The 144170-nt window shown below is 43.2% G+C and overlaps 2 protein-coding genes across 5 annotated transcripts; one reads left to right on the forward strand and one right to left on the reverse strand.

Moving 5' to 3' along the window:
• Positions 1-45657: 45657 nt before the first annotated feature.
• Positions 45658-61293, reverse strand: KLHL31 (kelch like family member 31). Its single transcript, XM_008163745.4, has 3 exons — positions 61096-61293; positions 57242-58445; positions 45658-54190 (listed from the first exon to the last, which is right to left on the reverse strand). The coding sequence occupies exons 2-3, from the start codon at positions 58411-58413 to the stop codon at positions 53458-53460; spliced, it is 1905 nt and encodes a 634-aa protein (XP_008161967.2). The 5' UTR covers positions 58414-58445; positions 61096-61293; the 3' UTR covers positions 45658-53457.
• Positions 61294-67283: 5990 nt separating this feature from the next.
• LOC101934531 (elongin-A-like) lies at positions 67284-121534 on the forward strand. 4 transcript variants are annotated; one of them, XR_006174120.2, is made up of 13 exons: positions 67362-67527; positions 79562-79618; positions 85601-85713; positions 91087-91810; positions 97176-97275; positions 99124-99288; positions 99909-100006; positions 101936-102116; positions 102689-102812; positions 108530-108663; positions 110230-110309; positions 110707-111970; positions 112699-113197. XR_006174120.2 is itself a non-coding variant. In XM_065587794.1 (12 exons), the coding sequence occupies exons 1-12, from the start codon at positions 67450-67452 to the stop codon at positions 120914-120916; spliced, it is 1878 nt and encodes a 625-aa protein (XP_065443866.1). In that variant the 5' UTR covers positions 67363-67449; the 3' UTR covers positions 120917-121534. The 4 variants fall into 4 exon arrangements, 3 of the variants coding, with proteins under 3 accessions (XP_042704742.2, XP_065443866.1, XP_005300268.2); XM_065587794.1 differs by lacking the exons at positions 110707-111970; positions 112699-113197 and adding an exon at positions 120893-121534 and having other exon boundaries at positions 67363-67527; XM_042848808.2 differs by lacking the exons at positions 110230-110309; positions 110707-111970; positions 112699-113197 and adding an exon at positions 120893-121534 and having other exon boundaries at positions 67284-67527.
• The last annotated feature ends 22636 nt before the right edge of the window (positions 121535-144170 follow it).

Consider the following 144170-nt stretch of genomic DNA (forward strand, 5'->3'; position numbering starts at 1 on the left):
ATGGGAAGTTGGGTGGCATGAGGGGCAGAGTGAGCAGGGGCCACGCTGTACGTGGGGGATGGTCCAGTCTAATTTGTCCCTCGTGGGGCACCCTCCTAGGGATGGCCCTGGTGGCGGAAGAAAAGGTGTTTGCGTGCCAAACCAGCCAGAACCAGGTAGTAGTCACTGTAGCAGCATTCAGGTGCCTCAGTAATTCAACACTAAGTCATTTTCTCTGGAGTGCTGTTTTGCTTCAGTGAGAGGTGAGTGAATTGAGGAGATTTAAACTTAAATCCCTGGAAATATTCATTTTTAGGAGGGGGTTCATGAGATTTCACATTTTAGTGAAAGGGCTTCACAGGTTGGTTGTTAAAGTTTGGGAACCACTGATGTAGAGGGCTTCATTACTGTTTATACTATGTACCTGCTTACAATGGCAAACTACTACCATGTCCCAGTGAAGTACGTTACCTCAGCATAGCTAGTCAAGACAAGGCCATCCCTAGTCATTTTGGTGCCCTACTCAGCCCCCTGGCCTCCATGGGGGGGCAGGAGCAGGCTTGGGGGCCAGAGGGGAAACCACCCCCCAGCATGAGCTGGCAGAGCACAGCGGGTTGGGGTCGGGTCGCTCCACTTCCTGCTGCCTGGTGATTCCAGGGCAGGCCCAACCCTGCATTCACAGGGCGTGGGAAAGTGGAGTGACCCAGCCCGCTCCACTCTGCTCCCCTGGCTCCCAGCCTTGGGAACCACCCCACAGCACTCACTGGTAGCACGGCTGGGAGCCAGCAGCACAGAGCGGGCTGGGGCCGGGTCAGTTCACTTCCTGCTGCCTAGTGAGTGCAAGGCACCCGACCCCTGCTGCAGAGGCAGGGCTGGGGCGGGGCAGGGCAGAGCAGGGGTGGGTGGGGGCAGAGTAGGGGAAGGGCTGGGGTGGAGCAGGGGTGGGAAGAGGCAGAGCTGGGGTGGGGGCCATGGGGAAGAGGTGGAGCAGGGGCTGGAGCAGCATGCAGCTGCGGGGGCACCAGGAAATTTGGTGGCCCAAATTTCCTGGTGCCCTACGCAGCTGCGTACTTTGCATATGGGTAGGGATGGCCCTGAGTCAAGATCAACCCCAGCTGGAGGTTATAATGGTAACCTTAGCTAGCTTCATCAAGCTAAAAACTACTTGGCCTGGATCTTCAAAGGGACTTAAGGTATTGCAATGCCTAACTTTTAGGCACATAGAAAAATCACAGGAATGCCACTGAAATCCACAAAGCCTGAATTAGGTATGTAGCTCCTTATACAATGAATGGGGAGAGAGGCACCTAAAAATACAATCCATAGCAGCCAGCAGAGTAGGCTAGGTCAGGGGTTCTCAACCTTTTTCTTTCTGAGCCCCCCCGCTATAAAAACTCCACAGCCAACCTGTGCCACAATAACTGGTTTTCTGCATATAAAAGCCAGAGCCAGCATTAGGGGGTAGCAAGCAGGACAATTGCCCAGGGCCCCATGCCACAGGGCTCCCATTAAACTACATTGCTCAGGCTTTGGCTTCAGCCCTGGGTGGCAGGGCTCAGGGCCCTGGGCTTTGACCCCATGGGGTGGGCCAGGGGCCTTTGGCTTTCTGCCCTGCTTGGTGCTTCCCTCCCCCCCAAAGAAAACCTGCTCACTGTCCCCCAGGAGGCCCCGGGACTTCTAGTTAAGAACCACTGGGCTACGAACTGCCTAAATTGGCCAATGAAGATGCTGAAGAGAGAGTGTGTGCTAAGCCCCACCCCTCTCACAGAGGTGCTCAAAGGTGGGCTGCACACAGACACCTGTAATTGCTTGTGATCAACAACTGGGAACTCCTTTCCTGGAGTCAGGCAGTTTAGGCACCTAAGTCCTTTCTTGTAAGAATGAGTTAGGTATCTGCCTCTCTCCACTCCAAACAGCTAGAGGAGGAGGTGGTGCTTGCTTCCCTCCACACAAAATGGCCACCAGAGAAGATGGTGCCCACCTTAATCTTTTAGGCCAGTGGTTCAAGCATTCACCTGGGATGTGAAGAACAGCTTCAACTGGAAAGACCGAGGAAGTCCTACACCAGACTATCCCATAGTTCTGTAGTTAGAGCCTGCTTCTCAGAGGTGAGGAAAGTCCCCTGTTCAAATCCTTTTTCCCCTGCTTTCTGAGGTGAGGGGAATTGACTCTTGGGTTTCTCACATCCCAGGTTAATGTGATAACTACAGGACTAAAATTTATAAAGGAGACCCTACACCACCCAGATTTTGAATGGAATGCAAACTAGTAGGTGGTCTCTGAGCACATAAGTTAGGTAGATGAACTCTTATCTTCTTCCAGTTCATGGATCACCAGGGGGCTTAGGCACAAGGTACGTGTCCCTTGATTGGGGCAGCAGTGCTCATGCTCAGAGGCAGAAACTTAGGTACCTAGGGAACTCTTACTGAAAAATTTAGGCCCTAAGTGTGTTTAGGTGCCTACCTGGGTTAAGTGGTAGCCAAGCAGGAGTTTTGTGGATCACAGTGGAGCCTAAAACTGGGGGCTAGGCACGTGAATACCTGTCTGGATCTGGGCTCCTGTGCCTTGACTCCACTACGATTTTACAGTGAGACAGCTAACTATCTCATAAAAACACATTCTTTTTAGTAGTGAAGATATAGTCTCTGTAATCCACACTTCCCTTTTTTCCTAAAATGAGCAGCATCAGAGGACGGAGTAGAGAGCAAGCGCACCAATACTTAATATTTTAAAACTCAGATATTTTCCTGAATAGTTGTGAACCCCAACAACAACAAATGTGTGCTACTATATGAGAGACAAGTGAAACAGACTATATCTACCTATTTTATCAGGGTTTCAGAGCAAGACCCATCATGTACCTCAGCGCAGTTTTGCTAACTCACAGTTTTATCAAGAGTCTCATGATATTTGGTGTTTTTCTTAATGCTCCAAATCCTGGGAACATGTGAATATATCACAATCTCAGTTTTTATTTTTTTTTAAAGTTTCTAGTCCTTATTGTTGCAGAGTAAAATTTGAAAAAGTGTACATAGTGTATCTGAAAGGCTCAGAAAGCACAAGGCAAATACACAGTAAAATCCCCCGTGGTGTTTGGTGGGTGTCAGAGATTTTTCCTTTTATTTTAGATTAAATGTGCTGGAAATAAAGGAAATTATTTAAGGTAAAATATTCTTGTGAGTTTTAAAATAATATACAATTTCTATCTGATGCACTATTTAACACTTCTGCATGGAATGGTGTTAGACGTGGGATGGCTTATTTACTTCGATGCCTAGACGGAAGAGGCAACCCAAATACTGTCAAAACACCTCCATTTATAGCCCACAGACACCCAACCACAGTGGTTGCTTTTAACTACTATTATGCTAAGCATAAAGGTAGTTTATGTCTTTATCACTTTTGCCAGTTATGAGGGGAAACTTCTTGGTTTTCCATTATAATGTATCAGTTCTCAAGTTTATCATACTACAAGTAGTGTAAAGCATACATACAAGTGCAGATGAGTGGTAATTGTATTCAGATACTACAAAGATGACTATGGTATAAATGCTGAGAGAGACAGATTTTGAAAATGAAATCTTGAATCCCAGGAGAAAAAAACATTAATGATCAGTCAGAAGGATACAAAATGCCGAATAGCTTTGCATTAAAAAAAAAATCTTGTCTGCTCAGGAATGCTGTTCACAGTGATGTATGTTGTTGGAAATACATAGTATGCTTATAATCAATCAAACATAGCAACACAGTAAAAGGAGCAGAGATCATATAAAATATGCCAAATTTCAATTTTCTTATGTCTGCATGAGTGTGCAAAATAAGGTCGCTGGACTTTTTTTTTTTATACTAAAGAAAAAGGTGTTTTTTTTCCCTCCACTCTCATACTCAGGCCTAACTGAAGTGTTTTTCTTCAGACTTCCAATAAGAACAACAAAGAAATCACCTTCAGGTTGAGATCAAGCAGATAAAATTTAAGCCTAAAAGATAATTTTTTGAGAAAGTTATGAGCAACTGAAAATAGGGCATGATAACAGAAATCATTATGCAACCTTAATTATGGTGGTTACTGCTGGTTTTGCTATAATATCTTTTATCTTGACAGTGTTTTTTTTATCTGACAACTTAATCCACATCAGTAAAAAAATAAATTATAAACTTGTGCCAAACAGGATGTTAAATAACATGTTTAAATGTGTTATTTAATTTGGATTATCTAGAGCAGGGGTAGGCAACCTATGGCACGTGTGCCAAAGGCAGCACACGAGCTGATTTTCAGTGGCACACACACTGCCTGGGTCCTGGCCACTGGTCCGGGGGGCTCTGCATTTTAATTTAATTTTAAATGAAGCTTCTTAAACATTTTAAAAACCTTATTTACTTTACATACAACAATAGTTTAGTTATCTATTATAGACTTATAGAACGAGACCTTCTAAAAACGTTAAAAAGTATTACTGGCACGCGAAACCTTAAATTAGAGTGAATAAATGAAGACTCGGCACACCACGTCTGAAAGGTTGCCGACCCCTGATCCAGAGCCTAACCTTTCTGCCAGATGGAGCCAGCAGCAACCAGGGCTGGGTTCAATATCTAGGGTTTCCTTTCCATCGATACAACACAGAACTGGCTCAAGCCCCCACCCAGTACTCGGGAAAATTACACACCACCTCTGGGTGCCTCTGAGAGGCAATACATCCCCACTTGCAAGCACAGAGTCCGAGTGTAGAAAAGAAACTTTTAATAAAAGGAGAGAAGTAACTTAGAGTTAATTTGAGAAAACACTGCAAACAGGGTTCATAATCATAAACCATGAGTAAAAGACTCACCCCCAAGTAGGTTGGGCAGTGCCCTTTCCCCCTCAGATTCTTAAGTCCAGCAACCCAAAAGTCCCTTTCACATGCCTGACCTTTCTCTGCATGCGACTCACAGTTGCTGTCCTTGGTCAGTGCAGACCCAGAGTTCAGACGTGCATCTGCAGAGTTCACCTCCCACCCTGGGTGGGGGGTAAAGAGGCATCTTACTTGTTCCGCTGGCCGCTCACTGCGCCCAGGGCCGGCACTTCCATTTAGGCGACCTAGGTGGTCGCCTTGGGCGCCAGGATTTGGGGAGGCGGCATTTTGCCGCCCTTGGCGGCAATTCGGCGGTGCGGGGTCCTTCCGCGCTCCGGGTCTTCGGCGGCAATTCTGCGGCGGATCCTTCACTCTCGCCGGGGCCCACCGCCGAAGTGCCCTGAAGACCAGGAGCGCAGAAGGACCCCCGCCTAGGGTGCCAAAAACCCTGGTGCTGCTCCTGACTGTGCCCCTCCACCAGCCACCCTGCTGGCTGCTCATCATGCCTCTCTGCCACCACCCTGCTGGCATCTCCTCACACCTCTTCATTGCCACCCTGCTAGTGACTCATTTGCCAGCTGACTGCCAGTCACCTTCTGCATCTCTGCTGTGACCACTGCACATTAGTCTCTCAGTGATTTTTCAGCTCTTTTGCAGGCTGAACAGAAACACTGCCCTATCTCAAGTAATTTCAGTTCCCAGTGATTTTAGCTCTTAGTAGGTAAGGCAGAAACACAGTTCTACAAGAAGTTGTTTCAACTCTCCTTGAGCAAGTAAAATAACAAAAGAGGCTGCTAATAAAGCCTGTTTAGTACTATTTTTTAAACAGTGAGGAAGAACATATTAAGCCAATCTAGAAAAGACCCCTGGAAAATGGGTTGTGCAGCTTCCTGACCAGCCTTTCTGTACCCCTTTTCCTTATTTTCACAGGGCTCTGACATTCGAGGCCCTGCTTAATGAGGCTCTTTCAACTGAAGGTGCACCCCCCTCATTTGGGACAGGTTAAGCACAGTCTGGCTTTCCTGTATTCCTGTAATAATTACAACATTGGTAACCATATTTCACTACCCCTGCATTCAGTACAAAGGCCATTTGTACCCTACACCAGCCAAAGTTGATCCTTTGACACAGTTATAAATGATTACTATGTAAACAGAGCAGGAGCAAACTATTTACATAAACACACCCATAGTCTCTTCCCCTCCCAACTAGCTGTCAGGGAAGCATTCATTCAAACCCTGCTTACAAATGTAAGAAACACTATTATACAATTTTGTCAATATAGTTCAGTTAAAGTGTTAAGAGAGCAACACTCTGATGCAGAAACTACAGAACCCGAACCACCAAAAAAAGAAAATCAACCTTCTGCTGGTGGCATCTGACTCAGATGATGAAAATGAACATGCGTCGGTCCACACTGCTTTGGATTGTTATTGAACAGAACCTGTAATCATCATGGACACATGTCCTCTGGAATGGTAGTTGAAGCATGAAGGGACATATGAATCCTTAGCGCATCTGGCATGTAAATATCTTGCAATGCCGTCTACAATAGTGCTATGAGAACACCTGTTTTCACTTTCAGGTGATGTTGTGAACAAGCAGTGGGCAGCATTATCTCCTGCAAATGTAAACAAACTTGTTTGTCTGAGCGATTGACTGGACAAGAAATAGGACTGAGTGGACTTGTAGGCTCTAAAGTTTTACATTGTTTTCTTTTTTGAATGCAGTTTTTTTTGTACATAATTCTACATTTATAAGTTTAATCATCATGATGAAGGATTGCACTATAGTACTTGTATTAGGTGAATTGAAAAATACTATTTCTTTTGTTTTTTACAGTGCAAATATTTGTAATAAAAATAAATATAAAGTGAGCACTGTACACTTTGTATTCTGTGGTATAATTGAAATCAATATATTTGAAAATGTAGAAAACACCCAGCGCCATTCTGCCCCCAGTCCAGCTCCGCCCCCAACTGCAGCTCCACTCCACCCCCTGCTCTGCCTCCATCCCAGCTCCACTCCCAGCCACGGCTCCACTTTGTCCCCAACCCAGCTCTGCCCTCATTCCCTCTCCATCCCCAGGCCAGCTCCGCTTCTAGCTCCAGCGCTTCTTCCATCCCCAGTTCAGCTCCCAGCACCACCTTCAATCCAATCTCCTCTGCTGAACCAACTGTGTAGTAATGAGGGGGAGGGAGGTGTGGAGAGATTCCATTACTACGGGAGGGGGGGCCACAACAGGAAAAGTTTGGGCACCCTTGCCCTAGAAACACTAAAAGTAATAGAAGAGAACTGTGTAAACGCAACACATACCTGAGACTTCTGTGCTTCTGTCTAACCCCAAAATTACTTATATACCACCATCTTTATTTTTTTCTGCTTCATAGTGGAGAACCAACTAGTGTTATTAATTATGTATTGTATTTATTTGTTCCTCTATTTGTTTAGAATTAGCTGTGATAGATATTGCAACCCTATGCAGTATCTTTGGGGACCATTATATTACATGGGGGAGGGTTACCACAGCTCCTACAGGCACTAAAAAACAGTAGGAGGTAATTAAGGTGAGTCCCTCAGCTTAAACAACTCCAGAGAAGTTCTGTCCCCTGGTTTGCACATATTGGTTTAGGCTGGATTTTCAGAGACTAGGGAACCAAGGAAGAGATTTTAGTGTAAAAACTGAACTGACTCATGGCCTTCTTTCTGATCCAGCAAATGGACAGGACCTGTCCAAGGAGGTCTGCAGCCCCTGCAGAAGGGTTAAAAAGATTTTGCCCTATTAAGGTCCCATAAAACTGAGGGGTGACCTTTGGTAAGCATTTAGCACATGTATAGGAATTTTTTTCCTATATTTTCTCTGTAATTGTTTTACCTTATGAATAAATGTGCTTGCTTAGAAAGAGCTGTGTGATAACTTGTAACTGCTGGCAAGACACTGTTCTTAGCCCCCAGAGAGAAAGCAGCCCAGGCGCTGGCCATTAGGCAGACTGGCTGGCTTGCTGGGGATATCACTGTGTAAAGCAGGGCCTGTGCAGCATTAAAAAAACACATTCAGAAGAGAGTGGTACAAGGCATTCTTGTCCAGAGACAGTGGTATCTGTAGACCTGAGACCAGACTAGGCACTGCTGGAGTGAACAATGGAGGTGGGGATACAGGTGCAGTTACCCTGCATTTACTTATTCTTCTATTGTTTAGACTTAGCTACAACATGTTCTTTGTTATGTAGAAGAAAAACTAATTTTGGTACTCCACATGGGTTACTTAGGTGATTTTTAATACTAAATACTAGGATTAATTCAGATCTCCAGGAAACACCTCCCACTCCTTATTTAAATTTATGTTGCTAAATTGTGCCCACTTTATCTATACTTTGAGTTTCTTCATGAGTGACCAATTTTAGCACAGTATTAAATAGTTCTACAAAACATTTTAAAATATAGCATAGCATAAAATAGTCAATTTTTAAAATGAAATCAAATTAAAGGCCTAATAATCTGATACTTAAAAAGGAATTATTTATTGAAAAGTTGAGCAAATTAAAAGCTGAAACTTTCCAAAGAGAATGATGTTGATTCTAATGAAGAAGCATCACTTTTGAATGAAAAGGAACAAGGTCTGTTTTCATAAAGTTTTAATTTTCCCATTGCAGGCAAAACCCTTTTTCTAGTGCGATACAATTGTTTGTACAAGAGTGAAAACAGAGCAAAACACACAGCAAAGTCTATTCCGGGAAATAAAAATATTTTAGGAAACATGTACCGAAGTCAGTTACACGATCATAAGAGATTTCACTGAGCCCTGCCTTAAAAGCTATTAGAAAATTCAGAGAGAACAACCTGCTTTGATCTTTGTGTATTGTGACAGACCCAGACCAGTGGGGTACAGGAGTCTGGTAGAGGGCAAATATACTGGTCACTGGATGGGTAGTTTTCTGTTCCCTGAGTGACCAGAGCAGGGGCTGCACGAGAGTAATCAGGAACCTGCTAGAACCAGTTAAGGCAGGCAGGCTAATTAGGACACCTGGAGCCAGTTAAGAAGAAGCTGCTAGAATCAATTAAGGCAGGCTAATCAGGGCACCTGGGTTTTAAAAGGAGCTCACTTCAGTTTGTGGTGTGAGTGCGAGGAGTTGGGAGTAAGAGGTGCAAGGAGTGAGTGAGTGCCGCTGCTGCAGGACTGAGGAGTACAAGCGTTATCAGACACTGGGAAGATGGTCCTGTGGTGAGAATAAGGAAGGTGTTTGGAGGAGACCATGGGGAAGTAGCCCAGGGAGTTGTAGCTGTCATGCAGCTGTTACTGGAGGCACTATAGACAGCTGCAGTCCACAGGGCCCTGGGCTGGAATCCAGAGTAGAGGGCGGGCCTGGGTTCCCCCCAAACCTCCCAATTGATCTGGACTGTGGGCCCTTCCGGATGGGAAGGTCTTTGGGCTGTTCCCCAACCCACATGGTGAATCTCTGAGGCAAGAAAATCTGCCAATAAGCGCAGGACCTACCAAGATAGAGGAGGAACTTTCTCACAGTATGTACAAAGCAATTAAAAATCAGTATTTGGCATGCATATTATTTCTAAATTAAATTACTGTACACTTGTGGAATATGCACACCTTTCAAGGTGAAAGGTTTGTGTTCCTGTTAGAATTCTGGGTGAGACTACTTATAAATGTTTTCTTTTAGGAAGTACCATACCTCTATACAGAACAGACCCACAATATTGATGCAAAAATAATATATAACTTTTTTATTAAACTTGCCTGTGCCTTTACTAAAGCTTAGGATATTTTCATCATTACTTTCATAACATGGTGCCTGGATAAGAGTACATCATATGCATTCATTTTTGTTTATTTAATTATATGAAATGTCCAAGCTTAGGAAACTCCTAAAGGAGCTGTGGTCTGCTAATATGACACCATGTGTGACAAAGTGGGAAAGTTCTTAATGTTTTCTCTGAATAATGTGTGCCTCAGTTTCCCCCATGCCTTTCTTACTTATCTAGGTGGTGGGATAAGGGTGTGTGATTGTTGCAGAGCCTCATCGGGCCAGTGTGATGCTGTCTGCAGAGAGAATGGCTGACACCCTGTCTCCTGGCAACTGATTCCCTGGGCCCCTCCCCTGCAAAGGTGCTAACTGAAGGCGTTGGAGAACAAAGAGATCAGGTGGCCTCCTGGCCCTGGAAAGAGACAAAGGTCAGAGGAGGGACTGGAGGGGGTTTCAGTTTGGAGCTGGCCGGGGAAAGAGAGGGAGGCCCAGACCCTGGGCCTGGTCTCCCTGCCCCCAAGATGGACCTGACTTAGGGGTCATGTATCTACAAGCTCTGTTTTGGACTGTGTTCCTGTCATCTAATAAACCTTCTGTTTTAATGGCTGGCTGAGAGTCACGTCTGCCTGCGGAGTTGGGGTGCAGGGCCCACTGACTTCCCCAGGAGCCCTGCCTGTGTGGACTTGCTGTGGGAAGCACACGATGTGAGAAGGGGATGCTGAATGCTCTGAGGTCAGACCCAGAAAGGTCGAAGCTGTGTAAGCTTCTTGCCCTGGAGACAGTATGGTCACAGAGAGGAGGCATGCTCCCCCAGAATCCTGACTGGCTTCGTATGGAGTAGTTCCGTGGCACCATCTTACGACCCTTGGAATGCAGCTTTGAAATTCTGCAGTGTGGGTTCCTCCTGTTCCACAATTTGAATGTGTTAATGATGCTCATTCGTTGTGTTAGATGAGTCTTTGGATATAGATTGCAATTGTTACAGCTCCATTCCAAAAAGATAATCCTCATGTATAAGAGGTAAACAAGAAAACAAACTTTGTAAAGAACAGGTTTTACAAAGGACCTGGTCATATAAAAGACTGAGGATGTTCCTTATTCAAGGTATTCCAAAGAGTATGATGTGTACTTAGTAATAAGGTGTACCCTCCCTCTCCTTGCAGAGAAAAACCTCTAGGAAAAAACATGGATACTTGGAAATGTGTTAAACCTTTTGTTTATTCCTTAAATGTTGAAACTTAATGGGATCTAATTGGATTTAAGATTCTCAGCATTCATTAATTGGCCTGTTTTAAGATAACTCCATATTGGCTTCTTCTAAGTAACTAATTTTAATATTTGATTTTATAGATTTAGAAAGATTACTTTTTTTCCCCATCTATAAATAGGGCAGGGGGTTATTAATAACAACTAGACAGGTTTTTTTACTTGTCCTTAAACAAATTGTTTTGCTCATACTGAAACAGTTTAAGGCTCAGAATATCTTCTTAGACTGGATTCACAATAATTTTAGGAAACAATATACTTTTCCCCGCTTCCACAACTTCAGAATATATGAAGGGGACAAATTTGTCAAATTTTCTGCTTGAATTTGCCTGTCATCAGGCTACAACTCAACACAACCTGTGTTCAACATAGCTGATCATGGCCAGTGATGAAGACTGTTGATGCCTCCCCTTGAGACGCATCCGTAAGGAGGCACCTCTGAAGTCTGTACTGAAAATACCACTTCTTGATGTTGAAAATCTTGCAAATTATTGACCAATTCCAAATCTTCTATTTTGGAGGAAGAACAACAAGAAGGTTTTGGTGAAGAACTTCATTTATTTTTAAATTAGCAGGGACAATTTGTATCTTAAGAATTCAGCTGATCTTAAAAAGCAACAGAAGGGATGACCTGGAATCACCTTTTCTGGTTATTGCAGTTATTGCAACTCTGAATCATCACACCCTTGTACGTAAGTTATTCAGTCAGTAAATTCTGTCAATGGTCAGATGTGTGCGAATCTCATTGAAATTCATAGGAGTTACATGTGCTTATCAGAGAGCAGGATTTGTCCTTTAGTCTCTTAGGGCCTGAACTGAAGCCGTTGACTTCAGAAGTTTTTGGGTTAGGTCCCTGGAGAGAGAGTCTGGTTCTGATCTCATGCCAGTTCTACACTGCTGTAACTCTAATAAATTCAGTAGAGTTATTTCTGATTCTCGCTAGTGTAAGATCGGCATCCGGCTCCCTTTTTTTCCAAAGGGTATGAAGAATTAGAAGAAAATACTCTCCATTTTTGTTGTTGTTATTGTTGATTTGTGGTGGTTTATTTGGTTTTCTGTTTTTTTTTTTTTTATTCTAGGTACCAATGAAAGTTAAGTCAGGCATTTCAGTTAATAAAATTCATATACATGTATGGGCAAGATGAGTGGTAAGAAGGCTTTTTGATATAATTGTCATGAATTAACATGTCCATTCAGCAAAGACCTTGTATTTCTAGTTTCTTATGGGACCCACCCATTGCCTTGTAACTGAGTACAATACAGAATTTCATGAATACCTTGCAAAATCTGCTGTGCACAGACATGTCATCAGCCCCACTCAGTGTGGACAGCAGATACACTGGTCTGCACCTGCTCTTTTTTAGATACAGCAGTCACTAATGTCTGTAACCAGCTTACTTTATAGTTTAAAAAACATAATCTTCATTGGCATTTCCTACAGGAAGGGATAAGATGTAATTTGCTAAACTACTACGTCTCAGAGTGGTTTTTTGTTTTTTTTGTTGTTGTTGTTTTTTTTTCAATTGCTCTGCACTGTCAATAATACCCATCTCAGTGCCCTATTCATCTCCTCCTATTTCTATTTATGGCTTTTTACATGTCCTTATCTATGCATGGATGCCCTTCCCATCCCAGTTTGCCAAGCAATACTCTCCCTTCATTCTGGTCTCTCCTGAATATTCTCTTCTTCTGTGATAAGATATGAGCCATTAATAAAATGAACAAATGAATCCTCCAAGTTATTCCCCCTGAGAGTTTCCCAGTTTATCTTGTCTTCCCTGTGTCTGTCTGTCTTATACCAAAAACTCTTGCGGTAGGGATTATCACTTTTTCTTATACAGGGCCAATGTGGTCTTTGGTATATCAATAGGGGAATAAGTGAATAGGATGACTAGGGAGGTGATTTTACTTCTGTATGCAATACTGGTGAGACTGATACTAGAATAATACAATTTTGGTGTCAACATTTTAAAAAACATGTTGAAAATTTGAATAGGCTGCATAAAAGAGCTACAAAAATGATATGAAAGCTGGAGAAAATGCCTTACATTGTGCTCTTAAAATGTTGCAATCAGTTTAGCTTATTAAAAAGAAAACTGAAGGGTGATTTGAATACAATGTATAAATACCTTCAAGGGGAGAAAATACCAGGTACCAAAGCGCTTTTCAGGGGAGAAAAGTATAATAAGAACCAGTGGCTGGAAGCCAAAGTCAGACAAATTCAAATTAGAAATAAGACAGATTTTTAACAGTAAGGATGATGAACCCATGGAACAAACTACCAAGAGAAGTTGTAGATCCTCCATTTCTTCATAGCGAGGCTGGATGCCTTTTTGGAAGGTATGCTTTAGTCAAACACAAGGTTTTTTTGCTCAATGCACTGGGTTAACTAGGTCAAATTTAATGGCCTATGGTGTGTAAATAGGAAGTCAGACTAGATGTTCTAAGGGTCTCTTCTGGCTATAACCTCTATGATTCTAAGTACAAAAAATGTAAACCACATTTCCCAGATGGGGAACTCTATCCTAGAAAAATACTGGGGGGGAGGAGGCAGAAGAGGGTCATTCTGAATAATCAGCTGATTATGAGCTCTCAGTGTAATGCTGTGGCCAAAAGTGCTAATGCAATTTAGATGTATAAGGAGGGGAATAGAGAATAGGGGGTGGAGAGGTTATATAACTGCAGTATTTGTCACTGCTGCGGCTGCAGCTGGAATACTGTGTGCAGTTCTGATGTTAGCACTTCAAGAAGGCTGTTGAAAAACTTCAGAGAAGAACTATCAGAATGATTAAAGAATTGGAAAATGTGTCTTCAAGTGGAAGATTCAAGGAGCTCAGTCTACTTAGCTTGTAAGGAGAATGTAAGGGGTGAATTGAACACCGTGTATAAGTACCAATGTTAGAACAGAAATTTGATAACGGAAGGTTCTTCAAGCTAGCAGACAAAGATACAATACGATCCACTGGCTGGAAGCTGAAGGTAGACATATTCAGACTTGAAATAGGGCCCAAATTTTTAACAACTGAGGGTAATTAACCATTGGAACACTCTACCAAGGTTTATGGTGGATTTTCAATCACTGGAAATTTTAAAATCAAGATTGGATGTTTTTCCTAAAATATAGTAGTAGTTCAGGCACACTTCTTGGACTTGAAGCAGGAATTAATTCAGGACATTCCTGTGACCTGTGTTATGCAGATGGTCAGACTAAATCAGGGGTCGGCAACCTCTGGCACGTGGCTCGCTAGGGTAAGCACCCTGGAGGGCTAGGCCAGTTTGTTTACCTGCCGCATCCGGAGGGTTGAACCGATTGCGACTCCCGTTGGCAGCGGGAAGCCGCAGCCAGCACATCCCTTAACCCGCGCCACTTCCCACAGCCCCGATTGGCCTGGAGCAGCAAACCGCAGCCAGTGGGAGCCACCAGCGACCGAACATGCGGACGCGCGGCAGGTAAACAACTGGCCCGGCCTGCCAGGATACTTACCCTGGCGAGCTGCGTGCCAGAGGTTGCCAACCCCTGGACTAAATGATCACAATTGTCCCTTTTATCCTTAAAATCTATGAAACAGCTTGTTACATAAGAATGGCCAGACAGGATCAGAATAATAGTCCATCTAGTCCAGGGTACTTTCTTATCGTGGTCAGTGCCAAATGTTTGAGAGGGAATAAATAGAAGAGGGCAATTGCAACTGATCCATCTCTGTTGTCCAGTCCCAGATTCTGGCAATGGGAGGTTTAGAGATAGATGGAGAATGGGGCTGCATCTCTGACCATCTGGGCTAATAGCCATTGATGGACCTGTGACTGGATCCCCCGGAGTGCCAACTGGAAGTGGGGTACCACTGAGCTCCCTGAACCACCAGTCTGGGTTCCCTTTCACACTGTACTGCCGTGAGAAGCTACAGAGCCCTCCAGCCTACACTTTCACCAGCATACATACAGATAGGGACACCAGGAGGACCGCCAGCTTTTCTACCGCCCTAGGCGGCAGAAGGTCCCGCCTCGAAACGCCGTCCCCCCACAGAGGCAGCAGAAGGTCCCGCTGCTGAAATACTGCCATGGTCGCCACCCCCCCAAATTGTAGTGCCCTAGGGGACTGCCTAGGTCGCCTAATGGGTTGCGCTGGCTGTGAGGGACACACCCAGCTGCAGTTACAAGCAGGCTCTCTGACAGCCCCAGCATGGGAAAGCTACTCCCAGCTCCTCAGGCACACACCCCCTCTGGAGTATAAACCCCAAATTATACCATCTTGTGCTGCACATAAAATTCGCCCCCTCCCTCAATGTGGAGAGGAATATGCGACAGCCTTTTGCCCCTGAGTTATGATTCCGACACACTGGTTTAGATAAAGCAAAAACAAGTTTAACAACTACAAAAGAGAGATTTTAAGTGATAGCAAACAGATTACCTAGCAAATAAACAAAAACGCATACTAAACTTAATATACTCAATAGATTTGATATCAATTAGCAGATTCTCACCTTAAGAGATGATACAAGCAGAGTCTTAATAGGCAAGCTTCACTTGCTTTACAGATTGCAATCCCTTTAGCCTGGGTCCAGCACTTCCCTGAGTTCAGTCTTGGTTTATCAGGTGTTTCCAGGAGTCTTCTTGGGTGGGGAGTGAAAAACACCAGATGATATCACTCCCTGCCTTATATAGCTTTTGCATATGGCGGGAATCCTTTGTTCCAAAGATTGGTTCCCAGACCGGTCTGTGGAAAAAGACTGACATCCCAAGATGGAGTCTAAAGACATGTGATCTCGTCATATGTCCTTGCAGAGTCGTAGCAACCATTACGTGGAGGCTGTCTGTAGCATTCTCAGGAAGGCTCCCCAGTTGGGACATAAGCTTCTCCTTAGGCCTATTGTTTTTTCCTACTGGCTCATTGCCCTGAATAGGCCCTTCCCCATCCAGCTATCTAAACTTAAATCATCTTGTCTAGTGGACGTTACGCAGGTGTAAATACATTTGAAATTCAGATACATAGTCGATATTAATAACTTCAGATACAAAAATGATACATGCATACAAATAGGATAATTGTATTCAACAAATCATAACCTTTTCAATGACATCTCACAAGACTTATCTTGCATAAAATACGTTATAATTATGTTATAATCATAATAATATCACTGTGAAGAATATGGGGTACAGTGTCACAGGACCTATCCTCTATGAACTTATCTAATTCCTTTTTGAACCCAGTTAGACTTTTGGCCTTAACAACATCCCCGGTAATGAATTCCCAGGATTGACAATATGTTGTGAGAAAAAGTACTTCCTTTTGTTTGTTTTTTAAACCTGTTGCCATTAATTTCATCAGGTGACTCCTAGATATTGGGTTATATGAGGGGGTAAGTAACACTTTACTATTCACTTTCTCTATACCATTCATTAATTTATAGACCTCTTTTATATCCCCACTTAGTAGTCTCTTTTCTAAACTGAACAGTCCCAGTCTTTTAAATCTCTTCTCTTCTGAAGCTGTTCCATACCCTTAATCATTTTTGTTACCTTTCTCTGTACCTTTCCAAATTCCAATATGTCTTTTTTGAGATGGGGCAACCAGAACTGCATGTGTTACTCAAAGTGTGGAAGTACCATGGATTTATATAGTGGCATTATATTTTCTATTTTATTATCTATTCTTTTCCTAGTGGTTCCTAACATTTTGTTAGCTTTTTTGATTGCTGATGCACATTAAGCAGATGTTTTCAGAGAACTATCCACAATGACTGCAAGATCTCTTTCTTGAATGATAACAACTAATTTAGACCCAATCATTTTGTACCTATAGTTGGGATTGCTTTTCTTATGTGCATTACTTTGCACTTATTAACATTGAATTTCATCTGACATTTTGTTGCCCAGTCACCCAAGTTTAGTGAGATCCCTTTGTAATTCTTTGCAGTTAGCTTTGGACTTAACTATCTTGAGTAAGTTTGTATTGTCTGCAAATTTTGCCACCTCACTGTTCACCCCCTTTTATCATTTATGAATATGTTGAACAGCACAGGTTCCAGTACAGATCCTTATGAGACCTTTATTACCTTTCTCTATTATGAAAACTGACCATTTATTTCTACTTTGTTTCTTAGCTTTTAAGCAGTTACTAATCTGTGAGAGGACCTTCCCTCTTATCCTGTGACTGCTTAATTTCCTAAGAGCCTTTGTTGAAGGACCTAGTCAAAGGCTTTCTGAAGTCTAAGTACTTTATATTGACTGGATCACACTTGACCAGAAGCTTAACACCTTCAGAGAAACCTAATAGATTGGCAAGGCATGATTTTCCTTTATAAAAGTCATAACTGACTCTTCCCCAACACACCGTGTTTAGCTATGTGGCAGATAATTCTGTTCTTTACTATAGTTTCAGCCAATTTGCCTGGTGCTAAAGTTAGGTTTACTGGTCTCGGATTGCCAGGATTACCTCTAAAGCCTTTTTAAAAAAATAGGCATTACAATAGCTACCCTCCAGTCATCTGGTACAGAGGCTGATACAAGTGATAGGTTATATACCACAATTAGTAGTCTGCAATTTCATATTTGAGTTTATTCAGAACTCTTTGGTGAATATCATCTGGTCTGGTGACTTATTACTGTTTAATTTATCAACTTGTTCCAAAACCTCCTCTACTGACACCTCGGTCTGGGACAGTTCCTGTGATTTATCACCTAAAACAGATGGCTCAAGTGTGTGGATCTCCCCCATATCATCTGCAGTGAAGACCAATGCAAAAAATTCATTTAGCTTCTCCACAGTGGACTTGTATTCCTTGACTGCTCCTTTAGCACTTCAATCATCCTGTGTCACCACGAACTGTTTGGCAGGCTTCCTGCTTCTGATGCACTTAAAAAAATTGCTGTTCGTTTTTGTGTCTTTTGCTAGTTGCTCTTCAAAGTCTTTTTTGGCCTGTCTAATTATACTTTTACACTTGACTTGCCAGAGTTTATGCTCCTTTCTATTTTACTCATAGGATTTGATTTCCAATTTTTCAAGGATGCCTTTCTGCCTCTAACCACCCCTCTGTTATTTGGCTATAGTGGCATTTTTGGAACTCTATTTCTGGGGAGGGGGTAATAAATTTAGTTTGAGCCTCTATTATTGTTTTTAAATAGTTTGCATGCAGTTTGCATGCATTTCAACCTTGCCATGGTTTCTTTTTATTTCCATTCAACTAGCTTCCTCATTTTTGTGTAGTTCCCATTCTTAAAGTTAAATGCTACTGTGAGGGGTTTCTTTGGCATTTTTCGTCCCTACAAGATTGTTAAAGTTAATTACAGTGTGGTCACTATTTCTGAGCAGTTCTGCTATTTTCATCTCTTGGACCAGATCCTGTACTCCACAAGGGACTAAATCCAGAATTACCTCTCCTCTTGTGGGTTCCAGGACAGCTGCTCCAAAAAGCAGTAATTTATGGTGTCTAGAAATTTTACCACTGCATCCCTTCCTGAGGCAACATATACCCAGTCAATTTGAGGATAGTTGAAATCCCCCATCGTTATTGTGGTTTCTGCCTTTGTAGCCTCACTTCATCCCTAGTCCTAGCCCTTTATATTGCTGGCATTGTAACACAATGACAGTGGTGGGGCATCAAGGCAGTCGAGATTCAATGATTTTGGATGTAAATGTCATCTTTGGATTCAACACTGTAAGCCTTGTGACTCAATCCCAACTCAGAATTCTGTCCTCTTCTGGTTTTTCTGCCTCAGATTTGTGCTTTTACTACTTGTTTCATAATGTAATGAACATAGGAGTCACTAATGTCAATGCCAGGTGAAAAGAGTAGAATCAAACATGATTCATAATGAGGGTACATTGGGGGGAAATAAATGTTTATGACCAAGCCTCATGCTCCCCTCTGGTTCTGTGAGCAGGAGAGGGCCTTCACTGGAGGGTTACAGGCTGGGAGTGCTGAGGTAACATAATCTCCACCCTGGTCCATCCCACAGAAGGTATTTTGCAGCGATGCTGTGCGGTTCCAGTTCCGCAAGTTGAGAGGGGTAGGTAGTCTGGCAGATTCTCTTCTCCAGGCCAATGGGGTAAGCCATCCCAAGTCACTGTTAGAGTTGGCAGTAAGCCCCCTCCGGGGAGGAGGGGTGTCTGTAGTCTGGGAAGGCCCTGGAAGTGTGGCTTCTGCAGGAACTGTGCTTTCCAGGAGGTTGTGTGGCAGGGCAGAAGCCCTTTGACTCTGAGAGATCCCTGAAGTCCATGCACACTCCAAATCCTGAGTGGAAGAACTACAAGGACACTGTGTTAAATTGGCTTAGTTTGGGCTGTATTGTTCTATCATTCATTTTAGTTATTTCAATATCTGGTGTTAGTAAGTATGTTATTTTAGGTTTGATTTTTTTATTTAGGCTGAGTTTGGGATAAATGCGTTTACTTTCAAAAGAGTCCTTTTAACATGCAAAGGAAGGGGTCTGAATATGACAGGAATTAAATTAAACTCTAACAGAAGTTGGATTGTTATGCTGACATTTTGCTTCACACTTGCAAAGTTTCTGGCACTTTATTATAGAGAGAATTCATATTGGCATAAGTTTAACAACTCTTCAGAGACACTAAGAAGCAGCCTGGTGCCTGAGATATTGTGGGGTTTTAGCTTTATTGACTTGTGGCCTGATTCTGCCATCCCTATTCATGCAAAACTCCAATTCATGTCAATGGGCCCTTTGTTGTTTACTGGACTCTTCAGGCCCAATCATGCATGGATTCACCCACCTCTTTCAATGTGATGGATGAGTTCAACTGCATTGACTTCATGATCTGGCCCTTTGTTTGTCCTTGTTTGTGTGTTAATAAAAACTTGTAGTGAAGAAAGTTCCTGCATGAGATGGCTTCTTTAGAATCCCAGACTGGACTCTTGAAAACCATCTAGCTGCTTCGTGACAATACTATTGCAGCCTTGTATAGAATGCATATCTTTCTGTGTAGTAAATGTTATGTTTGTTCTATCACACACACAAATACAGAGGTTAGTTGTACTGTGACATATATTGCAAAGTTATTTTGTGCAAGATTTCAGAAAGGAGTTTAAATGAAACAGTATGAAAAGAGTGCTGATGTTAAATGCAGAAGAAAGGGGCAACTGTGATAGATTTCCTGTGCTAATTAGTACTTTGGCTCTCAGCTCCAACTCTCAGTCTCAGTTTAGTAATTTTCCAGGTCAGGAGAGAACACATAAGTTTTGGATATTGCACTGAAGAAACTGTTTGTATTTCTTTTCTCCATTGCTACTAAGATGAGAAATACAGGGTGTGCTATCAAATTCCAGGTGCCTGATTTAGGGGATTAATTAGCAATTGGGGCAACTACTAATTTCCCTGCCTTTGAGAATAATATGAAAGCATGAGATAAGAAGAGAGATCACGTTTTGTAGACTTTGGTGATTGTTAGAGAGGTTAATTTGGAACTCAGTTTTGAACCTCTCCTTGCCCGCAAAGTTCTGATGTGTTTGGATATGGGTCAGCTCCAAAGCAAGATGCTGTTGTAACTAAAATGGTAGGGAATTTCCTGTACAGTCTGAAATAGAGATTTCCTGAGAGCTGGGATTTGTTCTGTTGTTTTGCCTCTGTGTGTTTGTTTAATTCATTATGTAACAGCCTTTTGTGTTTTGCAGTTCTGCCTCCTTTAGCCATTTAATGGTCTTACTGTGGTTTAGATTTTAAAATAGTTTGCAGTGGGGACTGTTAATGCTTATAAGCTCCCTTGTGTTTAGATTCGATCACATAACAACCAACCAAAGAAGAAAAAGGCTGAAATGACAGTGTGTACATGCTGGGAACACCCAGAGCTGTGAGCTACTGTGTTACCTCTCTGCCTCAGCAAGAGTGAGCTTTACTGGAGATTAGACTGTCAGCAGCTCCCTGTCTCCTAGGGTTGCCAACCCTCCAAGATTGTCCTGGAGTCTCCAGGAATTAAAGAGCAATCTTTAATTATTGATTGTCATGTGATGAAACCTCCAGGAATATGGCCAGCCAAAATTGGCAACCCTATGCCACACCAGTCTGTTTTCCTCACCAGAAAACTCCTAAAGCCTCTCCCAGCCCATACCTTGCCTAGCCGGTAACAATCAGTCAACTCCAGCTCCCAAGCTCCACAGAGATGTTTCTATCACGGTACATTCACAGAAGATATTAAGTTTGCTGCTCTTTTAAAGAGTTAGTACATTACAGCTAATGAATTTAACTGGGGTAAACACACCTCTTCCTTCAATCATGGCACTGCGGTGTTTATTAACAGCTGTTTATTAACAAAAGGAGATAGGTTAAGTGATACCAAGCAGCAGGAATAAAGATAAAAATGGTTACAAAAAGAGGTAGAGATATGCTTTCTAATGGCTAAGACCTACTTTAACAAGACACAGTCTTTGTTCAAGGTATTTTCCTCACCTTTCTCAGCAATAGCTGGCTAATTCTTAGCCAGGATCTCCATACAGTCCAAAGCGGTGGTTTCCCTTGTCTCTGCAGGTAAAGGTCTTTGACTGTGTCCTTATATCTCAAAAGTCTGCCTTTGATCCCAAGGGATTCCGTGTCTTGTCTTCCAGTGGGTCGACTCCACCTTGATTAGATGTCTCCTGGTGGGTTCCAGTGTGATGCTTCCTGTTGCAGGTTTACAATGTAAATGTTCTCTTCCTGTGGGGCAGCAGCCTCCGCTGGAAGTGAATAGCCCACTGAATCGGGCCACATCTGGTTTGAGGAGTTGGTGGAGAAAAACTGATTATCAACTGCCCTGAAACACCTTTTGCTCACAGACTTTAAAGTAGAATATCTCTGAGGCCAGCAGGAGAAGACTTTAAAACATTCTCAGATATTACAAGGATGAGCACCCAAGAAATGCCTGTAAGTAAAGGCACATACACAAAAAGAAGCCTGCTTAGGGACATAACGATTCTGCTAAATATAGTTCTGTGACAGCTGTTTATTGGAAAAAAAAAATAATATTCATAATAATAATAATGTCATCAGTGTGATGGACAAATGACAAATTGTCTGTCCAGCAACAGATGCTGCAACAGCAGCTTGTATATCAAGTGGTGGCCTTCTTGAGACCTCCCACAACAATTAGGTCTTCTTTGTGGGTCCCCTAACTACAGCTTCAGCTGGACTGATCTGACTCACAAAGATGGGGTTCAAAAATGACTCAGAAGCATTTCTTGAGATATTTGAATGGGGGGTGGGAGTGGGGGTCGCAGTGCAGTGGCCACCGGAACAGTGGACAGTCCTGCTATTCCCATTTTTGATAAGGGTGACCCTATTGTAGCCTGAATCCTACTGCAGCAGGGGATTACTCGCAAAGCAAGGCTGCCATTTTGTACCATTTGGAGACCCCCCCCCCCCCAAAATAAACCTTCCCTCAACACTTCTGGGAATGGAAGAATTCCCTGGGAGCCCAGCCCTGGAGTGTAGCACAGAAACAGCAGGACCCTGGCTGACAGTGGCTCAAACCAGAAGCCAAAACAGTAGTGTAAGTGGCCCAAAGGGGTCCCAGAATGGAGAGTGCCCAAGAGTCCCTGAGCAACCCGCAAGTCCTCAAGTGGAAACCTTTCAAGACAGTCACACAGTTAGCCCAAGTGGAAAGATCAGCCCAAGGGTTAGGAACAGGTCTCAAGGGGCAATGCTTTTGCTTTTTGTGCAGGCACCCAGGGTATGGTTATAGGGATTGTCACCTCATGGACTGCACTTATGCACAGGTGTGGACTGCAGAAGACAGGGCATGCTGACCAGGACCGGCCAAGTTGACTGTCCCTGTTAGGGTAAATGAAACAGTGGTGGTGGGGCTATAGACTCGGGGATGTGGCCAAACTCTGGTGAGGGACTATTTGTTGACATCTCCAGGGCTTCTTGGGAAAACCATTTATTTGCAGTGTGTGCACAGGGATGTGAAGCCATACCCCAACACACAGATACAGCTCACCATAGGAGAACACACCCAGTCCCTAGTGGTTGACCTGGCCACATCACTTGCCTACCCAGTCATAGTGGGCCAAGACTGGGAAACGTTTTGGGGACTTCCTGAAGAGAGTTTTGAGACCCCGGATGACTTGACCTCTGTTTCCCCAAGACCAGGGGATCATGGCCTAATAGGCCTTGTCAGGATAGGAGAGACAGACAGGCCAAGTGAAGGGACTTCCAGCCAACCAGACCCTTTCTTATACCCCTTCCCCTACCCAGAGCCAGTGGTTGACCTAACATCAGAAACTAGTGTCCTTACAAGGTTCTCCAACTTCATAGGGGAGCAACCGGGAGATGAAACACAGTCACCAACCATGACTGGGGAGGTAGTAGACCCCCAGCAAGCCAAGGCCTTTCCACAGTTTAAAATCCAGGATGAACGATTGTATCGTCTGGAGAGACACCATCTGACAGAGGAAGTCTGGTCCCAGCTCCTGCTGTCCCAGCCATACTGCTAGGAAATCATGCCCTTGGCCTGTGACATGTCCTTTGCCAGACATCTGGGCAAAGAACAACCCTTGGCTCAAACCATGGCTTGTTTCTGTTGGCCCATCATAGGTAAGACTTCTGAGCCTCCTGCTCAGAATGTCAACTGGTTGCACCCAGGGGAGTGCTAAAGTCCTCATTGGTTTCTCCCCTCATAGTCAGCATCCTGTTTGATAGAGTCAGAATGGACCTAGTCAGACCACTTGAAGAGAGTGCAGCTGTCTACCTGGCCATTCTAGTAATCGTGGTTTATGCCATACAAGGTACCCCAAGGTAGTGGCTTTGTATTCTGTGAATGCTAAAACCATTGCATCTGAATCAATGAAAGTCTTTGCCAGGTTAGGACTGCCCTGGGAGATTTTGACCAACCAAGGAACCAGCTTTATATCTCAGATTATGAGAGAATTGTGTAAAATACTAAAAATTAAGTCTCTCAGAATATTTGTCTACCACCCCCAGACAGATGAGTTAGTGGAGTGTTTTAACCAGATATTGAAGAACATGCTAAAGAAATTTTTCACCACAATGTTCACCAGTGGGACCAGTTGCTTTTCCCCTTTGCTGTTTTCACTACAAGAGATGCCCTAGTCATCTATCAGCTTCTCCCTTTTTGAACTCTAATTGTCAGAGAAAAACACAGTTCTTACTCTCTGGGTGCAGCAAATTCAGATACTTTATTCTCAAGCAATTGCATAGAGGAAGATGCAACCTTGGGGTGATATTGGACTTGGGGAGGGAGATATGGGAGAAACAGGGTCCTTGAACTGAAAGTATTGTCCAGTATGTGCTTCACCCCTTTGCAAGAAGACATAGGTACCGCCACAAGGGAGAACTTTTTGGAATGTCCAGTGCACCCAAGAGAGTACGCACAATAAAGGAGTCTACATCCGAATGTTCAAACCCAGGGACTGGGTGCTCCTTTTGCTTCCTAGCACAGAGTCCATACCGTTAACTGAATGGCAGGGACCCTATGAAGTTCTATGGCAGGTAGGTTATGAAATTAGACAACCTGATAAAGAGCAAATCAATATACCATGTCAAACTTTAAAAGCCAGGGAAGGTGTTAGAGGAATTGTCCATAGCCCCTTATCTACCACAGCTGAAACTGAGTCCACAAATACCCAACACTTTGACCACTGAGATAGTATGTCTTGGGGAGAATCATATGCCAGATAAGGAGATCCAAGTGCAACAATTGGTAGCTACATTCTCCACAATCTTTTCATCCCTGCCAGGGTGAATGCACTTGCCTTCCCTTCCCACCGTGTACAGATGGGACAATGGATCAGAGGAACACTTTGATCTCTTTCAAGGAAGATGAGGGAGATTGTAAAGCAAGAACTCCATAGCATGATAGAGCTTAGAGTAACTGAAGAGTCACATAAAGTCACTGGAGAAGCTTAATTGTTTTAGTGTCCAAACAGGATGGCACACCTGGTTCTGTATAGACTTCAGTTAAATCAACACTATCTCAAAATATCCTAGACCCCAAGCAGACCAATTACTGGATTGGTAGGAAGGGCAGTATATTACTACCTTTGACCTTACAAAGGGATAATGGCAAATCCCTCTCACTCCAGAATCTCAGGGGAAAAAACAGCCTTTGCATCCCTTCATGGGCTACATCAGTTCCATTTGGCCTCCTTAGGGCCCTGGCAACTTTTCAACAGCCAAGAGTCTGAGTCAGCTTGCTGCCTGGATGAGCTTCCAGGTGGATGGGACAACTGGGCCCAGGAAGACTGACTAAAAGGTCTGGCTTCATGAAGACATGCCCTGAGTAGAATGGCAGAATCCTGCCAAAGACTCCTTGGACAACCCTGGTTTTGACTTCATAGTATTCTTTTATTTTTGGACATTAATACCTCAGAAGGGAGGATCAAAATTGTGACTGGGCCAGAGGGCAGAGTCACAGGAAGAGGTGGACCACAGGAGGATGAGAGTAGCCAGATGGGGGGAGAGCTGCTACACCACGCCCAGCCATGAGGAGACACTCCAGGGGCGTGTCCACTTTTTTACAGTTGGCTTCTGGGTAATGTGCTTAGGATTCATATTCACTAGTTAGGCTCTGACTCTCATAAAATTTATATGTGCCCTTCAAGTAGAAGCCATGGCTAAGGAATGCTTTTTTTCCTTCAGTGTAATGAAACAGGCTAAGCTTAGCATGTAGGGTAGAGGTATGAAACCAAACCCTGCACTGCATTATTAAATCCCTAATGGCATCATTGTTCTAGTGATTAGGGTTTTTTAAAAAAGTCTCGTTCCTCCTTATTGCCACCAAATGATGATACGCTTCAGCATCTAACTCCTACTAATACTTCTGTTTTGCCCTGGGAACACAATGTTCAATGCACATGGTCATCTCACTTATTCACATTTGCATCCCGTTTAATCTTTGTCCAAATTCCCACTATTGCCAGTGTATTCCCACTGTATGCCAGGCATGAAGATAAGACCAAAGGAAATCTGACCCTGGCCCTTAACAACCTGTTATAAACTGCCAGCAGCTTCTGTCACATTGAACTGTACTTTGCACTGTTGTGTAAGAGAGAAACAATTTCCCCTGCCAAATCCCACTGCTTTCATGTGTAGAGGTCCTGACACTAGTGTTCACTGGCTTGGCAGTTATTAACTAGTTGTGCCATCACCTTAAAAAACCTGGGTTAGTGCAGATTTTCATAGACTCGTAGGGTCTAATTGTGCCCTTGCTCCAGTGGAGGCCCGTGGGGAGGTGCAAAGCTGCAGGGTTGCCCTGAGGCATTCTTTATGCCTGGGGACAGATGCATGAGGAATACTTCACAGGGGAAAGGCAAGGACAGGGAAGGAGATGAAAGGAGCATACAGAGCAGGAGTAATTACACAGTTACTGAGAGGTACAGCATAATGCAACATGCTCCCCACTGTGCCTGCCTCTGTAAGATCCTTTTTATGAAGGGGTCACCTGTACTTTAGCATAGGCCACCCCATTGACTGATATAATGACGTTATAATATTCACCATCCCATTCTTTATTCATCCTAGCATCTTGTTTGCTTTTTTATTAGCCAGAGCTGCACACTGAGCAGATGTCTTCACTGAGCTGTCTGCAATGATTCACAGGACCCTTTTCTCAGTTGATTTAGAACTCTGTAAGGTGCATGAGTAATTAATTTTTTCCTTCCCATGAGCATTACTTTTGCATTTGTCAACACTGAACATTTGCCATCATGTTCCCATTTACCTAGCTATGTTTGGTTACTCTGAAATTCCTCACAGCCCTCTCTGGCAACCAGAACAGAGGCCATTTTATTGGCACCCTAATTGAGGGGAGTGTCTCTGCCATTTGTAACAAAGGCTGGATGTGTATTTTACACTGGATGATTATGAAGCGGCTATGGCTATTGTTGCTGTTATCCATACATTTGCCACTTAATTAGTGTACTGTGCACTACATGGGGTTAATTCTTCTTGAGCTCATTTTAAAACTGAAGCAGGTACAAAATGCAGCTATCTACTTAGCAAGGAGTGTCATACGCAGAGAGCACATTACACTGATGCTCAACAGCAGTGGTCCCCAACCTTTTTCGTCTGGCGGGCGCCAGATGACGAGCCATGGAGGACCGTGGCAGCAGATGAGCGTCCGCTGAAATGCCGCCGACAAGCAGCATCATCCAGAGGTGTCACTGCCGAAATACCACCGAAAATCGGCGGCATTTTGGCGGCAACGCCTCTGGATGACGCTGCTTGTCGCCGGCATTTCGGCGGATGCTTGTCCGCGGGCGCACTTAGATGCCCCGGCGGGCGCCGCGTTGGGGACCCCTGCTCTACAGTTTGCACTAGCGACTGATAAGTTATCAGGTGTTCGTTTTAGCAAATAAAGACCTAAATGCTTTGGTTACCTTAGTGACAACCTCTTTCGCTTGCAGATGCCATCGGTGGAGGAACTCAAGATATCATGGCCTCGATCTAAAGGGGAAGATGTTGCCAACACAATGTCTTCTGTGAGGAATCCTTGGCTTTGGTCTTAATCTATTACAATCAGTTTTTGTTATCCTTCCAGACATGTTGCAATGCACATTTCTCCCAGGTATTTGGGTAATGGGAAACTAAGGGATGTAGAGTAGCCTATTGTGAGGTGATGTTTGTTATGCAGGGCCAGTATTTTTGTGGTAGGTATAGGGATTCCAATAAATGTTTCAAGAATTTAAATTTGATTTGTCTTGATTGTTTTAATTATTGCAAAGGGCCTGAAGCCAAGGGTAGATGCAGATAAAAATTCTAAGTTAAAAAAACTCTGCTTGATCTGCACACATTGTATTTCCTGCCCTGTGACCTGCTTTTTTCTGATGACTCAGATTTCTTTATGCCCCTTAATTTTGTAATTTACACATTATACTGTAGTGCAGGAGTGGGCAAACTTATTGGCCTGAGAGCCACATCTGGGTATGGAAACTGTATGGCGGGCCATGAATGCTCACAAAATTGGAGGTTGGGGTGTGGGAAGGGGTGAGGGCTCTGTCTGGGGGTGCAGGCCAGAAATGAGGAGTTCAGGGTATAGGAGGGGGCTCTGGGCTGGGACAGGGGGTTGGGATGGGAGGGTGAGGGCTCTGGCTGGGTGTGTGGGCTCTGGTGTGGGGCTGGGGATGAGGGGTTGGGGGTGCAGGAGGGTGCTCCGGGCTGGGACCAACGGGTTTGGAGGATGGGAGAGGGATCAGGGCTGGGGCAGGGAGTTGGGGTCCGAGAGGGGGGCAAGGGTGCAGGCTCCGGAAGCAGCAGCATGTCCCCCCTCCAGCTCCTACGCAGAGGCGCAGCTAGGCAGCTCTGTGCGTTGCCCCATCCACAGGTGATTCCCGGCCAATGGGAGCTGCAGGGACCACACAAATGGGGTGGGGGCAGCATGCGAAGCCCCCTGGCTGCCCCTACATGTAGGAGCCGGAGGGGGGACATGCCGCTGCTTCCGGGAGCCGTGCAGAGCAAACTCCCCAGATGCAGCCTCCTGGCCATAGTTTGCCCATCCCTGCTGTAGTGGGAAACACTTCCAATTGCTATCTGGAATTGTAAACATGGAGCCAAATCCTACACTCAGGTGTATGCACACAGTGCCTATTGAAGTCATTATTCTATTCAGAAAGCTACAAGCAGGGATTTTCTTTCCTGACCAGCGGATTACCATTAGGAATGTTGAAATGTCAGTAGTGATCCTGGGGGACCCAGCCTACCTCTTGATCTTCTGGCTCCTGAAGCAATACGCTGGTGACCTGCACAGCACCAAGGAATGATTCAGTTACTGGTTCAGCTGGTTCAGAATGACAGTTGAATATGCTTTTGGTCATCTGAAGGGTTGCTGGCATTGTTTATTCACAAGACTGGATCTCAATGAGAAAATTATCCCAATGGTTATTGCTGCCTACTGTGTCCTGCATAATGTATGTGAAGCAAAGACAGAAAAGTTTCTGCTGGGGTGGAGGATGGAGGTGGAGTGACTGTCTGCTGAATTTGAACAGCCAGGAACAAGGGCTATTAGAAGAGCCCAATGAGGAGCTATACGGCTCAGAGGGGCTTTGAAAGACCATTTTAACAGTGAGTCAGAGTAGTGTGTGGTGTGCTATACTCTCTTTTGTGGCCTGGTAGGAATCGTGTGGTGATTGTTGTATATGTGGGAATATAACATTGCCAGTATACCTATTGTGTTTGTGAATGAACCTATGAGTTGTGTGTCACTGTGTTGTAACAGGTAATTGGTTGCTTTTGGAACTGCTGAGCTCTCGGCAGTGTATGTTGTGAACTAATAAAGATGAATTATGTTCCACGTAATAGAATTTTATTCTGTAACAAAAAGCAGTGCAAAAAAGAACCCCTGGCAATCTTAAAACAAATACATTTAAAACTTAATAAATTAAAAGAACAGAACTTATGAAGGGAAAAGAACATTCATGTCCATTTCATTGACACACACACCAACCGTGGCTTTCACAAGTCAGTGTATGTGAAGCTGTGATTATCTTTAATGTCTCCGGGGGTGGTGTTAGGGGTATTTCAACAACCCCTGATGCCACTTGGAATGTTGAGTGGGGTAGAGGGAGGTTCTGATATTGAGTTCTCAATGGGCTGCAGAGGAAGGTGAGCCTGGGACTGTTGAACCTGTAGGTCCACCAGAGTCTGCAGCCTCTGTGTTTGCTGCCGGAGAAGCCCTGTTAAACCTCCCCCACTGCAACTTGAGACCATTACTGCTCATTCTGTCATCTGCTACCACTGAGAACAGTCTAGATCCATCCTCTTTCAAGGTAGTTCAAACTTTTGCTCCCCTAAAGTTTTAAGCACGAAATTCTCACTTCTGCTTGAGATTGCTTGTGCACGATGCCAGTCACAGCACCAGTCATGGTGAGTATGGCCTGCAGGGAGTTGGAGAAATGAGGAGGGAATGGCAATGAATACTGGCACTGTTTTCTACAGGCAGTGGTGATTTTAGCTGCTATCTCATTCCTGAGGGTAACAAATGCAGAGAGAGCACAGCCACTGCTGGCATCCTGAAGCCGCCTGGGCTCATATGGTGCTAGCCTGTGCACTGCAATGGTGCCTGCTGAAGTTATCACTAAGTGGCATGGGAAAGTGTCCTATCGCAGAGGAAGAAATAAGGCAGCCCTCCCTAAAAACCTTCAGCAGAGGATTGGAGTACCTCCATGAAAGTTTCATTGATGTTGCTTAGGAGGATTCAAGGGATTCCCCTGTGTACATAAACAAACTGCTCCTCATGCGCCCCCCTATCCCACCCCCGCCAGCACTGCCTAACTCTAGAGGGGAATGAAAACGGTAGCAACTCTACCTCTCTTGGTTCTCTCACACTCTCTTCTAGCATGAATAAATTAATGAAGAGTCAAAAGATGTGTCCTGCTACTTTGGGGGTGCCATCCCTGACACTGAACATTTATCTGCATACTTACCCAAGGTTCCTTCCCCTGGATTGGACTCACTCGTGCTCAAGTGGTGGGACAGGGTGGACTGCAGTGGAGTCAAAAACAGGTCCTGGCTCACAGTGCAGCTGGATTCCCCAGTCACCTGTCTCCCATACTCCTCATCATCCAGTACCTCCTCATTCTTACTGTTCATGGCAGGTGCCTGTGACGTTGCCTCCCTTTAGATATCCCTGGTGCTGGAGGGTGGGGCCGGGAATATCTCCACAGCATGGCATGCAACTCTTTGTAACAGTGGCAGGTCTGCAGCTCAGCACCCGGTTTATTGTTGGCCTCCCTGGCCTTCTGCAGCTCCTCGACTTTCATGCAGCACGTTGCTTGTCTCTGTCATACTCCTCCTACATCCCCTGAGCAATCTGCTCATAGATGGTGACATTTATATGGGAGGTTCTGAGTTGTGCCTGCACAATCTCTTCTCCCCACAGGCCCAGGAGATCCAATATCTCCTGTCTACTCCAGGCAGGAGAACGTCTGGAGCATGTAGTTGGCCTGGTCAGCTGACCAGTTGCACTCAACACTGAAGATGTGATGCATGGCTAGAAAGGGTTAAACATACTGCAAAATAAATAACCCACAGAAGACACGTGGGGAGATAATGTTTGTGTATTTACATATGTACAAGTAGGGTGGACAGTTTAATCCACAGTCCCTGTCTATGCTGTATTCTGATCATTCAGAGGTCAAAAGAACATCCTACCATGTAAATGAATAGTAAACATGGGATATCTCAGTATGCATCTCTCTTTGAAATGTACTGTGAATGATGGAGGAACAAGCAAATGGCCTTATGTTAATTTGTATAGCTAGGTTCCGGTGATGGACCTCCTTCAGTCATCCTAATTATCTTTTGTTCCCTGAGGAATTCCAACTTGTCAAAGGACACGAAACTGTATAAAAGATCCTTGGGTCCTGATTCTGTCATCTCAGATCTGCTTAGACTTCGTCAGGGGAAGTTTGAGTTGCAAGACTGAGGTCCCAGTTATGCTGGTATGCCCTGATTATGAGATCTGGACATTGGACTATGACCTATGAACTGAATTCTAAAGGAACTCTTTGCAACTCCAAAGCTCACCATCTCTGTTGTGAATCTGAACCTCAGTGAATTGAATTCATGTTTGTATGTATACTGATCTTTTAACCATACTCTCTCTCTTTTGTTTTTTAATAAATTTTAGTTTAGTTAATAAGAATTGGCTGTAGCAGGTATTTGGGTATGATCTGGAATATTCAATAACCTGGGAGGTCATGTGTCCGATCCTTTGGGATTGGCAGAACCTTTTCTTTTATATGATGAAATAAGGTTTTCAGAAATTTCCATCATATTTGCCGTGGGTACCTGGATGGAGGCCTGAGGCTGGATCACTTTAAGGGAACTGTGTTGTTTGGACTTCTGAGTGACCAGTAAGTTAATAAAGAAGCTGTTTTATGCTGTTTTGGTGAATCTAAGCATTGGAATATCCACCAGCTTTATGGGGATTGATTGCCCCATTCTTTGCAGTTCACCCTAATTGAGTGACTACAGCTGGCTCCCCACTAGAACCCCTGGTCACAGAAGAGCTGCTAGGTATGCTCGCCAAACTGGGCAATCAGGAAAAGGAATTTCAAAAATTCACAGGGCTTTAAGGGGGAGGCTTCTACTTTCTGGGATCCTGGAGGAGGGGGATTCACAATGGTGCCTGGAGCGGTCAGTGTGGGGCATTGTGGGACAGCTACTGGAGGACAGTTAGGGTCGACATAAGTAGTGCAGAATCTACACATGCACTGCATCGACCTAAGTCTAACTGTGGCTCTACACTGCTCAGGGAGGTGGTGTTACTGTGTTGGCATAATGGTAAACTACAGCTGTGGGAGACCAATTTAAGTGTAGACACATGCACAACTAAGTCGACGTAAGATACCTTGCATCAACCTAACTTTGTAGTGTAGACCAGGCCTTTAGGAGTAGGCTGCAGCAGTCTACTCTAGCTTCAGCTTCTGCGTGGGTGTAGTTCCATGTACAGTCTGTTACAGATGTCTAGGGTCAAGCTGCCAAGGGCAGAGATAATTATAGCAAAGTCCACATTTTTAAAAAGTGCACACACTCTTCCCACTACGTGCAGATGGCCACAGCTGTTACGTTAGCATCCAGGTGCAGCCAAGGCTCCAATAAGACCCCCTTGTTATGGAAAATGCGAGTAGCATGAACATTTCTCACAGCAAGAGAGGCTCTACTCTCTAATTGAGTGCAGACAGCTTGGATTAACCAGCACATACACCATCACACAAGCTATGAAGGAGGAATAGGAATTGTGCACAGCCATGGCATAAGACCAAAAATTTGTTGTCACAATTGATCTAACTCCATCTTACCTTCCTACCACTGAAGCCAGGGTGGACTTCTTTTAAATCCGAAACCTTTATGCCATAGTTTCTCAAGAAAAATATTTCTTTTTTCTCCTCTCTTACAGCCTCAAAAGCTTTGGAGAAGCTATCCTAATAATTTCTGGGATAATTAAACAGCAAATAAACATATGGTGCTGAAGCCTTCTTTCTCTGAAAAAGGTAAGCCAAAATCATGACTCAGCATGAGAAAGATAAGAAGCTAAAGGTTATCAGCAGGTAGTAAATTACTCCTTTGTTTGAAGGTCTTCTCAGGTTTATCCAGTTCCTGCTCTCATTGAAGTCAAAGGTTAAGACTTCCACTGAATGCAGTTGGAGCAATTTGGGGCCCTTAAAGTTGCAACTTTCTTCTTCTTTAATGAATATGCTAATATTTATAAACTGGGCCAACTCTTTCACGTGTGGACATTCTTTTTAAATGTATTTTTCTCTGTGCTCCTCATCTCATTCAGTGGGAATTATTTGTGCTAATGACAACATGAAGGGGAACCACCTGAGTTATGTTAGGTTTATTCATTACTTATGATGTTTTAAGCTTTTTTGGAAAGCTAACTTCCTTCTATTTAAAACAATGACAGAATAGCCTTTTAGTCACCACCTGTGTCTAACACAGCAATCTTATGATAAACAATTCAATGACTCACTTAACCCTTTATAATCCTGTCCTTAAAGTATATCAATTGCTTGGCCTACGCTAACTTTAAAATAGATCATGTTGCTACCATCACATGTTTGTTTCTATGTAGGTCATTTTCCCTGGTGATGGGCTCCACTGGAGCATTAATGAACAGAAAGACAAGAGCTCCAGCTGAGAAGGTGCTGTTGACAGGTACGTGGGAAGCCCCAGTTATGAACATGAATGTGCCAGATGCACCACAACATTCTCTTCTGCAGAGGGGAGGCTGGGCAAATGTGGGAGTAGAATTGATGGGGAGTTTGAGGGGCCGAATTAGTTGCTGGGCAGGGGGACAGGCAGATGTAGACATGAGAGCTCCTGTAGTGGGGGCCAAAATTATCTTAATTTGGGAACATTGGGTTAGGGGGGAGTGCGAAAATCAAAACAGACAAAAACCATGATATAATCTCTCTCTAAAAACACTTATGATTTTTGGCTCTGTGATGGGGTGTACTCCCTACACAAGGCAGAGTAGTTTAAATCAGGTCATTTGACCTTATAGTCACTTAGAGGAGAGCCAGGGATCAATAAACCCTAATGGAAGATGAAGTTCAGCTGGGAAGGAGCAGATTAGGCCTGTATAAAGGGAGGAAGCTGAAGCCAGAAGGGGAAGTAGTCTACAGTTACTCGTTGGGAGTTTGGGCAGTAAATCCAGCATGGAAGGCCAGATGACAGGGACAGAAAAAGAAAAAAGTCCAGGGAAATAGCAACCGGGGCTGGGACCAAACAGACTGTAGTTGTTGGCTATGGGATCCCTGGGCTGAAACCCAGAGTAGTGGGCAGGCAGTAGTGGGGTTCTCCTATCAGCTACTAGCAAAGTGGCGCAAGACCTGGTCTTGGACCAGAAGACTGTCTGGAACGGTGTGAGGACAGCTGATCCAGTGGGCTTTGATGACCCGGAAGATGAGGACTATACAGCAATTTGGTCAGAGGGCTGAGTGACAGAGGGGGAGCACTGTGAGTATTGGAAAGCGAGGGTGTCTGTGGGTGAGCAATGAATGAAAGGAGGCAGCCCAATGGTGAGTAAACCCTGTTATAGGGACTACTTCCATGACTTTTGGGGGGCCAACTCATGAGTGGGGGAGGGGAGAACTCATCATATATGCCCATACCGATTCAGTCCTGGATTAAGAAAAAACAACAACTGGATTCTATGTGAAGTGCTAGAAGCTGTTCCTTCATGCCATGTGTGCTTCTGTAATGTAGAAGCTGCTTACAGTTTATGCTCAATCATACTTGACTGGCCATGTCTCACAATAGCAAACTTGTTATACATACAATGATGGGTCTAAATTAGCTGATACTACTCATAAAGATCATGGATTGTTCTCTGAAAACATCTGTTCAATGTGCAGCATCAGTCGAAAAAGCTAACGCCATTAGGAAAAGGACAGATAATCAGGCTGACAATAGCATAATACCACTATATAAATCTATGGTACACTCACATCTTGAACACTGCATGCAGTTCTGGTTGTCCCATCTCAAAAAAGATATATTAGAATTGGAAAAAGTACAGAGAAGGGCAACAAAATTATTATGGATATGGAACAGCTTCCATAGGAGAGCTTAGAAAGACTGGGACTGTTCAACTTAGAAAAGAGATGACGGAGGTCTATAAAATCATGAATGTTGTGGAGAAAGTGAGGAAGGAAATGTTATTTACCCCTTCACATAACACAAGAACCAGAGGTCACCCAAAGAAATTAATAGGCAGCAGGTTTAAAACAAACATAAGGAAGTACTCTCACAATGCACAGTCAACCTGTGGAATTTGCCAGGGGCTGTTGTAGGGGCCAAAAGTAACTGGGTTTAAAAAAAAAAAAGGTACATCAATGGCTATTAGCCAAGATGGTCAGGGACACAAACCCATGCTCTGGTGATGACTCAGCGCCTCCCCCACACCCAGTAATCAGGCTTTGTGTGTCCGGTCCATAGATCTGACCGGACTCTGTCAGGTCCCCAGACTTTCCGGTCAAAAACTAGGCATCGCCCCTCCCCCCCCGTCCCCCCCAAAAAGTGCTTGTGAGTAAATTCGCTGGTATGCTTCACTACATTCATGAATGAAAATCCTAATCCAGCAGGGACTGGAGCTAATCCAGGATGCTGCAGGAGCTGCTGCTGCTCCATGGGGAAGAATCCAATTCTGAAGGCTGCTCCACTCCTGTGCCTCTAATTGGCCTGTAGAGAAGTTGCAGGGTGTACAAAAGGGGGAAACAGGACCAGAAAAGGAAGTGAGAGCCACCAGTCCCCCCACTTGAACTGCAGGAAGCTCTCACTACAGCTGGGGAGCCAGGAATGTCCTTGGAAGTTGCTTAACTGCCCAACTGACTTCCTCTATCCTTCACCCCCAGCTCCTGTGGCAACCTCTGAAGCAGGAGCATCAAAGAAATTCAGCCTCAGGAAGAAAACCACTAACTCCCCAGGGGAGTAGTAGATAGTGGTAGCATGTCTTTTTGCCAACTACCTACATACATGGGAAGAAACATCAGGGTGAGAGGGTGGGAAGGATTAAAAGAGGGGCAGAGCCACCAGGAACTGGGGAAGTGAGGGGTTTGAAGAGAGGTTTAGAACCTTCAGGGACTTGGGAGTAGTGTGAGGAGAGGGTGTCAGAGGTGAGGAAGGACATTTTGTTCTATGAAATATACAGATGTGGTGGCCAGTCTGAGTAATCTGATCGTTGCTCTTCCATATGCTTTGGGTGTGGGAGAATCTGGAGTGCTTTGCAACTCCAGGGCCTTTAATGGACATTCAGTTAACAAAATAATCATTGTTGTGCCCAGATCACATGAGCTGATGGGCACTTGCAAGCCATATGGTTGCACAGGACACTCCTGGGAGCAATTGGGCCTTCCACCATCTTAGAAGAAGCAGGAGCGCACTCCTGTGGGGAGATCTAGCCTGCTAGTTTAGAGCAAGTGCCTAACTTGGCTCCCTTTCTCCATCTCCTTTCATTATCAATGATCTGTAAGAACATATAGAGTCATTACTAGTATAGATGGCAAATGATTCAAAGATCAGTGAATTGTTAAGTATCGATGAGGACAGGTCAGTTATACAGAGTGATCCAGATCACTCTGTAAGATGTGTGCAACCAACCAACATCAAACAGCCAAATGTAAGGTCATACTTTTAGTAAGAAATACATGTCAGACTTGGGGATGGTATCCTGGAAAGGACCTTGGGTTCACAGTGATAATCAACTGAACATGAGCTTTTACTGTGATGCTGTGTCTCAGAGGGCCAATGTGATCCTTCCACATGAGGAGTATTGAGTAAAGTAGGAAGGTGATATCGCCTCTGTGTAAGGTACTGGTGACACTACTACTGAAATGCTGTGTCCTGCTTTAGTAACCACAGTTTTAAAAGGATGTGGAGACACTGGAGTGTTCAGAAAGAGCCACAACATGATGTCTGGAAAACCTGCTTTAGTGAGAAACTTAAGGTCAAGCTCTTTAAATTTATCAAAAGAGATATGTGGTAAAGATGGTTGAAGTCTTGACTTTTGATTATTTCAATGAAAATCATCACAAGAAGTCTTTAAATCAAGATTTGACATCTCTCTAGTTCATCAGTAAGTTATTGGATTTGATGCAGGAATTTCACCCAGTAATTCTATGGCCTGTGTCAAACAGGAGGTTGGACTAGATAATCACAGTGGTCCCTGCTAGCCTTGAAACAGACAAACAGATACAGATAGCAACTGTTGAACAGCACAGATAGCAACTAGAGAAATTCACAACAAATAGTTTATTAAAATAATTTAGCCTCTTTCTATGGAAATATCTGCAATCACATTGGGAGTTCTTACATTTTTTTCATTATATAATGCTTTTTTTACTCTATGGATTTGTAGCTATTTGAAATTCAAGCTGTACTGCCATTGTTCAGATAAGAACTATAGTACTGGTTCTATTTCCTGACTGAATGGGTGTACAAGTGCTGCTGGCCTGACTTGTGTGGATTTAAAATTAGATGTCTGGGAATTCTTGTGCAAGTGACTTTGAAATGTGCTTTCCACCAATAAAGCTCAGTCACTTGAATGTTTTGCAGAGAGAGAACATGAGGCATGTCTGAAAAAGGTGCAAAGACCCTTGAAGAATTTAGCACATCAGAATTTAGCTTTAGAAATCAGTTGATGCTCTCTGGAGCCTTAAACCCTGAACTGTCACTGACGCAGCAGATTCTTCATACCATAAGTTATCCAGCTTTTTGTGCCTTGTTACAATGACTAAGTATTTGATAACGTGAGTCATGCAGCGTCTGTATTCATTAGCTTACTTAGAACACAACTGCTCCTACAAGTGTTGACATCTTAAAATTCCTCACTAATCAACTTGTTTTGTAATTTATTTTCTGAGGATAATTCCATTCAAACTCACCCTTTCATTCTCAGTAAAGTTTAACTTATTACCCAATTTCTAAAGTAGATTGTAGAAGGACAAAGGGATCAAATTACTTGCTCATGGCAGAAGAGGAAGTCAGTGACTCAGCAGAGATTAGAACTAGTAATGAATGCACCAATTTTTTCGAATGTCTGCTTAAGTTTTGATTTCTTTACATAAAAGCCAAAAAACCAAACAGTTCTTAGAGCTCCACACAGAATGTATTAGTAGGGCCAATAGACTTGAATCATTACTCAAAGGTCACATTGTTCAGAAACTGACCCAAAGTCTTATGCTGAAAGACAGTAAGGCAGAATGCAGCTTTACATGGGCAAAAGCATGATTCATATCCATTGTGCTGAAAAGTGAAGAGAAACATCTAAACGCAGAAGTTGGGCAACAAGCCCTCTAGCATTTGAACTGGGCAAAAAGTAATTGGCACAAGATAAGGAAGCACAACTCCCATATAATAATTCTTATATAATTTAGTGAATCAAAATGTAATCCAGTGGTACCTGAGCTGCTTTGTGCTGGTGTGTAATGCCCAGTGGCTGAGGTGAGCTAGGAGGTAGTCCAGGGCAGTAGTCAAGTGTGCACGGGTTGTTGGGTAGCCAGGAGGTCAACTGGTATCAGAGGCAGTCCCGGGCAATGGTTAGAGTTCTCAAAAGGGTCAGTAACTGGAAGATCGAATCCAAGGGACTGGGTCAATGGGTTAGGGAGGCAAGGTTGGGCAGGACAGTCTAGGCAGCAACCAGCAGGCAATGGTCTGTTGCTCAGACAGTTTCCTCTTCCCATTGGAGTCTTTATATAGTCCAGGTACCCCGTGAGAATTGCTGGACAGACAGCAATAGGTGCCTGGGGTGTGGCTGCTGTGGATGTGGAAGCCTTTAACACTAAGGCTGTTGGTCAGGGACAATCATTTAGTGTGCCACCATGGCACAGAGGCTAAGGATGTCATCTCGGGGGCCCAGGTTCAATAGCAGCTGTGCTTTGTTATGACAATCTGGTAACTGGGTGATATAGAAAGAATGGAATAATGGGGAAGTGAATTGTCTTCTCAACAATACAATGAGAGAAGAGAAGGAAGAGAGTCAGAATTATAGTAATCATATTCTTCTTTTCTAGCACATGTAGAGACTTTGTCGTATTAGTTGGATTGTTCTGGCAGGGTTATCTTAACAGTGCAAACAATGTTTCCATCTCTGATAAGAAAAACAAGAGAAGAGTTATAATAATTTTAGATCCTCAGTCCCATTTTGGCTGCTAATAGGGCCAGAGTGGTATAAAAGGGCTTGTAACCGAGCTTGGCCTGGCTCAGGCACTCTCCTGTAGCTGACCGCAGCAAGACAGGCAAATCCTGCATCAGTTTACAATACATTCCCCAGGACCAACTGAGTTGCCCATCTTCTCCACCACAGATCAAGGAGATAATCACTTCCCCTACCCCACCTGGGAAAGGAATGTTGTTCCTCTGGGTCCAAGTCAAGCCCTGCTTCCAGGTATAATTCGTTAGTATAGGTGCAACCTTCATCAGATCTCTCAAAGTCAGAGCATTCTCCAACCTTACCCTCCCCCCTCGTCAAAGTATGACAGGTTAAAATGAAGCAGTTCTTCATTCCCACTCCAGGCTCACCATCTCCAGGCCACTGACTGACACAGTCAACAACCCCTCCGTTCCCCAGTTCGTGGGCCCCTCTTCCAGGGCCCCATTCCCCAAGTGATCTACCTGAGAGTTAACAGTCCCTCTTCTTCAGTTCCTGGGCCCCTCTTATACGGCCTCCACACCTCTAGAGATTTCTGATGCTCCCTCTTGCTCCCCTTCTCAAATGCTACCTGGATCTTTATAGTGGCCAGGACCCTCTGTTAGGCCTGTTGGGAGGTAACTAACCAATCACATATGAACAAGACCCATTCCTTCTTAAAGGGACCAATCAGCCTGTGATAGGGCTGGAAAAGCTTTGGATCTGGCCAGGGAGGATTTCCTCAGAGCCAGCACAGGAGAAGGCAGCCATAAAGACCCTCTTGCAAGTCAGTGACAGGATGGCAGCATGTAGCACTGCAGCCCATAGGCAGCCAGGTAGAGGCTGCCATAATGTACAGGTCCCAAAGGCCGTGTCAATGATGCCAGGAGTGCAGAACAGCCTGGGAAGGGATCAGGGTGGGGTAGAAAGGTGGTCCTTTGGAGACACAGCACAGACTCTCACCTAGACCTTTATTCTGTACTGGCCTAGTTCTAGGGTTAATGATTTAAACTAGTACTGAATACTGATATATATGTCAAGCTGCTTTACCATGGGAAAGAAACAAGCCAGGTTGGATTCTACAGGCAAAAGATGCTAGATGACACGACCGCCTGTGAACTTCCAACAAACTGAGCACAGAGACAACTGTGTAACATGTAATGTAAAAAAGGTGATGATAGCTGTAATCAAGGGAATTAGGCATTCCTGATCTTATCAAACAAGAGCTAATAAGTATAAAAGCATCCAGGCCCCCTGACAAGGTAGTGGTTGTGATTACTCAAATTCAGTGTTCCAACTCGCATGAATAGTCTGGCCTTTTAAATTGTTTCCAAGACAAGATGATCAAATTGGAACTCTCTGGACACCCTTTTCTCACACGAAAATCATATTATCCAACCTTTGGACATGCCACAAGAAGTTGGATAAATATCTTCCCATCCTAATTTTGCTTTTTTGCCCTGTCCCCAACACCTCCTTCTTTTCAGTACATGAGATATGCAAATCTTTTCTGCACTGGATGGTTTGATAAGGAACTGTACAAGGTGTAGCTAACGGCTAGAGGTGGTGTTATTTATTATTTACACAGTACCATGATAGTGCTCTACAGTGGGTATTACACATGGTTTATAATCTCCGCCTTAATTTATTTATTAGACATTTGTTGAGATCCTTTGGGAGCCATTAGGCTTACCTACATGTGAAAATTAATCTGGAATAAGGTAGGGTGTGATTTTAAAAGTATGAACTATCTCTGATTAACTTCATGTGTGGATGCTATCATTCTAGAATAAGTGTTTACACACATGGAGTTAACCAGGAATATCTATTTCGGATTAACTCCTTTTATAGACTCACCTTAAAGCGGTTGCTACCAATCTGGCTTTTAAATGTCTTACTCCTTCAGAAACAGTGATCTGTTAAGTTCAGACAACATGAGCAGTGTCCTTTTGCTAGAACCTGCTTGACCCTAACGAAAAAGCAGAAGGGAGGAAACTGAAATGTCAGCTACTGCTGCATTGGCAAGTTCAGTGCATCAGCTACTGTTACAGTAACTGTGACCTAATGGAAAACTGACGATTCTTATTATAGCAAACTATAATTCACTGACTGAACTCTCATAGGCCCAGTATGGATGGACCAATGTAGATGTTTCAGGATAGCAGCTGGCCCAGATACTCTGTTAGCTGTACCACCCTCAGCAACATGCTTCAGTACATGTCTTTAGCCTTTCATATACAATACTGCATGGTTGTTTAGTCATTCTTGATGCCATGTTAAAGAAAGATGGTGAATTCTAAAGAAACCTCCACACTCTACATGAACAAAGTTTACTTTGTCCTGCCTTAGCACAGGGAGCTGGACTTGATGACTTCTAGAGCCCGACATTTCTATGTTTCCTCATGAAACTGGAAGAATACCTATAGCTGTGTAGTTTATTATGTGTCGTGATAATAGTAAGAGATTTGCTGAAGGGATATTACTGCTACATACAAAAAGCTGTAACATTCTAAACATTCTTAGCCCAACAGATCTTTGGAAAACCTGGACAGGTATGGCTGAAGAGGCAGATAGATAAATTAATAATACATTGTACTAGGTGCAAAGATACCATAGCATGATGATGGGTGCATTGACAAAACCCACTTACGGGTTAACTATAATTTTATTGGCTAGCACAGCCTCAGCCAGGCAGAATGCAGGCATGCTGTACACTTACTGACGTATGGCATTTACGTGATCTCCTGCATTCCGAGTTGATCTGGGTATTTGATGTACGTGTGAAGAAAGAAAAATTCCCTGAACTATTCAAAAGAAACATAAATGTCTGAAGAATGTTTTATCACTTTGCTTTGGGGTATCTCTCTTCATTGTGCTGTCATCAAAGTTCTGTTGACTAGGGTGACCAGATGTCCCAATTTTATAGGGACAGTCCTGATATTTGGGGCTTTGTCTTATATAAGCGTCTATTACTCCCCACCCCTGTACCAATTTTTCACCCTTGCTGTCTGGTTATCCTAGTTGATACAAACCCAGTTCTTTCAATTCACCTGCCGTACACTGCACTGTATGGGGAACTTGTACTCTGCTCTGTTTCAGCTGTACATGATCAAAAGATAGACTCTTGGTTCGCATGCAGTATCGTGAGACTTATTTCTTGACTCACATGTCCAATACAGTCAGATTATAGCTGCAATATGGCCCAAACCTGCCTTTGCCACTGCCCTTTCCTTAGAGTTTGGTTACACTGCCCCCCCAAAAGTATTTGTAACTTTATATAGATAGCCCATTCATGTTAACTTTATATAGATAGCCCATTCATGTTAAAATAGCAGTGAAGACACAGCAACTTGGCTTTTAACTCAGGATAGCAGCTCAAATTTAAGCCTATAGAGCAGCCCAGGGTTGAACTTGAGCTGCTAACCCAAGTTGAAAGCTGAGTTGCCTTGTCTTCACTGATATTTTTTAACCCATGTTAGTTAATCCAAGTTAGGAACACGTCATTTTTTCTTTTTCTTTTTTCCTTCCAGCAGACATACCCTTGAGAGAGCCTGCACCAAGCTAGGCTATCAATTCCACTCTGCCCTCTAGTGTTTAATATTGGTAATGATTTAGTAGAACAAAGGGGAGAAAAGATGACATACACATAGCACAAGTAATATTCTACTGGAAATAATGAGGGTCAAACGCTGCACTACTAAAAAACAAAAAGTATAATTTAACCACTGAACTTAAGAACAATGCTGAAATTAATGTAAAACCACACTGGGACTGGGGAAAAGTTGTTTTGATTAGAGAAAGCGGTGTATGCTCCCCTCAATAGCAAAGGATTTATGCTTCCAACTGCCATTAACCTAAATTGAGAAAAATCTGCTGTTCAATTTGGTATCAAGTTAATAAAAGCAGCATTCTGTTTATAGCTGAATAGAAGCACTGTAGTTATGGCTCACAAGGTATTTTCATTATGTGCCCCTGTTCACAGGCATTTTGCTTCTTGAAAAAAGAATTCGTGACACTTTCATATGCAGCCAAAAGGTGGTAGTGATTGGTTTGATTTTGATTTAGAAAGTTGGTAAAATTGTGTTATGCCATTTTAAAATTATCCGAACATGAGTCTGTCCACTTTAAGAAAGATGCATTTCCTTGCAGAAGTAGTTTTGACATGATGAAATGTGGTTTAGAAATAACCAGGCTATGGGTATTTGAAAAATGCCTCTTGCATATGGACAGTATGTGATTTTTATCCTAATTTGTTTAAGAAGGCCCACGGACCCATACAGCTGGAACGTCATGCCTCAGAAAGAGTGCCACCTCTCAGAATGGTTTTGTTTGACAGGTCCATCTCTTGCTTGCTCTTGACTTTCCCTGCACACCAGCTAACCATCTTCCCATTTTAATCTGCTCTCCCCCCTCCCATGTATGTTTAAAGGTGTGATCATGTTCAATTAAAATGTTGCATGCCCCATTGTGTAAGCTGCAGATTACACTGGATCTCGCAGAACATTTTAACCCATAGATCATTAGCACTCAGTGTTTTATCCTAGTAACCAGAGGAATAATTTGGGGCCAAAATCTGGAGGTAAAAGCATGAGTTATCCCAACATGCATTCACGGTTTCTCTCACTACTTTTCCCACAAGTCCTTTTGCCCTCCCCACAAAGAGCACCTTGATTTATATGGAATCTACATTTAGAACACAAGGAAATAGCGTGTGTCACATGCTGCAAAACTCACCTGTTTCCTCAGGCATATATACCTGAGTTCATGCATAAGTGCCCGCACACATTTACATTACCCTGATGTGGCTATATTGCAATAGGGCAAACTTTCTCCCCATTTTCTACCTTGTTATACTGCAATGAGATAGACTTATCCTCAGAACAGGACTCATTTTTATGGTAAGCGCCCTTTACGAAAAATATGCAATCAAATCACTGGATAATATTTTATTTATTTAAAAATAGCAAAATATAAAATTAACTTAATTGACCTCCTGTTTTTAATGTCTATTTTTTCCCTTTCTTCTCCCCACTCTTTCTTCCTTTATACTGTACTATTGTGCATATCTTCATTCATATTTTAAGCATCTTTTCTTTTTTTATGTCATATTTTAAATACTTTGTCTATTTCTCCCTCTCCATTCAAGTTCATCTATCCTTTCTTTTCAAGGAATTTTCCTTTTTACATTCGGCTTCCCTTTCCCATCAAATCTACAAATTCTCTTTCACATTCCCCTCCTCGTTTCACACTCCTCAATCTTCCGTTTCCCACCCCCCACCCCGAACGACAACTGCTATCAGATATGAGAGCCATCCCACCTGAACTGGTGTAACACAGTCCTAAGGTGGACACAAGGGCAAACCTGACACCAGTTCGGAGAGTGGTATGGGAAAAATCAATTGAGGGTGGAACAATAAGTAAGCTAATCGGTATCCTACCACTGACTGATCTCTCTAGCACAGACAAGGTCTGGAAAATGGGATGGGAGGGGATTCAATTGCTGTTCTTCACGCCTGGAAGGATCCCCTCAATGCTGACCCCTTTCTGTCCTTTAAAGGTCAGCAGCAGTGGAGCAGGTGCAGGAAATGCACTGAAACCCCACCCCTCCCTTGTGGGGAAGAGACAGAACAGAGACAGGAAGGCAAAATGGTGAGTAGCGCAATTAAAGATCAGCATTTTATGGCTGTGGGTGGAAACTTGGCAAAAAGTGAAATTATGCAGCTATTTGCACCAATACGATCACTCATATTCTATATGGATTCCCCTGTCTATATGTAGATTTTCCTCAGTGCTAGAGATAAATAAATACTTCTTGTTTAATCTAAATACAATTCAATACCAATTATGCAAAGAAATGAAAAACAATCTATTTTATTTAACTGTTTCAAATTATGTTGGGTGAAATTCAGACCCCTTTGTAGTCAATGGGACCATCATTTTACAAATGGTATATAAAGTGTCAGTAATGTCAGACTTATTGTTTAAATGCTGCCCAGAAGTTATGGCTGCATCTTTTTTGGAGTCTATTGCTTGCATGAAAGGTGCAAGACTGAGAGGCCCAAAGATTCAAGTCCAAAATCAATCCAGTAAGGCCTGGGCAGTGACAGTGTAATTGCCTTCTCACACTGCTTTACTAATATCAGGGTTGAGGCATGCCTTTGGATGGTAGGGTAGTTCAGCATCTCTGTCTTGGCCTCCTTGGTGATGCTGCCAGTGATGGCAATGTATAGCATGGTGCTTTTTTTGTGACAGTCCTTGCTCCATTAGGAACTGAGCATACTCCTTTCACGTATACTGGGCCACCAAGTAGCCATCAGCTGGTTACAATGCCTGTCTCTACCAGCCTGGGCCAATCTCAGAAAACATTTTCAATGGATTTCTCCCAAAATGAAAATCTTAGTGATCATATATAGTGTTTGATGAATCTTCAATTAATGTTTGAAAATTTTAATGTTTATAATGGATTCTGTATATGATTTATACAATGTTTGTATTAATTATAACTTGTTTCCTAGCTTTCACATTTGGCAGATCTTTTGGGGAAACAGTTTCGGCTCTACCAACGTGTCTTCACTCACTTGTAGAAAAGATGCAAGTAATTGAGTCTTCTTGGCTCCCCTCTCCCTTCCCCCCACTTAAATTCAAAGGAAATTAAATGCAGACTCAACATATAAACCAGAACATGCATATCAACAGAAGACAATATGGAGAAACATTTCAAAATCACACGGTCTATTCACATCACTTGTTACCGGATACAGTTTTAATGATGATTCAGTTTAAACAAGACAGTGCATGAACTGTACTCCACAGATCATCCTAAACAGGATACTAGGATCATCAAAAAGCACAAGGAAAATATTTTCATTGGAACAATCTTTACAAAAATGTACCAAATTAATTGACACTACCCAGTAGAAAATACATATACTGTATGCAGTTAGATTCTACATATTTAGTGACAGTGGATGGGATACTTTTGAAAGCCAGTTCTATGTACACTATAATCCTTTTGTATATACTTTTGCAAACACAGTCCTGGTCAACCCTAAGAATGTCATTTATGGCAAACTTTATTTATGTATTTTGGATCACCACTCTAACTGACTTTAGTAGGAGTTCTGCCTGGGTAAAGACCGCAGAGTTTGTCCCTCTGTTACTTTGAAAGAAAATTTTGTTGTTGTTGTTGTTTTTCCAGTTTTACTCTCCTTGCATAAATATACAGATATCTATTTTCTACAATCTGCCTGGCACACACGTGTGTGTGTGTGTCTGTGTGTGTGTGTGTGTGTGTGTGTGTGTTTTATTCAATGTGTGCAGATGTGCATACATAATACACAAATATTCACTTGGTATATACACACCTATCACACACCTTAACAGGGTTTTTAACTTTCCATCTAATAATTTTTGTGTTTAAAAAGTCTAAAAGTAGTATTGGCCAGTGCATAGAGAAAAAGGATTGACTTTTTTTTGCCTATCTTTCTAGGGAAACAAATATTTATACTCATAATTACAAAAATATCTGTATTAAAAATATCACTAAACCTCAATTTTCCTCCTCTAACTCTTAAAGCCTCTTACAAATAAGCTCATAATATTCTCCTTCTCTTTTAATAAATTAGATTTACATTAATTCCTAATATCAGTCCTGTTTCTATAGCATAAAAGATCCTTTAACAGCTCACTTAATACCTTTGTCAGTTTTTGATAGTGAAAGATGGACCTGTTGCATCGTAGTCCAGTAGGTGGATGGTAACTTATCAATGACAGTGTAGTAGAAATTACACTGACCAGACTTACTGAGTATGAGAAATTACACTGACCAGACTAGAGTATGCAGCAGTCAGATCATGATCCCAGTGATGGCAAAACTTCTGTTGACTTTGGTGGAAAAAGAATTTAGTCTTGGATCTGCAGCCATTTTAAATGTTCATTTTCGCAGTTTGACTTTCTTACAGATTGAGAACGAGTAAGTTTTAACTTTATCATCCAGATCTCACAGACAGACTAGTCTTTACAGCATAACACTTTACTCAGCCTTAAGGTTATGCACATGCTCAAGTACTTTGTTGAATTAGGGTTTCAGTGATTTTATCAACATTTGCCATTGCTTAAAAATCCAACTATGGCATCTCAATCCAGTAAGGGATAAATTGCCACTGGCAGTAAAATAGAAAACTTTGAAGTACAGAGGAACCAAATCCTCCAGAAGTATATTAGTTTTAAAGCACCAAGCACACTTTTTTGGCACTGCGTATAATAATCAATGGCAAAGTTTTCACTGACTCCAGGATTTGCCCTGCAGTTCTTCTGTAATTTAGATTTTTTATTTCTAATGCATTGCTAATATTTCTCATGTGAAATGTATAATCCAGATAGCATTGCCATCCTCTGTCAGGCATGCTGGATATTATAAATTACTGAGTGCAATTTACAAAACAAAACTGGAAAGAAATTCTGTTAGAAAAAAATGAAAAAGGTAGGACATGATTGGCCCCTATTGTCTTACAATACAATTTAATCTAATGTTGAATTTACAGTTAAAATTGAATGAATGTTCCAATTATCTGGTATGAAATATAGAACTAACAAGGGGTTTAAAAAACAAAACATTTGTACCACAATCATAAATTAACCATATAGGAAAATTTGAGTTGCATATGAAACTGACTTCACAATAAATTATGCTTTCTTTGTGTTAGCTGTTTATATTAATTTATAAGAAAACAATGAAAAAATGATAAACATGCTACTATAGACTTCCTACTAGCATCCACCATCTTACAAATTTTTATATTTTTTTAGTAATAAAATTATCACATTAAATTTGCACAATCTTTTCCTACTGAAATGTGTGTTCCCTTGTAATTATTGCATTCCACCCTGAAGGTATTTGTATTTAATTAATCTGTTTGTTTAAGCAGTAGGTATAACAATTATGAAATGGGAAACTGTTAAGCACAAATAAGTCAAACTTCTTAAGTATTTACCACAACAATTAGATAGCCAAGGCAATGCGTCATTTAATTTGCATTGTATTATGTGTCCCCATTCTGATCAACTGAAAGATACTGCCATTTATTCCCCACAACTCAACATCTTTTGGTCACTGGCGAACGAATCACAGTTTTAATGTAACTCTAATGCTCAGTGACAATATCTTTATACTAGTCTTTTACATTGTAACCTTATCATATGATCTGAAGCTTTCATCTAAGTTATCTGATATTGCATACATTTATTTTTATTCCCCTGCGATCTTCCAAGGACAGTACTGTGGACAATGCCACACTTTCAAGTGAACACCACTGGTTCATCTGCAGTCTTTTACCTTAATCCCTCTCCCCCTTCTCCCAAAACTCATTTCAGAACTTTTCCTCTTTCAGGATATGAACTCTTCTCTGTGACCAGCATCAATGTGTTTCTTTGAATTAGTCATTGGGCCTTGAGCCTACAAACAGTTACACATGTAAATAACTTTATATGCATAATCCTGTTGAATTCAAGGGATTATTCATGTGCATAGAGTTCTCACTGGGTTGCAGAATTTGGTCCTGGGCTCAATATTCCTGATTAAGGCAAAACTGCCTCCTGAAGTCAGTGAGGGTTTTGCCAGAGCTAGGCTTGCAAAATCAGGCTATTAATTAATCTTGTCTTCAAGATGATTTAAAGGATGTTCCTATTCAGCAGTTTTAATTCTTAACTTCCTTTTTCCCATGCCAAATGCCATTTTAAAATCTCCATTTAGGGCACTTTTTGATACCTTATTGTAGATCCCAAAATAGCCCACTTCTCTCTGTGATTGGCTGGAAGTTGGACTTAGACCTGACCAAACTCAGGATGACATCAGACCACAGGACTCAGGTCTGATCACAGTCAGGACCACACTCCATACACTGGCAGCCTTCAGGTTTGATGATTGCAACTCATAGCTAGGAATAAAGCCGCCCACCTTGATAGAACTCAGATTGCTGCAAAATCAGCAACCCATCTGTTTAGGAATACAGGTTGCTGTGACTCACCACCCAGAGCTTCTCTCTCTGCACTAGTTCCCCAATAAATAAGATGTCCAGTTCAAGGTCTCAACCCGATATGCAAAGCCCTCTAACTATCTGAGAACTGGTCCTACTGCCTGAGAGCTTGTTCTTCCTTCTGAGACCAGAACTGCTGTTGGCATCTGTGATCTAACACAACAATGAAACTCTTAGCTAATTGCGGGAGGTGTGTTAATTGCAGGAAACAGAAGTTTCATGGGAACTGGATGTAGGTTATAGAACTCACTTCAGGAAGAGATAATATGACAATTGGCAAAACTTAAAAGCAAAACTTACCTTTCTAACTTAGTTTTCCCACAGTATATTCTTCTCACACACAGGCCCATAGCACACCCTCTCAGCCACCCAAAGAGAAATGAACAGGCAAACTATAAACCTATAAAACTATTTCATTTACAGAATGTGAAGAAAAATTATTTCTATTTTTAAATTCTTGGGAGGCACACAGATACTAGTCATGTGAACTCTGTAAGTACATAGGCAGACTAAAGAAACCAGATGAATTTGAAACTTCTATTACTTTTTTTTACTTCTATAGTATTAAAGCAAATTCAAATTCTGATGTTGTGTTAAATTAACAATCTGTATTTTATTCAGATGGAAGATCGTCTGTATTATTCTTAATAATTTTATCCTATATTCTGTTTCCTAAACTACATTCTTTAAAATCCCTTTTAGGAATATACAATGTTTCCAGTTTCAACCTAGCTGTTACTATTAAATATTTTGGGATCAAAAATACCATACAGGACAATGATAGAAAATTGTTCCACATGTAATGTACAAACCATTTTTCACAGTTCTAATGAATATTATATAAAAATGTCACAATTTAAGCAATAATAGATACTTGGTGTAATCAAGATTAAATTAAGTTCAGCCTTACACGTTCACATGCTAAGAGTCAAATCCAGGTTCAGTGTGCTGTTGTACTCTAAGCAGGTGTAGATATACACTCTGCAAAAGCAGCAGTACAGTGTACCCCTATGCTGGTAACAACTGCCCCTGCACACCCACCCATGTACTGGTTATTCTGGCCTGAAGCACATATAATTTGAGCAAGGGTGGGGTAAATGTAAGGACCATAGCTGGGTTGGGGATATGTGTACAATGTCCTTTGACCCAGGCCTCAGAACACTTCTTGTGGATTTGTGGAGAGTCTGCGAGTGGGGCGGAAGCAGACTAAGAACTGAGATAGTGTTCTATCTTCTGGGCATGGATTATTTTGTCAGGCACTTATGTACAATATTCTGACAGAATTTGCCTTATCGGGCCAAATCCTGTTTACCTTATTCAAAATTGTGTGAGCAAGATTAACAGGATTTGGCCCAAATGGTTAACCCTTCAAGTAGCATAAGAGTAATTCCAGTACACTTAGCCCATAGTTCCTAAATAACTTCATTTGCAAAATGAAAGCAGATCATTGTTTGTTTATGGGGGGGGACATCTGCTCATGAGAGAACTTTGCAAAAACGGACTACATTTTATTGTACATCTAGTTTTGGAATTGATATTCTAAAAGAATATCCTGTATTTTTTACTTCATACATCTGATTAAGTGGGTTCTAGCCCACAAAAGTTTATGCCCAAATAAATTTGTTAGTCTCTAAGGTGCCACACGGACTCCTCGGTTTTTTTGTTTTTGTTTTTGTTTTTTTTCACGTGGCACAATTTTTTCCCAAACACAGTTTGACATCAAAATGATTATTTATTTGTATTTTTAGTTATTTACCACCTAGGTACTACTACGATGATGAGTGTTTTAGAAATACCTAGCAGACCTCTAACATGAGTGCATAGATGTCTGTGTTATATGCATTGGCATGGATGCTGAACACCCACTTTTAACAAAAGGATAACTGTAGTCTTTACAGAGAATTATTGTAGCAGACAGAAAGATTTTACAAAGGGCCACTTAAATGGTTTCACGTGGAATGTGTGTCCAGGATCTTATATGAGAAGAGTAAAATAATCAAATAATGTTACTGCTGATTGAAGGGGGCAAGAACAGCATTTTTATATTAAAATGAAATTATACTCACTCAATTTTACATTATGTTGGATTAAATCACTATAGATCTGAGTTATTTATTTAAATTATACAATATAAAGTGTAAATGTAATTGTATTTAAATTAAATTAGCCAAACTAAATTATATACAATACTGACACAGTGAAAACGCTACTGTAATAAGACTTCTGACTGTAAGTCAGTACAATGCAGTATATCCTAATAATGCACAATACTCAAAAATAGAATGTGGGGATTAGGAATTACTTAAGATGTAGTCATGATCCTTAACTATATTAGACCAAATGGAAAACCGGACTGTGCAAAACTCAGTTTAATCCCAGTTGACTGGGTGAGTCACTTTTTTATGTAACTCAGATTTCTGACACAATATCATGTTAATTGCCAATGCTTAATATATAACTTTACTTGCCAAAGAATGCTCAGGTTATGAGAGTGCTGCAAATGCTTGGCCAAAGAATTCCTGCATTTGCAGATAGTTTGAAAGGATTCCCTTTGTGATTGGGGTAAAGCACTTGGGTGATCAGTAAACATTGCTTTCTGGTTGACTTTGCCTTCTAATGGACACTGCCCCCTTGAGGTGTTCATTGCATTCAGAGAAAATTGTATGTGAAGGCTGTATGAATCTGTACAAGAGTGTGTTCTTCCAGTTTGAGTGAGTTCTTACCTAATCATTGTAGTTCATTTAATTGCTTATTTCCTCCCAGCTGAAGGGTGTATAAATCTTTATTAATAACAGATCTTTAGATGTCAATTCTAGGCACATCGCAGAGGAAATTGGGTGTGCATGTCCCATTGGCAATGAAAATTAGCAGCAGTTGCATGCTTAATTGCCCATGCACAGTGCTGCAACCAAGATAGCAATTCTTAGAGAGTAAAGATGAAATCCAGGCCCCACTGAAGGCTATGGCAATACTTCCATTGACTTCCACAGGGCCAAGATTTCACCCTAAGTCTTTGGCAAAATGCAATAAAAAGTCACATTATAAAAAGAGCTGTGTTCAAGGCAGCACAAGAAGCTGTATCAGGAATGATCTAGTTATTAATTAGTCCTGCCTTGAGTGCAGGGGACTGGACTAGATGACCTGTTGAGGTCCTTTCCAATCCTACACTTCTATGATACACAAAGGTAAGGCCAGGAAAAGCTTAGTTTTGGGGATACTGTGTCTGTGACTGGTAATGGAGGCATCAAAACATCCCATCATTAATAGTCTGGAAAACCTATTCCATTTCAATCCAGAGTTTTGCCTTACAACTCACTATTCCCCACCTAACTATGCTTTGGGCCAAAACCTGCGACCTTTACTCAGTCCTTATTCCTTAATCCAATGGGAATTTGTTGGACTGAGCAGAAAAGATTATTTTTGTATCCACTCTGCTTTTGACACCAGCAGCTACGTCTGGCTCCAAGCAGGAGTTCTTCTTCCTGGGATTCTCAATATGGTGGTTACTCTGGACACCTCTAGGGTGGGTTTCTTTTACAGCACAGAAGACAGTCTTGGGGTATATTAACTTATAGTGTGTTCCTCTTCCTCTGCAGGTGGGAACCTGTAGAAGCAGGACTATTGATGGGCCTGCCCCTTCCATCTCTGCTGACTTTGTACACTGCTAAGTCCCCATGGAGTGATTTCCAGTGAGTATGTAACAGAGGTGGAATCTCCCCTTCTGGAGATGTAGGCTCCCTTGTGTGTGTGGAGGGGGGTGGAGGAGCCTGGTGCCCTGAGCAAGGTCCTCAGGACTGGCCCATAATGGACAGATAAGCTTCTGTATTTGTGCAGTTTGGCTCTTGAAATCCGTGTCACAGACCTACCTATAAAAATTAAATGTCTACATCGTAAATCACAATGCAGTAAGGGAAATAGAGTTTTGAAGACTTGTTTGTGGACATCACTACATAGAGGGGAAAATATATATTTCATACTTGATATGTGCAATAAATTGTTAAATATCTTTCGCCATATATAAAATCTATAAAGAGAACAAAAGTGACCAAGTTTATGATGCCATGGTATATTACTAATATATGAAGATTTATTAATAATAATCCTTGGCTGTTCCCTAGTGCCTCTTATGCCAAGGTCTCAAAGCACTTTAAAAACATTAGTTGATTATTATCCCCATTTTCAGATGAGGAAAAAGAGGAAGAGAGAAGTTAAGTGATTTGCCAAAAGTAACACAGCAAGTCAGTGGCAAAGTTAGGGATAGGACTGAGTCCCTGTTCTAACTGTGGTACAACATTATATTCCCACTAAGTAAATTTACTGTATCTTAAAGATGTTGTTTCACACCATGTATTTTAAAGATCATGAAAATTGGCCAGTTTTGTAAAATTAAAATTTTTACAATGGCAATTTCCCACCCCACATAAAGCAGAGAAGGCTACTTAAAGGGTTAACTACACAGCTGTGTAAATAAAAGTTTTTTATTTATTCTTGATGAAACCTAATTATAATCTTTAAATACTGACTGGCACAGAAGATACTGAGCTAGCCCTGGATTCCCTGGTTTTGTTATTGGGCATGGCAATGGTACAACAAGATACTCCTACTGTGGCTTCAGGCAACTCATCTTCCTCAGTCCATTCATTAAGATCCGGATTATAGCACTGAATGCACTTCTTATATTTCTTTTCTATTTCATTCCAGCCACCCACCAAGTAAATTTTCCCATTAAGAATGGAAGCACCTGCAGTGCTCACTCCAGTTGGCAGGGGAGCAGCATAGCTCCACTGGCCAGCATAAGGATTGTAGCACTCAACAGGGAGGACATCAATCCTTTCACCCCGACCCCCCAGTTGGGACCCACCCATGATATAGACCCTCTCCCCAAGGGAAACAGCACAGTGCCATCCTCTTGGAGTGCTAAGGGTGGACTTATCCTGCCAGCTATCATTGCTGGGGTCATACATACACACAGAGCGGGAGTAAGCATTATTTATGTAACCTCCTGTGACCAGGATTCTACCATCTATGACTGCACTGGCATGACAGCACCTTGCTACCTCCAGTGGTGCCTTCATTTGCCACTGGTTAACTGCAGGCACATAGCATTCAACTGAGGATAGACACCCTTCAGAGTTGCGACCACCCACTGCAAAAAGGAGGCCATTGAATACATTCAGGCTAAAATGGGTGCGCTTCTGATTCATGTTGGCCAGGTGAATCCATGTGTTGAAACGAGGATCATATCTGCAAACATTAAGAACAGAGAATAACTGATGCAATCAAAATACTCAAATATTTCTATGGGAAGGCCTACAACGTCGCATCTGCCACTCTATAGTTAAAACTGTGGGGGCTTCTAAATCACTGTTTAATTTTTATTGTCTGGCTATTACAATTCACTTGAACTGAAAGGTAGAGTTCTTGCTAAATTTTGGTAAAAATAGGTTTCATTCTATAACAGGTGAGAAATGTATCTTTGTAATTCAAAAATAGTTTTGTCAATAAAATCTGGCATGTATTTAGCACATAATTTGATCTAATTACCTTCAGTAATTTGATTTTAAAAAACACAACCGCCGAAGAACCTCGGAAAGTGACTATTGTGCCTGTACACTATCTAATTTCAAATACAATTTTCTATTTTTTTGTAATTTAATTTCCAATGTGTCTCAAGATTTTGCATGACCAGTCTTTACAAGTGACATAGTGGCTCCTTTATAATAAATACAATGATGAATTTATTAAATTTGTTCTCATATAATATATTCTGTACTGTACCTGGTCATATGTTCTTTTAAAGCCCAGTATTGCTGCTATTGAAGTTAATAGGAATCTTGCCAAACACCCCAATGTGTGCAGTATTGGGCCTTTTGGTAGTAATAATTAAGAATTTATATCAGAGGGGTAGCCGTGTTAGTCTGAATCTGTAAAAAGCAACAGAGAGTCCTGTGGCACCTTTGAGACTAACAGAAGTATTGGGAGCATAAACTTTCGTGGGTATAAGCTTGCATCTGAAGAAGTGAGGTTCTTACCCACGAAAGCTTATGCTCCCAATACTTCTGTTAGTCTCAAAGGTGCCACAGGACTCTCTGTTGCTTTTTAAGAATTTATATGGCACTTTGTAAGTATTTCTATCTTCAAAGCGCTATACAAGCATTTTAAATGGTATGTGTTGTCAGTAAAAAGATGCATTTTAAATATTGAGGGCCAACTTGGCAACTACTTATTAATGCAAAAAATCCTTACTCAGAGAAAGTTTCATTAATTTCATTGGGACTGTTAGTATCAGTAAGAATTTTCAGGATCAAGTCATTATACAAAGATGCAAACAAGTGTTTAAAAATTATCAAGGATCTGACGAATTCACTAAAACACACCTAACACTGAAGGTCATAAACTGCCTTTGATCTGCAATGCAAATCCTGTGGATATCAGTGGTCATGCCACATGCTCAGGCACAGAGAAACGGGGGGTATGTATAACCCTAGGCTCATGATGCAGATGAGAAAAAGCAAAGGTATTTCAAAGCTAAGGCTGATAATCTGTTTTATACTCATGATGTTGTACTTAATTTATTTTTCATTACAGGACAAAACAAGGAAGAGCTTCAGCTTCTGAGGGCTGCTTTCACATTATGAAAAATCTCTGAATAACATTTCATTTATTATTGATTCTGCATATTAATATGTATGATATTTTAGGTATTTTCCTTTCATTGCTATTCATTTTAAATAAGATTTACATGAAACTAGGATTTTTGTTTTTTAACATCTCAACTGGTTCCACAGGTCAGAGCCTGCTGGAAGTGACATTCTCTGTTCAAAACATTAAGCATCTCCATCAATTCTGAGGTCACAAATAGAAGACTATGACTTCTTTGGAAGGATAAGAGGTGAAGCAGATAAATTGCTAGGCCCACATGTTCCTGTCTTCAGAGGGTATGGAGACCAGCAGGTGGGTAGAGCTCACATAAAAAAGGAGCTGGGGACAACCTCTTAGGAGGGAAATATAAATAATAAGAGTTAGCTCTTGTCTGACATTTTACATCCATATCTCTGAAAGCAATTATACTAATGCAGAGAAGCGAAGAGACTTGCTCAAGGTCAATGGCAAAGCTAGGAATAGAATTCAGGTTGGGTCACACTGACTCCTGTGACTATGTGGTATTATTCCAGCTCGCTGTTTAATTTCCACCATGCAGTCCACATAAAATATCTGTGGGCTGAGTTCTGCTACATAAAAGTCAGGCAGGGCCTGAAATAAGGGGGGGTCGCTGGGGGACCATCTCCTCTATGCAATGTTTTGCTCTAGCAAATTGGCATAAATGACTAAACCGACCGACCAAACAACAGAGGAAGTTAGTGCTGTATTAGTTCTCCCTGTACACTCACTGATCACCCTTCTAGGAGGGGTTATTTGGGCATTCCTGCTCAGGGGCTGTCCTCAACAGTAGCAGAGTAACAGCTGGGTGTGCTGGGAAGCTGCTAAAAGAGAGGCATACAATTTATGCTTCTCTATTATTATTAGACAGTGTATTAGATATATATATATACTGAGATCCATGAGTTTTCCCATTTATGGGCCCATAATGTATCATTGATTCTTAGGCAGAACATGTTTTAAAATCAGTAGAAAGTTTCCCTTACAAATAATTTGACCCCAGGCCTCTAGGTTGAAATCTTCTTGTGTTCTACATTACTGCCACTCATACGGTTCTAGGGGGACAATGCACTGGAACTGCAGTCCTTCAGAAACTATGCAGCATTTTGTGTATTTGACCCGGGTGGGAACAACGTAGCATTTAAGAAACAAAGATATTGCTTCTAAACCTATGTCGTGAGAAATAAAGACCAAAATAAATGAAATATAGAAAAAATGTTGAAAATAAAAAAAGAATCACAATCATTTCTAAAAAAATGTTCTTCAAAGTTTTCCACAAGGCATCAATAGCTCTTGAACTTGAAGAATTCTTGCCTTGTTTGGTCTGTTATAACATTAATGCTACTTACAATTTTCATGTGTTTTAATATTTAAATAGCCATTATTTATTTAATTTTAGCTTGAGGTAGATTTTCTGATTTGGAGTGGTGGTCTTTATACATTTGCGATTATAGATGGATATGACTTTATGCATGACTTTAGTCGTACATTAGTAATAGCTAAAATTTTAAATATCATCCTTTTTCTTCCCTGCTAACAATCTTATCTGGTTTTGCTAAGTTTTGTACACAAGCTTGGATATGCTCCTGCACAATGTGGAATCTGCCTCTCCTTCCCATATAAATAATCATTTACCTGCAGAAATTGCTGACAGCATGCTTGGCCTGGTTCCTGGCATCATTCTGGTCTTCACCACCAGCCACATAGAGAAATCCATCCATCACAGTCACACACTGGTTAAAACTTTTAGCAGGCATTTCAGTAAGCTTCTTCCATCCATTATCAGGATCTCTGTATAAGATGTCTCTGCTAAGGGACTTTTCTGTTAATGCTGGGCGTCCCCCAACAGTAACTAGGACTCTGAAACCTCCACGAATCCTTGTTCTTCTAGACTGCAGTGTATTCTGATTATATGGAAGCAAGTGGTAGTTCATGGCATCCACTAGAAGTCGGTGGCAGTCTGTGTCTTGCATCATTCTGGGTACAGTTTGAACATAATTGACCAAGTCTTGAGCAGAGATTGTACCAAAACGAATGTTGCCCAAGAGATCTGCAGCATACTTTGCTCTTTTTTGGTCAAATTCCAGCCATTTTATTGCTATCTGGAATGCAGCAATTTCAGAAGGCAACTGCAAGTCGTCATCTGCAAGGAGTTCATTGATTTGATCAAAAGTAAGTTTTAAGAACTGATCTGTTTCTGAAAACTCAATGAAGTTGTCTCTAATAAATTTCTGTGCTGCTTCCTTGGTGTTTTTTAGTCCATATGTCTCTGCAATATTGGCAATATACATGCAGTTCTCCACATTGATTTCTTGCATCAAAAAATCAGAGCACATCTTTACAAGGGTGTGAATCTGAAGATAGACTGCTGTGGAAATGATACTACCTATTGTGTAGAGTGAAAGAGTTAGCTTTCCAGTGTAAGCATAGGTGATAACAGTGGCTAGGCCCAATGGGGATACATCATTGAGATCCACTCTTTGAGTAGATGGATCTTTCTTTAAGATGTTATGAAAGTAGTCGCTGCATGAAGCCATCACCACCTTGTGAACATTGAAGGATTTGGTTTTGGTACCAATAATCAAGTCACAAAGAAAATTTTCCTGCCTCATTCTGCTTAGCCCTTCCAAGAGATTTGGGCTATAAGAAGAATCAGAAACCTCAGCTGAGATGCAGCTGAAGCCATTCCCTCCGTCTAAGAAGCCATTCAAGCCATTTAGTTTACTTAGGGGGCCATCCTCCACAATTATAGTCATCTCATTGATATCGCCTTTGTTCTTTTTGACGTTCTTCTTTTTAGGCGCCATGACTGCAATGGAATATCACAGCCAAGAGCTTGCTGAAAAATACAATGATAAAGTTTAGAGTTACATTTCAGTTATAAGTATTTAACACCTGACTGATGACCCCACAGAGTTTAAACTTTATCAATAAATGGCACCACTGTAAGAACAGAACACAAAGTAACATGTCTTACTACTACCTAAAGACTTAAAATTGTGTGTTTTATTGGACTGCATTGGAGTGTGGTCGCTAATAATAAATACTGAATATGATTCTTCTGGAATTATAGTTATAGAGCAAGAATGCATTTAAAATTAACTCTTGTTTATAACAAGATCACAAAAATCAAGTTTCCCCAAGAATGAGTTTAATATACAAATTCAATAGAACTGCAAGAGTTCCCTAAATCCAAATTTAGAAGCTTCTATTTCTCAGAAGTAAAATGAGTTTGGCTAAGTATAAACTTTAAAAAATAGGTCTGGGTCCTGACTTTAAAATATTATTCTATCATTTTTTTTAGTCAAAAACACAATAAAGGGATAGGGCCTGATTCTGTTCTTGCTTTCAGAAGTGCTAGTCACAATTTACAGTGGTGTAAAGGAGTTCAGAATCTGACACACGGAAATTAAAAATGGGGAAAGTTTTTCACAAATAGAGTGTGAAACATTTTGGGGGAAAGTGTATTTGAGTCATGGTTTTCTGTATTCTTAGACTGAGGATCTGAGCCTGAGCACTTTCAGGATTGGGATTGTAGATTTATTAGGGTTATGGAATACTATTTCCATGTCAAAGGTGACAAAGAGTCCTATGGCACCTTACAGACTAACAGACGTATTGGAGCATAAGCTTTCGTGGATGAATACCCACTTCGTCAGACATCTGATGAAGTAGGGATTCACCCATGAAAGCTCATGCTCCAATACTACTGTTAGTCTTAAAGGTGCCATAGGACTCTTAGTCACTTTTTACAGATCCAGACTAACATGGCTACCCCTCTGATACTATTTCCATGTCATTCACAAATGCCCTTCTGCATATAATTTGCTTCACAAGCTTTCCCATATTTATATCATACTGTCCATAATTGAAATTATGGTGCCCACAGTTTCAGCATCAAATATTGAGGGTATTTCTGAAAAAAAGCCCAACTTTGTTTTGTAAAAGAATGTGTACAGATTGATACAGACTTAGCAACAGGTATTAGATTTAAGAAGCCATTTCTGTGTGTGAAGAGAATCCTCACTTTTATACAATAACATTAGATTAATTGTTTAAATTATGCATATAAACTACGGGCAAATTCCTGCTCCCAATGAAGGCAGTTGCCAAACTTCTGTTGAATTCAGTGGGAGAAGGCCCTGTGTGTTCTTCAAAGGAGTTATTTCATTTATAAAATATAAGCAAATACACATTAAAGAAAGGTCCTGGTCTTGAATAATACCTCAGTGAAATGAGTCACCGAGACTAATCAAATATAGCATTATACCTAAGATACACTATTTTCTTGCATTCTGACACAATTTCCTCAAATTCTGATCCTAACCCCCTAGACAAGGACAGAACATGGAGGAATGCTATGTAATGATAAAATAAGTAGCGGCATCATTTACTAGATATTTTTAATAAGCCTCTCCGATATTTCCTTGTAAAATCTCATCACATTCAACTTCCCCAAAGCATTCAGCTTATAATAAGTCAGCATTTTAATTATAGAAAGGAATGGTTAGTTCCGCTGTAAGAACCAGGCTTTTTTTTTTCCTGCTGGGTGATGACTGTGTGCAGTGCGAGAGAGGCCCATGTGTGCCGAAAACGTCAGTGTCTCAGTGTCACTGCATGCCAGAATGAGCTGAGATTCCAAAATGTCCCCTTGCCAAAGAGGTGGGTCAGCTGCTCCCCTTCTCCCTGCCCACCCCGGCTGCATTCCAAGAGCTGCATCTGTTGAAACCTATCAGAGTCAGTTCTAGGAATAGTAACACTCACACAGCAGCTTGCCATTTTAAGACAGGTTCAATTTAAGGTGTATTTGCCACTTTGGACACACTTGATTGTTTCAAATGACGATTTGCAACCTATTTAAACTACAGAAAGTAGTTTATATATATTTCATTGTTACAGACCAAACTTTCGATGTGTTTACATATTCTATTCACAAACTTTATAGATGGCTAGATAATATTACCTTGGCAAGCATAACTGTGGCTTTAAATATTTTCAGAAATACTTAAACTTTATAAACTTTAACACATGCACCATTTGTTCATGAAAACAAGAATGATTTTAGATCCAATACTTTTAAATGTTGTTTGTTATAAAAATAATTCTCCAAAGTTTTCCTAACCATGTACTTTTCTATCAACAGAAATTTAATGAGCTAGTTTATTTGATTAGCAGCCAATGAGTTAAATACAAAAGCATTTGAAGGAAAAGCAAAAGGAAATGCAAAAGCAAAGAAACATATCAGCCAACACACCATGAAAATATCCTAATTTTATTTTTAAGTTTTTGAAGCCTCGGGTGATTTGGTTTTCTACAGACTTTTGCCTTTCTATAGCTACAAGAGGTCATATTGATTTCAGCTGAGGAATAATTCATGCCAAAGGACATTCCAGGTCCAAAAATGTGCTAGATACAGAAAAAAAAAAAAAAAGCTATCCTAGAAACATGATGAATATGACCAGCAACTGCAGCAGCAGGAGCAACCTTACCTTCCTCAGCAATGCACTGTCTACAGCTATCCAACCAGGTGTCAGTAGGAATGTCTGTTCCTAGGAAGAATGATAAGAGAGAGAATGAAAAAGAGAGAGAGAGAGAGAGATCAGAGGCCACCTGACAAGTCCCAGCAATTGCAGTTTCTAGCGTGACCCTTTGCTGTCACAGTGAATAAAAGAGGCTGGTGTCTGCGCTCTGGGGCCCTTTAAAGTGACCCCTCCTCCTCGTCTCTCTCTCTCTCTCTGCCATCCAGGGGGTTAGGTTTCCTTTGCTTGCCTGACTTTTAAAAATTAAGGGAACAAACTTGTCTCTTAGATATAAACATAGATGTGCAAGGGAAATATAGGGCAAGCTCCTGGAAAGGGCATTCTCCTCCCATCCAGCCTTATGCCAACCTCTCTGGGAGAAATTGTTTATGATAACTGTAGTATTTGTCCCAGATGGACAAAATACAACCTGATTCAGACCTCTTCTCTCCACCATTACAGTGTAGGTTTCTTTCTGTCACTATGAGTTTAAGTAAATACAGGTCACGTATCTTATTTGGATAGAGGATCATCATCACAATAGTGCTGCAGACACCCACAACAACATGAGAACTGCATTGCTATTCCAAAGAAATGCAAATAACCTTCTCCCCACAGGACAAGGGGTACTGGGTGTCTCAGGGGGGACTAGTAATGGGATACTGAGCCCTTCATAGGTTAATGGTTCAAACACAGATCATGATCCTGCCACCGAGTTTTACTCAGACCATGAGGATTTCTTTGCAAGCCTGATGGTGGAATATGTCCTTCAAGCCAGTAGTGACCAAGAACAATTACCATAAGTGACCCGTGTAAACTGAGTTCAGTTCCTACTGGACAGCTGTCCACATCTCAGAAACGAACAAATCTCCATCATAACTGGCACCAGCTCACATTTTTCAGCTACTGCATGGACACAGAATCCTTTCACTTCTCCAAGAAGGATCTCCAGAGTAGGGTTGATACAGTTGACAAGGTAGTGGTTCAGGGAAGCTTGCAATGCCACTATCAGTCTTATTTCTGTACTGTAGATAAAAAGATAAGTTCAGCCTCCTGAGGTCCATTAACTCTCATCAGTGATAGCCCTACTACAGTCACAACCCCTCCAAGATGAGAGATATCCAAGCAAAGTACTAGTACACCAGGATGTGGTTTTGACCATTCAGTACATGGTGCGCTTTCCCCTGAGTTCATACTGAACCAAATCCCCATCATAGTGCTAGGGTGTGCTGTGTTGCTAGAGCTGCCATCTTTTGGATAAGATGTGCAGTATGCAAAACCAAGGCTGTGACAAGTTGTCATAATAAAAATATTCCACAGTACATTTTCAAGAATAGGGGCATTGACCCCAATAGGAAAGACAATTCAAATGTAATGGTAATTCCATTCTGCCTGCCTAAAAATCCCTTTGTTATGTAGAGTTGATACATTAATTTTTAACCCCCTTCCTAATATTTCTTTAAAACATGAAAGATTTTATTCAAGTATAGCAATTTTCATTATAATTAAATTAACTTTTTAAAAACCACTGCATACAATGAACTCATGCATTTTTTATGAGCGAGTCATTCAGCTTCATAGATTTAGGGGAAACCTTGGCCCCATTCAACTCAGTGGCAAAGCTCCCATCAGGATGAAAGCTGTCTAATGGTTAGGGTGCTAGCCTAGGATTCTGGAAGCCTGGGTTCAATTCGTTGCTCTACCAAAGGCTTTCTATGTGACCATGGACAAGTCATTGAAAATCTCTGTGCCTCAGTCCCCCATTTCCACCTTACAGGGGTGTTGTGAAGCTAAATACATTAGAGACAGGGAGGTGTTCAGATACTACAGTGATGGGGGCCGCATAAGTACCACAGACAGAATGGAGTCAGGATTTGACCTTCTGTCCTGTCGCTGTGTTATCAGGTAACAAAAATGCAAAACACCTTATAACAGCAGGTCGTTATACCCTAGTATTAGTAAATGCACAGGACTTCCAACGCCAACATTGGTTCCAGTCCATCATCTGTAGCACCTCTTATGAGAGAAACTCCTCATCCATTCTTGTGACCTTGGCACTGATGTATTGTTGGACTTCATGGTTTTACTCTTCACACCCTAAGAACAGAACCTTTCCAAGACATTTTGGCACAAGGTGTAGCTTTCCCCCCCAACACAATTCAAAAGACAAACCCTAATTACATCTGCTTGTTAAACAATGCACTGCTTATTTAAGAAAAATAGGTAAAATAAAGTAAAGCATTTACTCTTCATCACACATAGATTCCTATAGGGGCATGCATTTCCACCAATATGTCAAGTCACTACTATTTTCAGAAAATTCTCTTATTCCGTGATACTCACAATAAGTGAGTAAAATCTGTTGAGTGGACCAGATCCTCAGCTGTGGCTGAGCGGTACTTGAAGGAGTGGGACGGGTGGAAGTGCAAGTGCAAAGTGCCTTTTATGACTAACTATTCCTGAATTGTCCATCCACCAGGCTGCAGCCTGGTAAACAGTGGCTGTGGCCTTCTGCAGATGGGGGTCTGTGATGGGTTGGACCCCCCCATCCAGGGTGCCACCTGATGTGCTGGGGTCTCACTGAGCCTGCCCTTTCCACCGATCTGGGTTTCCTCACAAAACAAAACACACAAACTAAGCTTAATACACTCAAGAAACAGGTTACAAAGTGTAATTTCTCACCCTAAATGTTGTTTTAGGCAGGTTGCAGAGCTTCTGTAGCTTAGAGTTCCAGCCCTTGCCTTTCCCCTTCCCTTCAGTTGTTTTTAGCAATCTTCCTTCTTGGACTGGGAGGCAATGGAGAAGAGTCCTGATTGCCTTACTTCCCAGCCTTAATTAGAATTTACATAAGGCAGGAATCTTTTGTTTCCCAATGTGACCCCTCACCTCCTCTTAATGGAAAAACACTGAAAGCCTCAGATGAACGTCTAATACCAGGTGACCCGATCACCTGACCCTGTAGTGTCAAAGCAGAAATCCAGTGAGCTTCTCAGGAAGGTGGGAGATTAGTATCTTCCAAGTCTTATTGTTCTTCATAATGGCCCACTGAGGATGATTGCCTACCGTCTGGTGGGCATTCCCCCAAATACACACACAGTTGTAATTGTTACATAGTCAATATTCCTAACCTCAGATACAGAAATGATACATGCATACAAATTGGATAATCACATTCAGTAGATCATATCCTTTCCAATGATACCTCACATGACCCATCTTGCATGAAACATGTTTTAGTTATGCCATATTCACATCATAACAATATTTCTATGAATAATATGGGGTGCAGTGCCACAGCGTCACTGGGGCATAAGGAACTTCCAGCCACATCCCTTCCTCAAGCCCCCATCGTTCATGCCATGCCAGACAGTAGTACTCACTACAACAACTCTATGCCACGCCACCTGAGGATTGTAATAGGCAGGGAGGATTCTCCAATGGCCAGCTAGGTAATCTTAATGTTGGACAGGATCTGGCCTGTTATATAAAAATTAAAAAAATAAATAAGATACTAAAAAAATGCTTAACAGAGCCACCAATAAGGACAAATGCCTAAAATGAGTAGCTGTACTACTGTATTGCTGCAACTCTCATCTTACTTCCCATCCCCTACCCTACTGTGTGTCACCTTTATTCTCCTTCACCTCTCATGTCATGTTTAAAGATCGTAAGGTCTTCCAAGTAGGGATCATGTCCTTTCATATTATCTGGGAAGCACCTGTGTTTGCTATAGAATAATAATAATATTTTTGGACATATCTGGACTTGTCCTTTCTAGCACCCTCTACTAGAGGAGTTTTGCTGTTTAGTGAGAGACACTACAGCAAACTTCATGATGATGAGAATATTACAAAAATAATTGACCACCACATTCCCTCTCTCTATCTAGGTACTTATATAGCCCTTATCACCATAGCTCCTAATGGATTTTTGTCCTCACTACTCCTGTGAAGTAGAGAAACCTTATCCCCATTTCACTAAAGGGGAACTGAGGTGTAGAGTAGGTTAAGCAAGGTCACACAGAAAGTATGTGGCTGAGTCCAGAATTGAACCCTGCTCTCGACTCCAGTGCCCTATCCACTACGTCACCCTTCCACGATGCTGCATGTGGTAGGACTACATGAATTATTAACTGCACCCAGAGCTTAATTTGTGCCAGAGCTTTCCAGGGCTGAGCCCTGTCACCACAAGGTTTGGCAGTTCATAGCCCCAGCACCTCTGCATTGTTGCATCACTGATGAATGTAAAAAAATTGCTTGAGCCCTAGCATTTAATTGCTTGAGCTCCAGCACCTCTATCATTACAAATTAAGCACTGATGGCACCTACAAATCAGTGTCTGTGAAATCATGGTGTTTTCAAAGCTTCCTAGGGGTTTCAATGGCTGGTGGAAGGGGCAGGGTCTGCTTTGTTGGTGGTCAGGGCCGGCTACAGGCACCAGCCCAGCAAGCAGGTGCTTGGGGCGGCCAACGGAGAGGGGCGGCACGTCCGGCTCTTCAGCAGCAAGTCCCTCACTCCCTCTTGGAGTGAAGGACCAGCCGCCGAATTGCCGCCGAAGACTGAAGTGGCGGTGGTAGAGCTGCCGCCGAAATGCCGCAGATCATGATCGCAGCTTTTTTTTTTCTTTCTTCTTTTTGCTGCTTGGGGCAGCAAAAACCCTGGAACCGGCCCTGGTGGTGGTGGTAGCAAGAGCAACCAGGGCATCCTCCACCACTGCCTGGATATAAACCCTGCCAGGGAGAGGGGCTTGCGAGTGCTTAATTTGTAATGAAAGGGGTGTTGGAGCTCAATCAATTAAATGCTAGGGCTGAAGCCATTTTTTTTACATTTTTAACTGATGCAGCAAGCCCAGAGGTGCTGGGGCTATGAACTGCCAAGCCTAGCGGTGCCAGCCCTGGCAAGACCTGGCAAGAATTAAGCACTGGGTGGGCCTGCCACAGTGATGATGACGGTGGTGGTGGGTGGGGAGAAAAAGACAAGCAAAGGATTTGCCTTCTTCATGTCTGCTCCCCAAACAGAAACAATACGGGAAGAACCCCTAACCCAGTCACTGGGCAGCATAAGGGAAGAGATGGGAGGAATATGGGCTGCTTAGAGAGTCACAGACTTAACCAAGAGAGCGGAACAAGGGAGCCCAAAATTAACAAGGGGTCGGGGGTGTCCATGAGGGCTCTTATCCTCCAAGCTGGAGAAAAGAAACTGGAGCTGGGTGAAAACGTTGTTGGTTTTATTTTGTCCACATCAACAGAGCTGAGTTTTCCTGAAAATGTTTCATTAGATTGTGGGAGAGACAAGGTGCTGGAGGTCATAGCTTTGATTGGCCCAAGTTGGGGGCGAGAGACAGACTGTGCAGCTCAGCTCTGTACAGGCTCCAAAGCTTGGCTCTCTCCAGGGGTGAAAAGTAGCTTAAAGGACTTATCGGTATGCAGGGCAGCTGGGGTCCTGGGCAAGGTAGGGGAGGGGCCGCTCTGGACCCCCTGAAGGGGGCAGGCTCTTGGGTGGAAGGGGCGGGGCTGGGGCTAGACTTCTCCAGCCAGCCCTACAGCGCTGCCTGGCCTGTGCTGCCCAGGGCTCCGGCAGGGATTTAAAGGGCCCAGGGACCTGGGCCAGCTGCCCCTTTTGCCTGCCTCCCCTCCCCCCATCAGCCGCCCTGCCGGTATGGTGCTTAAAGTGCTGTCACTGCAGCACTTTAACGTGGGCTGTGTACCGGCCTGTACTGATGGCCACTTTCTTACCGGTATGCTGTACCGGCCCGTACCGGGCCACTTTCACCTCCAGCTCTCTCCCCACACAGAAGTTGGTCCAATTCCAAAGCTATGCCCCACTGTCCCCCACCTGCCCTTCCCTGATCCTGGCACCCACCGGGCTACAACTGCACCGCCAACAACCACGAGGGGCTTGACAATACAAATCATTGGTTTTCAAGCAGCTCAAGGCGGACGAAGTGGGTGGGGGAGAAGGGACATGCCGGGAGAGGGGGTGGGACCCAGGGGAAAGGCTGGACGGGGAGGAAGGGGCGCCCCCAGGGAGAGAGGGTGGAAAGCGGCGGCACTGACGGGCGGGCTCAACAAGCCGTGAGGGCAAGGACCAGCAAGCCGGGCTCCGCGCGGCGCGGGCTGCAGGGCTGAGCCCGGCTCCGGGGAGAGGCGCAGCTCAGAGCTCCGCCCCGCCAGCAAGCGAGGAGGGACAGGCCCGGCCGGGCTGTGGCGCTCAGGGCGCTGCTATAAGAGGCGCCGCCGGGGGGCAGGTGCGGCCCGCCGAGAGCTCGGAGCTGCGCGGGCGCGTAGCGGCTGGGCCAGGTGCCTGGGCGCTGCAGGGCTTTGCTATGGCAGAGGCTGCGAGCGTGGTGCCGAGGGTCTTGTATCTGAAAGAGCGGCTCGGCCAGACTCAGGATCCCCAAAAGGTACCGCCTCGCTCCTACGCCACCCCGCACCTGCCTAGGAGAGGAGGCTGGAGTCAGCGCCCTGCGGGGGCTGCTGGCCTGGGGCCTGTTTCTGGCTGACTGCCCCCGCACACAAGCTGCGGGATCCCTCTGGCAGGTCCCCCTGCAAGGCGAGTTTGTGGTTCCACTGACTTTATTGCCTTCAGCTGATGACCCCTGAAGCTTCTGCTTCATTCCGAGAGCACCTCGATCAGTGGTTCTCAAACTTTTGTACTGGTGACCCCTTTCACATAGCAAGCCTCTGAGGGCGACCCCCCCCCTTTATAAATTAAAAACACTTTTAAATATAATTAACACCATTATAAATGCAGGAGGCAAAGCAGGGTTTGGGGTGAAGGCTGACAGCTTGTGACCCCCCCATGTAATCTCATGACCACGTGAGGGGTCCTAACCCCCAGTTTGAGAAACCCTGACCTAGATCCATTTATCCCCCTTGGCACTTGTTGGGCCTGAAACTTCCCCTGCTTTAGCTTTGCACAGCCTAGTACTGAATGGCCTGCGTGGTCCAAGCAGAGTTATTTTTCAAAGCTTCTGAACCAGAAATTAAAAAGCCATTTTGACAGAAAAGCAGAGCTGTCCTGCTGCAGTCCTGTGGCAATGAGTGGATCCCTACTGGAGAGACTCCAATGTCTGTTTGATATGCACAGCAAATTTAAGAGAAAGAAGCCTATAAGGAGGTGTTACAAACAAGCTTAAAAAGCAATAGGAATAAAATCTTAAGCATTTAGTGTTTTATAATGTACTTTTGAAAGCAAAATATAAAGTCACTTATTTATATATAGTGAAATTTACTTTTAACTGATTTAATTTAACGTATCTAACTTTTACCTTTTAAATTATGTATTAAAGCTCATGTTGATGCAAAAATCAGTGTTTATTCCCATGCATCTTGTATTTGCTTTATGTGTTTAATATCTCTAAGGGAAGCCATGATGATGGTATAACAATTATATTGAAATGACAGTTCCATCATTGCTGCCTTGATGAGTAGCCCCGTTGAATTTAATGGGAGTATTCACATGTAAGTAGACCCTCAGTTACAAACACTTCTGGAACAGAGGTTGTTCATAACTCTGAAACGGTTGTAAAACGTTATGCTTCTTTCATAAGCTTACAACTGAACATTGACTTCATACAACTTTGAAACTTTACTATGCAGAAGAAAAATGCTGCTTTTAACTATCTTAATTTAAATGAAACAAGCACAGAAACAGTTTCCTTACCTTGTCAAATACTTTTTTAAACTTTCCCTTTATTTTTTTTAGTGGCTTACATTTAACACGGTATTATTTGTCACCCCACCTCACCCCTGCTGCTGCCTGATTGCATAGTTCTGGTTTCAAATGAGGTGTGTAGTTGACCGGTCAGTTTATAACTCTGAAGTTCTATTATATAATATTACTCCTGGTTAGAAGTATTTGAAGAATGATTGCTTAAGCTAAATCCTGTCTCTCTCATTTGTTTTGATATTCCAGTGGTGCTGAGATTGAGTGTTTTTAAGTTAATTTGTAGGAGCACATTCTCTAAATTTGGAAATAAAAGGATTGATATGTCAGTACAAGATACTTGCTGAAATTTGAGTGCCTTCTGATAACTGAGGCAGGGAGGTCTTCTATGAGAACATGTCTATAATGAGTTACTTCATAAACTAATCTTGAAAAGCTACCTAAAGTCAGTTGGCCTTTGTTGTCATTTTTCCTTGGTTATTTTGACCTGGAGTGGGGCAAGTCATGGTAATTTTATCCAGTTTATAGGAACATGCTTTGCTTTTTTTTTTTTTTTTTAAATATCCGGAGACTCTCTAAAATAGCAGTGGTGGTGGTTTATGATGAGAATAAGGAATAGACAGGTGAGGAGATCATTAGAACTTGTGACCTCGATATAACAGAGCAGCTAAAGCAAACTCATCTAAGTAACAGACAGTGTTGGTTATGTCTGAAGGCTTCTTGGCACTCAGACTAGAAAGCTAAAACACATTGAGCTTCTGGGGTGCTCTTTGTATTTGATAGTGGTTCTAAGTGTGACAGATGAGCCTTTATGACTTTACTAATGCTATACAACAAAGAGGCTGGAACTCTCAGTTCAAGAAAGTTATCGCATATTCCAGTCATGCAGGAAGGACAAAGCTGCTCCCAAGCTTAAAAAGGAATCCAGTAACCAGTAGGATAGCAGGATTGCCCAGGAGCCATAAGAAGTACCCAGAACCAAACCTCAAACACAGATCAGTTTGATCGGAAGGATCAGCATTTGACCACTAAAGCAAACTAAGATGAAACCAGACCTGAGCAGGAAGATTAGCAGGATTCCACTAGCTGCTGTTTATCCCTTTACCAGCCACAATATCTTGACAACTGATGGGCATCCAACTTCATGTTTAAAGGAAACTGAGGGTATGTCTATGCTTAAAACACTACAGCAGCAGAGCTGAAGCTGTGCTGCTGTATAGCTTCAGTGTAGACATTACTTACGCCAACAGGAGAGGTTCTCCCATTGCAATTGGTAATTCACCTCCCCGAGAAGCAGTAGATAGGTCAAGAATCAATGGAAGAATTCTCCTGTTCATCTAGCTCTGTCTACACCAAGGGTTAGGTCAGCCTAGTTACCTGTCTCAGGGGTGTGGATTTTGGATGCAAGTTCCCAGTGTAGACCAGCCCCAAGTATAACATTTCATCAGGCACCATTGTTGAAAGTTACAAGCCTGGGCTGAAAGTAGTAAGGTGTTTTGTCAAAGCTATTGTATGCAGAGAACAGAAATAATTTTTAAATAATAATTGGTGGAACTCATTTATGGTTATATTTTTCTGGTGTGTGTGTGTGTGTATTTGTGTGTGTGTGTGTGTGTGTGTGTATTTGTGTGTGTGTGTGTGTGTGTGTATTTGTGTGTGTGTGTGTGTGTGTGTGTGTGTGTGTATTTGTGTGTGTGTGTGTAATGTTATAATCTTTATTTAGACACTTATGTCTTATCTTCACTTATATTTCAAGGGTATTTGCTATTTGTGCTGGCTATGAGAGTCAAAGTAGCAGGTTGTTTTCTTGTGCTGAATGGTTTTTGTTGTTTCTGCAGGCCATATCCTCAATGAGACCTGTGCAACTGTTGCTTGCAAATTATGCTCCCACTTTCAGCTCTTCAAACCCACTAACCATCACTGGCATTACACAGGTGTGATTTCAAGCCTTAGTTGCCCTGTGGAATGTTTATTATTGGTGATGGAAGATCAGAAGGGGGTAATCATGTTTTGACTTTCAGAGCCCTGGCTGAGTTTGCATGGCTAGCAATTTTAAAACTTGTGTCTATGTAACTGGGGGTGAAGAGGGGAACGTCACAGCTTTGGCCAGGATCTACAAAGGGACTTAGGCATTGCATCACCTAGGGTATATCTACACTACCCGCCCAATCGGTGGGCAGTGATCGATCCAGCGGAGATCGATTATCGCGTCTAGTCTAGACATGATAAATCGACCCCCGAGCCCTTTCCTGTCGACTCCTGTACTCCAGCGCCGCAAGAGGCACAGGCAGAGTTGACGGGGGAGCAACAGCAGTAAACTCACTGTGGTGAAGACACCACAGTAAGTCGATCTAAGTATGTAGACTTCAGCTATGTTATTCATGTAGCTAAAGTTGCGTAACTTAGATCAATTTCCCCTCCCCACCCAGTGTAGACCAGGGCTTAGTGTCACAAGGTCTAACTCTTGGGCATCTAGAAAATCACTGGCACAACAATGTGATCCATAAAGCCCTGTTAAGTACCTGGGCTCCCTATACAATACATGGGGAGAGACAGGTCCCTTAGAATGTGACCCACAAAAGCTATCCTGCTAGGCAGAGAGCTGCCTAAGCTAGCTCATGGTGGGAGATGCTGACAAGAGGTGTGTTTCCTAAGCCCTGCCCCTCTCGTGGAGTTAGACATCGAAATCCAGGCTGCCAGGAGGTGCCTGTCTGCTTGTAACCCACAACTGGGAAACCCCTCTCCTGGGGTCAGGCAACTTCGGTGCCTAAATAATTTCTTGTGAAAATGAGTAAGGTACCTGCCTCAAGCCACGCAAAATGGGGGTGGGGAGAGGACGAAGTGCTGTCCACATTACAACTTTTAGCCCAGTGGTTAGAGCATTGCCCCTGGGATATAGGAGACCACAGGTTCAATTCCCCCCTCAACTTGAGCTAGAGGAAGAAGGTTTGAATGGCAGTCTCCCTCACCTCTCAGGAGAGTGCTCTAACCCAGTGGTTTTCAAACTGTTTTTTTTCTGGCGACCCAGTTGAAGAAAATGTTTGATGCCCATGACCCAACAGAGCTGCGGATGAGGGGTTTGGGTTGTTGGAGGGGGTCAGGGCTCTGGGTTGGGGGTGCAGGCTCTGAGCTGGATGCAGGAGGAGGCTCCGGGTTTGGGGCGGGGGGTTGGGGGATGGGCTTACTTTGGGCAGTTCCTGGTCAGCGGCGCAGTGGGGTGCTAAGGTCGGCTTCCTGCCTGTTCTGGCACAGCGGATGGCGCTGCATCCCGGAAGTGGCCAGCAGCAGGTCTGGCTCCTAGGCAGAGGCACACAAGTGGCTCTGTGCGGCTCTTGCCAGCAGGCACCACCCCGGGAGTGCGGAGCTGGTGCTCAGGGCAAGGGCAGTGCACAGAGCCCTGTGGCCCCCCCGCCTAGGAGCTGGACCTGCTGCTGGCCACTCCTGGGGTGCAGCGTGATGTCAGCAGGTAGGGACTAGCCTGCCTTAGCTGGGCAGCACCGCTGACGGGACTTTTAATGGCCCAGTCGGCAGCGCTGGCCAGAGCTGCCACGATCCAGTGCCTTAAATTCCGTGACCCAGTGCTAGGTCGTGACCCGCAGTTTGAAAACCACTGCTCTAACCACCTGGCTAAAATTTATAAGGTGATTGTCTCCACCCTCCCACCTCATCTTCCTGTTCTCAGGGCTGTCCTTGCCCATACGCAAAAGTATGCAGCTGTGTAGGGCCCCAGGAAATTTGTGGCCCCAAATTTCCTGGGGCCCTGCACAGCTGCATGCTGCTCCAGCCCCTGTGCCGGCTCTTTCCCAGGGTCCCCACCCCTGCTCCACCCCAGCTCCGCCCCCACTCCCCTGAGTTCTGCAGCATGGCCGGGGCCACACTCACTGGCGGCGGGAAGTACAGACCCAGCCGTGCCACAGGTGAGTGCTGGGGGGTGGTTCTCCTCTGTCCCCCAAGCCTCCACCCCTCCCGAGGCCTGCCCACTCCCCGCAGGGGGTCTGCGTAGGGCCCCAGAATAGCTAGGGACGGCGGTTTTGAATGGGACCCTATCTGATAGGGAGCTTCTAAGCACACCTATGGGATTGGGCCCCATGGGTGAGCTAGGAAGGCGGAGGCCCATCTTCTCCTAGTTTGTAGATTGTGCTGGGGGTTAGAAAGGAGATGTACACTGATGCTTCACTCTAAGCGTCCAGATGCCTATGTCCAGAGACAGAAACTTAGGCACCTAGAAAACTTCTACTGGAAAAACTTAAGCAGGGAGTGAGTTTAGGCACCTACAGAGTTAGGTGGTGGCTGAACAAGGGTTTTGTGGATTACAGTGGTGACTGAAAACCAGATTTAGCTGTCTAATCCTAGGGGTTTAGTTGTCTAAGTACCTTTGTGGATCTGGGCCTTACTGTTTAAAGGATTTGCTGTCAAATTTAAAATTATTTTAAATTAGTAAATGTACAGTGTTCTGAGAGGTGTGTGCGCACGCATGCGTGCATGTGAGAGAGATGTAGTCCTGACCAGTAATATATACTTTGTGCTTTAAAAGAGCTAATTTCCTGATATTGAAGTTGTTTTGTGTACCTCTTTCCTCCCAGTCAATGTGAACGATGTTTGGGAGTTTAGTAATTGCGCCCAGAACAACAGTGCAGCAATCACACAAAAGACTTTGTTGGTTTTAAAAACAAACTTCCTGGTTAGGAAAGGAAAACAGCAATGTAAAAAGGGGAAGCTGATCACAATGGCTATAAACTAGCAGTCATTAAATGCAGTCAGTTGCTGAGGGAAGCTAAAGATATCAATAAAAATATGGCCAGTAGGATTAAAGACAATAAGAAGGAATTTTTAAAATATGAGGCACAAAAGAAACTCTTGCAATGTTTTAGATCTGTTATTAGATAGGGATGGTAAAATTATTAATAATGATGCAGAAGGAAAGCAGATGAGTTCAACATACATTTCTGTTCTGTGTTTGGGAAGAAGCTGGAAGACTATCACAGCTCACAGTGATAATTAAATGTTTTCTATTCTGGCAGAAGTTGCTAAAAGTAAACACTTTCATATCTGCAGGATTGAATAACTGCATCCAGGAGTAATAAAAGAATTGGCCGTGGAGCTTTGTGAGCTATTGATTTAGCTGTTTAACCAAGCTAATGTTGTTGTGGCAGTTTTTAAAAGGGGTAAAATGATGATGATCCAAGCAAATATAGGCCAATCAGCTGGACATTTTTCGTCAGCAAAATAGTGGAATGGCTTGTGTGGGATGTAATCGGTAAAGAATTAAAGGATGGAAGCATAATTCTGGCAATCAAAACGTTTTTATGGAAAATGGATCTTGTCAAACTCAATTTTTTTCATGAGATTATAAACTTGGTGGCAAAGGCAACAGTGACATAGTATAATTAGACTTCTTTAAGGCATTTGATTTATTACTACATAACACTCCGATAATTAAATTAGCACTGTACAAAATCAATGCAGCACATATTCAATGGCTTAAAAACTGCCTGTTAAATCTTAAGAAGTAATTAAAAATAGGGAATCCTCATTCAATGGGAGTGTTCTTAGTGGGGGTGCCAAGGATGTGTTCTTGGCCTGATGCTATTCAGAATTTGTTGATCTGGAAGATAACATAAAAACATTGCTGGTAAAAATTGCAGATAATCCAAAAATTGGAAGGGGTAAATGATGACAGTACCGTTCTAGAGAGCGATCCGTAACCCATGGTAAGCTGGGCTCACTTGAACAACACATGTGTTAATTCAGCTAAATGCAGGGTTACATCTAGGAACCATGAGTGTAGGCCACACTTAAAGAATGGGGCAAAGGGACTGTATTTTGGAAAGCAATTACTCAGAAAAAGATGTAGGGTTTATGGTGAATAGCCAGTTGATCGTGAGATGAAAATACAATGTGGTGGTTTACAGAGCAAATGCTGTCCTTGGCTGTGTAAGCAGTAGATATAGAGCTATGTTGGCACCACCGTGTATGGCATTGGTGAGATAATTACTATAATAGTGTCTAGTTCTGGGGAGCTACAGTTACAAAATGATGCTGACAGACTGGAAAGGATTCAGAAAAGAGCTGCAAGAATGATTTGATGTCTGGAAACCTATTTTAATATGAAACTAAAGAAGCTCAAAGAAGATTGAGAGGTGACTTGATCAGTCTGGAGATACCTGCGAAAAGATTTGATAGTAGCGGGTTACTTGATCTCTTAAGGAAAAGGCACCATGAAATCCAGTGGTTGAAAGCTGAAGCTAGACAAGTTCAGGCAAAAAGTAAGGCACAATTATTTTTAGTAAAGGGCACTAAGCAGTTGGAACAATTTACCTAGGAATGTGGTGGCTTGTCCATCACTTGAAGTCTTTAAATCAATGTCTTTCTAAAAGCGATGCTCTAGTTTAGCCAGAAGTTATGGGCTTGATATAGGAATTCTAGGGCCTGTGTTATGCAGGAGATGAGATTAAATTATTATAATGGTCCCTTCTGTCTTTGAACTCTCCAGTAAGAGATGCCCACCTCATTCCTGGACCATTACTGCACTTTGGATGCTGCTGTTGTCATCACTGTGCCTTCAGTTTAGACTCAGAACATTATTTTCTATTTGGTGGCTGGCTGTTTGCTCCCATGTCTTCTTCCCAACTGCCTCTTTTCTCTACACATCCAATGCCCTTTTTCCCTTCCTTTCTCACTGTTGCTCTCGCTAACACCTCCTCCTCCTGCTTTCCCCAGTTCTATCTCCGATTCTATAAGTCATTTAAAAAACATGCCACAAAACCAGAAAGCAAATCATGGCACTAGCATGGCTTTTGCCAACCGTCATTCTGTCCATATATCTCAACCCTTTGTCCTTCCCTTTGTCTTCACTAGTTAAATTGTAAGATCTTAGTCCCTTCCCCTATCCCTTACTGGGTGATTGCTCTAGGCACTGTACAGTGAGACAACCATCTTGGTTTGGTGCTTCTGGTGCTGTCATAATACAGATAATTACGGAAAAGCCCATCTTCTATACGTCAATAAAAAATTGAAGTTTTCTTTACCGTCTATAGGGTGGGGTTTTTTTTAAGAATTTCTGTAGATCCCTATTAATTTGTATGGGACTTTCCATAAGAATGTAGCTAATGCCACTTTGTAAAGATAAAACCTTTAAGCTATTTTATAACAAAACAGTGACTAACAGGGACTAACATTGTTCTATAAAATAAAATATTTATGGGAAAAACTACATCAATTTTTGAGTACAGTCCAATGAGCGAAGTATAGTTAGAAGGGCCATAATTGCATTCTCATAGCTGTTAAAGCAAAGCAGAGAAACTAGGACCTTCAGATTTTATTTGAAGAGCTGCTAATAACTCTGAGATATTGGGCAAGTCTCTTAATTTCTCTGCCTTAGTTTGCTTGACGTAAAGAAATACCAAAGGAGTATTCTGGAACTAAATTCATGTTTGTGAAGAGCTCTGAGGCTGTCAGATGAAAAGTTTAAATGTATTTTTATTATGCCTTGTTGTATGCTCTAATTTTGACTAAGGCCATATGTTGACAGACCTCGGATTATGGTTACTTAAGTAAAAATCAGATTTTAAGAAAAAGCTGAAATAAAAGCTGTCTGGCAAACTAGATAGTTTCTGAGCTGTCATCTGAAGAAATTTGCTACAGTTTTGTTCAATAAGCTACATTTTTTTTTCTTTTTTGATCATACCTGTATGAAAGTTTGATGGCTCCTAAATGAGACGGGAACGGTTGCATCCGTGTGTTTTGCTGTCACTGTTCAGGCTTTGCACTCTCTTGTATTGAATTGTGAGGTCAGCCATTTTTTTTTATTGCTAGACTAGCTGCTGGCATTTACATTGCCCATTTATAGTACAAAGTAAATGGAGCTGTCTGTCCTCTGGTATTCCCATACATAGTGACTGATCTCACTGCAGACTCAGCCGTCCCAGGCTTTCTAGCGAACAGGAGGTGCTTTCCATAAAAAGGATTGTCAGGGAATCTGATTTATTCTTTTATTTTATATTTTTCTAATGCAATTGATTGGTTCTTGTGTTGACTTCCTAAATGTATCATATATTTCAAGAAAGGAAAATTGATATTGCAGTCCTGGTATAGTAACTCTTTGGGATGAGAACTTTTAAATCTCCTATTGAAATATGAGAATTGCTTGCCATCTACATGCACTTGTGGTACACTGGTCTGCTGGTTTTGAAGTGGTGTCCAATAGATTTGATGTTGACATTGCCTATAATACAAGTAGTACTCCCTGAAATCTTACTGTAGATCCTTCGTGATAAGTTAATTCACAAAACTGAATTACCTTTCAGAAGTCTATAAAAAGTTCAACTGTCTTTAAATTCTCTTCCTGTTCTGTTCTTAGTGATCAAAACATTTAATTAACTAATTTTACTATGACTCTAGGTTTGACTCTGAAGACCTTTCCTTTGCAAAGTCTGAGGAATAAATTCTAGTTTGTTTGGGTATCCAGTCATCCTATATGGCTAAATGTCTGAGCCTTCTTTTGACTTTTAACGTAAATTAAAAAGAAATAGTGGTGCTATGCAATTTATTTTTATATGCTGATTATAGAAACAATTTAAAAATATATAGTTAACTTTTGGTTTCTAATAATTTTGACTGAAGACCTATGAACAAACACCTTACTTTGTACCCATTTGTGCATCAGATTTTTCTGATGGGTTACTTAGGAAAGAGAGAACTAATCTAAGTTCAACTCTGTAACTGTGTGTGATCTGTTTCTAAGAAGTGACTGGTAATCAGGCCAAGCACTGGGGACATGGTGTTGTCAGGAAAAATATCACTGTTACCTTTTGGGATGCAAACTACATACACACTTACACAAATTACAGTCCTTTATATATGACGCTGCTTCTGTTGGCTCCTGGAAACCTTATTTTTAATTATTTAATTTAATTAAAACTTCAGATTAATTCTACAATTGCTGCAAAAGCACATACAGGAAATTTATAATCCTTTAAAGGGACACTAATCTTGAAATCAAGTTACTTTTCTTTTTTTAAATGTAAAGTAACTTCAGCTACTGTGCCAGTCTGAGTCCCCCTACCAACTCATGTGATTTTTGCAAGCGTACTTATTTGCTTTTTAAATGTTTTGCCCCTTTTTACTGTATAAAAGATCCATGCAATCAGGGAGACTGACAGTATACAGGAGACACGGTGAAACTGACTATGCACAAAGTAAAATCAAAAGGGAAAAAAACCAGAGAATATTTTTTGCTAGTCTTTTGTGTATACTAATTTTGCTGGTACTTGTAACAAGAGTAGCTAAAAAGCCCATAAAATGTGATTTTTTTTTTTTTTTCAAGTTATCTGTGTCCCTTTTAAATCTATTAGTCAAACAATTCCTGTACTTCTTCCACCTGGTACAACAGGGTTTGAGTAGCCACACTTCATTTAAAATTATAAATGTAAACTAATCTATAGTTCACGTAGAACTGTCTGCTGCTGCCAACGGGTTCTGAACCTTACCTCATGATCTGTGCACATTTCTGGCAAAATCCTCTTGTATTCTGTTGCCTGTAGAGATGGGCATGACTAAAAGGATAGTTCAAATACTCCCAAATTTTGGATGAGTTAAAAGCATAGATCTGAAGCTTCTGCTTAGAGTCCATCATTAATTCTTTCCTCCATAGGTATAATATAGTACAAGGAAAAAGGCCTTTTGGAAAGGGAAGGGCAGGGAGGTTGTTTTTTAAATTATGGTTATGGCAAAGTGACACTGAGAATGATACTTTCGTGTGTTGTATTGTCTAATTGCTTAAAATAAGTTTTGTTCTTTTTGGAAGTCTAAACAAAGCGCATTTTTTTGCCAGGAAGAGAAACTCAGTTTGTCTGAAAATCAAGCTGCTTGTTTTGTTTGGTTTGTTTGTTTGTTTTCTGCTTTGCTTGCCAAAGATGAAACATTTTTGGATTCAGAACATGGCTGATGTCTTAAGTGCACGTGAAACAGAATAACAGTGGCTCTCCCTCTTCCTAAAAAGAAACAGTACTGGCGAATAAAAACTTGGAGCCTTCTCCTACTCAGGCTGCATTCCCTTTGAATTAAATGGGAGTTTGGTGATTTTGTGCCCCCTGTCTAATTGAGGAAGGGTCAGTAATTTGTGTATGGGGAGATCTAGTGGGAAACTTACTACTCTGGCATATGACACTCTGTATCAATGACTGAAGATCTCCAAGCCAGGTGTGGTGATGGAATATGCAAATAGTCTCTATTGTAGGATCTATTTTGGCCTCATTTCTACATGATGCCACTGATATTTACTGGACTTCTGTGTACACGTTCTAAATTGGAGGGCGCAGCTGAAATACCTCTATGGAGCTGTACAGCTAAACTTGTCAAACTTGTCCTTGGCTGGAAAGATTATTCAAGGGGCAACATTTGTAATCAATAGGCCAGAACTACTAACTCTCAGTCCAACAGAAGTTACTCAACCAAGATCAAATACACCACTTGAAGAAGATTGGAATGTCAGAAACACAAAACTAAGGAAGTAAGTGGAAGAGATATTTAATCTGACATTCTCTTCCACATTCTCATATACGTGGGAGCATAGGGTTGCTTTTATTTTTCCTGAGTTAGTATGTGCACTTCCAATGTAATAAATGCATTGAGATTGCCAAGTGTCAATTGAGAGATTAGGATAGGAATTCTTCATCTTCAAGTGGCATCTGTTACAAGGAGAGGGTAAGAATAGTAGGATAAAATTCAATTAAATGATACTTGTATACTGACCTAATGTCTTCTTCCAGATTATAAAAGCACTTAAGGGACTTCAGGATTTGGATATTTCACTGGACATTCTAGTGGTAAGTGACAAATTGTGTGCTGAAAACCTTCATCTATGAAGTTATCTGTGGCATCTTCAGTGTTTTGCAATCATAGAAGCCAGGAAAGTTGCTGCCCCTTGCAATCCTGAATCCCAATCCCAATTCACTTTTAATATAAAAAGTTATATGGGACCATGGAGTCTTTTCCCAAAAACCACCCAGAGGCACTTCGCCTCACCCAGTAAATATGGTAGCATGGCTGATAGTGACAATATTGGCCTCTTCTACTGAGCATCCAGAGAACAGAATCCCGTGCTGGTTAGGTTTTCCTTCAAGTGCAATGACCTTTGTGTAAATATGATGGAGTAGGTTTGTGTGCTCACACAATTATATTTTATATTTACATGTGCTGGTGCTTTGATTCTGTACCTAAGATGAAACAAACATGACTAATTCATATTTTACATCAGTGATTACTCTTCCCTTCCTCCAAGGAACACAAAATCCCGTTTTTAATTGTGATTGTGCAGTTAGAACAAGCATCCTAGTAGTCATAGGTTAATGATGCTCTTGGTTCTGCTAGTATTTTATTTTTCACACCAGGCCACATCCTATAAGATTTTCTGCGATAAGCAGTGTCAGTATGTATATGGGAGACTTCCAAGGTATGCCTTTGCATTATAGGGCATAGTTTTGGTATTTAGGAGGTGGCATTTTTCTTTGCAGTCAGTAGTGAACCAGTTCTCCCATCTTGGTGTTAAGGAGTGCTGCATAGCAAGGCCCTAACCTCTTGTGGACTATGAAGATGCCCAGATATTTTTCACAAGAGGAAATGTATTCTCTTGGGTATCCTGGCCAATTTCCAAATCTCATAATGGCATCTTACATGCCTAAATTCAGCTTTAGTTCTGTGTGGATATGGTATTCTTCACTCTGTCATACTTGAGTGTGCAGTGTTGCTGCACTTCAGTGCTGGATAAAGTAATCCCCTTCACATAGTGATTAGATATTTTAAAATCAGAAAGCACTGTGGGATACTTATTTAACTGAAGTTCTCTGTCATTGTTCATAATAATGTGACAGGCCATTTGGGATTCTTTAAGTGAAGTGGAGAAAGAGGGTGATAGTTATAATTAAGGATTCTATATAATTTTATTGTACTGTTATCATTCTATCATGAGATGTTTCAAACATTAATCCTAGGAAAAGCTAGAGCTTCTCTTGTATGAATTTCAAGCAAACTGGGAACCATCAGACATGTAGGAAGCATTGCAGAAAAGCATTGGGTGATGTCACTGAAGCCCCTTCTGCATTAAGTGCATTTTTTTTTCAACAGCCACATGGACAGCTGGTTGTGCAGGAAAAGCACATGTATAACTCTTATTTGCAGATGTCACAGGAATATCTTATCACTTAGCTGGAGAGAACTTTAAGAGGTAACTGTCAACTTAGTGTAGGACTGACCATGGTTGCTGGAGGGGCCTCATTGAGATTGATCAATCAGGGCAAACTCCAAAGAATGGGGCAGCCAATCCCGCAAATTGGTGGTTTATTCTAATAACCCTGCTCTACAGCCAAAATGCTTCTGAAATAAATGTAGTCAAACTTTACTAATTCTGGGTCACTGAGAACAAAAATGATGCTTAAAATTGTTGATTGGCTCTAGTTTTCAAGATATGCTATTGGGTCAGTATATACGACCCTTGACTTGGGAATGGTGGAGGATAAGTGAGTTATAAAGGGAAGGGAATCTCAATTTAAACCAGAAATGACTAAAATACATCTTTGACTGGATCTATGAATAAATCTGACTGGGTTTGGACAGTACTTGCTTTTTATTCAAAACAATGAATGATGCAATCTGAAGCTGGTATTGCGTCATACATGATATGAATTGCATCATGTTATTCCTAGAAGACCTGGATGATGCAATCATAATGAAGCTTACATCACTCTGCTGAACAAATTGCCCTATATCAGCTCTAGAAATCATAGTGTCGTGCTCTTATTTGTCAGTGTTTGATTTTTGCAAAGGGACATATTTCTGTTTAGCCAAAGTGAGCAGAGATGCCTCGTACTTGTGTGAACAGTGCTATGTTTGTGGTGAAGTGACTTTTGCATCACAAAAGCGCAGTATAACCACTATGGTTAAGAGAGCCTATCACCTTTATTTTGGCTGCAAAACTGGAGATCAGGACAAGAGGTGGGCCCCACACGTATGCTGCAACACTTGTGCAACAAATCTTCGCCAGTGGTTGAACAGGAAAAGGAAATCTATGCCTTTTGCAGTGCCAATGATTTGGAGAGAGCCAACAGATCATATCAGCAATTGTTACTTCTGCATGGTGCCTCCAGTTGGGAAAGGTGTGTCAAAGAAGAAAAAGTGGACTGTGCATTATCCAAACATTCCATCAGCTATATGCCCAGTACCCCACGGAGAAGGACTGCCAGTTCCTGATGCACCAGAATCATTCTCACTTGAGTCAGATGAGGAAGAGGATGAAACTTCTGGTCCTGAACCATCAATGTCACAGGACCCACATTTTCTCCCATCCTCCTCCTCTGAATCACACCTCATAATACAAGGTGAACTGAATGACCTTGTCAGGGATTTGGAACTACCCAAGAGTAAGGCAGAGCTGTTGGGCTCCAGACTACAGCAGTGGAATCTCCTGGCAGGTGATGTTAGGGTTTCCATGTTCCGTGACCGTCAAAAGGATCTTGTCCCATTCTTCTTCATGGAAGGTGATCTTGTAGCCTGTAACAACATCGATGGTGTGATGGCAGCCCTCAACATCATTCATGATCCAGATGAGTGGAGACTGTTCATTGATTCATTGAAGATGAGTCTTAAAGCTGTTTTACTGCATAATGGCAATGTTTTGCCACCAATTCCAGTTGGTCATGCAGTCCATATGAAGGAAACCTATGACAACATGAAACAACTTTTGAGGTGCATAAACTATGACCAACATCAGTGGCAGCTTTGTGGCAATTTGAAGGTTGTTGCTTTCTTGCTTGGTCTGCAGACTGGATACACAAAGTACTGCTGTTTTCTCTGTGAATGGGATAGTTGTGCAAGAGATTCCCACTACATCAAGAAAGACTGTCCACTCTGACAGTCATTGGAGCCTGGGAGGAAAAGTGTTCAGCATCCACCACTTGTTGAATCAAGGAAGATTTTGTTACCACCCTTACACATCAAGCTGGGTCTGATGAAGAACTTTGTCAAGGCCATTGACAAAACACAAGCAGCTTTCAAGTACCTCCGTAGAAAATTTCCAAGATTAAGTGAAGCTAAGATAAAGGAAGGTGTCTTTGTTGGTCCTCAGATTCGTGAACTTCTTCGAGATGATGCATTTGACCATGCACTGCATGGCAAGGAAAAGACGGCATGGAAAGCCTTCCAGTTAGTGGCAATCAATTTTCTCGGAACCAACAAGGCAGACAACTACAGGTTGTTGGTGGAAAACCTCCTCAAGGCATACAAAAGCCTTGGTTGCAACATGTCACTAAAGATACATTTTTTGCACTCTCATCTAGATTTTTTTCCACCAAACTGCGGAGCAGTGAGCGATGAGCACAGCGAGCAATTTCATCAGGACATTGCAACAATAGAGAAACGCTATCAGGGCAAGTGGAGCCCGTCAATGCTTGCAGACTATTGCTGGACGGTGACAAGAAATGCTCCATTTAATGAATACCAGAGACAAGCCAAGAAGCGCCGAGTAGACACTGAATAGGACTAAACTATGTACATAATAGTTTTTTGCCTTTTGTTTCATAATACATTTTATTTATATAACCCTTTTGCTGATTTTTAAAGTGTTACATAAACAGGGCAGGTGAAATATTATCATGTAAATCAACCATAAACACGTGAAAAGACCTAGGTTTACAATTTGATTAAAACTCTATGTATATTGTGTAGATAGTAGACAAAATGTAAAAACTTAAATATCTTAGAAACAGTAGCCAATCAGTTGTTTCAATAGTCGTATTTGAATTCAGCACATCAAAATGCATAATAAATAGCACATTTTATCTCTGAAGCAGACGACTTCTCAAAAATTGTAGACCAGTGTAATTAGATTCACCAAGCCAGCAACAAAACAGCTTCTACAACACCTTACTGGTTACCCAGAAGCCAAAATACAGCTCCTTTAAAGCAATCCAGCCAAGGGCTCCCACCCAGACAGCGAAGTTGAATATGGTGAGGATTACTGAAAATCTTATTCACCATATATAAGGTTCTACCAATCCAAAGAGATTGGACACCATTACCCACCAGGTCAATGAATATTTTGGATTTTACCTAAATATATGCGTGCAGTCAATTCCTATTAACTAATCTAAGATTTTATTTAAAAAGAAAACAATATGAATGAAGTTCTCAGGTCAGTTTCATAGCGGAGATGGTGAGCTGCTGAGTTGTAAAAAGTTCTTCCAGAATCAATTCCATAGATTATAGTCTGATAGACAGTCCATGTGCAGAGTTTGTTTAAATTATTCTGTGAGAAATAACAGGGTAAACGTGAATGGAGCTGGAGACCTCAATCTTGTGACTTAAACTTCCCCTGATAAAGTACAAGCAGATCTGAGATGAACAGGATCAGGTACCCAAAGTTCTTTTATAGCTGAAGCTCAGCTGATAAACCTCTTGTCACAGCAGGCATTCCTTGGATGAAGGATAGGTAATGTACATTGTTGCTTTAAAGTCAATTCATATTTTCTTTGTATACACAGGTAATTAGTTGTATTGATGAGCATAAGGCAATTAACCATTCAGAGATTCACAGGTAGTTTACTACAAATGTCAAAGAGAAATAAAGACAATATTACACCACACGTCATCTAATTGCTAATATTTCCTTTTGGTCTCTGAATCAATAAAATATAGTAACAGACAGGAAGAGAAGTGTATCATCTACCAGCTAATGAAATCACATTGTGAAGCTTCTAACAGATATAGGTAAACAGACAACTACATTTAGTATTTACTTCTAATTCTCTGACAATACAGACTTGCATTTCAAAGGATTTAGTCTACTTACATGGCTTTGTAACGATCTACAAGAAATGGCCCTGCTTGCCATGTCAATATTTCCCTAATATGTTCTTAAAGGTTGATCTTTAGGTTACTCTAGCCTGCTGGCTGTTTAACCCTTTCCAGCTCAGTGTCACAAGGACCATTTTAGTGTTTGTGTACATCTTAGAGGGAGATATGCAACCAAATATAGATATGCTCTCATGACGCAAATTCACCTGCAATGTTGTGTGGCCACAACCACAGGCTCTTCAGGACAAGGACAGTTTGGTGCCTAACACAGTGGTGTCCTGATCTATGGCTGGGGCCCCAAAGCACTACTGCAATATGAATAATCATTGTACTGAGTCCCAGAAAATGAACTTCAACAGTCTAATTTTCAAGGGTCTGTCTACCTAGGCAAAAAGGTGTATGTTTTTTTTTTCAATTGAAATAGCTCAGTCAAATTAGTTTAGTTCTAGTAAAACTTCACACATACCTTAATGCAGGTGTGTATATAGTTTGACTACAACACAGCCAGTTCAAATGAACTTAAAGGTGTTAAATTTTGTCTACATCAGCATTAATAAGAGGGTTTCAATCAAGCTAACCCAACCCAATTGAGAGAGATGCCTTTTGTGCTTATGTAGACAGGGCTGACAAAAATGTTCAAGCTGAGTGAACTGCCAGAAGTAGACAGCTAAATGATAAGAAGTAACTTAATTTCTCTGCTGAAGTTTTATGAAACTTCAATATAGAAAGATATTCACATTACACATAACCAGTATTTTGGGTTATAAATGTGTGGTTTTGCTTTGGCTCCCTTGGAAAATTTGTTTCTGGTACAAAAATTATCTTTATGATCTGAGTGATCTGTTAAAGGATTTTTCCATCTACCATCTTATTATTGGGTGAATTTAATTACTGTAGTTAGTAGAAAAAGTATATTCAGGATGTTAGTCATGTGTTTGTCCTCCTTGCACTGTCTTCAATAGGAAACTGGAGTAGGAAAAACAGTTAACAGTTTTAGGAAACATGCCACTGCTGGAAAAATAGCTAAGTCTCTGGTAAACCACTGGAAAAAACTTATTCCGCCAGAAAATGAAAGGTAGGTCTGAGTCTAACTTTAATTTTGAGATAAATTGTTGTCCAATGTAATATTTTTATCATTTATTCAGACTGTTGTATAAAAAAATGAAATTAGCATAATAAGATAAGACCAATAAGAGACCTCCAGAAAGTAGTAATAAGGTATCATTGTCTAAATTCTTCAGGGAAGTGGCAAGTACAGATCATGAAAGGAGCTAATGTGGTGGTACTTAGTTAAATGTTGTTCTTTCCTCATCACATCTCCAGTCACTTGATTTCCTTTCCCTTACCATGCTACTTCCAAGAGAGGAAGAGGAGTAACCTCTCAACTTTAAGCTTATTAAGGTACATGAAATATTCCTCAAGAAGAACAAAAAAGTGGAGCGTGTGTGAAGCATCTCGGCATAGCTACAAGTTAATGTATTTCAAGGCCATTCCTGATTCTTGCTGATTCTGACTTCAGTGGCATTTACTATAAACTGTCCTGAGTACTGTGGCACTGTAATGGTACTATGGCTTAATTATATGAGGCTCCTATATAATTCTCCCTCTGTTGTCTGACTTTTGATTCCCACTTACGTACAAAGCAAATGCATCCGAACAGCCATACTGGGTTAGACCAATGGTCTATCTCGCCCAGTATCCTGTCTTACAACAATGGCCAGTGTCGATGCTTCAAAGGGAGTGAACAGAACAGGGCTATTATTGAGTGATCCATCCCCTGTGGTCCAGTCCCAGCATCTAGCCGGGATACCCAGTGCAAGGGGTCGCATCCCTGATCATCTTGGCTAATAGTCACTGATGGACCTATCCTCCATGAACTTATTTAGTTCTTTGTTGTGAAGGCCAAAACTGGGTTCAACATCCCTGGCAACAAGTCCCACAGGTTGACTGTGTGTTGTATTAATTAGTACTTCCTTTTGTTTGTTTTAAACCTGCTGCCTATTAATTTCATTGGGTGCCCCCCGGTTCTTGTGGGGTTTATCCCTTCACATAACGCTTCCTTATTCACTCACTCCACACCAGCCATGATTTTATAGATCTCTATTGTATTCCCCCTCCCCCAGTCGTCTCTTTTCCAAGCTGAAATCTTTTTTTTTCCTCTCTCCTCATATGGAAGCTGTTCCATTCCCCCTTTCCCCAAAGGCTCCCCAGTTCCTAATAAACCTAAAACCCTGCTCCCTATACCACTGTCTCATCCACACATTGAGACCCTCCAGCTCTGACTGTCTAACTGGCCCTGCACATGGAATTGGAAACATTTCAGAGAAGGCTACTATGGAGATCCTTGACATTAATCTCTTACCTAGCAGCCTAAATTTGGCATCCAGGACATCTCTCCTACCTTTTCCTATGTCATTGGTACCTACATGTACCACGACCACCGGCCACTCCCCCACACTGCTCATATGTAGGACCCTACCAAATTCACAACCATGAAAAACATGCCACAAACTGCGAAATCTGGTCTCCCCATGAAATCTGCCTATTCGGGGGGGGGAGGTCACAGTATTGCCCACCTGTAAGGCTGGCCCTGCCCCTCCCTCAAAAAGTGACAAGCTCCCTGCCATGCCACCCTCACTTCTTTGCTGCTGCTGCTGGTGGTGGTGCTGCCTCCAGAGCTGGACAGCCAGAGCGTGGTGGTTGCTGGCCAGGCAGCCCAACTCCAGTAGCAGTGCAGAAGTGAAGGTGTCACGGTGTGGGAGGGTTATCACTTTCTTGGGGGGAAGGAAAGGGCCAGTCTTATGGGTGGTGCTGTGGTCACCCTCCTCTCCCCCTCCCCCCCCCCCCCAGCCAGTCCAAGGCACCTTTAACCTCCAAGCTCTGGAGAGGGGAAGGACTGAGGGCGCCCTGGGGCTGAGTCGGACCCACTTCTGGCAGTGTCGCAGAAGTAAGGATGGCAATACCACACCATGCTACTCAGATGTCTTGGGAGATCTGCAACCTTCGCACCTGGCAGGCAATTCACAATGTGCCTCTCCTGGACATCAGAAACACCGCTATCTGTATTTCTTATGCTCAAATCTCCCCATTACTATTACCTGTCTCTTCCTAATGTCTGGGATTCCCTCCTCTGGAGAAGTAGCCTCCGTGTGAGAGGATGCCCTGACATCATCTGGAAGGAGTGTCCCAACTATGGGATCATTTCCCTCCACTTCAATTTGATGTTCTCCTTCCCTGAGACTTTCATCTGCCTCAACAGGACAGAGGCTGTCAGACCGGGGTGGGATCACGCTAGTGTCCCCAAAAGTCTCATCGATGTACCTCTGTCTCCCTTAGCTCTTCCAATTCAGTCACTCTGGTCTCAAGCCCTTGCTCTCCATAGAGCGTATGGCCCGGAGAGACACTGAATGCACACAGGTGCTACCTGCCCATGCTGCATTCAGTGCAATAAACTGGATAGCCCCCATTCTGCTGCTGAGCTGCTGCCTGCACTCTTTTTACTCCTGCAGCTTTTTTGGGGCAGGGGGGAGATGGGGAGGAGACTGGCTGGGATGTTGATTGGCCTAAATTTAGACCAGTGGTGTCCAACTTTTTTATGCCCAAGGTAACTTTTTGAATTTAAGGGCAACCCAGGATCTGCCCTGCTCCTTCCCCAAAGCCCCACCCCACTCACTCCATTTCCCCCCCCCCCATCACTCGCTCTCCCCCACCCTCACTTTCACCAGGTTGGAGTAAGGGGTTGGGGTTCAGCAGGGGTTGTGGGCTGTGGGGTTGGGGTGCACGAGGCACATGGCTCTGTGTGCTGCCCCTCTCTGCAAACACTGCCCCTGCAGCGTCCATTAGCCACAGCTGCCATTGGCTGCAGCTCCCCATTCCCGACCAATGGGTGCTGTGGGGGTGGTGCTTGCAGGCAGGAGCAGCGCACAGAGGGAGACCTCTGATCCCGGGGCTGCACTAGCTGCTTCCAGGAGCAGGGTGGGGCCAGCACAGGCAAGGAGCCTGTCTTAGCGGCAGCCCCGCTGTGCCACCAGAGATTGCGATCAACTGGGAGATCCTCTAGGATTGACCAGTTGGTGACCAATGATTTAGACAAGGTTTGGTGTATCTGGGTGTCACGCTCCCTCACAAAACTCCCGTTTGCTGCTCTTGTTCGCTAGCTCCTATGGTTGCTTAGGAGCTGCCTTTTTAAACCTATATTTTCCCTGAGTAACCCTGCCCCCTAGTTAATGGTTAATGGAGCCTAAAGGGATTAGGGGTCAAAGCCTCATTAAGAAACTCTCAGCCTTGCCTAACAGGCCACTAGACTCAGCACGGGGAGGGGCCCTCCAAACCAACCACACTATATATACTGCAGGCAAGCACACAGCAAACAACTCACCCCAAGGGTCACATAGTCACTCCTCCTTCACCTGGAGAACTCCCTTGCAAAATTCCCATTTGCTGCTCCTGTTCACTAGCTCCACTGTAGAGACATAATCTCCGTCTCACTGATACAGCCACTGTTGCCCTCATCAGGCCAAATGTGTTTTATGCTCTTTACAGTTCCTTACCTGATATTTTTGGGACAGAGATAAGCTGATAGCTTGAGAGCTGAAGGTCCCCGTGGATTTGGGGTTAGGTAGGTCAGGTAGGGTGGGAGAGGTATTCTGAAGTTTGTTAGGTTTTTTTGTTTTGTTTTGTTTTGTTTTTTTGCGGTGGAAAAATCCAAGGTATGTTATTAGTTGAACTGTATGTTTTACATCTTAAATTTCTATTGAATGTTTTTTCAATACCAGTAAACTGCCCAGAATCTAGGGTGAATTCAGCTTATATTGAAATAGGTAATAAATATTTGGCTGCTGTTCCTCTCTGGAAGGAAGCATGCTGGGGAAATCGTGTGGCTATCTTATTCTCACTTTCTGGTGGCAGCAGTTGCTAGTTGGTTGGACCCACATTCTGCTTCACTGGGATCCTGTGCCAATGTGAAAGAGTTACAGCAGCACTATAGGAGTGCTGGTACGTTTTACAAAGCATGTTAAGGGAGATCTGCTGCCATGGGGAGAAGCAGAGAGATGCTGCATCTGGCCATCTGCTGATAGCTGCTGCTCCTGGAGTGCCAACCTGTAGAGGCCGAGAGATTGTGGGGTGCCTTCAGATAGGATTTACTCTATCTGCTGAAGTGGCAAATGAGAGGAAAAGAGGAAGAAAAGCCTGATGTATCAAGGGTACTTAATAGATTGAAGGAAAGATTTCATATCAAACACCTGACCCTGTAGGCCCTGTCACTAAAAAGTGTTTGTACTCCTTTTCCAACAACCAGTTGGAAGCAGTTATAAGCACTGCTCAGACAGCTTTCGTGCAGCCCTGTCTATGATATCAGTTGCCCCATTGATGGAAAACAGGTGCACAGTTTTCTAAAGGTGCATTTACTATAATTCTAAAGGCACAAACATCATTTTTCCAACCTTGTATTTTCTCATGAAGTCCCTTTTTTAGGAGCATTAAGTGGATTTTGAACTTGGCTGCTTTATCAGTACTGGGACTAGTGTTTGCTTCAAGGGACGTCATCAAGTGTTTCAAGTCCAACACTTGGGTTTGTGAAAATTTTACTTTGCAGAAAACCAAGTTATTAATTCTGTTGCCCTTTTTTGACCTGAGCAGCTAGTTAAAGTTTGGGGCCCTGGGGAATGTTCCAGCTAGAAGTAGAAATTGATGGAGTCTGGTATTTTCTTCACAATCTTTCCTTATTTAAAAGGAATGTATGAAGTCCTGTCTCTGAATGCAGAAGGGACCAAGAACAAAAGGAGCAGTTTCTTAATTTACAGCTCCCAAGCCTCTTTAGCCAACACCAGAGCCAAAAGTGGGCACTCTAGCTTTTTCGGAGGTGTCACTGTTTGCTTAGAGGCTCCTGCTTGTCTTTCTTGACTATCCTCTTTCCCCCCTCTCCCCAGTAATCCCTCCTCCACCCGCACTTGTCTTTCCTCCGTTTGTGTGATCTCCCTTTTCTCTCTCTCACTCACACACTCACACACTCACACACTCACACACTCACACACTCACACACTCACACACTCACACACTCACACACTCACACACTCACACACTCACACACTCACACACACACACTACCCAAAACAATACTCAGCCAAAGCTCCTGGGCATGTTCACACACCTTTTTGGTTTAGGTGGGGGGCTTATGGTTCTAGTTAGGTTAATTGAATGGTGAGTTCACATCTGTCAATTTCAGCAGGAGGTTAAGTCCACTCATAAAGTTTCATCCAGCTCATAGCAATAGAAATGTCTTCATTACTTTCCTAGAAGACTTTTAAACAACTCAAACATTTGAAGCTTGTTGCATGTGGCTTTAAAACTTTCCCTTTTACTAATAACATTGGTAAAAGGTCTGAAGGTCACCCTCGGTAACTGAGTATTAAATTGGGGTCTGTTCTGGTTCTGTCTTGTATTTCAGTGACCACAAGGGGAAAAAACAGAACACTGAAAAGAGGAACGAATTCTCATCGGACAAGACAAAGTCATCGATTTGTAAAGAGAATAAGAACTCTGGCAAGACAAAAACATCTGAACCAGCCTCAGAAGATGGTAAAAGATCTCCCACATCTGATAAATGGAAGAAGGAGCATAGTTTTACAGAGAATAAGCAAAGAAATAAAGATACTGAGTCTTCTAATGGACGTGAAAGCAAAATACATAGCTCCAATAGTTCTAAAAATATGTCCCAAAGCATCAATCCTGAAAACACAAAAAGTGACTGCAAAGAAACAACCTCTGCAGCCAGCAAAAAACCTTCAGAAAAGCACCATTCCCCTAGAGCCAGCAAAAAAGACCTATTGCCAACGAAAGGGTCTTGTAAGGATCTTTCCAAACAGAGAAACTCTGAGGACACAGGAAAATTAAAACAAACGCTTAGTGTGGAAAACAAACCAAAGTTGCCCAGTGATGAGGACTTTGAGCCCCCCACTATGTCTTTTGAATCCTATCTTAATTATGATCAGGTTTCAAATAAAAGAAAGAGGAAGACTTGTACTACAAGTGAACAGTCAAAAAACATTAAGGGCTGCGAACAGAAAAACTGCTCGTTATCGCCGAAAACTTCAATATCCCCTGTCACAAAAGAGAGAGAGGAAAAACCACACAAATCAGAAGATGATCAGTCAGAAAGTCCCACTAAAAAGGTAAACTATTATTTAGTCAAGCTAACATGAAATAAAGTACTAATTTATTTGAGTTAATTTATTAACAAATTTATTTTGCAGTTTAATTCTGTATGTTTTAACTCAAATCTCAGATTGCATGGCTTTGACATATCAGCCACACATAGAAGTGGTTACTAATAATTGGGAATCATTTTTGACCCAGAAAAATATGACTGTAGTTTATTTTTTTGGATCAAATAATGAGTAAAAATTAAATGTTACAGAGTGCAAAGTTAAGCGCCAAAAAAATAAAACTGCAGATTTGAGATTACCCTTGAAACCTTAATTGTGCCTCCTTGTGCATATGGATTATGATGGTCTTTAATGATGTGATAACACTGTTTTTCCTGAGTCATGGCCTAAGTAAGGCAGAGTCCTGTGGAGAAGTGCTCTTATTGACGAAATCCCTTAAACATGTACTTTAAGAACATGAAGTCCCTTTGGATTCCATATGATTGAAACACAGGCTTAAAGTTCTTTTCTGAGTAGGGATGCACTTAGTATGTTTCCTTGAATCAGGGCCTTATGGACAGAATAGTTGGTGCTTCAGGCCTTGGCTACACTTGCAGCTGTACAGCGCTGTGAGTTAAACCTGACTTCGTGCAGTTGAGTAGGGAAAGCGCTGCAGTCTGTTCACACTGACCGCTGCCCAGTGCACTGTCGTGGCCACATTTGCGGCAATTGCAGCGCTATTGGGAGCAGTGCATTATGGGCAGCTATCCCACAGAGCACCTTTTCCCATTCTGGCTCCATGGGTTGTGGGAAGGGGTGTGGGTGCGGGGCATTCTGGGTCGCTTCACATCCCAGAAATCCCTTTGTTTCCGTCCACCTTTGGCGCCCTCTTTCAACTGTTTCTGTGCAGCGCGATCGGTCTGCGGGAAATGGAGCCGGAACTGCTGAGGCGTATGCTGACTTATCTCGCCAGCACGTCACGTTTGGCTGTCGAACTATTCCTTAAGATCCAAAGTGAGAGTGAGTCCGACAATGCTATCGAGCAGCGTAACGCATACAACACGAAATTGCTTCTGGCATTCACGGACACGTTCAGCACCGTGGAACGCCGCTTTTGGGCTTGGGAAACAAGCACCAAGTGGTGGGATCACATCGTCATGGAAATCTGGGATGACGAGCAGTGGCTGCAGAACTTTCGGATGAGAAAAGCCACTTTCATGGGACTGTGTGAGGAGCTCGCCCCCACCCTGCGGCACAAGGACACGAGATTGAGAGCTGCCCTGCCAGTGGAGAAGTGAGTGGCTATTGCAGTCTGGAAGCTGGCAACTCCAGACAGCTACCAGTCGGTTGCAAGTGGGAAAGTCGACCGTTGGAATCGTGTTGATGCAAGTTTGCAAGGCCATTAATCACATCCTACTCAGAAGAACTGTGACTCGGGGTAACGTGCAGGAAATAGTGGATGGTTTTGCACAAATGGGGTTCCCTAACTGTGGAGGGGCGATAGATGGGACGCACATTCCTATTCTGGCACCACCCCACCTAGGATCAGAGTACGTTAGTCGGAAGCGGTATTTCGCTATGGTTCTCCAGGCGCTTGTGGATCACCGTGGGCGTTTCATTGACATTAACACAAGCTGTCCCGGAAAGGTGCATGACGTACGCATCTTTCGGAACACTTGGCTGTTCAGGAAGATGCAGGCCGGGACTCTTTTCCCAGAGCGGAAGATCACGGTAGGGGAAGTTGAAATGCCCATTGTGATCCTTGGAGATCCCGCTTACCCGTTAATGCCGTGGCTCATGAAACCCTACACCGGGAGCCTTGACAGCAGCAAGGAACGGTTCAACTACAGGCTGAGCCGGTGCCGAATGACTGTGGAGTGTGCCTTTGGCCGTTTTTAAAGGGCCGCTGGCGATCTCTGTATGGGAAGCTGAACTTGGCCGAAAACAGCATCCCCGCGGTTATATCCGCGTGCTGTGCCCTCCATAATATTTGTGAAGGGAAGGGTGAAAGCTTCACTCAGGCATGGCCCTCGGAGGTTCAACACCTGGAGACTGAATGTGCACAGCCAGAGAACAGGGCTATTACAGGGGCCCAGCGTGGGGCTGCAAGGATTAGGGATGCCTTGAGGGAGCAATTTGAGGCTGAAAACCAGTAGTGATATCTGGTGCCCTGCACGGGAGTGCAGTGCAGTAGTTCCAATCTTTAGGAATCTGTGTGTGCTAAGCAGACTTGCAGTGCCTGTTTATTTCCTGGGCTATGGAGTCTTTTACTTTTATGCAATAATAAAGAATGTTTTCAAAACCAAATAATCCATTTATTTAAAAGAAAAAAAAATTATTGATTGAAAAGAAACAAGGGGGTGGAGTGGGGAACGGTACAATCACAGATTTGCATATGTCCTGTCTGGTGTGCTGTGCAGTGAGTGCTGCACTTCAGGACAGCTATACTGCATCGTGATGAGGGTTGAGTGTAGAGGGTAAGGGTCGTGGTTTTCAGGGCTGGGTGGTGAAGATACTGGTGTTGGAGGCAGCGGGTGGCATCAAGAACACGGAAGTTGGGGAAAGTGGGTTGGAGGTGACAGTGGGGCACAACGGAAAGAGTTTTGGGACAAGGGCTGTGGGGGGGGGGGGTAGCATTTGCGGTACTGCTCCTCTTTCTGCATGGCTACAAGCTCCTGGATAGCGTCTGCTTGGCGCTCCAGGATGCTTATGAGCTGATCCGTGCTTTGCTGCCGGTGCGTGGTGCTTTGCCGCCGGTGCGCTGCGTTTTCCTGGCGGATCCTGCTTTCTCTCTCCCTCCAGTCCTGTGCTTTCTCATTCTCTTTAATAGATTGCCGCATCACTTCTTGCAGCATGTCGTCTTTGCTTTTTCGCGGTCTCTTCCTGAGTCTTTGAAGCCTCTGAGCAGGCGATAAGAGGGACGGCTGAGGTCTCAAGGTTGATGCTGCTGTATAGGCAAAATGCAACATTTAACAGAAGCAGCATTGTTTATACCAGACAGAGTAATGATTCCCCCCGCACTTAAAGAGTAGAAAACACACAGGGTCTACACAATTGCATAATTTTCCCGTTCGAAACAGAGCACACGTATCCCACAGGAGCCTCAAAATAGTGAGTAAGTGGGACTGATTGTTTCAGGGCTGCACTGTCCTCTGGGTTTCTGTGCCTTGGGGAGAGTCAACAGCTTCAGGGGGCACCTACACTGAACACTGTCCCAACATTTTTCACAGGAGTTCGTCCTGGATGATATCTCGCTGCTGAGGGTGACCTGGGAAGCAAGGGAGGGTTTTCTACTGCAATGCGGCTTCCGCCCTGGCCCATATGCAGCTTGCCTGTGTACAGCAATGGTCCCCTCCCGCCCCTCGCAGCACCGTGGCGCGGACACGTTAGCTTGGCTGGGACAAGGACCACGGTAGCTCTCCCGATAAACCTGCGCAGGCGCATTGCAAACGTTCTGGATGAGACATTCGAGGACATTACTGAGGCCGATTACCGCGATGTGATAAACCACATCAATGCACTATTCCGCATCTAGGCATGCATGCCTAACCCTCCTCTCCCAAAGAGCCCGCACCAAAAAAATTCCTTCCCGAAAAAAACCCCGCTTACCCGGAACCTGCTCTTCTGTTTGTTTGTCCTCCACCAAGTACCGGCTGCGAGTGGCTACCTTCCTCTTGGCTCAAGAAGAGCTCCTGGCTGCATGGCTCCAGGGATTCCGGGGTGTCTCCATCTGACCCACCACCATCACTCCCGTTTTCCTCCTCTTCCTCCTCCCCCCCCCCACCCTCCATTGGCTCTGAAGTGTTCATGGTGGTGCTCGGAGTGGAGGTGGGGTTAACCCCAAGTATCGCATCCAGCTCTTTGTAGAATCGGCAGGTCGCGGGGGGAGCACCCGAGTGGCCGTTTGCGTGGCGGGCTTTGCGGTAGGCACTCCGCAGCTCCTTCACTTTAATCCTGCATTGCAGGGCGTCCCGGTCATGGCCCCTTTCCATCCCCTTTGATACCTTCCCAAAGGTATCGTAATTCCTACAGCTGGAGCGCAGCTGGGACTGTACAGCTTCCTCCCCCCAAACACTGAGGTCCAGCAACTCGCCATTGCCCATGCTGGGGCTCGCGTGGAGGCATGGACACCTGGAAAGATTCGCTGATAGCACTCCATGCCACGCTAGGCTGAGCAAACAGGAAGGGGATTTTTAAAATTCCCGGGGAATGTAAAGGGTGGGTTACATGGTCAGTTACCTGAGGCTAGGGCAGTAGAGTTTGAACTGATGACCAGAGTGACTATAACAGGTGTTGTGGGATACTGCACAATAATTCTGGAGGCCATTCACAGTGCATTGGGTGGCCACACTGGTGCCGCAGCGCTGCAGCGGCAGCGCAATACTTGCTATTCCTGTCTGGGACGTGGAGTACATGCAGCGCTGCAAATGCCTTGCCAGTGTGGATGGGGAGTGAGTCACAGCGCTGGGGGCGGCTTTACAGCGCTTCAACTCGCAAGTGTAGCCCAGGCCTCAGTAAAAAGGCAACTGTCCAATAATTTATCCTCAATGTGTGGTAGCTCTATACTTTACTTAGTGCACAACATCAAGAACCAACACCAAATGAGTGTAAAATTCCCTATGGGCTTTCTTATGGCACTCATCACCATAAATAACTGATTCTCATCATCAAATCAATTTATCTTCACAACACTTGAGTGAGAGTAGAAGACTTTTAGAGTTGGGGGTATGAGTCTTAGGGAGCCAAAGCCCAAAATTTGCAAAAGTCTTGAGTGACCAGTGATTGGGCACATAACTTACTTTAAAAGACTCTTTTTTTTTTTTTTTTTTTTAATTACCTTGTAGCATATGCAGATCCCATTGTCTTCACTTGCAGTAGTATGTACTTGGCACTTCAGAAAACTCAGGAGCCTGGTGCCTCAAGTTGGACAGGAACACACAATTAGTGGCCATCTGTGGGACACTTCGTCAGAAGTTTTCCCCAGGATAGTTTTCAACTGCCCTCTAACCATACAACCATCTCTTCTCTTCTTGCAGTCCCCTCATTCACTACCCGCCTTGCAACTTCTCCAATGATTTGGACCAGCATCCTATCGATGAAAGTCTCATTCACTACATGCTTGTGATTCATTCCTGAGCCCATCTTGTGCACAGATTGTAGCAAGGGACCTGTGACATACTGGGTTTTTATATGCAATATAGTGTTGGTGATGAGTGAATGGATAAAATGAAAAGTAATTCATAGTTACGGTGAAGTAATGTTTAGTGCGAGAAAGCAACAAGTCATTACTCTGAAACGCTTTTGCTTTAGTATTTGATGATGTATTTGAAGACTTCTTTATCCTAAATAAGAATTATGGATATTGTAATGGTGTTTCCTTGAATGCATGTAGGCCAAGACCGCATCGCTCCAAGATCTACTTAATACTCCACTGCCTAAATTTCTGCCAGAGATATCCTTATCTTCTCCCCCATATTCTACGGAGTTCAAAGGTAAGTCATATGCAAGACTGTTCCCGATGAGACTAAAATGAGCACAGTTAGCAGAGCAGTCCTGCTAAGTGTGGGGTGTATTGCACCTCACAAAAAAACATGCCAGTGTTTTGTGCCAGTGCAGTACTTCATCTTCTGCACTGGCTCCCACATAGGGATCCACTAGATTCTGAAGGTAGTACGTTGCATACAGGAGCAGATTCCCCAGTTCCACTCACTTTGACAAGGCCTTCAACGCTTGTGGAATCCAAACCATACAGAGATGGCGGGGGTGGGGCTTCCATGGATGTGGAAGAAGCTGTTGAGGGGAGGGAGCATGCCACATTAATCTAATTTTCCTTCAGGCACACTGGCTTTCTTTCTCCATTTATTCTTTGCTCTCTTGTGCACCTCTGTCAAGGCTGTATCCCCACTTTGAACTTTACGGTACAAATGTAGGGGCCTGCATAAAAACTTCTAAGCTTAACTACCAGCTTAGCTTTGGTTTCGCTGCCACCATTTCAATGGATTCCCCCCCTGGGAAGCCTTGAAAAACCTTCACCAATTCCCTGGTGAATACAGATCCAAACCCCTTGGATCTTAAAACAAGGAGAAATTAACCATTCCCCTCCTTCCTCCCACCAACTCCTGGTGAATCAAGATCCAAACCCCTTAGATCTTAAAACAAGGAGAAATCAATCAGGTTCTTAAAAAGAAGGCTTTTAATTAAAGAAAAAAGTAAAAATTATCTCTGTAAAATCAGTATGGAAATTAACCTTACAGGGTAATCAAACTTAAAGAACTCAGAGGACTCCCCTCTAGTCTTAGGTTCAAAGTACAGCAAACAAAGATAAACACTTTAGTAAAAGGTACATTTACAAGTTGAGAAAACAAAGGAAAACTAACACGCCTTGCCTGGCTGTTTACTTACAAGTTTGAAATAGGAGAGACTTGTTTAGAAAGATGTGGAGAACCTGGATTGATGTCTGGTCCCTCTCAGTCCCGAGAAGGAACACTACAAACAAAGAACACAAACAAAAACCTTCCCCCCGCCAAAGATTTGAAAGTATCTTGTCCCCTTATTGGTCCTTTAGGTCAGATGCCAGCCAGGTTACCTGAGCTTCTTAACCCTTTACAGGGAAAAGGATTTTGGAGTCTCTGGCCAGGAGGGATTTTATAGTACTGTACACAGGACAGCTGTTACCCTTCCCTTTATAGTTATGACAACCTCCTAGGGGGGAATCTAGCACTCCGTATTAACCCGACTTGTTTGGATTAAAAAAAAATACATAAACTTGCAGATGTGACCGCCTTCTAATAACTGACAGACATGCTACTCCTGGAATGTGGAGCATGACATGATCTGAGAATGTGCAGGTGGATGCTGTGTGGGTTTCCCTTTATAGTTCTACTGATAAACTGCATTCTGGCCTTGAAATATCCGTGCTGTTACAACTCTTGGCTTCTCTAGTTTAACTACTAATTTTACCAAACTATCATACAATTTTGTAAATTAGACAAAAGTTTACGAGAACTAAATCACCAGAGTGTTTTGACTTGTATAAGTCAGCATTTGAACTCTGGCTTCTGTAGGTAAAAGGCATTAAACTCATTGCCTCAGCTGAAACTGACTCTGCACTTTTGCTCCTCGTACAATGTCAATAAGTCCTGAATAGATGTAATAAAACTTTGTATTGCAATAAAAATTAACTGCATATTTTTTTCTACCAGCCACGTTTCTCAATTAGTTAATTATATGCCTTTAGGAAACTAGATTGCTTTGAACATCCTTAAAGAACTGCAGTATGAATCTGAGTATACATAGGCAAAACCCTTCTTTGAGATTTGTTTTCTTTATAATTTCTGTAGCACCAGTCACAGAAGTACCCCAGCAAAGCAGTGATACAAATCAATTCACAGGACGGAGACTGAACTCTAAAATGCAGGTTTACTCTGGCTCTAAAACAGTCTATCTTTCAAAGATGCTAACCCTGTATGAACAGTGCATCCGCATACTTCAAAATAACATTGATTGTAAGTACTTTAATATGGGTTTCAGCAGGTGGAGTGGCATTATAGTGCTAGGCTTTCAATAGTGTAAGACTATCTTTTTTTGTGATTGAAGAATTAAGTTTCTTAGTAAGTCCCAACTTTACATTAAACTATGATGCCATGGCAATAGAAACATCATGAAACAAAAGCCAAAAAGCCCTCTTGCTTTTTTCTGTCTAGATGCTGTTAGTCTCATGTTTAATCTGAGATAAAACTGTATTTGGTATAAAATAGGGATGAACTGTCAAGAAAACAATTAGTATGTACATTCACCCCTTGCATTTAACTTGCATGTGAGTATTCCAAACTTTGGTGCGTGTCTAAATTTGGCACGGGGGGAGGAGAGAGAATGGGTAGAGATGGTGAAATGGGTAGACAAGGATGCCTATATTTCCTCAAATTACCACTTTAATAGTCAGTACAGAACAGCTCATGTACAAACAGCTTAGGTTGTCCAGACCTCAGAATACATGTTCCGTTGGTATATATTAAAATAATCCTATATCTTTTGTTGGGTATCTATTTTTAAAACTGTTTTGTAAGTGGTGAATCTTATTGTGTACATATGGGTGGGATACTTAAAATATTGTCTTGCTTTGTAGCACTACATGAAGTAGGAGGAGTGCCCTTTGAAATTCTTGAGCCTGTGCTAACACGTTGTACACCAGAGCAGTTGTTTCGAATAGAGGAGTGCAATCCGGTAAAGTCTGTCTTGTTCAATGCCTTAGAACCTATTTCATAATTGCTTGTGCTCAAAATCAAAATAACTTTTAGTAAAACAAAGTAAAAATTGTGAAGGTATCACTCTCCCCCACCCCAAATGGCTGGTTCATAAACTGATCAGACCCTCTATATAGTAAGACTTTGTCTACAATTGTTAGGAGTTATACTCTGAAAAGAATATTAGCATCTAGAAGTGTGGTACATGCTTTACAGAATGTATGCTTGGACAGGTCCCTGCCTCAAAACCTTTGTAGTCCAAATTGACAACACACAAAGGGCTGGAAGAAGGGATGAATATTTAAAAACAAAACAAAAAAACGTAATAGTCACCCTCACTCTCTTCTGTCCTGTCTTTTGCCTTGACCTTTACTTACATTTTAATTCTAATATGTATAGCGTACTATTAACTTCAATTTTATCCCTCATCACTTTGTCCTTGCCTACAATATTCTACTTTTTTCCCAGTGAAGTTAGCCCCTTACCTATTCAACTCTTTCTTCGTCGCTCTGTGGAGCAGATCATAGCCTCAAACTGTTTTACTCCCACCGGACAAATGTCTCCCTCAACACCTAGGAAAAGTAAAAAGGGCATTGGCAGTGTTAACATGAAAGTGCTCAAAATAAAATTTCAGGTGAAACTTGGTACCTGTTGAGGTCCAGGGGACAAGAATTGGCTCTTAGCTTGAAGTTTAATTAAATGAACGACGCCACTTGTTTCTGGACTAGTTTAATATAGTTTTTATTATATTTTCATTTTCCCAGCTTCTGCTTTAACGCCTGGTTGAAGGCAGGGGCTAGGGTCTGTTTATACTACTATGTCAGACTGAGCAGAAGGGGATCTGACACACTAGGACACTGCCCTAGATAACTGCCTCTTCCCACACAGCTCCACATCGCTACAGAGACCGCTCTGGGAGCGGAGAGGAGGGGGAACTAGACTCCTACACTGACCTGTCTGGGGTGAGTTGAGGAGATTATTATCTGGAGAACCCATTGGTAGTAAAAGGGGATATGAGGATGTAAGCAGCCTGCTTTTATTACTCTTAGCTTGGAACCAGGCAGGGAATAAAGGTTTTACCTGGCTTCCTTATAGCTGTTAAAAGAGAATCTATACAGTCTACCCTAATCACGCATCACTGTGATTTCTTAGTTCTACTGTCATTGTCATGCCTCCTGGCTTCTTCACTGTATGTCAGGCTCTGAAGCACCAAGGTTGTTACTAGGGGTGAATCGGGGAAGCCAGCATAGGACACACATTTACTTTTGCCCCTAAAATAAAAAAGGAAGGAGACAGAACAGATTTCAGATACTATCATGTGTTCCAGCTATTTCAATCATCTATGTATTCCCAAGAGAAAAATGGTTAAGGTTGCAGAATGAAGCACACATCAGGAAATATCAAAGGTAAATTTGCTGCAATAACCTCAACTCTGTCCTCTTATACATATGTGTATGGTGAAAGCTTCAATTACATATTTCTGAACTGGATTTCTGAATACTTAGTACTCTTGGAAAATCAGGCCACTCTTCTTTAGATGCTAGCTTTAGGCAATCAAGTTTGAAAATTTTGGCTAATAACCATCTTTGTCTACAATATAATGAAACAACCTTTAATCTAATCTTTGACCAATGGATACATTAGATGTTGCTGAATGTGGCTTGTTATGCTTTCTGAATGTTATGGCACATGGTGAGAAGAGATGTTTACTAGAGTTTCTTTGGCTTGCTCCTCAGTCTTGAAGCAATGTAAATGGAGGATAACATTTTCAAAAGTGCCTATGTGATTTGGGATCCTAAAATCTCTTCGAACATGTATAGGAGTTAAGTGCCTAAGTCCCATAGGTACTCTTGAAAATGTTACTACAAGTCTTTAAGCGTTGTTAATTACCTTTTTGCTTCAAACCAAGACATTTATAGAAGAGTCTGATCATTTGTGGAAGAAACACTGCCAAAGGGATTTTAAAAACGACCATCTCCTGGAATATGAATCGTGGCGTGAAATGTATGTGCGGCTCTTCAGTCAGAGAGAAGAAAAACTAAAGACCCTCACAAAAAACATTATTTCAGCTCAGTCTGAAAAACCTAAAGGTAAATAAAGTCTACGGGTAACTTTTTTTTCTTCCTTTAATGCCTGCCCCCCCCCCCCCACACACACACACATTTTCAAATTTTCAGAAATGCAATGTCTGGGATTTAGTGTGTTTTTTAATAATTGCACTGAATGTTAATAAAAGCTCATCTCAGGGAGAGGTGATTGCTATTCCTTTGTGTTCAAATGCTTTTAAAGGTTGCACACAAGATTCATTCATGTAACTGATTCATGCTTTTTTAGGCCAAAATGTCTGATCTTGATGGTTTAGAGCTCAGGAGCCAAAGCGGTCTGTTTCCTGTATTGCACAGGCCATCACTGGGGCCATCCCAGACGTTGTCTCTGTGAAGAAAGTGTGCACATTCTGTAATAGTACTTTGTCATTGTTCAGTTGGTACCTTGATGTAAAGTTTTGTAAACCTGTCACTGTTTTCTTATATTTAACGTTTTCCATTAAATGTTGGAAATCACATTGCCACACTGTCATTGTTGACTCTTCCTAAGAAAAGAAAAAAATTGATAAGTGTGATATTTAACTTTAAAAATGCCCTTCACCTTGTTTCTATATTAGGGCGACAGGTTAAACTGGCTTACATACATAGTGTGGCAAAACCACCGAGAAATGTTCGTCGGCAGCAAGAGATCTATGGGACAGCTGGACCTATTGTACAGCTTCATCCTATCGAAAAGGGCAAGTAAGTACACTGTTAGTGCACTCTGATTTGAGATTGGATGGCTTCATGCTGGCTATGTCAGTAAATGAATGTTACTAGCAAAACCTTTGTATGAAAGAATGCAGCTAAACTGTAACTATCGCTTTTTTTTTAGTATTTCAACTATCGGAAATATAAACTTACATTTTAGGAATTATTTGTCTGCAGTGTGCCCCAACTTCATCCCTTCTCTGCCCTTTTTTTTGATGGGGTGACCAAAATTGCACACAGTATTCAAAGTATAGATGTACAATGCATTTATATAGAGGCAATATATTTCCTGTCGATCCTTTTTCTAATGGTTTCTAACATTGTTAACTTTTATTGACTTCTGCACATTGAGCAGATGTTTTCAGAGAACTATGTGCAATGATTAAGATCTTTCATGAGTGGTAACAGCTAATTTAGACCCCATCATTTTATATGTGTAACCCTTCTGCCCCTCTGAGTTGGCAGCAACAAGGGCTGGGTTCAGTATCTAGGGGTTCCGTTTCAATAGCGCAATGCAAAACCGGCTTGAGCCCCCCACCCAGTGACCTGGGACATACCACCCCCCCAGGCACCTCTAGGAGGCAATACTTCCCCTCTCGCAAGCACAGAGTCTGAGTGTAGCAAAAGCCTTTTAATAAAGGAGGCATTATGTTGGGGAAACACCACAAACAGGATTCATAACACAAACCATGAGCAAAAGACCCACCTCCAAGTAAGTTTGGGCAGTGTCCTTTTCCCCTCAGGGTCTTAAGTCCAATCACCCCAAAGTCTCTGTCCCTGGTTAGTGCCGCCCCAGAGTTCAAAAGTTTATCTGCAGAGTTTTACCCCCCCCAGCCTGGGGGGAAATAGGGAGAGGCACACGGGATGTTAAGGGGCACCTTACGTGGTCCGAGGCCGACTGCCCCACCTCTCCATGGAGTTCTGCTGCAGCCTTTACCACGAATGGCTCCACTCTACCAGCCGCGCTGCTCCACTCCTTGTTCTGTGGGCCGCTCCAACGGTCCCACAAACTGCTCAGCTCTGCCAGCCGCTCCACTCCACCAGCCGTCCCATGAACCGCTCCAGCTGCCCCCACAAATGGCTCAGCTCCACTCTGCGCCGCTCCGCTCGCTGTTCCATGGGCCGCTCCAACCATCCCACAAACTGCTTGGCTCTGCCAGCTGCTTAGCAATCTATCTTCAGGCTCCCCCACTGGTTAACACAGCACTCAGTGATCTCAGCTCAGCAATTTTAGCTCTTTTAGTGATTTCAGTTGTAGTAGGGGAGCCCCAGTGCTGGTGCACCATTGGCCCAAAGTGAATTCAGTTCAGCAACTTCTAGCTAGACTCCTAATGAAAGCAAACTTAGCTCTGCTGTTCAACAGTGGAGAGAGGGGATAGTGCAATTGGTGTTCCAGGCCCTCAAAAGGGGCCCATACCATCAGGTACACATACCTGTCCCCAACCTCTCAATTCACTGGGTTTTGTAACCCATGCCCCTTGTCTAGCGAGTGCTACTTAGTTACTGGTGAGTTCCTCTGTCCTACAACAGTTCCACTGGCCTTGATTCACAGAATCAGGGTAACACTTTATTCTTCCTGCCCCAATAACAGAGAAACTGGGGATCCCACACCAGCCAAAGTAACCACTTTCAGTTGTTGTCCCAGGCTAGGCGGGTGGGTGTGCCTATGCAAACAAGATCAGCCCCTGAAGTTCTTTTCCACCCTCGCCATAATTCACCACCAGATGTCAGAGTAGAGCTTATCCTGACTCTGCTTACATATGTATAGTTGGGATTATGTTTGCCAATGTGCATTACTTCGCATTTATCAACATTGAATTTCATCTGCCATTTTTTTCCCCAGTCACCCAGTTTTGAGAGATCACTTTGTAGCTTTTCACAGTCTGCTTTGGACTTAATTATCTTGAGTAGTTTTGGATCTGCAAATTTTGCCACCTCACTGTTTACCCCTTTCTCCAGATAATTTATCTATGTTGAACAGTTCTGGTCCCAATACAGACTCTACCTCTCTCCAGTCTGAAAACTGGCCATTTATTCCTACCCTTTGTTTTCTCTCTCTTAACCAGTTACTGATTCATGAGAGACCCTTCCCTCTTATCCCATGACTGCTTAGTTCACTTAAAAGCTTTTGGGGAGGGACCTTGTCTGAAAGTCCTAGTACTAGATCCATTGGACTATCCTAATTTACATGTTTGACATCTTTCTCCCCCCCCCCACCCCCCGAAAGAATTCTAATGGGTTAGTGAGACCTGTTTTTCCCATTACAAAAGCTGTAATTGACTCTTCCCCAACATATCCTATTAATCTGTGTGATAATTCTGTATTTTACTATAATTTCAACCAATTTGCCTGGTACTGAAGTCAGGCTTACTGGCCTGTCATTGCAATGACTACCTCTGGAACTGTTTTTAAAAATTGGCGTCACGTTGGCTGTTCTCCAGTCATCTGGTACAGAAGCTGATTTAAGTGATAGGTTATATACCACAGTTGGTAGTTCTGCAATTTCACATTTGAGTTCCTTCAGAACTCTTGGGTGAATACCATCTGGTCCTAGTGACTCATTACAGTTAAATGTATCTTTGTTCCAAAACCACCTATATTGATACCTCAATCTGGGACAGTTCCTCAGATTTGTCACCTAAAAAGAGTGGCTCAGGTGTGGGAATCCCCCCCCCCCCCGTGTCCTCTGAATCTAATCCAAAGAATTAATTTAGCTTGTCTGCAATCACCTTATCTTCCTTGAGTGCTCCTTTAACATCTTGATTATCCAGTGGCCCCATTGATTGTTTGGCAGGCTTCCTGCTTCTGATGTACTTAAAAACAAATTGCAATTAATTTTTGGGTCTTTGGCTAGTTGCTTTTCAAATTCTTTTTTTGGCCTGTGTTATTATACTTTTACACTTGATTTTTCCAGAGTTTATGCTCCTTTCTGTTTTCCTCAGTAGGATTTAACTTCCAGTTTATAAAAGGATGCCTTTTTGACTATAACCACTTTTTACTTTTGTTTAGTGGTGGAGGCACATTTTTGGTTCTCTGTTTTATAATTTGGGATATACATTTAATTTTGAGCCTCTATTATGACTTTTTTTTGTTTGTTTCTCTGCAGCTTGCAGGCATTTCACTCTTGTGCCTGTACTTTTTTAAATTTCCATTTAACTAGCTTCCTCATTTTTGTGTAGTTCTTCTTTTTGAAGTTGAATGTTATTGCAGTGGGCTTCTTTAGTGTCTTCCCCCACCACCACCACCACCAGATGTTAAATTTAATTATATTGTGGTTGCTATTATGAAGCGGTTCAGCTATATTCACTTTTTGGACTAGATCCTGTGCTGCACTTAGGACTAAATAAAGAATTGCCTCTCCCTTTGTGGGTTCCAGGACTAACTAACTGCTCCAAGAAGCAGTCATTTATGGTGTTAAGAAACTTTTCTCTACTTTCCATTCAGCACTGACATGTACCTAGTGAATATGGTGATAGTTTAAATACCCCATTATAAAAATAGAAAACTCAATAATATCCTTTCTAGCAACATATTGGTTTTAACATGAAAAATAAGCAACTGTTCTGTAGGTTGTCTAACATTTACCCAATGACTGGAAGTTAGCTAATGTAATGCCAATATTTAAAAAGGGCTCTAGAGGTGATCCTGGCAATTACAGACCGGTAAGTCTAACGTCGGTACTGGGCAAATTAGTCAAAAAATAGTTAAGAATAAAATTCAGACACATAAAAAAACAAACTGTTGAACAATAGTCAACATGGTTTCTGTAAAGGGAAATCGTGTCTTACTAATCTATTAGAGTTCTTTGAAGGGGTCAACAAACATGTGGACAAGGGGGATCCAGTGGACATAGTGTACTTAGATTTCCAGAAAGCCTTTGACAAGGTCTCTCACCAAAGGCTCTTTCGTAAATTAAGCTGTCATGGGATAAAAGGGAAGGTCCTTTCATGGACTGAAAACTGGTTAAGACAGGGAACAAAGGGTAGGAATTAATGGTAAACTTTCAGAATGGAAGGGGTAACTAGTGGTGTTCCCCAAGGGTCAGTCCTCGGACCAATCCTATTCAACTTATTCATAAATGATCTGGAGAAAGGGGTAAACAGTGAGGTGGCAAAGTCTGCAGATGATACTAAACTGCTCAAGATAGTTAAGACCAAAGCAGACTGTGAAGAACTTCAAAAAGATCTCACAAAACTAAGTGATTGGGCAGCAAATGGCAAACGAAATTTAATGTGAATAAAACTAAAGTAATGCACATTGGAAAAAATAACCCCAACTATACATACAATATGATGGTGACTAATTTAGCTACAAGTAGTCAGGAAAAAGATCTTGGAGTCATCATGGATAGTTCTCTGAAGATGTCCACGCAGTGTGCAGAGGCAGTCAAAAAAGCAAACAGGATGTTAGGAATCATTAAAAAGGGGATAGAGAATAAGACTGAGAATATTATTGCCCTTATATAAATTGATGGTACACCCACATCTCGAATACTGCGTACAGATGTGGTCTCATCTCAAAAAAGATACACTGGCACTAGAAAAGGTTCATAAAAGGGCAACTAAAATGATTAGGGATTTGGAACGGGTCCCATATGAGAAGAGAATAAAGAGGCTAGGACTCTTCTGCTTGGAAAAGAGGAGACTAAGGGGGGATATGATAGAGGTATATAAAATCATGAGTGATGTGGAGAAAGTGGATAAGGAAAAGTTATTTACTTATTCCCATAATACAAGAACTAGGGGTCACCAAATAAATAAAATTAATAGGCAGCGGTTTAAAACAAATACAAGGAAGTTCTTCTTCACACAGTCAACTTGTGGAACTCCTAGCTTTCACAACCTCCTCAGGCAAGGACTATGGCAGCGTTTAAGGGAGAACTGGATATATTCATGGTGGTTAAGTCCATTAATGGCTATTAGCCAGGATGGGTAGGGAATGGTGTCCCTAGCCTCTGTTTGTCAGAGGATGGAGATGGATGGCAGGAGAGAGATCACTTGATCATTGCCTGTTAGGTCCACTCCCTCTGGGGCACCTGGCATTGGTCACTGTCGGTAGACCGGATACTGGGCTAGATGGACCTTTGGTCTGACCCGGTACGGCCGTTCTTATGTTCTTATTTGAAACTGATTAAAGTTAGTGCTGGTAAGGTGGCCTAAAAGGGAAAGCTTTCATTCAGCATTGTGGACTGACCTTTTTAGCACATAGGATTACTTGTGCTCAGTTGATTTTAACGAGGTACCTGCGAAAAAACAAATTCAAAAAACTGTAAGAAAGATAAATTGAAGCACTAGTTCTAAAGGACTTAATGACAAGCCATAAGTGATACTGTTGCTAAATATCTTTGCACAATCTGACATGAACTGTGGTCCCTGAAATGTGATTGGTTTTATCGGTCTTTACCATTAACTTTGAGTGGAAAAATAAATTTGGGTGAAAGAATGAAGTACTGATGAAACACATTCCTGTTAAAAATATGGACAAGGTCTAAAATATGGCCCTTATAATCCCTTGGAGACAAGGTGGGTCAGGTTATTGCAAACAATATGATCTGTTGACTCCCTCCCCCCCCCCCCCCCCTGAAACTTCTGTTTCATAATCTTAGTGATTTGTTTTTCAGAACAGGTTAGTGTTAATGACTTAACCCCCTGTGAGGTTTTTAAGCTGAACTCTTCCCCTCCCCCCCTCATTTTGGTTATTTTTAATAGAACAAAGAATCCAGAAAGCAGAGACCGAAATAACACCTCGCCAAGCCCAAACGCAACCACTAGCAATGTAACAAATGGAAGCTCCAGCACTTACTCAAGTGGAGTGAGTCAGGATATAAAAAAAACAGTCAAAAGTAAGTAGTTGCAGAATAATTCCCCTTTACTGTTTCTATTTGGCTGATAATATCATTAATCATATTACTTTTAAAGTCACTTTGAGTTTGTGTTGAGTATTATACAACTATAATCCTAACTAAAATGTTTTCCTTTGAAGAAATTGCACCAATGATGAGAAAATCTTTGAGAGCATTCAAGAATAGAGTTGGACCACGATAAAACAGGATCTTGCATTTCTGATTAAACTTGTGTTAACATTTGCATATTCTACGCTATGTCTACGTAATATAAATTAGTGAATTATGACTATAACCTGCATTCAGTTAACAAAGTAGTCTCTTCAATGAAATAAAGTGGCAGAATGCACACAGTGGTTTGTGATTTAGAATAAAATCTAAATCCTTGATTATTTTTTCCCCCTGCGCGTCCCCCCCCCCCCATTCTCACTCCTTTGTATCCACGAACCAATTAGCAAAGTGAATTGAAACAAGGCAACTCCATAGGAGTCTAATAGTATCAATAATCTGTAGCCAAGGAAGTTCATGCAGATTTTCATAAATGATCCTTGTAGATTATGAAGACTTGTATATGAACTTCATTATTTTTCATTAGTGACTGATGCAGAACTTAAAATATTTATCCCTTTTTTTCTATTTGTTTAAAACAAAAACTTAAGTAGACCAAATTCCATTATAGTCTTGAATGTTTCACAGTACAATCTTTTGGTAGCCTCTAAACATCTCTGGAAAATGTGCAAGATTAGACTTGCATGAAATAGACAGTAAATGAGTAACTCAGAGGAAATGATTAGTGCTGCTCTTTGCCCCAAAAAGTACTACTACAAATAACTTGTATTTTGATGTTGCATAGACACATGAAGAGTGTCCCAGCTATGGCTGGTAGAATACTTTCTATCAAAAGTATTTTTGGAAAAAATGGGATTTTCTAATGAATTTTTTTTTGTGAAAGGTGTCTGCTTTTTCTGCGGAAAATTGCAACTTTCCAGTTTTTGAACAACCGCTTTTGTTTTCATCTGGCCCTGTGTGGTCATGGAACTAATTCCTATTATTTTTCATTGTAATACTGCCCTCTAAACACACACAGGACCTACAGCAAGAGCAGAGAACCAGAAGACACTAAATTCCCTGAGCTTGTGCCATTTGTTAGGGATGGTGTTTGGGGATCTTGCAGGAATCCTGGCAACCCCGACACCCTCAGCATGCGGCGTGAAGTGTCCAGACTGGTGCTGTCATGAGACTTGCTACTTTAAACTCCAGGAAAACATCTGGTTGAAAGATGTGTTGGTTTCCACTGGGGTCTATTGTTTGCAGTTGGAAGAGCGAAGCTAGTGCAAGTATCAATAGAAGTGCAGCAATGGTAGCATGGGTAGCAGTAGCAGAGGCAGAACTTATTCGTGCCGAGTACATACCCAAACTAGCTCTCATGGAGAGCACTGGCTTAGCCATGCTGAATACAAACCTGCCTGAAACTGGTGGGTATGTGCATGCGAGCAGGGGAAATCATACCCCTAGCTCATAGTGCAGACATAACCTATTTCTAAACCAGTTTCTAATCCATTACAGAACTCTACATGTCAAAGTATAGCCACTCAATTTCCATATTTCTTCCCCGGAGGCTAATCACTCAAAAGCTTTCTGAAACTGTGAGTGAATTACATCAACCAATTCTCCTTTATTGACACTTTGACATGGTCAGACAAATAATTAATGAGGCATGGTTTTGTGGTGTGTGGGTTTTTTTTGTTTTTGTTTTTTTAAAGCAGAAACTATGCTGGTAAAATTCTGTTGTCATAATTATCTGTATGTCTTAGAATTCTAATTGTAAATAACATTTAAATCGAGGTCGATCATGATTTAAAATTTTTAAATTCGTTTACATAGATTTTTTTTCAATTTGATTTTTATTTTATATGTTGCTAGTACTTCACTTGTCCTATTTTGCACTTTGCTAAAGTGAATGTTTTGGACTTGTTTCTTTACTGTCCTAATCGTTAGTAAATTTCAGATTTTACATACTTTTTTTTTTTTTTTTATCTTAAGAAGCTTCACACTTTAAAATGCTATTGTATGGTGAAAAGTCCAGGGCCTCATTAACATCCTTACTGTGAAACAACATAAATTCAAGCATAAAATTGATAAGCAAATAGGCCTATAATAAGTTGCAACCAACAGCACCTTCCAATATGTTGAACTACCAAAAGTAAAGAAAAGTTGAAATTCTTTGGCCAGGCAAACCCTGAGATTTGACCAAACCTCCCTTACGGTTTTGCAGTTTGAAGTCAATGATACTTGTGCCCCTAACTCACACAGGTGCTTTGGAAAATGTTACCGCTATGCCTTATCTCCCAGCCTGTGGCAGCAGTAGACTTAGGCCTTGTCTACACTACAGAGTTTTGTCAACAAAAGGTCACTTTTCCCGACAAAACAGTGGAGGTATACACTACAATGCTGCTTCTGGCGGCAAAACTCTCCTGTTTTGGTGACAAAATAATTCCCCTCCCGTCTTGATAAGAGGCATTGAGCTTTCTATTCGTGGCAGAGTTATATCAACAAAGTGTCAGTGTAGACACCACACTTGTTTTTGTCACTATAAATGGACACAGGAGGTGTCCCAAAATCCCCATGCTGACCACTCTGGACTCAGCTGCCCTGTAGCCAGGTAAACAAGCATCCACCTCGCCTCCTTCTAAGGCCCTGGAATTTTTGAAATTCCGCTTCTTGTTTACTTGGCGTGGAGAGCTCACATCACATCTTCCCAGGTGGCCGCGGTGGCTCCACGTGGCAAATGCTTTTCGGCTTCTGCAAAGCTGTTGGATCTGTTGAGTATATGGGGGGAGGAGGCTCTCTAGTCCCAGCTTCACTCCAGTCTTAGGAATTTCGATACCTACAGGCAGACTTCTCGTGGCTCATGTGATAAGGGCTACGAATGGGACACTGCAGTGCCAAGCAAAGATAAAGGGGCTGAGGCAGGCGTACCAGAAGGCAAGGGAGGCAAACTGTCGCTCTAGTGCTGCTCTCAAGAGCTGACGCTTCTATAAGGAGCTGGATGCCATCCTTGGTGGCAGCCCCACCTCCACCACCAAGAGCCCCATGGATACTTCGGCGGGGCTGGAGGCAGCAGACAGAGGACCTGACCTCCAGGATGAAGTTGTGGATGAGGAGGTAGAGTTGGAGGACTATATGGAGCCCATGGCAGGGTCGTCCGGTGGTGTGGCAAGTCAGCAACTTTTCCCCACTCCAGAGGTGTCTAGCCAGTCCCAGCAGTCCCTCTCTGGCTAGCAAGAAGCAGGAGAGGGGACTCCTGGTAAGTAATCTTTTTGAGTTACTATAGCTTGGTTAAATGACCTTCAGCTGTACATTTGCTTTGTAAACTATACAAGTGGGTGAAGGGATAGAAATGTGCAAGACTAGCTGTGTTAGAGTGTGTTCCAAATTCCCCATTGCAGCTAAGCAGTGCGGCGGAACACTGTTGCACACCAAGATTTCATGGGAATTCTCTTGAGCTCTCTAGGGAACTTTCCTGGAGGTACTTGCCAATCCTCTGCCGAAGATTCCTTGACAAAGCTGCTTTGTTCCTTCCCCCATTGTAGGAAACTTTCCTGTATGACTAAGCAATCACTTGTTCAGGGACCAAAGCAGTGCACAGGCAAGCAGCATGGGGACCAGGTCTGAAGCCACACGTCTGCAGTAGATGCACTCTTGCATCCTTGCTAACCCTCAGGAGTGAGATCTGCTTCAGTGACCCCCCCGCCCCCACCTATGGAAATGGGTGGCAGAATTCACGATATTGTCCCTAGTAGCCTGCACTGATCGCCTTGAAACATCAGCATCACACTTTGCCCCAGCTTGAACGCCCTCAATCCACCTGGGCAAAACTCACCATGCGTAGGGTGTTCACTGAGATATGTGCTTGCCAAGAGTCAGTTGGAAAGTGACTGGTGTGTTGCAAGAGGAGTATTTTACTGTAATGATTCAATGCTGTGCGTGAACTAACAATCATGCTTCTGTGTATCGTTTCCTGTGCTTCTGCAGATGTTGCCTTCAGGGGAGCCCCCTACTCATGGGAGGAGTGCCTCTGCCAGATAAGGAAGTGACCAAAGTGTAGCAAGGAAGACGTGCTCCAAGTGGTGCTGCAATCCTCTGAGGAAGAACAAGGGAAGAACGCAGGGAGTGGAGAGAAATGAAAGGCGGGACAGAGTCGAGCTCATTCAAAAGGCCCATGGGCAGATGATAGATCATGGCTAATTAAGTTCTTAATCAAGCTACAGTCAGAAGAGATGCATGCTCACCCCCACCATAGCCAATACAGAACTGTTTTCCATGTCCTCCCCAAACTCCTCCCACATATTCCCTTCAACTTTCTGGAACATCTTGGTATCCTGCTCACTCCACCCCTTCAGACCCCTTCCAAAATGATAGTTGAATTTATGCACAGCTATGAGAGCCTTCAATGCCCTGCACTGCTGCCTCCCTTCCTACCAAGTCTTTAGTGTGCATTCATTGGTGTTTAATAAAAGCAAACTCTCTGAAAGATAATCACTCTTTATTTGTGTCCTCCACATAGTGATTGCAGTTAATAGTTAAACACATACGTGCAGTTTAATCATTTGCTGACTGCAATTTTCACTCAAATAGTCACAACTGTTATGCTTCATTAATTGGAGTTTTGTTTGTTTGCCTGACAGATTTCTGTATACAAGCACACATTACTGGTTCTCTCTCAAAATGTTCCCTTAAAGCCTCCCTGGTTCGAATTGCCCCCCATTGTGCCCTTTTAATGGCCCTGGCATCAGGCTGCTCAAAATCAGCAACCAGGCAATCTACCTCAGCACTCCATCTCCTGGACAAACTTTTCACCCTTAGCCTCTCAAAGATTATGGAGCGTGCAGCAGGTAGCTATGACCATTGGAATGTTTCCCTCACTTAGATCTAACCTGCCATAAAGGCAGCACCAGCATGCTTTTAATCTGCCAAAGGCACATTCCATGGTCATTCTGCACCTACTCAGCTTATTGTTGAAATGCTCCTTGCTCTTCTCCAGGTTTCCCATGTAAGGCTTCATGGAGAAGTAAGAAGTACGCTGAGTTTCCCAGGCTCACTATGGGCATTTCAACATCTCCCACTGGAATCTTTTGGTCTAGAAAGAGAGCTCCTGCTTGCAGCTTTCTGTACAGGCTAGTGTTCCTGAACATGCAGGCGCCATGCACCTTCTCAGACCACCCTGCACGGATGTCAGTGAAATGCCCTCCGTTGTCAAAAGCACCTACAATACCATAGAGTAGTACCCCTTTCTATTGATGTATTCTGTCGCAAGATGGTCTGGGGACAAAATTGGAATATGCATGTCATCGTAGTGCCTCGCCGCAGTTTGGGAATCCCATTGCCACAAAGCCATCCACTGTTTTCTGCACGTTGCCAAGAGTCGCGGTCCTTCGTAGCAATATGCAATTAATGGCCCTGCACACTTGCATTAATGCTGACTCAACGGTTGACTTCCCGACTCCAACCTGATTTGCGACCGAGCAGTAGCAGTCTGGAGTTGTCAGCTTCCACACTGCAATCCCCATCTGCTTCTACACTGAGAGGGCTGCTTTCATTTGGGTTCCTTTGCACTGCAGGGATAAGGCGAGCTCCACATGCAGTTACAGGAAGGTGGCTTTCCATATCTGAAAGTTCTGTAGCCACTGCTCATCATCCCAGACCTGCATAATGATGAGATCTCACCACTCATTGTTCGTTTTGCAAGCCCAAAAGCGACAGTCCACCTTGTGCAGCTTCTCTGTGAATGCTAAAGGTGGTGTAAGCTGTGCCACTATAGCACTTTACATATGCGAACAGGAGAGGTTCTCCCATTCCTGTAGGTAATATACCTCCCTGAGAGGCCGTAGCTAAGTTGATGAAAGCATTCTTCCGTTGACCTAGCTCTCTGTACAATGGGGGTTAGATTGACTTAACTAGGTGTCTCAGGGAGGTGGATTTTTCTAACCCCTGAGGGTGTCTCTTCACTACCAGCCAGATCAGCGGGCAGCAATCGATCTAGTGGGGATCGATTTATTGCATCTAGTCTAGACGCGATAAATCGATCCCCAAGCACTCTGCCGTTGACTCTAGCTCGGCGAGAGGCACAGGCAGAGTCGACGGGGGAGCAGCAGCAGTCAACTCACCACAGTGAAGACACCATGGTAAGTTGATCTAAGTACGTCAACTTCAGCAACGTTATTCATGTAGCTGAAGTTCCGTAACTTAGATCGATCCTCCCCCAGTGTAGACCAGGCCTGAGAGACGTAACTATGCTGATATAATTTTTCAGTGTAGATCAGCCCTAAAATGTACATCCAAATCCCTTTCCTAGTTGGAAAGTCCCTGTTTAGAAACTAATGGAATTACCGGAATATATTTATTTAAGAGGGAATCTGATGTTTCTTTTCAGGTTTCCAAAACAACTAATTTTAGCTTCTGTGCTATTTCTGTTGTGGAAAAGTGTACTTTAGTAGCACAGCTGCTGCTTCTCTGATCTGACATTTCATGGGCGTCATGTTTGGCTTTTCTTGTTGTTTTCCATGCCTGTAGCAGTACATAGGATCAGAAATCAACTTCTGAACTGGTATCTTTAATCAGGTACCATGTTGAGCTGTTGCCACGTCATTTGCTTGCACCCATTAAATTAGAGGAAAATTTGCTAGATTTTATATCTAAGGAATCTAAAATCACATCATGCCAATAGTCGCATCCAATTTTTCTGTACAATCCAGTGATTTACAATGGGGCTGGACTATGGGCGAAGCACACCACCCTTCATTCAAGATGCATTAACAAGTCACTTGTGTGTTCTGACAATGGACTGCCACTTTCCGTTTATGAAAAAGTAAGCATAAAAAATTGAAAGAGCATGAGGAAGCTTTCAAAAATGTCAGTGCATTTGTTTGCAAACTGCAGAGCTCATTGCTTCTATTCAAAGGGAGCAACACCAGCTCTTTTTAATTTTTATCTTCCCACCTGCTTTCAATATAAAATACTGTGTTAAAAAAATCTCCCAGTTCTGGCAGCTGTATAAGACAACACATGGTAATATAAGTGCTTCAGAAGGTTAGGGAGGCCTGATGCCACCAAACATTGAGAAGCTAATGTTTGCTTTATGAGTATTAATAGGAGTTAACCATGTAAATCCTTTGTAGTTTTGATTGGAGAATAAATCTGGGGAAAGATGTTACCTCTTGAAAATAGTAGTGGGCTAGATTGAGGGCATGTAAGATCTCACTTGGAAAAAATATTTTATCAATGGTAGGATTATCTCTTCAAAATCTTTTCTGAACAGTGTGCCAAGGATACCATTTCTGTATTAACATCTGTTGTGCTTGTCCTCTGAATGAGATGTATATTATCCGTGCTTGTATTCCTGACAAATGAAAAAAGTCTTGATGTAATGGAAAGTAAACTACAGATTGTCTTAATATCCATGCAGCCACTTGGTTTTTGGTAATTGTGAGCTAGCATAGTTAGAGCTGTGTTACCTTTCAGGATTTTTGGATTTACCCTGTTTAAATTTATTTAAACAGCATACTGTCTGACAATGGCCAATGCCATATGCTTCACAGGAAAGTGCAAGAAATCTCATAGTGAACAACTCTGGAACAATAATAATCTCTGATTTGTTCTGCATTCTTTAATAGATTACATAACTGGTCAGATGGCAAAATTCAAGTTGGCTACACTGGAGCCATAGTCTACAGCCAAAGCTATTTTAACACTATTTTGTTAAAATATTGATAAATGAATGGCCTTGATGATGCAGTAGGCAAGACCAACACTGCTGCAAACAATTTTTATTTTATTTTTTTAATGGAGATATCCCATCTCCTAGAACTGGAAGGGACCTCAAAAGGTCATTGAGTCCAGCCCCCTGCCTTCACTAGCAGGACCAAGTACTGATTTTGCCCCAGATCCCTAAGTGGCCCCCTCAAGGATTGAACTCTCAACCCTGGGTTTAGCAGGCCAGTGCTCAAACTACTGAGCTATCCCTCCCCTCCGCAACAAGCAAAAGGGAAGTGTGTTAAAACTATCAACATTTATCAAAGAAAATGTATTACATAGCACGCAGATAGATCACACTGGAAAATCAGGAAAAAGCTTACAGTAAGTGTGAATTTCAAGAAAAAGGGAGAAGAGGATCCACTCTAATCTGTGGGAAAAAGTCTACTCACTTTCCCTAGAACACTACAGATGCGTATCAGGAGAAAGGGAAGGCAGGTGCCAAAGCTTTGCACAACTGTAATTATTTAATAGAGCTGAGTGATAAAGAATAATTTTTACAAACTGCCATCTTATTGAAAATTATAAAGTAGCAAACTAAGCCTTCTTCCTAAACCTCAATCAAATGTAAGATACTTTACAGAGGATGAAATTCACACCTGTGCAGAGGACCACTGCAAGGCCCCTGCACAATTTGAATCCCACTTAAACTCTGGTGTCTAGTCTTCAGTGGGACTTATGCTGACTCTGTGCATGTGTGTGAATTTCACTTATTGTGCCTCTTGCTTTTCCATCATACTAATATGATACAAATACCAAACACAATGCTATCTCGGATGGGTTTCCCCAAATCCTCTATCCCTGCTGTAAGCCACAGTCTCCAGTCACTGAACTGAATAAACACACCTTAGATTGGATTTAGAAAGGTGTCAACTTGTGCCTTCTGCAGACTATCACTAGGGACAGAGTTTCACCAATGAGGGGTTTCTTAAAACAAAAACAAAAAAAAACTCTACTACCAGTCCTGGAATGTTCAATTTCAAGATCTGACTCTTGCAAACCATCTAGGTGAAAATTAAGCAAACCTCCTCACTACATAGACTGGAGTGAGGCAGTGTACACTTTCTAACACTTCCCTCAACTGGCAAACATTACTTTGGTCTTATTGCAGCCAGCTGGCTTTGAGCCAGATACCTAGCTTAGTCAGGCACTGAGAAATAATGAGATTGTAGTATTTAATGTAAAAGAAGACATGGGTCTGTTCTTTATCTTATGAAGATACAGCTCTGCATGCTATACAGATTTTTATCGTGAACCTGTCAGAGCACATTTAAATGACCTACAGGAGGATTGCTTGATCACCTGTTATACAGTGGTGGCAATGATGCCTACATAAATTCCAGATTATTCAGAAATAAGCATTTGCTACTGTTCACTCTTATTTTTTGCTTACATTGTTTAATTTTTTTTTCTTGGTGAACAGTAGGAGGATCTCTTCCCCCTCTCTTCCCCCCCACCTCATTGCATCTCAGAGCTGAGGGATGGCCATTTAACAATAAATATTGCATACACAATTAAATCTCCCACTAGCAGGAACTAATGATGATTGTCTTGTTTTTTCCATGGTGGGGTGGGCAAATGCTGCAACTTTCTGTTCTGTTGGACATGTGAAAAGGGTGGTGGGGAGAATTACCTGGCTGTCATATCTGAGGCAATCTCTTCAGGAATGGGTACAAGTTTCTTAACTGTGTTTATAATCAATTCAACCAATTTAGATCCTAGTGCCACACTGCCAATATAATCTGTCCATAATGCTATTTTGAGAGTTAACATCTGCCCAGTCTCAGAATGATCCTCTGGTGGCATAGAGTCAGTGTCAGGACTCTTATGCCAATCACCCATCTTGTTGACGGTGTAGCAAGGGAAAAGGGATGAGGACAGGAGAGGGGCATGGCCATGACATTCCTCTGCATTGTCAGTCCTCAATGGCTTTGTCATCACCCTGTGGCCTTTGCAGCACAGCAAAGGTTAGACAGGCTGCCCTAATATGGTACCAGAGAATCAGCCATAGGGCTCAGTCCTGCAAAATGCTGAGTACCCTCAACTCCCCATGACTTCTGGCCCCGTGCACCCACATCCCAAACTGCCAAATCAAATGTGCTCCAATTGGTTTTTCATCAGTTGCACAGTGTTGTGAGTGATTTTACAGGGGAGCTAAGTAAGGGCACTGTAAAATTGTGTTCTTTAACATGAACATGTTGTTGGATATTGTTTACATGCCTGATCGATACACAGTTCCAGAATGCAGTATGGCAATAGAAGTTATGAGAAGCAACACTAAAGGTTCTTGCAGATCAGGAGAAGGAAGAGAGAGAGAACAGCAACAACAGTTGGGGAAAAAAATTCTCATCCTTATTACTTGCCTCTAAATCCCAATATCGAGACAAAGGAGTATAAATTCAATGGGCAAGCAGAGATAACCATTCCAAATACCCACAGTACAACTCCAGAAATAGTTTCTGTAGGAGACTGGAGATTCCATTTATAGTGGGAACCTAGGGCTTGGTAGACCTGGGTTCAATTCCCTGCTCTGCCACACACCTTGAACTTGTGACCTTGAGCGAGTCATTTAGCCTTAATTGTGCCTCAGTTCCCCATCTGTAAAATGGGGATAACAATAGTTCCCTACCTCACGGGTGAGGAGAAACACATTAAAGACTGTGAAGCACTTTGAAATACTGATGCAAAATGCTATATAAGAGTGTGCCCCTAAGTGCACATCAGTGCCAATTGGCACGCTGTGGTCATGATATATACCCAACAGGTGGCATGCAATATATCATTGAAAAACAAATAACGTATTGAACACTAATATTCTTGTGTGATGCATGTACAATACACCCACAAAGGACTTTATACATATGTTCTGGAAATATGTTCTTTAAATGTATCAGGCAAGCAGTACCTAAGCTATGCCTGTTCCAGACAAAGGACTGTCTCTCTAATGTAAATTAAGCCAGGTATGACCAAAGACAAAGAAAAGCACATACTTATTTGGTTGGTTTGTCTTTGTTCATTTTAGAGCTTTTGTTTTAGGGTATGGTGCTCCCTTGCTAGGCCTTCAGTGATGAAATGTTTGTGCCTTATTCTAAACATTTGTGTTATTGATGTTTAAGTACCTATTGTGGCAAGATGGCTGATGTTAGTATGATGGGTCCTGTGCTTTTCTTGGCAGGGGGCCTAAGATGCTACCCCTTGTCCCTGATCTTGGGGTGCTAAGGTCCCCACTAGTGGCCCAGGAAGGTGGTAGAGGAGGGAAGTGGGGCAGGGGTCTGGGTTTGCTCCTCACTCTGAGCCCCAGCCCCTCACAACCCCTGCAGGTTCTTCCCCCTTGGGTGGGGTACTTCCAGTCCTTAGATGCTGGGGCAGGGTCTCCTTTCAGTTCTCTGGTCGTTCAAATCTCACAACACACCTCCAAGCTCCAGTTTTGTGGTGTTGTGTGTGGTGGTTTTGTTGTTGTTGTTGTTTGTTTTCTTTTTTTTTCTTTTTCTTCCTCCTCCTTCCCTGACTGCCTCAAGCAGGGGGTTTTATTAGGTTCCTGACAGGGCCTTAATTGACTACAGGTGCTTCAATTAACCTGTAGCAACCTTCCCTAGTCTACAGGGAACCACACCTTAATTAGCCTAGGGTTTATATATTTCCCCTCTACTACTCTTCCACTGTTTCCTGGCCCTCCTGTATCACACTATATGGAAAGGTAGTGGCTCATAAATGGACTAGTTTTTCATTTCTAGTTGATTGCTGTAATTCTTTTGTTTGCGAGTTTTGCACCAGCTCTTTTCTCACAGAATCAGAATTTTCACTTAGAACAAAAAATCAAACAAACAAAAAAAACCCACCTCTCTAATCTTTACATTCCAAAGAAGATAGCATTTCCAATGTAAACTGATGTGTTGCTTTCCTGGCAAATAGTTTAGTCTTGCAAAAATATGCCGCCTACTAAAAAAAAAAAATTATAAAAAACAAATCTCACCAAATTTTCCTCAGTGAGTTAGCTGAAAATCCTATAAATCTATTTGGGCCTATTGAAGTGTTAATACTAAAAACAGTCTTAAAAAGTCAGTAGTTACTGGAGTCAAAAAAGTACTTTAAATGATAATCTTTATGCTTTTCAGACTCCTTTTTCCCCAAACTGGGCTGCTTGCTTAATTGTTTTGGTTTTAAAAAGATTTTGAAGGATGTACATACCACATTAAGAAACAAATGTGTTTTGGGATATGTGACACTACGCCCCATATTCTTCATAGTGATATTATTATATGATTGACATATTTATAATGTATTTTATGCAAGAGAAGTCATGTGAGGTGTCATTGAAAAAGTTATGATTTGCTGAATATAATTATATTTGTATGCATGTATCATTTTTTTATCTGAAGTTATGAATATTGACTATGTATCTGTATTTCAAATGCAGTTACACCTGGGTAACGCCCACTAGACAAGATGCTTTCAGTCTAGATAGTGGGTGGAGAAAGGCCTATTCAGGGCAATGGGCCATTAAGAAAAAGCAAGAGGCCTTAGGAGAAGCCCATCTGGGAAGCCTTCCTGAAAACGCTACAGACAGTCTCCAAGTAATGGCTGCTATGACTCTACAAGGACATGTGATGAGACCACATGCCTCTGGACTCCATCTTGGAATGTCAGTATTTTTCCACAGACTGGTCTGGGAACAAAGCTTTGGGAACAAAGGGTTCCTGCCACATGCAAAAGCAATATAAGGCAGGGATTGACATCATCTGGTGTTCACTTCCCACACAAGAAGATGCCTGGAAACACCTGAGGAACAAAGACTGAACTGGGGAAGTGCTGGACCCAGGCTAAAGGGATTTCAAGCTGTAAAGGAAGTGAAGCTTGCCCCTTAAGAATCTGCAGCCTGCTTGTATTATCTCTTAGGATGAGAATCTGCTAATTCATATCTAATCTATTTAGTATATTAAGCTTAGTTTGCATTTTTTTATTTATTTGCTAGGTAATCTGCTTTTGTCTGTTTGCTATCACTTATAATCACTTAAAATCTATCTTTTGTGGTTAATAAACTTGTTTTGATTTATCTGAACCAGTGAGTTGGAGTGACATGTATGGGAATCATAGCTCAGGGGCAAAGGTTGTTGCATATTCCTCTCCATGTTGGGGAAGGGGGTGACTTTATGAGCTTATGCTGTACAGTTCCCTGTGCAGCACAAGACAGTATAATTTTGGGTTTATACTCCAGAGGGAGTGCATGCTGGGGAGCTGCGAGTTGCCTTAACTGTAGCCTTCCTATTCAGGGGCTGATCAGAGAGCCTGCATGTAACTACAGCTGGGTGTGTCCCTACCTGTATGAATGCTGATGAAAGTGCAGGGTGGAGAGCTCTGCAGCTTGTCACAACACCGTGCGAGAGGGAGCCCATGTTGGTGGGTCAGTGGGCTCAGTGGTACCCCAGTTCTAGGTGGCATCCTGGGGGCAATCCAGTCACATGATCACCAAAGTGCTGCCTGCAATTTGAATAAACATTACCAGGTACATTCAACAAACCAACCATAGGTACTTTGTTAAGTTAAACCAGTTGCCTGTGGATAGAATTGTGAATCACCTCTAATGAGATACAGCTCCCAGACACCACTAGGCCTTTGCTATATTCCAGGAGTCATTTGTTCCCTACAGCTGGCAGCTGAATTATATACATCTTTCTAGTCTATCCAGGTCACTCTCCCAATTCTTTGTCTCTGTGGTTGCCATGGTCAGTTCTAGAAAGTGACCACAAAAATGGCATCATAGCCTTCATGTTTATTATAATAATTAAATGTATTATTCCTATTACAGTAGCATGTAAGATCCCCACTCAGGGAGCAGGCCTGCATTGTACTAGATACAGTAAAATAACACAATGACAGTACCTACCTCCAAGAGTTCACAAGCTTGGAGTCTGACAATCCACACCAGGTGAATTAGCGAAAGGGTGGGAAGACAAAGTAACAGTAAAGAAAGGTGTGCTTGAATAAATTGTAGTCACAGACTCAATAGTCACTAGAGGGCCCTGAGCCTAGCGAGGGCTGAGTTTGATGGCTCTTGCAATGAGAGAAGAGGGCAAAGAGGACAAGGCTGGCTGGGTCCCATTAGATTTCCAGCCCTGCAGGACTTCCAGGGTAACTGGAGGTCTCATGGGATTTGGCACAAAATTTGGAGACAGGATAGGAGCCCTGTGCTTAGGGCCATTTCCTGTTTGATGTTTCCAGCAGCCAAGGAGGACCAGAGCACATGGATCATAGGCAGCAGTTGAGCAATGACCAAAACCTGTTTGATTATGCAGGACACATGGCTAGCTGGCTACAGGGCTGGGACCTAGACCCAATGGGGCAGCAGGATGGGCTAAGAGATGATTACAGCTGCTTGATGCAGGGAGTCGTGTTGACTCTTCTGAACCAGGAGGCCGGAAAAGGCAGTAAGGATAGAGGAAAGAGCAAGTGGCCAGGAAAGGAAGCATGTCCTAAGAGACATTGGATAGGGCAAGTTGTGGAGATGATGCAGTTCAATTTGGATCAGTTGGAGCCCAGGAAAACAAGGGTCAAGTGCAAGAGGAGATGCCTTGGGTCCTGCAGCAGGGTGAATTCACAAACAGTTGGGGCTCAGTGGGAGTATAGGGGGCAGGCACTGGTGGTCCGTTCCCTCAGTGGGCATGTTAGAATTCAGCACGGTCCTCCTAGTGTGGCCCCATGGTCTCAGGCAGGCAGTTCTGGTGGGAGCCATGGTGGGGCTCTAGGTGGCTTCAGACCTTTCGGGGAGGCCAAGGGGGACATGAATGGGGGGTCACAGAACATGTTGGGTGTCTGTGGGGGTGGTACCCAATGCCCTGGTCCTCCAGCTATCGATTTATGAGCCTCTGGCCTTACTGCTTCTGGCGTCACAGCTGCTAGCCCCATGGCTCTACAGTCCCTGGCTCCCCCGTTCCCAGCCTTATGGTCTCAGTCCCTCACTACTTGCCCCACAGCTTTTATTGCAGCAACCCAGTAGTTCTACTATGTTGATCTGCATGCCATCTCGAATGCAGCAGCTTCTGATCAGTTGGGGCCCATCTTCTCCAGTCAACACGGGACAGGATATGGCAGGCAGAGCATATGGATGTATTTTCCCTGCTGTTCAGGGAACCTGTACTAGAGGAGAGGGATAAGGCTGAGAGGAGAAGAAAAGATAGGATAAGATGCCACAAAAGCACCTGTGTGCAGAATGGCAACAGGTAACAGTAACTGGATGATTTTCTGTTTGCAGGGAAGGCCAGAACAGGTGAGTGTGAGGGGCTGCTTTGGGTTTTTCAAGAGCTCACAGGCGAATTGGGTGTTCCCCCAATTAATGAAAAAACTGGGGCCCTGCTACCACATTGACATACCTAGGCATTGAGTTTGACATGGTACAGGGGCATAACGCTTTCCTCTGGACAAGCTCATGGTGCTAAAACATATGGTTGTGTGTCAGCAGGGCCAAAAAAAGGTTTGTTTGAGGGATTGCCAATCCCTGTTGAGCCATTTGAATTTTGCATGCAAAGTCATAGCTCCTGAACACACCTTCTGTGTGCAGTTCACTACTTCTACTAGTGGGGACACCAACTATAAGGGTCACTGCAGAGATGAAGGAAGACCAGGCGATCTGGCACCATTTCCTCACTCATTATAAATGGGTGTCTGTATGGAGGGATGCTTACATGCTTTAGGCCAACCTGCAGGTCTATTTGGACACAGCAAGTGGGATAGGTTTTGGCTCGTATTTTAGGGTTTGTTGGTGTGCTGTGAGTGGAAGGAGTCTGGAATTCGAAGGATTCCATTCCTGGAGTTCCGGTGGTGGTCACTATCTGGGATGGGTCGTTCAGAGACAAGAAGGCCAGGTTTTGGTGCAACAATGAAGCAGTTCATGTGGTGAACTCTCAGTTTTGCCAAAAAAGTCAGGATGGCTGGGACAAAGCTTAAAAAAGGGACTGTACTGACCAAAACGGGACATACGGTCACCCTAAGCATTGGAGAAACCCCAACCAAGATGACAACCAAGGCCCATTGTCATTGTCTGTCAATGACTCTAGATCAAATCATTACAAGGAGGTAGATGGTTTTCTACTTGCCAGCCCTGCACACTCACCCTCCCTCAACCTGAGTTCTTTCTGGCTCCATTATTTTAAATGTTGTTATAATTACTTGTCAGAAAATCTTGGGTAGCCATTTAATGCATACAGTGGCATTACACAGCTATTACCAAAGGGAAAGTAAATGGATGGAGTACTGTACTGAAACAACCTGCAGGTGTGCAAGCAGCTGCAAAGGCTGATTTCTATTGGATATTATCGAAGATATTGAACATTTTCATTCTGTGAGTCCTATTTATTTTGTACAGTGGAAACATGCTTATCCTACAATTTTATGTTTTTTGAGTTGTTCGTTGATTCAGTAGCATTACAACAAAGGATGAATTTGGTCAAGTATGTTTTGCTTTAATTCATTTTTAAGTTTCTCTTCTAAGATGCATATTTACAAATTCTATTAGCTTCTATAAATAGCACTTAAATGCTATAATAATAAGGGCTTTATAAACAAAAGTGAAAATATTTGAACCTGGGTACCTACAATTAAACACCTAAGTCTGTATTGAAACACCCAAATACAAACAGCCTGAGTTTCAAAGGTGTGGAACACTTGTAGATCTCATTCACTTCAGTGGGATTTGTTGGGTGCTCCTCATACTCATATTTACTATGGGTGCTTAAAAATGGGTGTAGGGCCAAATGTTAGATCCCTGGCTTTGAAAATGTTGACCCACGTCTGTTCACCTGCAGTATGTGAAAGTTAAAAAACACAGAAAGAGAAGAAAAGACAAAAACAATATGAGTGTAAAGAAACTGCAGTGCACATGTGCTCAAAGATTTTACCAGTGATACTTAATCAGGACACCAGGTCACATCTGGTAAGCAACTAAGTCTTCACTGATCATTCACTCTGGGTGAAATTCACCCCAGTGCACAGGGCCTCTGCTGTCACTCAAGCCTCATTTAAGCCCGATGTTAAGTATTTAAGTGTGGTGTAAATGGTACATTGGCTTTTTTGAGAGTCCTCGGCACTGGGGTGTATTTAATCCACTGTGAACTCCTTCATAGAGTCTGCTGCTACCATGTTCAGCCACTGGATGTCCTCCTTCTCAAAGGTCCAAACCTATGAAGGCTGCTAGCAAAGGAACCTCCACACAGCAATGGCCTCTTTGCCCAGAGTTACATAGAGCATCCATAAAATATCACTCAGATTGTATACCACCAAGCCCCAAGGTTAATATACAGACAACAGTGGAAAGCAGTTTCACTTCCTAATGTTATTAAATTCCCTATTGTATGTGGAACACATTTATACTCTGCTCCTCTTCACTTTCTCTCCCTAATCTCTCTGATGATCAAACTGTTATTTCCGCAGGTCTGTTCTTTATGAATTCTCACTGCCTTGTCCTTTCAAGTTTCTGTTCCTTCCCAAGGGCAAATCCTTTGGTCTCAGCATTTAAAGACACCACAGAAATTACCTGTTGCTGACAATAGGTGTCAGCAACAGGTGCTGCTGAGCCAGTGCTGAACACAGGTTAGCAGCAATGTAGACAAAGGCAAACCATGCTCAGCACTGCTTCAGCTGCATCCATGGAGTCAGAGACAGGTAATGGTGATAGTGCAGTCAAGTCATGGGGCTCCTGTTATACATTCCTAGAGAGCTCAGTCTCGCTCCTGCTCTAAAGACCTAGTTTCTCCAGCAGTTTCTGGGACATCATCACCTGCTTTTTGTTTGCCACAAGTTTACATGATGCCCACAACATCCTATACGGCGTTTCCCATCCAAAGCTGCCTCTGGGGCACAAGCCGCTCACCAAACCTGCTGTTTCTCCTTCTCAGCAACTGTTTTCCCAGCTGCTGTGAAACCGTCCTCTTGGCCAGCATTCCTCTCTCTGGATTATTAAAGGGACATCAGCAATCAAATCTTTTATGTCAATATAACTTGGGAAAAGACTTAGCCAGAGAAATGGGGGAAGGTGTATTTGATGTGGAAATCTTATGCCCCTTTAATTAGGCATGCAAGAACATTTGAGTTTCATACACTGTCCAGACCTTTTTTTAAAAAAAAAAAAAGTTTTGGGTTTCATGAAACATGTGTTTCTCTTAATTCTCTTTCTTTTCATTTAAACCACTATTTTCCAACGGAAATTTAATTTCAGATCTTGTCTTTCCAATTATGGGGAAACTTGTGCTATGTAAATACTAAAGATTCTTGTTTGTCAGCAAGGGGCATTTTGCTTGAAGAAGGACTCAATGAAAACTGAAGATAGAATTTTCTCTTTACACAGGAAAATCCTCACTGTGAGGAGTGGGATTCAGAAAAAGATTACAGATTGAACTGTACTACCTTTCTGTAGAGCTCCACAGGACTGTGGGGGGTGGGGAGAGGGGACAGGGACAGCTCCCCTCACACTGATATACACATACACCCTGTGTAGGAGTTGCAGATGTGTATATAGAGTGTTCCCTCTGAACACAAATCAAGGGCACATGCCTGGACCTTGGGTATGGACCTCAGGAGTTAGACCAAGTCAAATAATGTTTCCAAATTTGAAAACTCCCAACCCAGGTGCAAAATATTTCATCAGAGAGTCACCCCAGTCTTAGGCATTTCACACGCAGCAAATAATATCAGATTTACTGTAAATCCAAAACCCTTTCTTCCTCAGCAAAGGACTTCACTGCAGCTAGAGGGAAAAAAATCAATCAGTAACTTTCAGTATTTGTAAAGCTGAAATCAAAATCAACCCTGCTTTTTGGCTATGGCCATAGGCGATGGGTATAATAGGCCAGGGAAGCTAAGCCTCCCCTGTGGCACAGCCGCCGACCCGCTGCCTTTGAGAGCACAGATGCCTAGGCCATGGTGGCCCCTCCCTCTTTTCCCCTGTGGCCCTGCCCATGCTCCACCTCTTCCTGTCCCCGCTCAGTCCCTCCCCAGAGGCACTCACTGCTTGCCAAGTCCCTCCTCTCTTCCATCCCCTCCAAGCCGCCCGCCACTCACTGAGTCCCTCCCTTCCTCCACGGGGGTTGAGCAGAGGAGCGACATGTTGAGTGGTAGGGGTCTTGGGGGAGAGAGGTGGAGGAGAGGAGGGATGCGGCAACTGGTGGGTGGTGGGAGTCTCAGGGGAGATGGGTGGAGCGACTCAGCAACCAACAGACAGACGGGGAGGCCTTTGGGGGAGAAGGGGGTGGAGGAGAGGAGGGATGCAGCGGGCGGCAGGCGGTGGGTATGTCAGTGTGACGTTGTGTAGTCTATATGGTTTTATAAAAATATAAGTGAATATAATGTAACTGGGATATGCTTCATGCAAAAGGTCTCTTGTAAGGTATCATTACAAAGCTCATAATCTACTGAGTGTGATCACCCTATTTGTAGAAATGTACCACTCTTGTATCTAAAACTAGAAATATAAAACATAACTCTGAGGGCCTATTGTAATTATGTAAAGTGTGGGCCATTAAGGATGGTTTGGAATCTTGATGACTCCGATTGTCTGCAGATGGCTGTATTTACCTGTGAGTCTTCCAGTATACGTGTGTGCTGGCAAGTGAGTAATGAAGTCTTGCAGTGACATGTGATCATGTCACCTGAACTGGAATCCATCTTTAACCGGTGCTTTTCCAGTGAGGGGGGGGGTGGAAACCCAGAGGGACAAAGGGTTCCCGCCTTATGCAAAAGATATATAAAGGGGTGGAAGAGAACAAAAGGGAGGAGCCATCATGAAGAATCCCCTAGCTATCACCTGAGCTGGAACAAGAGCTGTACCAGGGAAAAGAATTGTGCCCAGGCCTGGAAGGTGTCCAGTCTGAGAAAAACTTACTGAAGCATCTCTGAGGGTGAGATTATCTGTATTCAGTTTGATTAGACATAGATTTGCGCATTTTATTTTATTTTGCTTGGTGACTTACTTTGTTCTGTCTGTTACTACTTGGAACCACTTAAATCCTACTGTCTGTAGTTAATAAAATCACTTTTTATTTAGTAATTTACTCAGAGTATGTATTAATACCTGGGGGAGCAAACAGCTGTGCATATCTCTCTATCAGTGTTATAGAGGGCGAACAATTTATGAGTTTGCCCTGCATAAGCTTTATGCAGGGTAAAACGGATTTTTCTGGGTTTAGACCCCACTGGGAGTTGGGCATCTGAGTGCTAAAGACAAGCACACTTCTGTGAGCTGTTTTCAGGTAAACTTGCAGCTTTGGGACAAGTGATTCAGACCCTGGGGCTGTGTCTGGAGCCAGACGGGAGTGTCTGGTTCAGCAAGACAGGGTACTGGAGTCCTGAGCTGGCAGGGAAAACAGAAGCAGGGGTAGTTTTTGCACATTGGGTGGCAGCTCCCAAGGGGGTTTCTGTGATCCAACCCGTCACAGTGGCGTAGTCGAGCAGGATCTGTCCACAGCTGATTGCTTTGAGATACTGGTAGTGATTTTAAGTGAGTTAAGTGTGGTGGCTGGAGAACAGACAAAGTAGTTACTGGTTTGTTATTTTCTGTTTGCTTATTTCGGGAAAGGGAAGTAGGGACAGAAAAGGAAGCAAAATAAGTAAGAATGAAGATCAAAAGAAGCTAAAACTACACAAGTTTGGAGCACCGGGTCTGGGAGAGACATGGGGGCTAAGTGGCAGTGGGACACTGGCCTGCAGAGGGCGCTCCGGAGACTGGACAAGCTAATTCCCAGAAGAGACAGCAGGAAGCGCCGCAGGGGTGAGTCCTGCACGCTTACACCGCTGTAACATAATGAGATTGAATGAGCTTTTTCTGATAGGCTCATCTATGCTGCACAGTTTGTTGTTCTATCTTTGAGTGTGCTGCCGTATCAGGCTGCAGTTTGTAGGCCTTTACTCTCAGGATAAGTTGAATATTTGTTATATTACAACAGATTTAAGAGGAATTTCATTTTGCTCCTGCTGACCAACGAATAAGAATTTTTTCCTTTGACCTGGTCACAGGGAAATAATTGAGGGTAGTACTCGCATTGAATGCATTCCAAGGGCATGCTTCACTTTAGGATCTGAACTGGTCAAAAGTGAAGTGCTCCAGCAGCAGAAATTCCTCAGTGAGTGGGGGAGGTCACAGCTACACAAACCCACTGAAACTCCTGGTTTATATGGGGACCCCCGGGGAGTGTTGATGCCTGCAAGCTGTGCTGACTGAACACGTGCTCCGGGCAGCCTAACTTTAAAGCCTTGCTGCACTTCACCCCAAGGATCTTGCTGTGTGATGCAGCAGCCCCATTGTCACAGACGGCTGCAAGTTACACCCATTATATTAACAGGGAGAGAGCAAGCCTTACCATAAATGCATTAGAGTTCATGTTATAGTTGTTTTATAGTTGAAAAAGATTTGCTCCAAAATTCCAAAAGGCAATTTCTCCTTTTGTTACAAATAACATGCAAAATTCGAACTTTAATTTCTGAGAATAGTGAAGTACTGGCAAAGAATAGCTAAGTCCCTGCAATGCAGAAGATTTGCAAGGTGCTAACTGATGCAATTATTTGCAAACATTGGGCCTGAGCCAGAACATAATGTCCATCATCTATTTTAGTGCAAACAATCAGCAAAGCATCTACTGTTTTGCAGTCAGCACACTGGAGACACTGATTGGCTTTGTTCCAACCTGGCATCTCAGTAGTTTGAACTGGCTTCTGCAGAACTCAGTGTAACACTGGAGGGGATGGCTTATGTTTAAACATCAGGTTTGAAATACTAACATGGACTTGATAAAACCATATTTGAACCCTAGTAAGGTAAATTCAACACTTCATCTCATTCTAATAGGGTTACCATATTTTAAGTGTCCAAAAAGAGGACACTCCACGGGCCCCGCCCCAGCCCCGCCCCTTCCCGCCCCAACTCCGCCCCCTCCCCATGATGCTTCGCCCCCCCCCGCCCCTCCCCCTCCCCTGCTTCCCGTGAACATTTGATTCGCGGGAAGCCTGAAGCAGCAGGCAAGCAGGGGCGGGGGGGGGGGGCGCAGCCCAGTCCAGCCCCCACGGCCGAGTGGCTACCTTCGGCGGCTGGCCGGCCCAGGCCAAGAGGCTCTGGCCCCGGCGTCTCCCGCCCGGCTTGGCTCGGGCCCTGGGGCGCCGGCCCCCAGCTCCCGCACCACCGGCTCCAGCCCCCGGCAGCGCACAGCCGGCCCCGGCCAGGCACCGCTGGCCCCAGGCACCGCTGGCCCCGGGCCCCGCACAGCCGGCTCCACACCACCGGGCCAAGTACCGCCGCCCCCGGCCGAGCACCCTCAACCCCTGGCCAAGCACCCCCGGCTCTGCACCGCCGGCCCCAGCCCCCGGCTCTGCACCGCAGGCCCTGGGCCCCGCACTGCTGGCCCAGCACTGCCGGCCCCCGGCCGAGCACCCCCAGCTCTGCACCGCCAGCCGAGCACCACCAGCCCCTGGCTCCACACTGCCGGCCAAGCACCGCTGGCCCCGGCGCAGCCCCTGGCCGAGCACCGCCAGCCCCGGCCCGGCCCCCGGCCGAGCACCGCCGGTTCCTCCCTCCCTATTTTCCCGGACCTGTCCAGCTTTTTGGGATTTCCCCCCGGACGGGGATTTAAGGCCCCAAAAGTTGGACATGTCCGGGAAAATCCGGACGTATGGTAACCCTAATTCTAAGTACACCTCTACCTAGATATAACGCTGTCCTCAGGAGCTAAAAAAACTTACCGTGTTATATCGAAGTTGCTTTGATCCACCAGAGCGTGTAGCCCCGCCCGCCCGGAGCACTGCTTTACCGTGTTATATCGGGTCGTGTTATATTGGGGTAGAGATATAGATTGACTTTTTAAAACTGAGGTCCTATTTTTTTTTTTTGGATGTATAGTCATTAAAGATCCCTTGGCACTTTTTGTTACTCATGCCAATATTTCCAGACCAGCTAGTGTTGTCCAGTGTGCTGCTTATTGCTGTCACACTGGCTGCAATTCTCCACCCCAGAGATGGCTGCATGTCAGTAGCGCAGTTTGTAAGTACTTCGCAGTCTTGCTCGATTAAAGGTTGTATATACATATGGAATATTATTTATTAGTGTTACATTTTAAAAGAATGTGAACGTTACAAAACTAAACACTCAAAGGTTAGGAATGTCAGAATTTGGCACAAGGGGGACGAATTAAGATTGCACAGTCAACCTTGATTCTGGCATTTCCGGACTTTTGAGTGCTTGATTTTGCAACTTGTGCTTTTAATATAGTCTTTTCAATGTAATTTCCCAATTAAAAAAAACTGAAAAATGAGAAATACCATCATGGAGAACCATATTTGACCACCAACTTGGGTCATCAGCCATGTTCAGACACTTAAGCTAGGACTACACTACCCGCCTGAATTGGCGGGTAGAAATCGATCTCTCGGCGATCGAATTATCGCATCTCGTCAGGACGCGACAATCGATCCCCATATCGACGCTCTTACTCCACCAGCGGAGGTGGGAGTAAGCGCCGTCGACGGGGAGCCACGGAGGTCGATTTTGCCGCCATCCTCACAGCGGGGTAAGTCAGCTTCGATACGTCGAATTCAGCTACGCTATTCGCGTAGCTGAATTTGCGTATCTTAAATCGACCTTCCCCCCCCGTAGTGAAGACCTGCCCTCAGATCCACACCGCAGATGTCTACTACTGGAGCTAGGAGAGTAACTGGTAGCAATAGTTAACTGTTGTCCAGTGATGGATCCACTTAGAGGCTAGGAGATGCACACTTTGCCAGTGAGTTTCACAGCTATTTACTAACAGCAGAGTAATATTTAATCCTGAACTGATGGTGTCAAATTTGCAGATGAACTGAAGCTCAGCAGTTTCTCTTTGAAGTCTGAAGTTTTTTTGCTGCAGGATGGCTACCTTTAAATCTGCTATTGTGTGTCCAGGGAAATTGAAGTGTTCTCCTACAGATTTTTGTATATTGCCATTCCTAATATCTGATTTGTGTCCATTTATCCTTTTACGTAGGGACTGTCCAGTTTGGCCGATGTACATAGCAGAGGGGCATTGTTGGCATATGATGGCGTATATTATATTGGTGGACGTGCAAGTGAATGAACCGGTGATGGTGTGGCTGATCTGGTTAGGTCCTGTGATGGTGTCGCTGGTGTAGATATGTGGGCAGAGTTGGCATCGAGGTTTGTTGCATGGATTGGTTCCTGAGTTAGTTACTATGGTGCGGTGTGTAGTTACCGGTGAGAATATGCTTCAGGTTGGTGGGTTGTCTGTGGGCGAGGACGTGAATAGGACTACTCAAGGTAAGTCCTACTGCTGGCCTGGAACTAGTCAATTTGAATTCTGTTCCTCACTTGGACACTGACCTGCTGTTTGGCCATAGGCAAGTCACTGTATCTAATTTTCACCTCCCACCCTTTGTCTGTTGTATCGATTTGGACTGTAAGAGCTTTAGGGAAGGGAATGTATCTCTCTCACGGGGCCTTTTCCAAAGCCCACTGAAGTTAATGGAAAGACTTCAGATAAGACCCTATCTGTCTGTACAGTGCCTAGCTGGGACAGCTAAGTGTTATTGGAATATAAATATATAATTTTAACATGAATAAGGGTTTGCTGGATCACATCCTCTGTTTGCACAATAGCTGTATAACTACAGAGTACTTGAAAAGATTACTGCCCCAAATTATCGGGCTATAGTTAATGGCAATTCCACGTGAAAAGCATATGTGTGCAAGCCCTTTGGTTATATATTTTACCACATCTGGTATATGGAAAAGATCCACATTGTATTCTCCAGATGTAGCTAGAATATAATTATGCAATTACTTTTTCAGATTTTTTTTCGCAAATATTTGCTATCATTTCAAATCTATAGAGAAGCAAATCAATTTCAGCACAGAGGGAAAAGAGCATTTTTAACAGAGCACGTTTATATCGGGGAAAATCTGTTTCCCAACTGAAGGGGCTAAAGTATGGTTGGTAAAAGTAGCTGCCCTTTTGGAGTTCATTAAGCATGTCATAATATTTGCCTATGTGCCAGTACCAAGCTTGAAAATATCCATCTGTCAGTTCTGCTTCCCATTTACTCTTTCCACTGGTCTAGAGCACTTTATGGTGCCTATGAAAAATCCTTGATCTCTCACAGTAAGCCTGTTGAGGAAATGTTTACTTTATTTAACCTACATACCTTTAAAAACAATTGCTTATGACAGTTGTGACACAGGTTTTCTAGAAATGGACAGCTGTTTGATTGATGTTGCGACCAAACTGATTAGCTCTGCCATATTTATTGTGAATTTAATAATTTTATTTTTGCCAGGACTTTTTTAATTCACTTATAATGGTTAATATTTTCTTTTCTCTTGCCATATTTTTATGTGACTTCTTGAAGTTGGAGCAGTCCTACATATGCCCTTAAAACAAACTATAAATTTTGCTTTTGGTGTTCTGAGTAATCTTTCCCTTGAAGAATCATGTCTAATTCCACAGACAATTCCCCTTACTAAACTGTCATGTACAGTAAGCCACTCAACAAATTCACATGTCTCTGCTTTCATCTTGAATAGTCACTATGAATAGGCAATTTCAAGGCAGATTAAAAAAATCTTGTACCTACTGCAGCCTCATCCAGTAATTTCTTTGATTCATTTTCCATTGAGGGTTGCAAATAAATTCCAGATAAGATTCCTTTTGCCCTAGCTCTCAGATTTATCAACTCAACAAATTTCACAATATGTCAGTTCCTCTTTTCAAATGGGGAAATGTCTTTAATCTCTCTCTTTTAATGCTACTCTTCTACCAGGATATTTGAAAGACAAACAGCAAAATAAAATTGTTTTTCTTACTCTTAAAGCTATTAAAATATAATAATCTAATTACCATGCAATATATCAGGAAAGTACCATAACAGGAAACTGATGTGAAAAATGCAAGTTTTAATATTGATTCTATCAATAACTGTGTGTGTGTGTCCTATTTCATTATACTAAGGGCACTAAACTTCCCTTCCAGTTAAGAAGGAAGAGGGAACAATGAAGTTAGGAACCACAATAAAAATTACAGATTGGAAACAAAAATGAGTCCGTTAAAACATTTCTCACCATCACCTAGCCTGCTGGAGCCCCAATGCTGATTACTGTTATTTGACTTCAGATGGACTGGCAAAATATTCTCCAGACAGGGCCAGCCTTAGGAAAAATGGCATACTGGATGAACTTGTGGATGCCCCCCATTGCCTCCTGTGGGCTCCCCACCCCCCTCTTTGCCCCTAATCCCTGCACTGTTGCCCCTTCACCCCTTCTGCATCCCTAATCCCTGTACTCCTTCCTTTGCCCCAACCCTTGCACCCCTCCTCCTGCACCCCAACCCCTGCACTGTGCCCCTTTTGCCCCAATCCCTGTACTCCCCTCCTGCGTTCCAACCCCTGAACCCCTCACCCTGCACTCCTAATCCCCGCCCTGTGCCCCCCCTTTGCTCCTGCCCCCTCCTGCACCTCTAACCCCTGCACTGTTCCCCCTTGACCCCTAACTCCTGCACCTACCTCCTGTGCCCATATAGGGAAACTGACTCGGATGTACCGACCAGCTGGCAATTGCTACTCACTTCCCCCCCACCTTGAATGCTGCTCCTCTGTGCATCCCTGGGGGGCGGGGAGGTGAGGAGCAACATCAGTGCCCCCTGCATCCAGGTCACTTTCCCTACCTGAGCTTTGTAAGGGGAGGGTAGGAGAGTAGCAGCTCCTGATGCTTGCCTCACAGCACAGCGCGGGTGGGGAAAGTGGATAAGAGCGCTTAGTGGATAAGAGTGTTGCTCCTTGCTCCCCACCCCCAGTCACAGCCGCCTAGGGGGTCATGGAGGAATGTTGGGTGGGGGGACAAACAGTATCTGTGTGTCACCACTCGCCATCCCCACCCCCATGTTCCTCCACCAGGAGGATGCAGGGAGAAATCGAGGCACCCTTCCACACGGCACTCCCCTACCAGCCAGGAGCAGTTTCTGACAATACAACCGCAGTGCGCACCTCTGCACTGCTGCACAGCATACCCTTGACCACCAGTGCCCTGGGCAGTCATCCAGGTGGCCACCCCTAAGACTGACCCTGTCTCCAGATATACCACCCAGCGTTGGAAACAATGTGGCAGGACTGCCTCTGATGTATATCTACTTGTTAGGCCTCCCCCAAATTATCTCCCTCCAACTCAGCAAAGCATTAGATTGTAAGGTCTTCAGAGCAGGGACTGTCTTCCTGTGTTTTTGTACAGGACCTAGTACAATGGGCCCCTGATCCTGATTGGGGCCTGTGGGTTCTAATTCAGTACAGATAATAATAATAATAATGAATAATGATGTGTTGGTCATTGTCTAACAGGGTCCCAGAGTCCTAAGCAAAGACTGCAGGTAGAGTTTAATAGATTATACTGCCTGTCCAGATTGGGAATATGTATGGGCAGCTTGGCTGAGGGTGTTCAGGTCTAGCCAAATCCAACAACTCAGTTTTCTCTGTTGGGTCTGCAGGAGTACAGGACCAGACCACAAGCAATTAAGGGACTGGAGAGCCAACACAGCTGTGATTTGTTACACTATGCTGACGCCTATAAAAGGAAAAGAAGGATGCTGGACTCAACCTGCTAAGAGACCCTGGTGCCTGCCTATACCCTGGCAAGGGGAGGACTTTTGTTTAGAACAAACCCCTGGACAGAGAGGAATGTTTTGCTTTGCAGGCTGGTAAGGGAGAGCCCACCCTGTGACACTGGCCCTCAGTAGGAGCCTTCTTTTAAAGGTGTCTCAAGTCAGCGTCTGATTTTGCATCTGCAGTTAATTGTGGGTGCAATATTTGAGGCGGTTTTTAAAAACAGGCCTGAATGCTTGTCTCTGCCTGCTGTCCTCATGATGGTCATGACAGCGATTGGGAAAGCAAAGAATCCCTCTCCAGAAATAACTCCCAAATCCTCACTTGCCAGAATCCCAGCTCTATTTGCTCTACTTTTCTGGCTTCACAAATGTAGTCAGCAGAGGGGTTCAGCCCTTGGAGATGGGTGCAATGTAACAAACCATGGTTTGTAAAGCAACAGGCTTATTGCTAGCCCTTCCTACAAATCAAATTTAAGTAAATCAGATTAAATCAGAGGACTGCTGCCTGATGTGATTTACAACTAATTATTTTTAAACAAAGGCAGAGGTTACAGTGTGCAATCCCTTTTTTTAGGGTGAGGAGAGGAGAAGAGATGCTGTACAATGGCTCAAAAGTATTACTATTTATACCAGCCTATAAATACATTGACTGCATTAAATGCATTGTAATCAGCACACACCACTAAAGCTTTGCTCAAGAGGTTTATGATGTCACCAGAATTCCTAGATTTTTTTTTTTTTTTTTTAGACTTAGGCCTTGTCTACACTGGCAAGTTTCTGTGCAGTAAAGCAGCTTTCTGCAGTGTAACTCCTGAGGTGTACACACTGCCAAGCCACTTAGTGCGCAGACACTGCGCAGTTGCAGTACTGTTTAAAAAAAAACAAACAAACTACGTGGATGTGAGGCGTACAGCTTTCTGCACCGGGGCTACAGTGCTGCAGTGCCAATGTAGACACCCTGGTCAATTACAGTGCTGCAATTGGCCTCCGGGAGGTGTCCCACCGCACAATGCCTGTTCTCACCTCTCTGGTCATCAGTTTGAACTCTACTGCCCTGCCCTTAGGTGACCAACTGTCATCCCCACCCTGTAAATTCCTTGGGAATTTTGAAAGGCCCCTTCCTGTTTGCTCAGTGACGCGTGCAGTGGTCTTAGCTGATCTTTCCAGGTGACCATGCCTCCTCCACACACCAGGTGATCCCCTGTTTGGAGCAATGCCAAGCTGCTGGACCTCATCAGCATTTGGGGAGAGGAGGCTGTCCAGTCCCAGCTGCGCTCCAGCCATAGGAATTATGATACCTATGGACAGATTTCACGATGCATGACAGAAAGGGGCCATGACCGGGACACACTGCAGGGTCAAAGTGAATGAGCTGTGGAATGCCTTCTACAAGGCGCAGGAGGCAAATCGCCGCTCCGGGGCTGTGCCCACAAGCTGCTGGTTCTGCAAAGAGCTGGACGCAATACTCAGTGGCAACCCCACCTCCAATGTGAAGGCCACTGTGGATACTTCAGTGGCTCGCATGCCAGTCGAGAGTGGACCGAGCCAGCAGGAGGAAATCTAGGATGAGGATGTGGAGGGGGATAGGGGGACCCTGAGGGAGAGGACGACTCGAAGGTCAGAGATGCATGCAGCCAGGAGCTCGTCTCAACCCTGGAGGAGGCTAGCCAGTCACAGCTGTCAGAGCTTGGCGAAGTGCAAACAGGAGAGGAGGCCCCTGGTAAGTAGCTTCGATTTTTGGGAATCACTGAAGCAAGTTCTTGGGGGCAGGAGGGTTGCAGAAAACAGGCTTGTGTCTATATGATGTGTGTGCCACCTCATACCTAGTCTGAGCGGTGGAACAGGATGTTGTTTGACTCCCTCACTTCATGGGAATCTGCTTCAGATCTCCATGAAACTCTCATGGAGATACTGGGCAATCTGCTGCTGCAGGTTCTTTGGCAGACCTGCTTTGTTTCTTGCCCCATTAAGGGTAACTTTCCCACGCCACTCTGCTGTCGGGGGGGGGGGGGGGGGGAGGGGGAGGTGGCATTGCTGCACACAGGCGAGCCGCATAAGGCCCAGGAAGAAGCCATAGTCTTGGAGAAGACCCTTCCTTGATTCCCTGCTCACCCTCAGCAGCAAGATATCTTCCATAATGAACACAGCCTGTGGAAAATGTGAGGACAGTGCTTATAAGGCCATCCCTACAGTGCTAGCTCTCCCCAAGAGCCTTGTGCCCAGTGTACAGTATGGTCCTGGAACACTGACTTCCCCTGTGGTTACTCACCATTTTGGGGGTCTTGTGTGCTTGCCTGGGGTCAGCCAGTTAGTGACAGGTATGTGAATTGTGGCTGTGTTTTAAATCACTGAATCAGTGTTCTGTGTGTTGCAAACAATCAATACTGCTTCTGTAAAATGTTGCATTTTGGCTTCACAGATATGATCTTGGGAGCCTAGCCTCCCTCTTTATTATCAACAGCTGAACAGCTGTGCAGAATTAGAAAGTGGCCGTGAAGAACTAAAGAGGACTTTCCGCGTGATGTCACGATGCCCTCCATGGCCGAAAAACAAGAATTGAAGGAGTGGCGGGACAGTGAGAGGAGGGACCAAAAGTAGAACACGACGTGCCAGAATGAAGCCATGGAGTGGCTCTTAAACGTTATGGAGCACCAAGCGGACACGGTCCAGGCACTACTAGCACTGCAAACCGAGCAGCTTCATGCCCGTCCTCCCCTGCAGCCGCTGTGGCAGAACTCTTTTCCATGCATCCTCCAGGCACCGTCAACAAACTCTTATCTACCTCCTGGCTCCAATCTGTACCGGCTGCATTCCAATCCCTGCCCCGTCACAGTCCAGCCCTGTGGACTCCCAGTACCCACTGCACTCAACACCTGTCCCTCTGCAGTTTAGCTCTGCTGAAGTACAGTACCCACTGCACTGTACACCAAAGGACAAGGTTGCACATGATACCTGGATATACACAAATCTTTAATTGTCCTGGGACCCTACCTCCTCCTCGGACCCTCCCTTCCTCCACAGTGCTGTGTAGTTTTTGTTTTGTTTTGTTTCTCTCTCCTCCGGTTGTTGGTTTTTCAATAAAAGAATTGTTTTGGTTTGAAAGCAATCTTTTTCATCAATTGAAATGAAACAGAGCCCTTCAAAGCACCAGGCAATTTTCTTAAACCTTCATAGTGCATCATCTGCACCAATCACAGTCACCACCTAGCATTACAAGCACTGCAATTCTGAGCATAGCAACAAATATTAATGGCTTTCAGCTTCAAATTTCTGTCTGAACGCATCCCTGATCCTTATGGCCCCGTGCTGCGCCCCTCTAATAGCCCTGGTCTCTATTGGTTCAAATTCAGCCTCCAGGCTCTGAGTCTCAGTGGTCCAGTCCTGAGTGAAGCTTTCACCCTTCCCTTCACAAATATTATGGAGTGTACAGCATCCAGCTAGAAGCATAGGAATTTTGTCATTGGTCAGGTCCAGTCTCCCATATAGGCAGTGCTAGCGGGCTTTTAAATGGCCAAAAGCACATTCAACAGTCATTCTGCACTTGCTCAGCCAGTTGTTGAACCGCTCCTTGCTGCTGTCAAGGTTCCCTGTGTCTGGCTTCATAAGCCACGATATTAAGGGGTAGGCAGAGTCTCCCAGGATCACAATGGGCATTTCAACTTCCTCTACAATGATCTTCTGGTCTGGGAAGAAAGTCCCTGCTTGCAGCTTCCTGAACAGGCTAGTGTTCCGAAAGTTGTGTGTCATGCACCTTTCTGGACCAGCCTGTGTTAGTGCCCATGAAATGCCCACGGTGATCCATAAGCTCCTGGAGAACCGTAGAGAAATACCACTTGTGATTAATGTACTCGGTGGCTAGGTAGTCTGGTGCCAGAACTGGAATATGCGTGCCATCTAACTCCCCTCCACAGTTAAGGAAGCACATTTGTGCAAAGCCATCCACAATGTCACGCACGTTGCCCAGGGTCACGGTCTTTTGGAGCAGGATGCTATTAACGGCCCTGCACACTTCCATCAACATGAGTCCAACGGTTGACTTTCCCACTCCAAACTGGTTAGTGACCAATCAGTAGCAGTCTGGAATAGCTTGCTTCCACAGTGCAATCGCCACGCGCTTCTCCCATGACAGGGCAGCTCTCATTCTTGTTTCCTTGCGCCGTAGGGCTGGGGCGAGCTCATCACACAGGTCCGTGAATGTGGCTTTCCTCATCCCAAAATTCTGCAGCCATTGCTCATCATCCCAGACATGCATGATGATGTGATCCCTGTTTCCCCGAGTCCAAAAGTGGCGTTCTGCTTTGGTCAGCACCTCTGTGAATGCCACAAGCAATCTCATGTCATAGCTACTACACGTGGCAAGATCAATGTCAAACTCCTCTTGCCTTTGTAGTTTAAGGAATAACTCCACTGCCACTCGTGACATGTTAGTGAGAGTGAGCAGCATATTGGACAACAGTGAGGGATCCATTCCTGCAGACCAAGAGGCAGAGCACGCAGTACACAAACTGTTGAAATATGGCACCAAATGTGGACGGAAGCACAAGGATTTCTAGGATGCAAAGCAATGCATCACGGGGCATTGGGACAGGACCCAGGATGCCCAGCGACCCCCTCCACCTTCCCACAACTCTTAGTGGCAGAAGAGGAAGAGATGCACTATGGAATAGCTGCCCAGAGTGCACCGCTCTGAATACCGCTGTGTAAGAGGAGTCCGGACTCACCCCTGTGGCGCCTCCTGCTGGTTGTCCAGGGAATTAGCTCACCAGCCTCTGGAGCACCCTCTGCAGGGCGGTGATCCGCCGTGTCCTCTGCACTGGCCCCATGTCCCTCCCAGGACCCCGGTGCCCCTTGCTCTGGGTGCTGCCCCCTGGCAATACCCACACACACTAGGTCTCCCCTCCCAGGGGAACCCCCACCCACTAACCCCACCTCACCTCAGGATAAGGCCACTGCCAGTCACCATCTAGCCCCCACTCTCTGGGGCAGACTGCAGTATAGGCCACTCATCATTGGCAAGGTTGGGTTTGGACCTGCTGCCTTGGACCAGCCCTGGGCTGCCCTCTGCAACCCCCAGTACCCCTTGGCCTAATACTAGGCCACAGCCTAGGGCTTTCCAGGCCAGAGCTCCCCAGCCCTGCTCCCCTACAGGTACTCTGTGTCTAGCTCCCTGCAGCCAGGCCCTTCTCTCTCTGAAGGCAGAGAGAGACTCCTGAGCTGCCTGGCTCCCAGCCTCTTATATAGGGCCAGCTGGGGCCTGATTGGGGCGTGGCCCAGCTGTGGCTACTTCCCCAGTCAGCCCAATAGCTTTTCCCTTTGCCCTAGCCAGGGCTGTTTTAAACCCCTCAGGCAGGAGCGGGGTAGCCACCCCGCTACACGCTGCAAGTATCACAAGTGTGAACACGCTATTGCACAGGCAGCTGTCGGTGTGAACACACAACAGTGGTTTCCCTTCAGCGCTCTCTAAGCGGCGATGTAAGTACCAGCAATGAGTGTTATTTCACACATGTCTGTTTATTAAGTGACATCTGACTTGTGTACATGAAGGTATGACACTTTAAGAGTCTGGCATGATTACACAATATTGAATTATAACAGCTTGTGTTCTGTGATAAAAAGGAGATAATTTACAATTGCACCTGCCTGCTGTTTTAAAAACTCCTTATTTAATTATTTCAATAAAAAGTAAGGGCTAGAAGTGGTTGCAGTGATCAGCAGACCGACTTGAGAAAGGAGAAGCATGTCTGTCATTGTGAATGTACTCTAGTAGTCAGCCCAGTTTGATTTTCAGCAACTCTCAAGACTTTAGTTACTGTTTGTTTGGTAATATGTTGATGTAATTTGTTTGAAGGGGGTTGGTAATTCCTTTTCTCTTGCAGGCAGAATAAAAAATTTAAGATTGAGAGTTTTACTCAGATTATTTTTTAAAGTAACTAAATCCAATATACCTTGTAGCACTTTACTCTCTAGTTACTTTTTTTCTTACTTTTTCTGCTTTGCCCCACCTTCTCTGTTTTTCTGCCTTGTGCTCTGTTTGTGTCTCTTTCTCTTTCCGTTTCCTTGTCTACATAAGGGGAATTTTGGGGGGGGGGAGGGAGTCTCTTAGGACAGGTCTACACTATGTGGTTAACGTAGCTGGAGTCGACATACCTTAGATCGACTTATTGCAATGTTTACATTGTGCTGGGTCGACGAGAACATAAAAACATAAGAACGGCCATACTGGGTCAGACCAAGGTCCATCTAGCCCAGTATCCTGTCTTCCAACAGTGGCCAATGCCAGGTAAAACTTTCCCATTGACTTACCTTATGCTTCCTCGTTCCGGTGGAGTACCAGAATTGACGGGAGAGCGACCGGCGGTTGATTTAGTGAAGACCCGCTAAATTGACCCCCGGTGGATCGATCGCTGCAGCGTTGATCCACCAGTAAGTGGAAACAAGCCCCTAGTGTAGTTAAATTGCTGGAGCCCTGTCTTATTATTACTGCATTAATTAAACCTGTCTTCCAGCAGTTTAATACGGTGCTAAAAATGCCAACGGCCACCAGAGTATCCATCACCATTGCAATCTCTATTTCCTTCTCCCCTCTTTTTCTTTCTCACCAAAGCACCAACAACAGAAGGGAAAATGAAAGCATATTGCTCTCCTGGATCTGCCCAGGCTGCACACTAGTGTTTTCCCTATGGCAGTGCCAAAAATAACTCCAAAATTCACAATTAATTGGTGAATAACACAAAACATTTTGAAATAGTTGGACTTAATTATTTACCTGGGAGGAGCAGGTTCAATGCATTTGCACACATAACTGCAAATTGATGTATTGCCTTTTATGCCATTCTTCACTTTCTTTACATTGTTTGTTCGACAGAGCAAACAAATGAGGCATTCCTCACATTCCTTTTGAAAGAGTAGAAAGCTGTTCTGTCAAATCTCTGGTACTGAGCAAGTGACACCCACAATTTGAACTCTCACCCACTGATTTCAAATAATAACTCTGTGGATTGGTAGTGAGATCAGTCTAATCTACCTAGGTATTTACATGTGGTATCTGACTGCTTTGAAAAAAATCAGAAAAAAACACAATGATTTTTCATTTCTTTTGTGCAAAAGCATGTAATATGGAAACTATTTAGAAAGGGAGATGGAGACTTTTAGATTTGATGGTCCTGGAATCCAACCCAAGTTAGTAGCGATACCAGTCTGTGACTGTTTCGTGGTCTATGTGAAATGAGTTTGACTGCCTCAGTCCATTCCCAGAGGACAGCTGTCCATATCAGAAAAACTGACACTAATTGAGACCCTTGTTGGTCTTTCCCAGCTGAGATGCTAAGGAGGTCAAGATGGAACTACCATCTAACACTTTTAAAGCTGATCCCTGCATTATAGAGTAGAAGCAGGGCCGATGCTTCCACTAGGTGACCCTAGGCGGTCGCCTAGGGTGGCAGGATTTGGGGGGCGGCATTTTGCCATCCTTGGCAGCAATTCGGCGGCGGGGGTCCTTCCGCGCTGTGTCTTCAAGGTGCTTCGGTGGTGGGTCCTTCACTCACTCCGGGACCCACTGCCAAAGTGCCCCGAAGACGCGGAGCGGAAGGACCCCCACTGCTGATGCTCTGAGGAGGAGCGCTGCCGCTTAGGGTGGCAAAAACCCTGGCACCGCTCCTGGGTAGAAGCACATTGGTGGGGCTATCTGGGGAAATCTTGCACTATGGTTGCCATGCTGTATGTTTTCTGAATAAATGTAGGATGCCAATTTTCTGGGCTGTCAGTCTGGCACTGAATATTAAATTTGCATACAAGATGGAAAAAGATCATCCAGATGCTGCTTTTTTTTTTTTTTTTTACTATAAAATGTAAATAAATGGTCTGCATGCTCAAGATGGACTAAGATTAGCTTGTAAACCTGATTATGGTTTTCTGGAGTGAAATACTGATCCAATTGTGTGAATAGGAATTTTGAAAATTACTTCAGCGGGGCCAAGATTTCACCCTTGATGTATTAGTATTTGTATTACTCATGACTCGTTTGAAAGCCAACCTAGCTGCTGTATTTTGTTGTTTTCTAATACGTTTCTTGTGTGCTAAACTTAA

The sequence above is a fragment of the Chrysemys picta genome, chromosome 3, assembly GCF_011386835.1.
Source record: "Chrysemys picta bellii isolate R12L10 chromosome 3, ASM1138683v2, whole genome shotgun sequence".
NCBI classification, from domain to species: domain Eukaryota; kingdom Metazoa; phylum Chordata; order Testudines; family Emydidae; genus Chrysemys; species Chrysemys picta.

What these genes read in the sequence shown, in the direction of transcription:
- KLHL31 (XM_008163745.4), bottom strand. Translation starts at nt 58,413, where the DNA reads ATGGCGCCTAAAAAGAAGAACGTCAAAAAGAACAAAGGCGATATCAAT. An exon ending in GCTGTCAGCAATTTCTGCAG is followed by an intron (nt 54,191 to 57,241) that starts GTAAATGATTAT and finishes TAATGTTTGCAG; the next exon opens with ATATGATCCTCGTTTCAACA.
- LOC101934531 (XM_065587794.1), top strand. Translation starts at nt 67,450, where the DNA reads ATGGCAGAGGCTGCGAGCGTGGTGCCGAGGGTCTTGTATCTGAAAGAG. An exon ending in GAATAGAGGAGTGCAATCCG is followed by an intron (nt 100,007 to 101,935) that starts GTAAAGTCTGTC and finishes CTTCAAACCAAG; the next exon opens with ACATTTATAGAAGAGTCTGA. An exon ending in CTCAAAAGCTTTCTGAAACT is followed by an intron (nt 110,310 to 120,892) that starts GTGAGTGAATTA and finishes TTTCAAATGCAG; the next exon opens with TTACACCTGGGTAACGCCCA.